Source organism: Ceratotherium simum, chromosome 9 (genome assembly GCF_057802395.1).
Source record: "Ceratotherium simum simum isolate JZ-2026a chromosome 9, ASM5780239v1, whole genome shotgun sequence".
NCBI classification, from domain to species: Eukaryota; Metazoa; Chordata; class Mammalia; order Perissodactyla; family Rhinocerotidae; genus Ceratotherium; species Ceratotherium simum.
Genome location: NC_141908.1, coordinates 64,748,119 through 64,892,297, shown reverse-complemented (window position 1 = coordinate 64,892,297; position 144,179 = coordinate 64,748,119). Strand labels below are relative to the sequence as shown.

The window sequence follows — 144,179 nt, the reverse complement described above, 5'->3', positions numbered from 1 at the left end:
TGCAGGTTGGCTGAGATGTGGGAATTTTTATAATCTTTTTCATTCTAATTATGTTGTAAATATAAATAGACAATTAATTTGGCATCATGCCTATATGCACAACAATATGCCAGGAAAGACAATAAGCATGTGCCTAAGTTGCTAAACTTTTGATTGCAGAGAACAGGCAAACTAACTCTTTTGAAAAGCATAGACCCACACTGAAACAAGGGGAAAGCAAAATAATTTCTATATACCAGACTTGTGAAAAATTACTAACGAAAAAACACTAAGCCTCATAGTAAAAAGATAATTAAAGGAAACATTTCCAAACTGGGAAAAAAACAAATATGAGCAGTAAGTGAGAAGGTTAAAAAGTGGAAGGCCCAAGTTCTGGAAAATAGAAGACTTTGTTTATTCTCAGTTTTGCCAATGCCTAACTAAAGAGCTGGTAACTACTTGACATGTTCCTTCACTTTTCTGAGTTTCAGCTGCAGAGAGTAAAGTTGGACAATACAATCTTTAAGAACTCGTGTGTCTAAAATTCCATGACTTCATAATATACAAAGACACAACTTAGCAGCAATTTTATTCAACCTTTAACAAACACATGCGATGTCTCCAATATTAAGTGCACCAGGAGAAACCAGAGTTAGAATTTTAACATATTTAAGAGTTTGTGTAAAAACAAAATCACAAATCTAAAAATAAATTTCCTATTAGATGCCAAATTTTGATTCTTGATTTGTAAAATTTGATTTTCCACTAGTTAAGATATACTTGCCTAAGGATATAGAATACTTGTGTCTAGTAATCAAATCACTGTGTCCCTAGGCCATATTACAAACACACAGATCATTGGAAAATACCCAACTCCTTCTCTTTTTTTTTTTAACTCATAATCAAAACATTTACAAGAAACTAAGAAATATTTACAGGCCCTTAATTTGGTCCCAGGACTATTATATTTTATTTTCAGCTGTATATGGATGGCTCCTTCATACTCTCATAATCTATTGAAGTTGGTGCTATTATTGTCATCATTATTCTTATTTTACAGTGGAGGAAAGTAAAGCATGGAGAGGTTGAAAATCTTTCCTAAGATCTTATAGGAAGGAAATAGCAGAACCAGAATTTGAACCAAGTCAATTAGGTTACATAGATCAATTGTTTTAACCAGAGGTTTCCCGAATTAAAGTTAATGACTTTCTCCTTTGTCCTTACTTACTACTTTGTTTATATTCCTAGTAGGATATTTGTTACCACCTGCCTTGCATATTTTCAATTATGAATGTGTCTGTTCCTACTATAGTAGCTCCTATAGTAGATGGAATTTGTATCTTAGACATTTTGGGTTTCCTAAACATTTAGCACGCCTTGTTTATATCTTGCATGCCTTCTTTATAACAGTTTTTCAGTAAAAGTTTACTGACCTTGTTGACTGTATAAAATCTCAGTTACAGCTCAGTCATTCCTCCTGTGCTCATTGTGACCGGTGTCTCTCAACCAAGCCTTCTCTCTATTCCTGGCATGGAAAGCCTGTAAATACATTGCCTAGACTCTCTTGCCAGATACGACTACCTGTCCGTCACTTGTTGTCAGCAGAGGCACTGATAGAAGATTGAAAGTGGGGAAGAAAGAAGAGGCCATTTTTTCCAGCTCCGGCAATTCCTCTAGCAGTTGCTACAGCGGAAGCAGCAGCAGCAACAGCAGGCACATGCAGTATTCTGGGTTCCTGCACAGGCAACTCAGATCCAGGAGAGACAGCTTCAGTGGCACAGTGATCATGGGCTACAGGGATGACGTTTTCCCATTGCTTCTCCAGTTTTCGGGAGTAGCATCATCCTGCTGTTCCTAATTTTCAGCTCCTTGTTTTTGCTTTTCAATTGTCCAACATCTTACTAGCCAATTCCTAGAATTAAGTTCCCTCTGTTTTCATGGTTCTAGTTGGAAACTGACTTGATACACCCCCAAAGGGTATATACTGGTCTCCATGACTGGATTTAAGTAAACTCTGATCTTCCTGATTTGATTTAGGGAATACTCCAATCTAACACCATCTCTTAGATTAGGGTCCCTCTGTAGATCATTAATCTCGACTACTATCCATTGATTTGTGTTAGTTTAAAGGTCAAAGAGTGACTTGTTTTTGACGTTATACTCAAATTCAGAGGCCTTGCCTTCGTATTTGACATTATACTCAAATTCAGAGGCCTTGCCTTCGTATATTACTCTACATATTGGCCACAGCATCCAAATGGAGTTGAGATGGGATTCAGCTACCTGTACGTAAGATACATTCACTCATTTATTCCCTCACTCAACAATTCATCACACTCCTATTAGATGCCCCACACTCTTCAAGACCTGGGCTAGAGTGACAGACAAGACAGCCAAATACTTGTTTTCATGGATCTAACCTAATTTGTTGGAAGACAGATATTAAATATACAAATAAATTTATAAACAAAAATTTTTCTATCAATAATATTTAACCTGTATATATCAGCTAATTATATAAAGTGATGTCCCATCACAATGAACAGGATGTAAAACTCCATCATATCACAGTGGCATTTCACCTCTGTGGTCATTTTGCTAAAAACCCATAACCACAGTCTAACTGTGAGAAAAACATCAGACAAACCAAATTGAGAGACATTCTACAAAATTCTTGGCCAGCACTCCTCAAAGCCGTCAAGACCATCAAAAACAGGAAACTCACAGTCTAGAGAATGTTAACTCTATCACAGTGACTGCTCAGATTTTATAAGGGTAAATTTACTACTAAACTAGGGCTTTAGCTGATACATTAGTCCTTTTTCATACATGCTGCATGCTGGACCAAAAAAAGAATTGGATCAATTCTTTTTAAATATTTTAAAGATAGTGTTTAATAATCAATCAAATGCTTTCAATATTTAAGACCCTTAAATGAGCACATGTAAACTCAACATCTACAATTATTGCTAAATCTCAAAAGAACACTCTCTTTTAATCAATTAAACTCATTACATTTGAATGTTCAATTCCTTCCAGTACACCCTTTACCTCATGTCAAAATAATGTGTTTATGATTACCAGGGCCATTAAATAACTTTCCTAAAATAAATCTCCTGGAGAAGTTTTACAAACGTACTTCTCAGGGGATAAACTGGACCTTTATAAATTTCCCTGGGACAGGTGGTCGGAAAGGACAATCTAGAGGAAGTGACATTCAGCCTGCAATAAGAGGGATGAGGAGCCTGCCATGTGAAGAACTGGGGAAAGGAATTCCAAGCAGAGGGAAGAACAAGTTCAAAGACAGAGGCTTAAGTTACACTGATTCTCTTTCAAAGTACCCTTTATTTATTGATTCAATTAATTATGTACTAGTGTCACTGACTAATTGCCCCGAGGAACTCAAGGATAGGTTTGGAAGTATTCAACTGTTTTCCCAAATTGTTTTTTTTCCCTTTTGTTATGCTAAGGAGATGCAATCACCAACCACCCTGAACAAACCAAGCCCCACCACAAGCCCTTTGCCTTATTTTTAATGCTAAGATCTCTCCAGGAGGAGCTTAGGCCTTAATACCATAACTTGCAGTGTATGTGGAAGCATGTTTTCCAACTGAGCCTGCACAAGTGAATGCCCACTTCTCTCTTTTGAATATTCATTCCCCATCTGAAATAAAAGGTCCCGGTTTCCCTCTGTTCAGGGACACCATGACTTTGGAAATGATGCCACGTGGGATCCTATTTGCTGCAAATATACCCTACTTTGTGTGACAACTAGTTCTGGTGGAGAGTCTGATTTAACTCTCCAAGAGATGAACCCACTTTGGTTTCAGTAACATTAGTAGCTCTCAATGTCCTAGGCATGGGGCTATACCTTTGACATTTTTTTGCCTATACAACATGAAACCCAAATAAAGCTTAAACACATAAACAGAGGCTAAAATATTTTATGAATAATCAGAATTTCTCATGTGAAATAGCATTTATTAAACAATCAAAGGATATTATTAAAAAATTTTCTTCTAAGGAATTGGAAAAGAAAAGAGAGAATTCTATTCACCATGCCTGGAGCAAGGAATGGTCTTAAACTATCACAAACAAGTAGTATCAAAGAGGAAACACTGTAGAAATTACAGTAACGCTGGAGGAGTCTCTGATCCTGGGGCACTTCCCACCATTGTTGTGATTGACTAGTCACCTCCTCAGTAAATCAAGGCAGGTCAAAATGTTATGACGAGATACACGTGTTTTTGAACATAGTTACTATGTAATTGTTTTTTTCAGGCACATTTTTAATATAGATTACATTCTCAAGGATTTTTTCCCTAACAAACGCTTACTTGAAAAGTTAAAAAAAGAAAGACCTTTCTTTAGTGCATATTTTAAATTATGTTTATTGGGGTGGCATGCACAATATATTTATGTTTAATTTTTTTATAACCCTGGGTCATGGAGGGAGAATAATTTGCTTCAGAATAATGTGACTCAGTAATTAAGACTGATGGATGAATGATAAGCACTATTTTGCTGATAAAATCCCATTGAAAAATACTAATCAACGCGTGTAAACGATCCTTAGAGGAACGCATTTTTGACTCCTGTTGTCCCTACTTCCTCTCCTCCTCAACTCTTCCCTGGACTCCTCCTGTTTGACTTTCAGCCTCAATTGCACTTTCTATTAAAAATAAATTAAGAACCTTAGTCTCTTCTGTCCCCAAACTAATAGCATTTATTGTTACTTTTCCTTAGCCTTACTGTGAAATCTTTTTTCTTTTTTTTAAGAATCTTGGTTTCCTGCCAAACATCCTTGACATTGCTCTTCAGATGTCTTGTTCACTGACTTTTCTTAGCAGAGTGTCAGCCCCACCCCACCCCCCACTCACTAAGGCGCCATGATAGATTTTCTCTTTTTGGCATCATATCTGCACTGTGGAAAACTTAGGGATAGCTGATATAAATTTCCACATAATTTAACAGAGATGTATCATTTTGTGGAAAAACTTCGACTGTCTATGTTGATCGACTATACCAGAGAAATGTTCTATCCTGCACTCACATTGTTTTGGAAAAGGCAAACCAAAAGCAAACCTTCTAAACAAAGCATTCATTGATTTTCCTAGAGGTTACCAAAGATTTAGATCAGATGTTACAGCCATTGTCATAACAGGAGTTTTCCATTCTGTCTAATCTAAGAAATAAATCGGGCAATTGTGCCAATTCTATAACTTTCACCAAAACACAGCTATGTTGTGAAAACAAGATTATGGTTAAAAAAAGAATGAGAAGAAGGGGAAGGGGAAAGGAATGGGAGAGAGCACACGGAAGAAGAGGAGAGGGGAGAAGAAGAAGGTGACTATTCGAGTCTTCAACAGTAATAAGTAGCCCCTTGCGGAAAAGCTTCCCGTACACATTTGTAGAGCATTATGTCTTCAAAAAACTGACGACTTAGATGGATATACATGGATGTTTTCTATGTTCGAAGGCTACAATATTATTTGAATAACTTGTCAGATATATCTAAAATGACAGTAGTAGGATTAATTTGAGTCATTTTAGGTTTTTTTCTTTAACATATTGCTATTCAGCTGATTTGACATAATCAGAATCACTTCATGGTCTGCAGGTGGTCACTATTTTGTTGCTCCGTATTTGTTATTTTAAAACATTATTTAGTGGAGCTGGTAGTTTTATTCACAAAAACTCTAGACAATTTCTATCCAAAGCACTTATATCCCCTGAAATGTGTTGATATTTAGTTTTTACTTAAAGCAGTTCAGCAGTCCTAAATACTCAATAAGGAACCACTAAAATAAATTCAGCTTCACGACATGTATCTGACCTATGCCATTTCATAATTCAGTCTCATAAATCGGGAAACATGAACAAGACGCCATGAATCACGGCGAGTTTATGAAGCTGCGTGTAAGTCAGAAACCAGAACCTCAAAATAATTCTATGAATAAAATCCAAACCCCAAATCCCATAGTCCTGCTTACCAATAGGGAAACGAAATGTCTGATCCTATTTCGAGGTTCATTGAAAAATAAGGAGCCAGTGCATATACTTGTCCAGACAAATCAAATCTAACTTCGTTTTTTGTTTTGAACCTCAGTTTTCAAACTATTATATATCTCTTTTATGTGTCACGTTAAAGAGGTTAGCTTTTTAACTTTTTAAGATAGTTTTAAATTTACAGAAACAGTGCAGTGGTCCAAAGAATGCCCATATACTATCACACAGTTCCCCCAATCACTAACATCTAAAATCATTTTAAATATTTGATTTATCTTTCTCTCCACCTCCCCTTCTCTATATATTATTATAATATATAATATTATACTATTATATACTATTATACTGTATATTATACTACTACTATTACACTGTATAATATAATATACAGTATATTATACTGTATATTATAAATATATATTATATATTATAATAATATATATAAAATATATTATATACATCTTTGTTTTTCTAAAAAACTAGAACGTAAGTTGCAGACTTGATGCTTTATTACTACTAAAAATTTCAGTATATATTTCCTAAAAGACAAAGATATTTTCTTACATAATCTGAGTACATCAAACTCAGGAACTAAGATTGATATAATACCATCATCAATCTATGTGCTTCAGTCAAATTCTGGCAATAGTTCTAACAATATTCTTTATAGCAAAAACATTTTTTTAAATATCTATAGTCCAAGCCCCAATGCAGGATCACCGTTGCACTTAGTTGTCTTGTCTCCTCACTCTCCTCCAATCTGCTACAGTTTCTCTGTATTCCTTGTGTTTTGTAACCTTGATGTTTTTTAAGTGTATGGGTCAGCTGTTTTGTAGAACTTGGGGTTTGCTGGATGTTTACTCATGATTAAATTTCGGTTATCCATTTTAACCAGAACACCGCAGAAGCGGTGTTGTGCTCTTCTCAGTTTATCATAATGTCACTTTACTGGTGACATTAACTTTGATCACTTGATTAAGGTGGAGTCTGCCAGGTTTCTCCACTATAAAATTACTATATTTTCCTTTATAATTAATAAGTACCTTGTGAACAAATACTTTGAAACAATGTAAATAACTTTTCTTGTCTTTTCAGGCACATTTTAAAAATAGATTATATTCTCACCCATTAGTGTTCACCCATTAGTTCTAGAATGCATTTTATGAGTCTTGCCTGAATCAATTACTATGTTTGCCTAATGGTGATTTTTCTAATTGTGTTATTTCTTCTCCATTTTTTAGCTTCATTCTACCTGAGAAATGGCTTCTCCACACTTCCCCCTCTACACACACACATTTATTTATTTACTTACATATTTATATCCATATGGACTAATGGATTATTTTATTCAATTAAAATCTGCTATTATCATTATTTTTTATGATGCTAAAATTTTCCCAGATTTGGACAGTGAGGCACACCTTCAAGCTGATGTGTCCTTTTGACATCACCATCTTGGCAGGGTTAGTTGACCCTGATCATTGGAAAGAAGTAGGACCCCTCTTCACAATGTAGACAGAGAGAAATACTTTTGGCTAGATGATCCACTTGGGTGCCACTGGCTACTCCCTTGCCCAATTTCGACTATAAAGTACAAGCACAAGTAGCCATCACCTAAGAAGTCTCTGGTGACCAGAAGCTCAGACCCCTCAGGGATGAGAGCTTGAGTCACACCTTTAGTTAAGACACTGAGATCAGCTGATCTGGTGGTAGCTGAGAGCGAGGGGAATCTAGAATGGATAAAATAGAAGGGAGACAATGAGTAGCAGTGCTGGCTTCAAAAACAACAGCAGTGGTAGGGGCTATAGTTTGTTGTACTAACATTTCATAGAAGAGTCCCCCAGGAAAAGAGGCCCACTGGTATCCCAGAAGAGCAACTCAAAGAACTTAAAGAAGTCTCCCTTCTTCCAGAATGGCTTGAATCCTCCAGACAACTGGACACCCCCCCCCCAAATTTTACTGTTGTGGCACCCCCCTGCGTCTTCTTAAGACCATCTCCACCCTCTTGAATGCAAGTGTCTTACCAAAGTAATTGCCATGTATTTATTAACACGATAATTGACATCATTATATCTGTATAATGGGCCAATGTGATCTGCAGAATGTCCAGTTTCCTCCAGACTATATCTGACAGAGAGTAGAGAAAGTTAAAATAGCCCTGGGGCAAGATGGTAAATGTATCTTTTTTTTTTTTTTTTTGATGAGCAAGATTGGCCCTGAGCTAACATCTGTTGCCAATCTTCCTCTTTTTGCTTGAGGAAGATTCACCTTGAGCTAGCATCTGTGTCAATCTTCCTCTATTTTGTATGTGAGTCGCCACCACAGCATGGCTGACAAGTGGTGTAGGTCTGCACCTGGGATCCAAACCCGCAAACAGGGGCCGCCAAAGCAGACTGCACCAAACTTAACCGCTAGGCCATGGGGCCGGCCCCTAAATGTATTTTTTTTATTCTTATTTTATTTTTTCCAGCTTTATTGAGATATAATTGACAAAGATATATATTAATTGTTTATAAAATTGTATATAAAGATACAATGTGATGGATTGATATATGTATACACTATAAAATGATTACCATAGTCAAGTTAATTCACATGTCTATCACCTCACATAGTTACCTTTTTTTTTTTTTTGGTGTGGTGAGAATACTTAAGATCTTAGCAAATTTCAAGTATATAATACAATATCATTAACTATAGTCACCACACTGTATATTAGATCCTCAGAACTTATTCATCTTGTAACTGAAAATTTGTACCCTTTGACCAACATCTCCCCATTTCCCTACTCCCCAGCTCCTAGTAACCACTGTTCTACTCCCTGGTTCTATGAGTTCGACTTTCTTAGATTTCACATATACCACATTTTCTTTATGGTTTTGATTTGCATTTACCTAATGATTAGTGATGGTGAGCACCTTTTCACATACCTGTTAACCATCCATTTGTACGTCTTCTTTGGAAAAATGTCTATTCAGGTCTTTTGACCATTTTTTAATCAAGTTGCTTTTCTGCTATTTAATTGTTTTAGTTCCTTACATGTTTTGGATATTAACCCCTTATCGGATATATGGTTCGCAAATATTTTTCCTCATTCTGTAGGTTGCCTTTTAATTTTGTTGATTGTTTCCTATGGCCTGCAGAAGCTTTTCAGTTTGATGTAGTCCCACTTGTTTATATTTGCTTTTGTTGCCTTTGCTTTTGGTGTCATATCAAAAAAATCATTGCCAAGATCAATGTCAAGGAGTTTTTTTTCATATTTTTTCTTATGGGAGTTTTACAGTGTCAGGTCTTACATTTAAGTTTCTTTAATCAATTTTGAGTTAATTTTTGTATATGGTGTAAGATAAGGGTCCAACTTCATTCTTTTGCATGTGGATATCCAGTTTTCCCAACACCATTTATTGAAGAGAAGATCCTTTCCCCATTGTGTATCCTTGACAACCTTATCATAGATTAGTTGACTGTATATGTGTGAGTTTATTTCTGGGCTCTCTATTCTGTTCCATTGGTCTATATGTCTGTTTTTATGCCAATACCATACTGTTTTGATTACTATAGCTTTGTAATATAGTTTGAAATAAGAAAGCATTGTAGTATGTACATTTTCACAATATTAATTCTTCCAACCAAGAACACAGGACATCTTTCCATTTATTTGTGTCTTTGTCATTTCTTTCATCAATGTTTTACAGCTTCAATCATAAATGTGTTCTTTCTCCCATGCATTAATTTCTCTTAACCTCTCCCCACTTCAACTGCCCTCTGACTCCATAGTTCTTGTAATTTTTACTTCCCTTGAACCTTTCCAGTACAGAGATATTGCATCTGCAGTATATTATTTACACTATTACCCTTGTTTTCTGATCGCAACCAGTGAAACTTCACAATTTTACCAGTATATCATGGCTAGTGTTATAAGTATTCCATCTACTATCAATGAGTGAGGAGGTCCTCATTGCCAGCTGGCCAGTTGGTGGTCCAGCTACAAAATTCCCATTTAGTACCTGTTTCCAACACCACTCTTGATACCATCTGCCATAGCTCAGGTTTCTAGAAAATAGACTCTGAAAAAAATTTGTGTGAAAGTGATTTACTGGGAAATGCTCTCAGGAACCATACCTGTAAGAGACGAGGAAAGGAGAGTTGGGTAAGGAAGACATTGAGCTGCAATGCAATTGCAACAAAGAACTTGGCTAAACCCAAGGGAAGCTCTGAAACTAGGGTGGCCCTTCAGAGAATCCCAATTTGAAGGAAGGTGGCCAGGACTTTGTAGCCTTTTAGATGTGGGCTGCCCCTGTGGAGACAGCCATCTTTGACCAAGGGTGAGTCCCTGAGAGCAGGACAGCTATTATCTATCAGCAAACAATACTCCTGGCAGCTGGAAGAATGAGTGCCTCAGTGACAAAGGGGAGAATCTGGTGGCACACCACAGCACCCATAACACTATAGTTTTTTCATTTTGTGGAGTGCTCTGTTTTTTGAAAACATCGCAATTTTTTAATTAATTTTGTCAGTGTACATTTGGTTTGCTCCCAGTGTTTTTCATTTGCAAATTGTGCTGCTAAAACATTCTTGTACATGTCTTATATGGTGCACTTATACAAAGTTTTTTCTAGGAATGAGTCCAAAAGGTATTTTTACAATAAAGTGCTTAATCGTTTTGAAAACAGTTGGACAAATTTTGACTCCCAACAGCAATTTTGATCCACACACACTCTCCAATAATTGATATTGTCAGACTTCTTAAATTTTTCCCCATCTAGAGGACATAAAATTATATTTCCTTGTGTCTTAATTTGCTTATTCCTTATAAATCAGTTTTAGATATAAATGAATTAAATTAGAATTGAGGCACTCCTAATAAAGATAGCTTCTAAAAATAAGAATATTTTTAAAAACAATTAGTTTAAAGAAACACGTGTTACCACTAGCTGAGTTACAACCTGCTGGATAGGTCTGGGAACCTGAGTGGAGGGGCATTTGTTCTCAGTCTTCAAAGTATTATGAGCTCTTCAAGAACCTATTATCCTAAATGATTTATATTTGCTTTATAATTACCTCAGCATTGGTTCCCACATGACTGTTTCATTCTCTTTTAAATTATAGTTCTTTTTTTCTTCTTTTTTTTTTTTTGCTGAAGAAGATTCACCCTGAGCTAACATCTGTTGCCAATCTTCTTCTTTTTGCTTGAGGAAGATTAACCCTGAGCTAACATCTGTGCCAATCTTTTCTCTATTTTGTATGTGGGTCGCCGCCATAGCATGGCCGCCGATGAGTGGTGTAGGTCCGCACCTGGGAACCGAACCTGGGCCGCTGAAGTGGAGCTTGCCAAACTTAACCACTAGGCCATGGGGCTGGCCCCACAGTTCTTTATTTTTAAAAAAGTTTTACTTCACATAGAGTTTAAGAGTTTAGCATAGGTTACCATTTGAGTTTGATTTGGGGTAATGCTCTGGCTACACTGAAAATATATTTGGTTTATATATCTGCATGTCTATTAATGAATGTTGACATTGAATCTTGAAATTGATATTCAAGGAGCAGAGACTTTTTCTTTTCTTTTTAAAAAACTAATTTCCCTCACTGACTAAAGCAGATTAGTTTAACTTCCATCCTTAAATACAGGAGCAAGCTCTGTAACTGTTTAGGAAATGGAGTTGCTTTAGTGCAATATTTGTGAATACCTCTGGGTTCCTTTCCATTCATTCATTCATTCAACTAATATGTATTCAACCTTTTTTCATTCTATGTGCTATACGATAGTGTGGGGTCACAAGACAGGGTTGCTCTTCTACAAACGATAAGTGTGTAAATGAGTGAAACTTCCTCACACCTTCTTTCACCCAAACAAGGTGCAAAAGAGTGAGCCAAGCATGCAATTTAGACAAGCCTCATATTTTATTATCCAATAAACAATTTTATTTGGTATACACACATAGCAACCACTAATTGGCCATAATAATCACATACTCTTACTAAACCGTTTCTAACAACTGACACTGTGTGTGTGTGATACATTCAGCCATCACATTACTCACTCAAACTTATCTCCTAACAACTACATCTTCAGCCGTATGATTTGCAATTACACACTGTGTTGCTATCTTACATGACCCATCTGGAATTTGTATGAATATTGCCTCCTCCCCTCCCCCACCCTTCAGCCTGCCTTTCTCAACTGACTCTTTAGCCTTGAGAAACTCTATGAATTATGTTTCCTTTTCTTTTCCAGATAGAACATTCTCAATCCAATTTGCTGATTTAACTCTTTGCTGCTCTTCAAGTCTCGTTTCGTTTTCCCTTACCCCTCCACCGCCAAGACTTTCTTTTACTCCTTTATTCTTCTCTCTTCCCCGATTTTCAAGTTCCCTTCAACATTCTCCTCTTCCAGAGTATTTTTCCTCCCTTTCTCTACATACATACATCAGGAGATTCTATGGGTGCTAATTTAAACATAATCATGGTAAATCCACATTTAGTGATGTGACAGTGCTCCAACACTTTATTCGTTGTTTCTTACATGCTACCTACCACAAACATTTCTTGACACGACAACATCAATCCTGGAATCTATTTCATTTTTAGAGGGCACCTTTTTACAATATAAAAGATACAGAGTTCTAAGAAATGTAATATTTGAATCTTTCCTTCCTTTTCCAAACATAATACTACATCCCTACTTAAAATTTAAATTGTTGTAACTTTTTACTATGTATATTAATCTGCTATTATAGACAGATAGAAATCATTTATTTTTATGCTTTGATAAGAGAATATTAACCCCCACGGGAACTGCTTCCTTATACTGTTCATTTTAAGATTTAATGCAATAAAGTTATTTTCTGTTGTCTCTGAAATTTTTAGCATCTAATATGTATATAGTTATTAGATTTAGCAAATAAAAACACAGCATACAGTTAAATTTCAATTTCAGATAAACAGCAAATAATTTTTTTATATAAGTACTTCCCGTGCAATATTGGAACACAGTTATACTAAAAATTATTCATTATTTATCTGAAATTCAAATTTAACTGGCATCCTATAACATATTTGGTGACCATTTTAAATGTCAACATTTAAAAAACATTATTTGCATATTTCAAAAATAACAAATAGAAGGCAATCTCCACCTAGTTAATCATCATCAACAATTTCACACTTAAATACCTCCCAGATGATTCTGGTTGTTTAAGAAATTAACACAACATTAACTAAACTGGGAAGAAAAAGTTAAGTCCAATAGAAATAGAGATTGCATGAAATATTGTGAAACTATGTTCATTCTCAAGGAGGCTCTTTGCACCAGAGAGCACCACTTTAAAAGAATTTCATCATCTTCGACTTATAGTCATAGTTCTCTTCTCTTGGGTTGTTAGGTTCATGGAAAGCTTTCTCTTCTCACATTACTATGCGCTAATATTTGTTTTCTACACTGAACATTTGAGTAACTTCATTCTAGCAAAAAAGACTCTAATTAGTCTATTATTTCATGCTAACTCTCTGGAAATAAATAATTACATCAATGTTTTAGATTTGTTTATTTTTTTAAATTTATATTGAATAATCAGGACAAATAATGTAATAACCCTTAACCTTTTCTGGGTCACAGATACTTTTTACAAGCTGATGAAAACTAAGGACTTTTTTCCCAGAAAAACGTATGTGTACAAAGATACACAACAGTTTTTACTAAAATTTCAGGGAATTTACAGATCCACTGAAGATCAACCATGGACCTCAGTTAAAAACCTAGAAAGTACTGGGTAAATGTAATAGGTAATGCATTTAACATTTAGTAATGACTCATACTTATTGTGTTACAATATGTTGAAGTTCTACATTCACCTGATTTTTTAATCAACAAATTATTCCAAATATAAAGTAGCTCACATATTAAAACACACGTATACTACACATGCACACTTTTAATTGTTATTTATCTTCCCAGTTTAACAACCCACCTCACTTTACAAGTGTGTCTCATAAGTAAGATGAGAGGGTAGTGGAGTTACTGTTTTGTACTTTAGTAATTATTAACGTATGCATATTTTATCTAAGTATAGTAGTAAGTTCTCCGAAGGCTGGAACAACATCTCATTCTCTGGCACATTCCCTGCCCTTAATTAGTGTTGGCAAAGTCATCTTAACTAATTTAGGAAAGTAGTTATCAGCCGAAGTTCTGTTCTCCATAACTTATTGAGTGATAAAGACACTTAAATTGAGCCATTTGGCTACATTCAAATAATGCTAGAAACAATGGAACTAGTCTTATTAATATAACTTCATTCATATCATTCCAAAATGTATTTATATTGCTTTAAAAATTTTTAATTGCAACTTTGGGTGAAGGTTTAAAAGTGAGTTCAAAAATAGTCAAATTTATAATATCAAAGAATAAAAAGGGCTAGAGGGAAGAGGAAATAGGGAGTTACTAATCAATAGCACAAAGTTTCATCTAAGCAAGATAAGTAAGCTCTGCTATACAACATTGTACCTCTGGTCAACAATACTGTACTGTACACTTAAAAATTTGTCAAGACGGTAGATCTCATGTTCAGTGTTCTTACCACAATAAAATTTTAAACCAATACGAAAGAATGAGCTCTTATTTTCTTATTGCAATGTGTTCTTTAATTCAAATACAAATTATTTTGTTATTTGATGGCAATATACTTACTTCCCCTTTTCTCCTCTTTTCTTTCTAAGATAAAAATAAAGCGCACTTGGTCTTGGGAGGGTGATGTAATTAAAAGTGCATTATCATCAAATAACCTAGAAAGCCCTTCACACATTCTGCAAGCAAACAGGCAATTTTTTTCTATAATATTTCCAGAACATTGGCATGGGGAAAGAAAAGTTGAAGAAGGAGGTTGAATAGGACCAATCTCATGAAGCAGAAAGTACTTTCAGTTTGCTTCTATTTTCAGGAGACTCTTGCCTTTTGTAGCTGAGATCAGCATCGTATGATATGGTGTAGCTGCCCCCAAACATGTTTCATAGACTCAAAAGCTGAAAGTACCCCAAGAGCCGTCTGTCCCCCTATTCAGGCACAGAAATATTCATCATGATGGTCTGCAGGCCTCAGGTGGTCTTGAAGTCTTTGCCATTGTACAAAAGACGCTACCTATGTATGGGAATGGCATTGTCAGAAACTTAAAGGAGTCTGTTACCCAGAAAATGTGAAAACCAAGTGCTTTAAATTCCTGAAGGTAAATTCTGGAGGACTGACCACATTTACCACAGGAGGATGTTAATGAAGTGTTATGTTCTACAAAGCACGCAGACATTCTGCTACTGGGACAGTCACCCAACCAAAAGTCGTTCACAGATCACTTTCAATTTGAATATCTCATATCATGCATACACTCTGGGTTTTCTGTTATTAGGGGAACGTTTTAATACCACCTGAAATGTGATATTTCACATTTAATGTACAGAATAAAACATGGAAAATGTGAAGCTACTGTATTTAACGTAACATATATTTTCTGCCATGGAAAATTGCCTGTAGTTTTATAAAAAATTTTCATCATCTCACATTAAACTTCTGTTACAATGTACAACACCCAATGAGACTAAAATACTTGGAAAGCAAAACATCAATGACCTTCAAATGAACTTGTTAAGGAAATCATGTTGTGAGTCAGTGTGAAAAGTTGATGACTGGATATGTATTTGCCATGGTGAATGAAGAGGAAAAAATTTAAATTGGAAAAGTTAATTTTTTGAGTCCAAAGGGTCAAACATTTCTTTTAAATAGGATAAAATTGGTCTCTCATAGAGTTAAAAAGGCTCTAACATTTAAGAACTATATTTATACAGTTCCTATATATATATGCTATACTAAAATACAGGTTTACAAATATCTAGTCTATATACATGCTATAACACAGTTATAATAAAAATTGTTTGTTTACTTGTGTTGAATTCAGTGTTTGAGGACAATTTATAGAACTGTGTAGATTCTGTGCTCTACTGATTGGTAATTCAGAAAAATACAACTCTAGTTCACGTATTTATTACCATGAAAAGAAATCCTATCAAATATATATTTTCAAAGTAAATTATAAAAGCAAAGATAAATATCCAGAGGCCTGTTATTTAAAATTTAAAAAAACAGATATCTGTGCTTTAAAATTTTGCTAATATATAGCCACATGATAACTTTTGGTATTGTCTTTTTTTTCTTTTAATGAAGCACTCTCTGTAATCTAGATCATTGCCTATATAATGTCAAGCATAACTGGAACAACATTAGTCTGTTACACAACAACACAGAAGCAGGTGAGTAAAATAATTACAAAAAGAAAAAAAAAGGAATTCTTAACAACACAGATAAAAGCTATTCCGCAGGATATGGGATCAACTATCTTTTAATCCTTTTCTTTCACTGCAGAGTTGCCTGTGGAAAATGGCTACCATTCATAAGAAGGTAGAGCTATAAATCACAAGAAATAGGAAACGTACCTTCACACCACTAAAACAATACAGTTACAGTAAAAATCTTTTAAGAATGAATGATCCAGCAATTTTTTTAGGTCACAAACAACTGAAAGCATTAACAGGCATTGTCCTCCTGCAGAATTTCCACTTAAGATTCCAGCTGGCAGCTTTAAAAAATGATTCAATTTGTCCCTCTACAGTGATTCATTCTGATACTCAAAGGATATAAAAAAGGCCACCATACAATTTCTGTGTTTACATAGAGAGGACAGTCAAAAGGCACTGACCCCTCAGTGCTCTTGTCTGTTGCTTACTTGCAGAATTTCTTTGCCACTGGATTAAAAAAGGTAAACTGAATATCCTACAAGTACCATAAGTTCAGTATATTCAAACATATTTAAACTGAACGAACTCTCCCCCCAAAATATGTTGTCCTGTCAACCACACAAGCCATAAACCTGGTAGTAATATTATAAGAATTGATAATAGTAAAAGAAATGACTGCCCCATAATGATTTACCAAAAATGAATGCCATAATATTTGGGGCATGAAATAAGACCATTTCCACCTGGTCCACTCCCAGTGATCCCTTCATTCTGTTAAAAAACTCTCTACACAATAAGTCGTAGTAGAAATACTCTAGATTTGGGGATGAGATTTGTATTTCAGTCCCAAGATTGCCATTTAATAGCCATGTATTCTTGACAAACTATTTAACATTCCCAAGTTTTAATTTTCTTGTGTACATACTAGAAAAACAATGCTAAATGTTTAAGGCTAATTGGAAATGTTTATAAACCACCCAGCACAGAGCCTGACACACAGTAGGTGCTCATTAAATAGCAGTCATCTCAAGTATTAGTCCACCCAGGCTTACTAGCCTGGCCTGGGGTAGCCAGCGTAATGCAGAAGCTTGTAGTTGCAAGTGGGATACATAAGTATAATCAGAGGATTACCTGCCAGCCTTAGATGCGAGGAAGACATGCTCTGACTACAAAGGTACGAATTTTGAGACATAGTTACATAGTGGTTCCCAGATGAAGCCCTCCCTTAAAGCTGGAGTTCTGAGTAAGGTACAAATTGGATATAAAGTGGAAATGTTCCCTGGGGTGGAAAATATGTTGTGTGATGAAACTATGGATTCATCACAGTTGATTTTTAAAGTTTCTGACATGAGATATCTAACTGATCATATAGCTTTTGGATTTTATTATTCTTATACTAAAAAATTTTTTTGTTCAACCCTAAAATATGTGGGCCACTGTCCTACGATAAAAGAGCAAACATGACCTTGTTGTTTTCCTGACATTTTTGCCAACTCTGGTTTGAAATAGCTAAAGGTTTCTAATAGTATACAAGGGTCAAAGAAATAGTTCCCCAGGATATTAAGAAATATTGCTGTAATTTCGGTATAGATTGCATTAGTCTTTTCTGATAACTCCAGATGCCCTGGCCACATCCCCCAGCTCTAATAACCATGCTTTATAAACTAAATCTGCTGAGGCTTTTGACTAATGGTTTAGTCCAGGACTGATATTTTATTTAACCAATTTCACTGGTGTTTTTAATTTTTTTTTTTAATTATAACAGGGATTTCTTGAGTTGAATCAGATAATTTGCAAGCAAAATTTTAGAAACTCTCAAAAATAAATCACTTCCCAACATAATGAGACCATGATTTGAAAAGTCATGTAAAAATTTTGTCCAGTTTGTACTATCCCTGGAAGAAACTTCTGAGAGATGTTTGACCAGAATGAGCAGTTTTGTTTACTTTGAACACGTGAGAAATGGTTTTATCCTGACAGCGTATATGGTTTCACATAAAGAAAAGAAACAAAAAAGGAAGATAAAGAAATGTGTGATGGAGTGATGCTTAAGATCAAAGGTTCATTGCTGTTCTTCATGCCCCCACCTGTGAGGCCTTTGGGATCAGCTTCACACAAAGGGCTCCCAGCGAGGCAAGCAGCTGGTGTATAAATGCAAGAATATAAGTGAGATGTATTTTTGCTTTTCTTCCTAGTTATATAAACATCTGAAAAGACAGTCTACATTTATTCCGCAATTTTTATCTTAATTTTTTAAAAATAAAAGGTTTTCGTTTGTTTGCCTTGTTGCCTAGGGAGATGGGTGGTAGAGAAGGAAATATAAACAAAATGAAGGCTATGGAAAAGACAAAATGGTGTTAATTTTTTTACTGTTAATTTAGAAGCCTAAAAATACATGACCAAAAAAAACCAAAGTTCAAAGAGAAGGTCAAATTATTATCCTGAGGATGTAGCAACAAAAAGAGATGTGGATAAAATTAGGTAATTCAGTAGTCCCCCCTTATCCGGCAGGGATATGTTCCAAGACCCGCAGTGGATGCCTGAAACCTCGAATAGTACCAAACCCTGTATATACTACATTGTTTTCCTATACGTACATACCTACGATAAAGTTTAATTTATGTTAGGCACGGTAAGAGATTAACAACAAAACCTAATAATAAAATAGAACAATTATAACAATATGCTATAATAAAAGTTATCATAGATCTTAGCAACCTCAGCATATGATTTTTTTTCTTTAGTAATTCAAGAACCATCACCGTTTCACTTAAAGGAAGCACTCCACGGGCTTCTCTTTGGCAGATCCAAATTGCCAACATCACCATACTCGTGCTTTGGGGCCATTTTTAAGTAAAATAAGAGTTACTTGAACACTAGCACTATGATACCGTGATAGGTAATCTGATAACCGAGGCAGCTATTAAGTGACTAACAGGCGGGTAGCGTATACAGCATGGTTACACTCAACAAAGGGATGATTCACGTCCTGAACAGGAAGAAGCAAGACTGCGCGAAATTTCATCATGCTATTCAAAATGGTGAGCAACTTAAAACTTACAAATTGTTTATTTCCGGAATTTTCCATTTAATATTGTTGGACCACGGTTGATCGCCAGTAACTGAAACCTTGGAAAGTGAAACCGCGGCTAAGGGAGGACTACGGCATCAAGTCCTGAAGATACATTTCCTTCTGTCCACTGATAAGTAATAGAGACTTTATACTAGGAATTGTGTTCAGACTATCATTTCTGATATCGAAGACATGCGTTATAATTAAGCATATTTGACTATTAAAATTCCCTAGCAATATACTGACAATGGAAAAGTCTAGGGTATGACTAGCAAGGAGCGATATATTTTATGGCTATTATGATCAGTCAGTTTGCATACAATTCTTTTCTTCTGTGAAGATTGTTATTTACATTTAAAACCAAGAAAATTGAAGCTCAAAGACATAAAAATAGCATTGGTGCAGGCTGCATTTGAGAGGCAATATTAACCTAGTAGTAAAGAGATTCTTTTGGAGTAAGATAGACCTATGACATAATCTAGACTGCTCATTACCACCTCTGTGATGCTGAATAATTGACTTATCCTCTCTAAACCTCAGTTTCCTCCTCTGGAAAACAGGTGCAATGAAACCCATCGAGAGTTGTCGTAAGGATTATATGAGTTAATGTTAGCGCAGTGTTCATAAATAGTCATTGCTCTATTAATGGCTGTTATTAATACTATTATTGTTTCTGTCCCTAGGTCTGTCTGATTCCAGCATCCTTCCCCCTACGCCTCTGGCATTTATTCAAATTCAGTTCCTGCATTCACATTTTGATATCGTGTTTCTATACTATACCAGTTCATCATGAAATAAACTTGCTTCCTGAAAGAACATAGGTGGAAATCTCCTTGATCATTGTTCAGAGGTAAATCTCACTGCCCTGGTGTATAGATATGAAAAGAAACAATATGGCAGCCTTATTTCAACTTATGGGCCACGGTAACTATCAGAGCTCATCCCAGGTAAAATTGTGAGAAATCATATTTTGCAAACTTTTTCCTTATTGTCTGATATTCTTCCCTTTAATACTCAGTGTTAACTTGGTCTTTCTTCTCTCTTTCATGTCATAACCTGTAATTTAGACATTCTCTGATATTTTTTAAACTGTAGTATAAACTTATATTCGTGTTTCATTAACTTCTGTAAACTTTGAATATTAAACTTTACCTGTAAGTTGTATTTTTTTTAAAAAGCCCTGATTTCCCTTTTAAAGGAATTTTAGTCAATCAGTAAGTACCTGGACAATGTATTTTCAGGTGCAAGAGTCAGATACAACCACACAATGAAGGTGGCCTCTTCAAAACCATCAATGTCACAAAAATCAGTAAAAGGATGAAGAAATATTTCAAATTAAAGGAGATTAAATAAACACGACAATAATTAACAAAAATGATCTAAAATTCATTTTTGGGAAATAAAAACACCAGAATAGTAATCGAGAACTTGTTTAGGATTTACCATGATAAATATAGTAACAAATACAAAAGGAAAAAAATGAAAATCCTGCCTTCAAAAGCCTCTAATCTAGAAAATGAAAGGGATATACACAGAAAAACGAAAAGAAAACTTTGCAACAGCTTATAAAACATTTTATCAAGTGCAAGATAAAATTTCATTTGAAAGTAGTGTTTTATAAATTGAGTTGCCTTTCTCAGGCAATGCTGTATACTACCACTACTATTTTTATAGGAATACAATAAATTCTAACTAACTAAAAATTCATGCATAACAGAGAGACTAAATTCACAGAGCTTGGGAGTCAGACAAACCTGAGCTCAAATCTTGGAACTACCACTTACTAGTGAGTTAGGCAAGTTACTTGTACCTCTCTAAGATTTATTTTTTTCAACTGTAATTATCTTAACCTCACAAGTTGTTGAGAAAATCATACAGATTCACAAAACACTTTGGGTACTTAAGAAACATACCAAGGACCCAATAAATGACTGACATAATCATTGTCACTACAGCTATACTATTTATCTCAGGATACTACACGCTTAGCACTCTACTTACTTGAAGATTACTCCTAATCTTGCCTCCTCCAATCATCCAAACTCCAGTGAGGGGTTTTATATGCAATGCCTTCAAGTGGGGGTTTCAAAGCATTTACACTTAAATTGACTTTTTTTATTATTGAAAAGTTTATTTATAAACTTTTACTTACATGTATTTAATTTACTTGTTTTTAACAATTATGTTTGGATTACTCATGACAGTTTCATGAAACATTAAATAACTAATCATGATCTTAAGTTACCCTTCTTGCTGACAAATTCCGTAATGGAGATAAGATGAGCTTATTTGACTTTCAGTAAACCGAGATAGAATAAAAGTATTATATTTAATGCTGATAACTCTAAATACATGCCTGTTATAATTAAACCCACAAACTTAAACCAGATTTTATTTATTGAAGATTATCCTAGATCACATGAACTTGAAAAACATTTACATTAGTCTCTATATTTCTGGGTGTATATTTTATTTATATAAATGCTTAATTTTCTTGAAGCCAATTAAATAGAGCTCTTTACAAATTTTGGCAATACTAGCTGGAGGTAAAAAAAAATCACACATTTATAACATACATACATAGACATGCATAAAAATACAGACACAGGTAAACAGAGATCTTATAGGATTCATTTTAAAATTTTAGCCATGAGACAGGACAATAATGCAAAACTCACTAGTTTATAAAAGAACAGCTGAATCCAAATTGTGTCTCTGGCAGATAGAATAAGTTAAGTTTACCTGCTCAGATGGCTTGAACTTTTTACTAATATTTGTGAAGAAGTCTTAAATTTTTTCATTCACCTAATTTCCAAATAGCCTTTCCTCTCATTTTTTTTTCTTCTGATAAGAATTACCTCCCTGAAGTTTGCATTTCAAAGAGATAGCCTAGATAAGAGTTCCTAGAGAAGACCAAGTAGAACATTTATATCTCAAAGGCACAGGGAAAGAATTCAAGTGTCTCCGAGAAGGACTTTTATTTCCTAAGAATTTTTATAATACCTACAAGTCTTTTGAGATGAATAGGGGAGGTTTTGGGATTGGTAAAAAAAAGGATAGGTGGGCTTGGAATTGCTTCTAGAGCTGCATTTCTGTTCTTGTAAAGACTCACTTTATAGGACAAAGACAGTTGTTTTCAGTTCCTCAAAGACTTGGGTCGCAACCTGAATGACATCAAGGGGCTGACCCACCCACCCAATTACATTTTCTTCAATTTGCTTTTTTATATCAAAGAGAAGATCTTCAACTAAGATGGAAATCAAATGATTCCTATGTTCTAGATTTAGAGCTTTGTCATTGGAATGTTCTTTTTTTCTCCTCTGGATACACTTAACTTCCAGTTTGCCCAACTTCTGACCATAGAGCTACCTAAAAAATCCTTTTAATATCTTGTCAGGTTTCAGCTAGGACAAACAATAAATATTCCTGGCAGTATTGAACCACTCCATGGACCCAGGAGGCATCCCCTAAACGAGTGCAAAGGATACTACCCTCACAAGATCCAGAGCACTCCCAAAGATATCAAAAGAAAGAAAGACTTAGACAATTCCCCTGAGAGCTGGCAACAGTTGGTAGGACCCCTGCTGCAAATGAAGTGCAACCCACATTTCTGCCCAGCCATATCTAGCAGCAAATGGGATGCAACCCACATTTCTGTCTAGCCAAGTTTGGGAGCCCTCAACCTGATGATTGCCAAGCCAAGTTCTCAGGACACAAAACAAGACAAACAAGAAGTCAATGGCTGTCCCTGGGAGAGAAAGGATCGACAACCAATGGGTATGGATTTGGAAAAAAAGGGTCTACATGAAATTTTACCTTCCTCTCTTAACTGGGCACTACAGACAGAGATACGGGAGAGCTGACTTTGGTAAGAATTCTCACTCTGTGCTGGCTTCTTCCACTTTTCCCGGGTTCCCATCTGTAGACTCCGGAGCAAGTAGGGTTTAAAGTAGAGAGTGTATCTACCAGAATTTGGCAAGGTTTTAATTTTAGTTTATGCTTGGCCGTTTAAAGGAATAACTGTTGGCAATTTACTGGGGAATTCCTCAGAGTGCTGTCAACCCTGAGAGGGGCCCATTGGGGGCCCTCCTGTGAGGTTAGATATGGGGTATCTGTAAGGCTACTAAATTGGCAGACTTTTGTTTACAGTCTTATAGTCTCTTCAGAGTGGAAAGGCAATTCAGATAGATGATTAGCAGACTGTGAGTACTGAAGTAAAGGAGGATAGAGTGAAGTAGTAGGAGGCATATCAATCTTATAGTCTTTTTGTGTGTGTGTGTGAGGAAGACTAGCCCTGAGCTAACATCTGTTGCCAATCCTCCTCTTTTTGCTGAGGAAGATTGGCCCTAGACTAACATCTGTGCCCATCTTCCTCTACTTCACGTGGGACACCTGCCACAGCACAGCTTGGTAAGTGGTGTATAGATCCGCACCCAGGATCCAAACACGCAAACCCCCAGCCGCCAAAGCAAAGCATGCGAACTTAACCACTACACCACCAGGCCAGCCCCGAGTCTTATAATCTTTTAGGTACCTCTTGTGTCCTTAATTTTTCACTAGCCTTTTGCAATGAAGCTGTTTTGGAAGGCATTTGGAGGCTTTTGCATGCCAATTAAAATAGGTATCCCATTCTGTTTGTTTGATTTGGGAACCATTACTTTAAAGTGCATTTCCTAAATGAACGATCTTGTCTAATTGGAACATTCCCCATAATGGTCATTGTAATTCTACGTTGTCTTAGTAATATTTTGCCATTTTTGTAGGTATCTACAGCTTCCAGGACCACAGTTCTTGAGCATAAAATAAACAAGTGTGCTGGAAGGTGGCACACTCAATTCTTTGAAACTTGAGGATCCTATTTCTTTAGCTAAGCCTTGAGTTTCCCGAAGCCAAATTAATACCTAAGAGGGATGTGCTTCTGCGTTGAGGATTTTGGGGTGTTTTATGGTGTACCTTGTTGCATGGAAATTTTCTTGAGGTTGACAGGTGACCTAGTGTTGATCTAACCCATTCTATAACCAACTTATCTTAGCACTGGAGTCTTAGATTTAGGTGATGAGCACTCTATCAGCTCTTAAGGGCTTAACCAGTGCCCACCAATTTTGTGGCTTTGGCTTCCAAGATTCCCATTAGCAACAGATCTATCATTCCTTTCAGGAGAAGATTTCTTTATAGTGGCAGACACCCTAATGGCTTTTAATAGTCTGATTTTTTGCCTACTTAGATTTTGATGTGCCGTTGGTCAAAAAAGTCTGAATTTCTTATCTTAATTTATTTCCCCAAGGCCCCCAGTGGTTTATGCTACAGGGTTCCCTTGAGGCTTTGTGAGTCTCCTAATGGCTGCCATCTTGCTTTCTTTAGATTGAAGGGTACCCATTATTTTCCCCTGAAATAATCATCATTATTCAACCAGAGTTACTGTTTCTGGCTGCCTGTGCACAGTTCCTGAGACCTGTCAGGACCTCCAGAAGGCACTTCCTTGTGGATGACATTGGCCACAAACCTAAATGTTGTGGCCTACTAAATCTCACCATGAAAATCTAAAGTCTCTCACACCCCAATTTTCCACCCAGAAAGTTTAGGACAAACAAACTCAAAGAGCTCAGAATGCAAAATAAGTGGAGCTTGATACAAGAGAAGCTCACCAGAGATCCTGCAGAGTGGCCAAAGAGGCAGTGAACCAAAAGGGCTCTGTGGGTACCTTCACTTGCACCTAGGAGCCATCCCCAGAATCCTGAGCAGCTGTCTTCAGTTCCCATCTCATCACCAAAACTGTCAACTGACAAAACTAAAACAATTTAGTAACAAGTTTGATGTCCTTTATTTAAGAGAAAACAATGCATGGATTGGAGTACAGTGCCTCACAAGCAGTGGAGCACTGTTCCTCCAAGTTGACTTTTATAAAACTATAGCAGACTGTAATTTTGAAAGCTCTGGGTTCCAATTAAAAGAGCACATGCTTGGGGCCGGTCTGGTAGCATAGTGGTTAAGTTCACACGCTCCACTTCAGTGGCCCGGGATTCACAGGTTCGGATCCTGGGTGTGGACCTACACATCACTTATCAAGCCATGTTGTGGCAGGTGTCCCACATACAAAGTACAGGAAGACGGGCATGGATGTTAGCCTAGGACCAATCTTCCTCAGCAAAAAGAGGAGGATTGGGAACAGATGTTAGCTCAGGGCTAATCTTCCTCACACACACAAAAAAAGAGCACATGTTTGAGAGAGAAAAGAGTTATTTGTAAATTGTTAGTAATCTCAGAAACTTGACTTTAAATATCAAGAGTGAAAGTATGTGTGAACACAGAACATAGATTTAACCCACAATACATAGAGTGGGAAGGATAAGTGAGGAGATAAGAGCTGCTTCCTTGTCCTAACGTGGTAAGACATGGACACATGAGCGGAAAACAAAAAAATCAGAAAGAACACGACTAGAATTTAAGCACTGATGAGTCTCTGAGAATGAGCCTAATGACCTAAACTCTAGGCTAATAAGCTCTGGTGGTTAACCGGGACAATAGAAACCCTTATGCATAGATCTCTCCCTCGTATGGTTGGAATAATTCAGAGCAGGAGGAACTGTAGCCTAGCATCCCAAATTGCTCAAGAGATTGCAGTCTTAGAGAGAACCACTGTTTACACCATGATTTCTGAGCAGTAGAATGGAAACACTTAGAGAAGTATAAAGGTAGAAAGACCTCAAAGGATTTTATACTCTCCAGGGTAGCAAGGGAACAGTGACTGAGATTTCCTGTTTCTCCCTCCCTCCAAAAAAGGCACAGAATGGCTGAGAGGATTAATGGGCAGCAGAAGGTTTGAGGTTAGGATGAGGAGGATGAAATGTCCCATGGAGACATTTGTTAGCTCTATAACAGTGTCTGAGAAGGTAAGAGGAAGAAGAGAAAGTACAGCTGAGAGGTTAAGAAGCTGAAAACAAACAACTTTTGGCAATTTCATAATGTTAAAGGTGAAAATTAGATCCCAGAATCAACCAAGATAGAGGAATCCTATTATAGACACTGAGTATTTAGTTTGGGATAAATCCTATTATAGACACTGAGATTTAGAAGGGATACCATCTAGGAGTAAATATGAGCTGGAAATAAACTAGCCTTCGCAAAGATTCAAGACCACCTTTGAATCAGCTAAAAGTCTAATTGGATTAAGCTGAAACAGCTACAATGTAAGCACCCACCAGAAGCAAAAGAAAAATCCTCTCTGGAGAAAGATAATATGATCTAAAAGCATAACATCACATCTAACTTTTTCATATATAATATATGGCACCCAATAGAAAAGAGACAGCATGGAAAATAAAAAAAGAAAAGAAAGTAATCAACTGAAAGTGAAATGAAGAGAAAAATCAGCTAATAGAAACAGACTCACCAGAGATTCAGATGTTGGAATTTGGAGAAAATAATTTCACAATAACGGAGATTAATATGCACAAACATTAAATGACAAAACGAAGAATTTCAGCCAAGAACTAGAACAATATGAAAGAATCAATTCTAAAATTTAAAAGTAAAACTAATACAATAGGGAGGTTTTCTAGAGAATTAGACAGCTCTGAAGAGAGATGCAGTGAACTAGAAGGTGGCTTAGAAAAAGATATCCAATATGAAGCACAAAGAGATAAAAGAATGGAAAACAAGAAAAATGTGTAAAGATATGTGAGTCATAGTGAAAAGGTCATTGAACACGTATTTGGAGTCCATAAAGGAGAAGAAAGGAATGATGGGATAGAGGCAATATTTGAATAGGAAATTGTCACAAATTTTTAAAAACTGATGAATACTTCAGAAAGCACTATAAACCATAGAAGGGTACATTCAAATAAAACCAGTTATTGGCACATCATGGTTAAAATAGCTGAAAATCAAATACAAAAATAAATGTGAACAAACAAGAGGTACAACAGAAAGGAAAAAAAGGCAAAGAAATACCTATTTAAGGTAAAACACGAACAAGTTGGAAAATAAAAATTCAGTAATTACAACAAATGTAGCTTGATTATATCATCCATTAAGACAAAATTTGTCAGATTAAATTAGAAAAAAAAATCCTTGAACACACTCTATCGGACACATACTTAAAAGAAATGATACATAGAAAGTGGGAAGGAGGAAGCTATACCAGACAAATAATAATAAAAATGAAACTGAAACAGCACAAGAAATATTTTATAAGAGAGAATTTAAGCAAAAAATATTTTAAACTCTAAGTTTCTGGGTTATATTATAAGAGTTTTCAGCTGCCACACAAAAATGTGGGTTCCTTTTTAGTCACAGAGAAATTATGCCACTGGTTGTAACCTTAATAGAATTCTCAGTAAGCATGAAAGGTAAAAAGAGAAGTAATAAACATATGTTGGAGGAGAAATAGCATTCGGGCATTTACTGTAGGCTGACTTTGAACAGAAAGAGAACATTTGCAGCATTTCTTTTAAACATTCAACAAATATTTCTGTTTTATCACTTAATACCTTCTTCATAGTGTTCTTGTGAGGATCAAATGAGTTAAACCTATAAAGAACTTAAAACAGTGACTTTCATCTAATATCCATTCAGTAAGTATTATATATTATTGTTGTTGTTAGAGTATTGTCCCCTGGAGTAATATTTTCTAGAATAAATATTCTACTCCCACTGTGTTACTATACTGTAATTAAGGATTTTTTAAAAATTTATGGTGAGACTATTTTATTGAAATTTAAGTTATTTCTCTGTGTTCCAAAATGTGATGAGAGAGATCAGAGATATTGAATATAGATCAATTCCATTTAGAGTTTGGAACAGAATATTGAATAAGATGGTCCTTTAAAATAAAATAATCAATTCTTAAAATAAGCCCTTCACACCATTAAGGCTGGTATTATAATCCCCATTTTGCAGATGGAGAAATTCAGACTAAGAAGGTCAGGTGATTTGCTTAAGATCACATACAAAAAAAGTAAGGCAGGACCTGAACTGATATCTTCTAAGTCCAGTGGTCTTGAAATATACTTATAACTAAATAATTAAATAAGTCCTTAACTTAGAGCTAACTGACTACAATAAATTATTATGATATAAGAAGAATGTATCTACAACTGGTTAATTTTCTATAAATTCAATTTGAAACCAACAACATTGTCAAAGTAGACAGTTCTTGCTTGTGGAAAACATTTCTGACATTCACTAGCTTCATTTCATTCGACAGCATTTTTCTCCTCCCCACCCCCTCTCGTACCTTGCACATCAGTATTTCCCCTGCCTGCACTGAAGTCCATACCATATTCTCACCAGAGATTCAGAAAACAGACTTGGAGATGCATGGCACATGTATCCAGAACATCACAATTAAAATGCACACCCGGGGGTGAACTCAAGATGGCGGTCTAAGCAGACTCGGAACTCACCTCCTTCCATGGACACAGCCAATTTACAACTACTCGTGGAAAAATTACCCCTGAGACAGAACTGAAAACTGGATAAGAGGAACTCCTGTAACAACGGACAATCCTAATTGAGGTGGAAGAGGCAGAGACTCCCTTCTGGAGAGAAAAAACGCCACCTTCACAGGCCGCCAGCTTCACGGCCGCTGGGGAGCAGCTCACAGGTATGCAGCCTCCCTGGAGGCGTGGGGCCCAGAGCCGGGGAGCGCCCCCTCTGTGGGCATTTTGTGGACCCAGCACAATCGAGACCAGCGGCATAATATCTGACTTTGCCTGCTACTAAAACATTGGGGAGTATCCCCAGGAAAGCTGGTTCACAAAGAAAGTAAAACCTGCTCTTAAAGGGCCCACGCGCAAACTCACCCGTCTCAGAAAGCATCCTAAAATCACCAGAAAGAAAGGTGCACAGTGCTATGATGAAAAGAGACTCACCTAATAGGCCCTGAGTGCATCTAGGTGAGAGGTGAGACCTCTCCAGGGACTGGGACATTGGCGGCGGCCATTGTTGTGGCCTGGTGTGGGCGTGCTGACACAGACGTCATTGGAGTTCTCCCTGGGGCCTGCTAGCCCAGGTCTGCCCCACCCGCTAGAGCACCGATTTAATCCAGCTCAGCCAGGTCAGGCAGCCCACCCTAGAGACTGGCCCCACCCAACAACAAGCCCTCAGGCAACTTGTGGGCCTGCATAGATTGGTGACTAGATTTTCTGCAGCCTGGCAATTGAGCCGAATTTAGCGGGGCGCAGGGTGTGCACAAGGAGTGGGTGGAGAGTGTGGGGCGGTGGCAGAGTGTGTGGGGCTCCCGCAGTGGAGAGACTGGGTCTGCTTCGGGACGTCGGGGCGCGCACACGGGGCCGGACTGTGTTGACTGTGTGTCTGGACCTGTAGGCAGCAGGGCTTGTCAGCTGCAGAAGACTTGTGTTTCTCAAAGACCCACATAGGGGGTTTGCCCCACCTTCCAAAGCCTGAAACAATTGGGTGCTCCTGTGCCTGAGGCCAGCCCCACCCAGCTGCAATCCTCAGAGAGCTGACAAGAGACCTAATAGGCTAGAGGCTTACAGCAATTGTAAGGTCCTGAGCCTAACAACCTGCCACGCTGGGGGCCTACTCACTTAAAAGAAATACTGCAACACAAATGTGGTATTAGAACTTGCAGCCAACTGTGCTGGGGCTCCCCACACCTCATAAAGAGACTGAAGGGCTCACAACAACTACAAGCAGCTGAGCATTACAACAGCTGGCCAGGAGCATAACTCTGCCTGCCTGGGCATCTACAGGGAGAGCAAACAGGCCACAACAGAGGGACACACATAGCCCACATCGGGGTCACCCCTGGAACATTGAGAACTGAGGGAAGCACACTGGAAGCCTCCTAAGCCATCACTTACATAAGGTCACCTATCCAAGAGCAGGAGACATAGCTCACCTACCTAATACATAGACACAAGCACAGGGAAAGAGGCAAAATGAGGAGGCAAAAGAATACATTCCAAGTAAGGGAACAGGACAAAACCCCAGAAAAGGAACTAAGTGAAACAGAAATGAGCAACCTACCCGACAGAGAGTTCAAACTAAGAGTGTTAAGGATGCTCACTGATCTGGGGAGAAGAATAGATGAACTCAGTGAGAATGTCAACAAAGAAATGGAAGATATAAAAAAGAACCAATCAGAAATGAAGAATACAATACTGGAAATGAAAAATTCATTAGAGGGACTCAAAGGCAGAGTAGAGAATACAGAAGAATGGATCTGTATTCTCTAGAAGAATTTACCCAAGAAACTAGAAGAAATTACCCAAGGTGAACAGGTAAAAGAGAAAAGAATTAAAAAGAGTGAGGACAGTCTAAGGGACCTCTGGGACAACATCAAGCGCACTAACATCCGTGTTATAGGTGTCTCGGAAGGAGTAGAGTGAGACAAGGGGGCAGAGAATCTATTTCAAGAAATAATAGATGAAAACTTCCCTAACCTAAGGAAGGAACAGACATCCAGGTACAGGAAGCACAGACAGCCCCAAACAAGATAAACCCAAAGAGGCCCACACCAAGACACATCATAATCAAAATTTTCAGAATTAAAAATAAAGAGAGAATCCTAAAAGCCGCAAGAGAATGTCAAGTTACATACAAAGGAAACCCCATAAGGCTATCAGCTGACTTCTCAGCAGAAACCTTACAGGCTACAAGAGAATGGCACGATATATTTAAAGTGCTAAAAGGAAAAAACTTACAGCCAAGAATACTCTACCCAGCAAGGTTATCATTCAAAATGGAAGGAGAGATCAAAACTTTCCCAGACAAGCAAAAATTAAAGGAGTTTTGTCACCAAGAAACCAGTGCTACAAGAAATGTTAAAGGGACTGATTTAAGGGGAAAAGAGAAGACCATAAATAGGAAAAATTATCTATTTCCATGATAAGAAAGTATGGATAAAAATGCACAAAAGAGGTTAGATATGATATCAAAAATATAAAATGAGAGAGGAGGGGAGTTAAAGAGTAGAGCTTTCAGACAGAGGTCAAACTAAAGAGACCTCAATTCTGTATAGAAGGAGAAAGGAACAGAGAAGGACTACTAAAACACTGAGAAAAAAAAGTTAAAAAATGGCAGTAAGTACATACTTATCAATAGGTATTTTAAATGTCAATGGACTAAATGCTCCAATTAAAGGCACAGGGTGGGTGATTGGATTAAAAAACAAGACCCATATATATGCTGCATACAAGAGATACACTTCAGACCTAAAGACACTCACAAACTGAAAGTGAAGGGATGGAAAAAGATACTCCACACAAATGGCAATGAAAAGAAAGCTGGGGTAGCAGTACTCATATCAGACAAAATAGACTTTAAAACAAAAACTGTAAAAAGAGACAAAGAAGGGCATTACATAATGATCAAGGGAACAATCCAATAAGAGGATATAACACTTGTAAATATCTACACACCCAAGGTAGGTGCACCTAAAAATATAAAGCAATTATTAACAGACATAAAAAGAGAAATAGACAGCAACACAATAATAGTAGGGGACTTTAACTCTCCATTTACACCAACGGATAGATCATCCAAACAGAAGATCAATAAGGAAACATTGGCCTTAAATGACACACTAGAACAGATGCACCTAGTAGATATATACAGAGCATCCCATCCAAAAACCGGAGAATACACATTCTTTTCAAATGCACATGGAACATTCTCCAGGATAGATCACGTATTAAGTCACAAAACAAATCTCCATAAATTTAAGAAGATTGAAATCATACCAAACGTCTTTGCTGACCACAAAGGTATGAAACTAGAAATCAACTATAGGAAGAAAATCAGAAAAGCCACAAATACGTGGAGATTAAACAAAATGCTACTGAACAACGATTGGGTCAACGAAGAAATCAAATGAGAAATCAAAAAATAGCTGGAGACAAATGAAAATGAAAATACGACATGCCAGAATTTACGGGATACAGCAAAAGCGGTTCTAAGAGGGAAGTTTATAGCAATACAGGCCTATCTCAACAAACAAGAAAAATCTCAAATAAACAATCTAACAATGCACCTAAAGGAACTGGAAAAAGAAGAACAAACAAAGCCCAAAATCAGTAGAAGAAGGGAAATAATAAAAATCAGAGCGGAAATAAATCAAATAGAGACCAAAAAAACAATAGAAAAAATTAATAAAACCAAGAGCTGGTTCTTTGAAAAGATCAACAAAATTGACAAACCTTGAGCTAGACTCACCAAGAAAAAAAGAGAGAAGGCACAAATAAGTAAAATCAGAAATGAAAGAGGAGAGGTTACAACAGACACCTCAGAAATACAAAAGATTATAAGAGAATACTATGAAAAGCTATATACCAACCAATTCGACAATCTGGAAGAAATGGATAAATTCTTAGAATCATACAACCTTCCAAAACTGGATCAAGAAGAAGTAGAGAATTTGAATAGACCAATCACCAGTAAGGAGATCGAAACAGTAATCAAAAACCTCCCCAAAAATAAAAGTCCAGGACCAGACGGCTTCCCTGGTGAATTCTACCAAACATTCAAAGAAGACTTAATACCTATCCTTCTCAAACTCTTCCAAAAAATTGAGGAGGGGGGAAGCTCCCTAACTCATTATATGAAGCTGACATTACCCTGATACCAAAACCAGACAAGGACAACAGAAAAACGGAAAATTACAGGCCAATATCACTGATGAACATCGATGCAAAAATCCTCAACAAAATACTAGCAAATCGCATACAGCAATACGTTAAAAAGGTTATACACCATGATCAAGTGGGATTTATTCCAGGTATGCAGGGATGCTTCAACATTCGCAAATCAATCAACGTAATACACCACATTAATAAAATGAAGAATAAAAATGACATGATCATCTCAATAGATGCACAGAAAGCATTTGACAAGATAGAGCATCCATTTATGATAAAACCCCTGAATAAAATGGGGATAGAAGGAAAGTACCTCAACATAATAAAGACCATATATGAGAAACCCACAGCTAATATCATCCTCCATGTTGAAAAACTGAAAGCTATCCCTCTAAGAACAGGAACCAGACAAGGATGCCCACTGTCACCACTCCTATTTAACGTAGTACTGGAACTCCTAGCCAGAGCAATCAGGCAAGAGAAAGAAAGAAAAGGGATCCAAATTGGAAAGGAAGAAGTGAAACTGTCACTATTTGCAGATGACATGATTTTGTATATAGAAAACCCTAAAGAATCCACCAGAAAACTTTTAGAAGTAATAAACGAATATGGTAAAGTTGCAGGATACAAAATCAACATACAAAAATCAGTTGCATTTCTGTACTTTAACAACGAAGTAGCAGAAAGAGAAATTACGAATACAATCCCATTTACAATTGCAACAAAAAGAATAAAATACCTAGGAATAAACTTAACCAAAGAGGTGAAAGATCTGTACACTGAAAACTATAAAACATTTCTGAAAGAAATTGAAGAAGACACAAAGAAATGGAAAGATATTCCGTGCTCTTGGATTGGAAGAATTAACATAGTTAAGATGTCCATACTTCCTAAAGCAATCTATAGATTCAATGCAATCCCTATCAAAGTTCCAACAACATTTTTCACAGAAATAGAACAAAGAATCCTAAAATTTATATGGAACAACAAAAAACCCCGAATAGCTAAAGGAATCCTGAGAAAAAAGAACAAAGCTGGAGGTATCACACTCCCTGATTTCAAAATATACTACAAAGCTATAGTAACCCAAACAGCATGGTACTGGCACAAAAACAGACACACAGATCAATGGAATAGAATCGAAAGCCCAGAAATAAACCCACATATCTATGGACAGCTAATCTTCGACAAAGGAGCCAAGAACATACAATGGGGAAAAGAAAGTCTCTTCAACAAATGGTGTTGGGAAAACTGGATAGCCACATGCAAAAAAATGAAAGTAGACCCTTACCTTACACCATACACAAAATTAACTCCAAATGGATTAAAGACTTGAATGTAAGACCTGAAACTGTGAAACTTCTAGAAGAAAACATAGGCAGTACGCTCTTCGACATTGGTCTTAGCAACATCTTTTCAAGCACCATGTCTGACCGGGAAAGAGAAACAATAGAAAAAATAAACAAATGGGACTACATCAAACTAAAAAGCTTCTGCACAGCAAAGGAAACCATCAACAAAATGAAAAGACAACCTAACAATTGGGAGAAGATATTTGCAAACCATACATCTGATAAGGGCTTAATCTCAAAAATATATAAAGAACACATGCATCTCAACAAGAAAAAGACTAACAACCCAATTAAAAAATGGGCAAAAGACCTGAACAGACATTTCTCCAAAGAAGATATACAGATGGCCAACAGACACATGAAAAGATGTTCCAAATCACTAACTATCAGGGAAATGCAATCAAAACTACAATGAGATATCACCTCACGCCCGTCAGAATGGCTATAATTAACAAGACAGGAAACAACATGTGTTGGAGAGGATGTGGAGAGAAGGGAACTCTCATACACTGCTGGTGGGAGTGCAAACTGGTGCAGCCACTATGGAAAACAGTATGGAGATTCCTCAAAAAATCAAGGATAGAACTACCATATGATCCAGCTATTCCACTGTTGGGTATTTATCCAAAGAACTTGAAAACACCAATTTGTAAAGGTACATGCATCCCTGTGTTCATTGCAGCGTTATTCACAATAGCCGAGACTTGGAAGCAACCTAAGTGCCCATCAAGGGACGAATGGATAAAGAAGACGTGGTATATATACACAATGGAATACTACTCAGCCATAACAAATGATGAAATCCAGGCATTTGTGACAACATGGATGGACATTGAGGGTATAACGCAAAGTGAAATAAGTCAGAGGGAGAAGGTCAAATACCGTATGATTTCCTTCATTAAGTAGTAGATAATAACAACAATAAACAAACACATAGGGACAGAGATTGGATTGGTGGTTACCAGAGGGGAAGGGGGGAGGGAGGAGGGTGAAAGGGATAATTCGGTACATGTGTGTGGTGATGGGTTGTGATTAGTATTTGGGTGGTGAACATGATGTAATCTATGCAGAAATAGAAGTATAATGATGTACACCTGAAATTTTTACTGTTTTGTAAACCAATGTTACTGCAATAAACAAAAAATTTAAAAAAATAAAATAAAATAAAATAAAATGCACACTCGAACTCACCCAGCATTGACCCATGAGATTTTTCTCATATTTATTCTATCCTTTTTATCCTCACTATTGGCATTATCCTTCCAACGGATCAGGCCCTTTTCAGTCTCCACTTCCTCAGATCTGTTCCACGTCCCACTTCCAGATTAATATTCCCAAATTACCTGATTCCTCATTGTCTGGCCAATAAAAAACAGACTCCGCACCCTGGTGATTATGTTCTCTCCAAACTGCACTTCCAGCCAAGTCTCCATAGTGCCCCTAACATTTTAGTTCCCGCTGCTTGGTTCTAAGGGGGAATTCTTACACAAATATTGCACTTTCTGCTTCTGCTTGAGTTACTCATTCTGTACGAAATGTCTATTGAATCATACTTTCATATAAAAAAAGAGGAAGAGCATTTTACAATATTGCTGTGTCGGTCAGTGGTCAGGTGCAGAGACAAAAGTCTATCTAGCTAGGTTAAAACCAAAGGGATTTATTACAGTGTACTAAATGGCTTACAGCATTCTTAGGACTGCTAAAAGACCAGGCTCTAAGTTGATACTCAAACCAGTACCACTGAAGTGGACCATCAATACCTCTTTGATGTGGAGACGACTGGCTTCAGATCCACATTGCCACAGGGAACTACCAAAATCAGGAGACGGCCACCATCAAGAAGCCACTGCCACTGCTGCAGGCTTCAGACCACACTGAGACAGCTAGAATCACAAATCTGATTCCCCACGCTTTATCTCTCAACACCCCTGAGGCTAGTGGCGGGACCCTGGGATCTCTGCCAACACTACCAAGGAAGGAGGGAAGGAGGGAGGAAAATCCCTTCATGACTAAGCTTGGCAGCAGAAACAGCAGAATCAGGACTTCACTTCAATTCTGTCCTCCAAAACTCACAAGCAAGCATATCATTGGTCAAATTGTGTTAGGACCCCAGTTACAAAGCCTTATGAGAAATGTAGTTTTTAGCTTTCCAGCCTCTTCATTACAGGAAGCACATTAGTAGAAGAGTGGAATAGATGTTGAGTGCTAAGCTACCATCTCCACGGCAATTATCTTTCCATAGTGCCCATTACAAACCCACCATGAATGTGCCCCAAGTGGCCCCTCACTTCTCTGCACTCCTATACTCTTTAGTTTCTATATTTGCACACATTGTCTTCTTTTCTTTTCTTATTTATTTATTTATTTATTTTTTGCTGAGGAAGATTCACCCTAAGCTAACATCCACTGTCAATCTTCTTCTTTTTTTTTGTATGTGAGCTGCCACCACGGCATGGCCACTGACAGGTGAGTGGTGTAGGTCTGTACCTGGGAATCAAACCCAGGCCACCAACGTGTAGCATGCAGAACTTAACCACTAAGCCACCAGGGCTGGCCCTCTTCTTTTCTAAGCATATATGTATTCTTCTACTGGGTTATAAATTCCTTGAGAACAAGACATTGTGTCTTTCTACAAATTTGTGGACTCCATAGTGTCTTTCAGAATACAGATGTTGTTTCTCTATGAAACTTTGTATACTCACAATGGAGATATTTAATAAAAATTTAATTTATTTATTATTAAAAAATATTTAATAATGAATGAATGAATGCACAAATATGAACATACTTAGGACCTTGAAAGCAGAGAATAGGTCCCTGAAGAAAGAGAAATGATACCAATTTTTAAAAGGGAAAATGGTAACCACAAGACTGGTGACTTGGTGGAAAATAATAGACTTGGGGTGATAAAATAACTAAGAGTGCAGAAAATTCACACACAAAAACCGTATTTATCTACATAAAAATTATTCTAGGATCAATCCTTTATATTAGGAACAAGACGTTTGTTTTAATTTATTCAACAAGAAGTGAGGAAAATATGATATAAAATGTCTCCTTTTCTGAGATTTTCTAAAAATGATAAAGAGTTGAAAGGTAGTTATAAAATGAATAAGTTTTGGGGATCTAAAGTATAGCATGGTGACTATTGTTAATACTGTATTGTATACTTGAAATTTGCTAAAAGAATAAATCTTAAGTGTTCTCACCAAATAAAAAAAGGGTAACTGTAAGGTGATGGATGTGTTAATTAACTTGACTGTGGTAATCATTTCATAGTGTATACACATATCAAACCATCACATTGTACATCTTAAACATACACAATTTTTATTTGTCAACTATACCTCAAGAAAGCTGGGGTAAAATGAAAGATATAAATTAACAAATATCTGATGTGATTGGGAATCAACCATTTGATAATTCTCTAAGGGAAGGAGATCAATGCAACCTCCCTTCAGGTTCTATTTTACTGTCTGCAGAGACACAAGGAGGACTCAGAGGTGGCGTTGTGCAGGATGCAGGTGGTGTAACACACTGAGGGAGTACACTGATTAGCACAGAGATGGTATTTTGATTTGTGGGCCTGAAGAGCATAATATAAATATGATTTTAATGTGAACTGTAGAATCTTATGTGAAAAGTACTGGTTGTCATGGACACCTTTATTTATCTTTCTTTATAAACAAACCCAGCCCAGTTGTTCAACTGTGATTTATAGACAACCTCTCGTAGATTACTCATTCTTTAATCTGAACTCTTAGAGAAATCAAATTCGCAAATGCCATTGTTATTTTATTTTCAGTAATAGACAGCTGAGGAGTGAGAAAGACTTCTCAGAGTCCAACTTTTTTCTTAATAATATACAATTTTTATAACTTTCTAAAAACTCTACCAGAGAACCTTGTGAAAACTGTATAATGATAATGGATTAGTACAAACATATTTAACTTCAGAAAATATCTCAGTGATTTTTGTCATTGTTTTAACATAGCATTGCACTGTTCTTTGCCTATTATTAATGAGACACTTTGATTATTAATCATTCCTTTGTTAGCTGAAATGGAAAACTCTTCAAATTAACAGCCGTCATATAGTAACTTACTCATATAAACTTTCCTCTTTATAGTCATTATTGTCATTCTCATAGTCATGACTATAAATTAATGTCACTAATTTTTTGATGCATGTCTGTGGCAAAATCTGCTGTTTTTCTGTAAGAACCAAACCTCAGTTTTTAGCTAGACACATAATCAGCTAAACGGAATAAAGACATTTGCCTAGCCTACCTGTCTGCTAGGTGTAGGCGTGTGATTGACTTCTGGCTAGTAGGATGGAAATGCAAATGACGTGTGCAACACCAAGTCACACTCCTAAGAGAAGGGCCATTTTCCTCTGACTGGCACGTGGCCCTGCTGGTGAGCCATCATGACCACAAAGATGAGGGCAACCCCCAGTGCCGTGCTGGAGCTAAGCTCGTGCCAACTTGCCACAGCCGACTGTTAAATTTTCAGGAATGTTGCAAGCCAGTGGTTAAAGCATTGGTAGTTTAAAATCAACTATTATTGAGTACGTACATCACAAAAGTCAGCACACACTACAAACTAGGATTTTTTTTTTTTTTCAGAGAGCCAGTTTACCTGTACACCTCTGGCAATACACAAGGGATAGGCAGAGCAACAAGATAGAAAGCCTCTGGGTCCCTATATAATCATAGTACCAGATCTGGACTCCCTATGCCTAAACTGTTACATGAGTGAGAAATCAATTCCACATTATTTACACCACTGTTACTTATTTGTTACAGATGTTGAACATGCTACACAATCAAAATGACCACAATGCCTTCAATGATACATCCAAAAAGTGCTGTCATCTTTTGCGCTAGCCTATGTAGTCTGACAAAGCTGCCATGTTTCATACTTAAAAATCAGTCTTATATGTAAATTATTGATCTACAAATACATAATTTCAAATATTCCATTTAGGGAAGCTTAAAATAAAAAACTATATTAAATATACATAAGTCTTTTTTAAAAAGAAACAAAAACTGTGTGGGAAGAAACGGTAGCGAATACATTTGCCACTGGGGCTGATATAGTTGATGTGATTTAGCAAGAAACTTTGTTTGAACCTTCCAGAAGCCCCGGGAAAAAGGGAAACACAGGGAATGGTGTAATTCTTATTATCTCAAAAATGATGAGATATCTACTCAAAAAAGAGAGAAAGAAAAATTTCACCAGTACTGCATTCACAAAAAGAATAACTGCAGGAGTTCTTTCACAAAAGTAATTAAATAATTTTTAAAAGCAAATGATCATTTTAAAGATTTTTGTGCAAATTAAAACATTCATAAGAAGGTAAATTTTTATCAACTCTTGTTAAAATCCTGGAGACAGTCCATAAAATATATTTCAGTGAAGATATTTCTGAAGCTACTTATCCAAAGCTATAGCTTTCTGGAAGTCTAATTTGATTGAAAGATAGAACTCAAAATACATGATAAAATTTATAGATTCATTATTATATAATGCCACTATTTTTTTTAACAAAAATTGCATTTTTCCAATTTGATGATCTATTTTTTCATCAAATGACTTAAATCAATATGGGCTGTTTTTCTAAATGAAATCTTTTATCAAAAGAGGATGTATTTCTGAGACTAAATTACTGTTAACCGTATGCCTCAGACTAAGATAGTTCCGGAAGTGGAGTAGTAGTAAGTTTGACACACTCATTAATCAGAGTATGCATTTAAATTGCATAAATAAATGTTTTATAACAACATAAAAGTGTTGTACAATTTTGTCTATCTAAAGAAAATGTTGAATTTTATTTAAAATGTAAACCTTTACAAGCTTTAGTTTATTATAGAGTAGATTTCATGAGTAAATCAATTTGTTAGACTAATTAGTTTTATTCCTAATATTCCTTTTGGTTTGTTTATTTGTTTAAGGTAACCAATAGTGAGATTGGTGCAAATGTTGGAGTTCGGTTCTGGTTTGACCTGGAGGACTTTGCTTCATAGATCATTATGGACTTCCTAGGTAGCCTCAACAAGATCACAGTGTAGTTAATTCTTCTAAAACCTGGGATAAAAATAACCCCTGCCACCTACCTCTGAGAGCCAGACTTTCCTGAATATAGATTTCAGTCAGGAACAGGAAAGCAGATTTGGACACTCTAATATTGCCAAAGGGCCAGCTGTTGTGATGAAATTACACTGTGATTCTGTCAAAACTTTCTAGGCAACAAAATGAAAAGACTGGCAAATATTACCTAAGGCCGCTTTCATATCTAAATTATCCCAGGTCCAACTACATGGCATTTTCGGGCTATAACTACACGGCATTTTCAGGTCCCAGTGACAGGCCAGGGGGCTTTTGCATGCAGGGGTACCTAGAGCTGGGTATGAGATCAAGAATTCAATAAAAAGGCTGTTGTTAGTGGATGGGTAGTAGTAACAGGAATGAGAAGTTGGTTGCAGCCAGGGGTCACTGGCCTAAGAAATTGGTATATTGAGTATAACAGAAGCCAGGTTTCTTGTTGTCAGAAAAGAGTTCCAAACATGGAAAGGAAGAAAACTAGAATGAATCCTGTGGTGATGAATTGGTACCGATGTGGAATTATGGTGTTAGATAGATAGACAGGGAGATAGGTAGATAAGTAAATTTGTGTGTGTGTGTGTGTGTGTGTGTATGTGTGTAATATTCTCTTGTATGTAAGATGTATTTTAATACAGATATTTGTATATGCATATATAAAGTTAACAAAAAAATATAAACTAGTCCCTTGCTGTGTCCACTCAGAGGGCCTGGGAGCAGCAATATCCCAATAAGCTCACTTGACATCTAACTTTGGTTTTCAAATACCATTCTTTTCTAAAAGGAACCAGGGCTCTTTAAAGAAATCATGAATTCCAGGGCTGGGACAAACAAAGCACAAGATGAGCCTGAAGCATCTTTCGGTAAAAGTAAGGATTTGCTCAAAGAAAGATGCGGCCATGTTAAAAGGATGCAGAAACCAACCGAAGAGGCTCCAACTGGCCAAACCTGAGAAAATTTGAGTATCAAAATAAACAATGATACTAACTGATTATAATTTGTTAAATAAAATATAAATCTATGACTCTCTATTTTAATTAATTAATTAAGGTGAGAAGAGAAAGCTTTGTTCTTCCAGTAAAATGCCAACCAATAAATGTAGAAGTAATGACGGAATTAAAAATCACCATGTGGCAAGCATCATCATAATTAATTCAGCTGAGAAGCATTAATGGCTGCTAAAACAAATTCATGAAAGTTTGATGAGGAATGGGATATTACATGTTCTCAAAGCACCTCCCCACAAAACACTTTTAAATTACAAAGAGAAAAAAATTATGGAGGAAATCTGGCAAACACCAGCTTAATCAAGTGATGAAATCAGTAAAGAAACAAATCAGAATTGTGTACCCTCTGAGCAAATACAAGCATAAACTAGTATCACATTTGTGATATTCCTGACAAAAACATATCCTGAATCTATAATGAGGAACTATCAGACAAAACCAAAGTAAGGGATATTCTACAATTGTCTTGTAATTTTCAAAATTGCATGATCATGAAGGCAAGGAAACATTGAGGAACTGTTCCAGATTTAAGATGGCTAAAGAGAAATGACCACTACTGACTGCAACATGCAGTCCTTGACTGAATGGTTTCAGTATAAGTGATGTTATTAGGATATTTGGTGAAAGTTTAATTGAGTCTGAGTAGTTGATGGCAGTAACGTATGAGTGTGTTGATTGGTTTCCTAATTTTGGTGGTTTGATTGTGGTTATGTAGGAAAATGTCCCTTTTTTGTAGGAATTATACATCAGATATTCTTGGGTGACAGATCATCATGTTGGCAACTTACTCTCAAACAGGTCAAGAAAAAGAATCTTTTATACTATTGATGTAACTCTTCTGTAAGTTTCATGTTGTTCAAAATAAATATAAAAATATAAATTTAGAATTCTTGAACTCATAGGTAAAATAAAAATCTGGAAATTTTGTGGCTAAACTATTGCTCAAATATTCCACAAAGAAAATTTGTTTCTAGTAGCTTCTAATATTTTCTTTTAAAAAAAATCAAGACTATATTTTTCCGACATAAAAATATGGCTAACACGCAGAACTAATCTCTCATGTTAGAAGTCAGAATAGTGGTTACCCTTGGTAGTGGAAAAAGGTGAAATTGACTGAAAGGTGGCAAAAGAGAACTTTTCAGAGTCAATGCAATCTCTATGAAAATTCCAACAGCCTTTTTTGCAGAACTGGAAAGGCCAATCCTCAAATTCATATGGAATTGCAAGTGGCCTCGAATAGCCAAAATAATCCTGAAAAAGAAGAATAGTTGAAGAACTGACCCTTCCTAACTTCAAAACTTACTACAAAGGTACAGTAATTAAAAGTATGATGCGAGCATAAGGACAGACATATAGACAAACGGAAAAGAATAGAAAGCCCAGAAGTAAACTCTCACATATATGGTCAGTTGAATTTGACAAGGGTGCCAAGACCATTCAATGGGGAAAGGACAGTCTTTTCAACAAATGGTGCTGGGAAACTGGATACTCACACGCAAAAGAATGAAGTTGGACCTTTATCTTACATAATGTATAAAAATTTAACTCAAAATTCAGCAAAGACCTAAATTTAAGAACTAAAACTATTAAAATCTTAGAAGAATACATTGTGGGAAATCTTCATGACACTGGATTTGGCAACAATCTCATGGTTATGACACCAAAAGTGCAGGCAACAAAAGAAAAAATAGATAAATTGAACTTCACCAAGACTAAGAATTTTTGTGCATCAAAGGATACTACAAGAAAGTGAAAAAACAAGCTATAGGAGAAAATATTTGGAAATCCTATTGTAATAAGCGATTAAGATCCAGAACACATAAAGAACTCCTAAAACTCAACAACAAAAAAGCAAACAATCCAATTTAAAAAATGAGCAAAGGACTTGATATTTTTCCAAGAGAAAATATATAAATGGCCAATAAGCACGTGAAAAGATGCTCACCATCATTACTCAATAGGGAAACGCAAACCAAAACCACAATTAGATACCACTTCACACCAGTAGAATGACTACAATAAAAAAGAATGGAAAATAACAAATGTTGGCCAAGATGTGAAGAAATTGGAACCCTCCTGCATTTCTGGTGGGGATGTAAAATGGTGCAGCTGCTGTGGACAACAGTTTGGCGGTTTCGCAACAAGTTAAGCATAGAACTACCATACAACCCAGCAATTCTGCTCTTAGGTATATATCCAAAAGAACTGAAAGCAGGGACTTAAACAGATATTTGTACACCAATGTTCATGGCAGTATTATTCACAACAGCCAAAAGATGGAAACAATCCAATGGTCCATCATCAGATGAATGGACAAACAAAATGTGATATATACACAATGGAATATTATTCAGCCATAAAAAGGAATGAAATTTTGGTATATACAATATGAACGGACCTTGAAAACATTATGTTTAATGATATAAGCCAGACACAAAAGGACAAATATTGTACGATTCCTCTTATATGAGGTACATAGACTAGGCAAATTCATAGATGAGAAAGTAGAACAGAGGCTTCCAGAGGTTGGGAGAGTGGAGAAGGTGAGTTTTTGTTTAATGTGTGCAGATGAGGATGATGAAAAAGTTTTGGGTATAGATAGTGACAATGGTTTCACAATACTGGGAATGTATTGAATGCCACTGAATTGTACACTTAGGAATGGTTAAAATGATAATACGTTATGTAACTTTGCCACAATTTTAAAAAAAGGGTGCTGGTTCTAATAATGTATTTCTTGATCAAGAGGCTAAAGACATGGATTTGTATATTTACTTTCTCAAAATTCAGTCAGTTACACACTTATGATTTGTGTTCTTTTATGAAGTGTTATGGTTCCATAAAATTTACATTAAAATAATAAAATATTCAGTTTATCCTATTGATATTGTCGGGGGAAGAGGGAGAATCCCCCTCTGCCCTTTCCCTTAAGGTTCTTCTGGCTGGCCAAATAATCAACAGACAGGTTAGCAGGAGAAAATAATACCAAGTTTAATAACATGTATACATGGGAGAAGCTCAGAAATGAGCAACTCGTCCCTCTGTCTAAGCTGCTTGCTTAAGTATTGCATCTAAAGGCGAGGAGCGTGTTGGGGGTGGGTAGTGGCCTGGGACTTCAGAGGGCAGGAGGACAATTCTTTTCGGGGTCATCTATAGATAATGTGGTCAGGGAGAGACAGAGTTTTTGATAAAAGGGGCTTGGTGCCCCTCCCATTATAACATCTATTTTACATTATCTTTATAGCCATCATGATAGAAGATTTGTTCCAGGAAGGAGCCACCATGTCAAATTCTTTAGGCAGTCAGTGGGGGAGGTCAAATGTCCTTCAGAGAAAACAATCAAGGTAAAGAGATATATTTCAGGGTGGCCAAATTTTGATCTCCCACAATATACACATTTTCTATGGTAAATAACAACATAAATAATACGTGGTAAAAATGAAACCTTATTAAGAGTTTTTGCTTCGACATAAAATCCTTATACTCAGTTCCTTAGGCCATAAGCTCAGTCATTTAACATAAAAATGAAAATGAGATGTTTGCATTGCTATATTAGTTTGCTAAGCTTACCATTACAAAGTACTACAAATTGAGGCACTTAAACAACAGAAATTTACATCTCACAGTCCTGGAGGCCAGAAGTCCAAGATCAGCAGCGTTGCTTCCTTTAGAGGACTGTGAGAGAGAAACTTTTCCACGCCTCTCTCCTAGCTTCAGATGGTTTGCTGACAATTTTTGGCATTTCTTGGCTTGTAGAAGCATCACTCCAATTTCTGCTTTCGTCTTCATGTGGCATTCTCCCTTCGTGCGTGTCTCTGTGTCCACATTTCCCCCTGTATTAAGGACACCAGTTATGTTGGATTAGCCACCCACCATACTCCAGTATGGCCTCATCTTAACTAATAATGTTGCCAACAACCCTATTTCCAAATAAGGTCACGTTCTGAGTGGGGGTTAGAACTTCCAACATATGAATTATGGGAGGACAAAATTCATTCATAACAACTACCTTGTCCTTGAGTTAGATTTATTTATTTATAAAGGTCAAACAGTAGACATGTTGGAGCTTCTTAAGCTTATCAATAGATTTTTCTCTGTAAAACTGATATTGCTAAAGTCAGTGAAAAACGCAGCGACACTCATGCATTTGGGGCATATTTTTACATGACATCATACATATTTCTAGGAGGTTAGTTCTGAGCTTTATCTTGTTTCCAATGCCATAAAGTTTGTATTTTCTCACTCTTAAGTAAATTGCCCAGATTTACAGGATTAGTTAATAATAAAATAAGTATTTGAAACTCAAATAAAATAAATTTCAGTCATTGGCTCTCCATTTTTACTTATTGGAAGTTTCTTTATAAAAGCCACAGTAAAGGCATCTTTCTTTCCTAGGAATGTCAGGAATTACATGAATGTTTTAACATATCCTTCGGTAGTTACCTACCCATCCATCACCTTTCAAGTAGAGCAAACATTCCCAGTGATAGGAGCCACCTCATCTGTTTTACTGCAGCAGCGGCTGAGAACATTTTCTGCAATCAGTGTTGCAAAGAGATAACTTCCAATAACCACTGGAAATCATTCTAGCACACGTGCTAAATACATTACTCAGTAGTAAAACTATTTAAATTTTTCATCCCTGGAAAGAAATCTAATAATTATGGAAGCCATGTGGTACGCTCAGGATGAGTGTGAAATCCTCTTTGATGTTTAGGCATATTGATAAAAATAATTAATCACGCTATAAATATTGTGATTTTATTCTTTGAATCTTTTCCACAGCACACTTACTTTTTGATAAGGGAGATCAGATTTTTGTGGAAGAGAATGATAACAACCATCTGTTCAGTTAAGTAACTGCTTGGACTTCACACTAAAATCAGAATAATCCCATATCTCTAATACATCAAAGGTATAATTTAGAGAGAGCTTGCCTATTGTTGGAAAATCAGCAACGAAATAATGAAACACGCTTTTCTCGATCCTCTATCGGAAACTGGCATTCCAAAGTACAGAGCGTCCTTGACACCCCTCCCAGAATGAGGCTGCTAGGGTTTATACTTCCCAAAGCCTGGCAGAACATTAATAAGCAAATCTTCTCCCTCTGACTCTTTAAGAGGAATAGTCTGTAACCAGGACCAACAGGGGAGAAAGCCACCAGCTTTGTTCGGGAAATATGAGGGGGAGTAAATTGCTCTGTCTGACCCCAAATAATTCTTTCACTTCCAGTCCAGAAAGCCTTAGCATTTTGAAGTCAAGGATTATTTCCAGGAAGCCTCAATGAAACAGGATTTGCCGTGAAGTGTTAAAAAAGCAATAAAGCATTAACAAGGATTTGTTAGCCAAATTTTTAATGCAGCTGTGGGAACTGAGGAAATGAGACAGGGCAAGTATATCCTGATGGATAATGAAGGAGGAAAGGCCCAAGACACTCAGCTCAAAAGGACAGGCTGAGGGTGGTGCTTCAGAGGCAGTCTGGATTCTGGAAAGCTAGGGAGACATGTGTGAGTGCTTGCAGAACGAGGAGACAGAAGCACAGGGATTTCCTCTGTGGATTCCATGAAGCTCACTCTGTGTCCAGGCCAGGAAATCAAAAGAATAAAACTTGGAACTAATATAGATAATCTCCAAAGAGCTTCTTCTTTGTCATGTGAAATGTATTTACTTTGAACACACTAAAACAGAAGTTTGGATCAAGTATTTTGTTCCCAACTAAGGTGGAATGAAGGAACAAGAACCAGAAAGGAAAGGCAGCCCCTGACATCCAGGAGCTAGCATGGCACTGACATGGAGGCCTTGTGCTCTCCTGTTGAACACAAACCGTTGCACAGAACATCAATATCAGACAAGGCCACTCTGTGACGACGATGGATTGAGGCAGAAACAAGACAACTCCATAATCACTTCTGAACACAGACAACACATGAACATTGTCCAAGCACAAAATTCCAAACATTCCCCACTCCCAGCTAATATGATTGCTTTACCAGTCACTGCTTTAGTCTCTACTCTAGTCTACTCTCCCTAAAGATTTATTTAGAACCCAATCATAAAACTGTCCCCTCTTTCTGACAACAGCCAATCTATAGCAAACACCCAATTACTTGGACCCTCCCCAAAATCACTCAGCCAAAGCCCAAATCCTATAGCAAGTCCTTTCTAACACCCTATTAACAAGGTACCCCATAGTCCCTCATGGTGTACATTCTCTCCCACTGTAATGAGTAATAAACCTAAGTTGCTCAACTGCAGATGTGTTCCTGGTAGTCTTTGGCTAGGATATTGACAAGAATTACTGAAATTTCCCCAACATAAAATTAGATCAAACCATTTAGGATAATTTCTGCTATTGAAATATGAGGGCTTACTTACTTAATCTCTGTAATATTATAATGGCCACAACAGAGCTTCAATTTGGCCTTAAATATTCGATTAGCCACCTCATTTCTCCTCTCTCTATATGAATTGTTTGATAGGCCAATTTTGATCTCTGAGTAGAAGGCTAATGTGTACTTTTGTGAAAGAGTTAAAAAGGTAAATAACCTATGCCATGCTGACTTCTGTTATAGAAAAGGAGACCACAAGAGAAGGTAGGTGAAAAATAAATTTGAAAAAATGATTGTCAGAGAATAGCTGTTTCTCTGAGATGTAAATATATCTTTTCCCAATTTGTAAACTATTGGTAGACCCCTATGGAACCATGCCTCCAGTGTTCCTGCCCCAGTGTAGTACCTTAGCATGTTGACTCCGGGCTTGGCCGTGTAACTTGCTTTGCCCGATGGGACATCAGCAAATGTTATGGATTGAATTGTGTCCCCCTCAAAATTCACAGGTTGAAGCCCTAACCCCCAATGTGATTGTACATGGAGAAAGGGCCTTTAAGGAGATAATTGAAGTTAAATGAGGTCATAAGGGAAGGGCCTAAATGCAATAGGACTGGTGTCCTTATAAAAAGAGGAAGATACACCAGGGATGTGTGAACACAGAGAAAACTTGTAAGGACACAGTGAGAAGTCAGCCATCTGCAAGCCAAGGAGAGAGGCCTCATGAGAAATCAACCCTGCAAACACTTTGATCTTGGACTTCCAGACTCCAGAGAAATGTGAGAAATAAATTTCTGTTGTTTAAGCCACCTACTCTGTGGCATTTTGTTACAGCAGCCCTAGTAGACTAATATAGCAAATATAATGCAAGCAGAGTCTTGATCAGTGATTGTATATTAGAACCTTCTCAAGACCCTAAAACCACTATGCTGTGGAGAAATTCAAGTTTGACAGATTGAGAGTTCATCTGGAAGAGAACCAAGAAACTCAGCTAACATTCAGAACTGAGGCCACAGACATATGGCCCCAATCAAACCATCCCTACCATCTGCCAGCCATTTGAGCCACTCCAGCTGAGCTCCCAGACATCATGGAGCAGAGATTACGCTCTGCCCAAATTCTTGACACACAGAATCATGAGCAAAAAAACATGGTATTGTTTTAACCTCCTAAATTTTGAGATGGTTTGTCACATAGCAATAGATAAATAAAACAGAAATTGGTACTGGAAATGAGATGCTACCATAACAAACAACTAAAACATGCAACACTGTCTTGGTAACTGGGTGGTGGGAGTGAAGTCTTGTATTATTGTTCTCCAGAGAAAAAGAACCAACTGGAGATAATGTGCACACACACACACCTCACACCCATATATCAGAGACAGAAAGAGAGAGAGATTTCAAGAAACTGTCTCATGCAGTTGTGGGGGCCAGCAAGTTCTAAATCTGAAGAGCAGGCTGGCAGGTTGGAGACCCAGAGAAGAGCTGATGTTGTAGCTCGAGTCCCAAGGCAGTCTGGAAGAAACATTCCCTCTTCATGAGAGGACTTCAGTCTTTTTTCTCTTAAGGTTTTTAACAGATTGGATGGGGTTCACTCACATTACAGATGGCAATCTGCTTTACTCAAAGTGTACTCATGTAAATGTTAATAGAATATAGTAGAACACAAAGAAATGCAAACATAAAAAGAGTAGAGCAAAAAATAAAACAGAGCATCCAAAAACTGTGTCACATCATATGTGCAGTTGACATCCCAGAATGAAAAAAGAGAAAAGAACAGAAAAAAATTTTTTAAAAAATAATGCCTGAGAATTTCAAAAATTAATGAAAACAACAAACCACAGATTCAAGAGGCCTAGAGAACTCCAGCAAGATAAGCAGGCTTCAAAAACCATAAATAAAAGAACAAATTATACCCTAAGCAAATAGAAGGAATGAAATAATAAAGGTAAGAGTCAAAATCAGTGAGATTGGAAACAAGAAAGAAAATTAATAAAACTAATATCCAGTTATCTGAAAAGACCAAAACATTTGATAAATCTCTAGCAAAATCAGTCAAGTAAATAAAAGAAAGAACATGAATTATCAATATCAGGAATAAAAAAGGAGAATCACTGAAGATCTTCATACATTAAAAATGATAATTCAGGAATATGCTCAGAAAAAAGAGCAGGTACAAAAATATCATAAAGATAAACTACAAGGGAATTCAAGAAACTGAAAAAACTTCAGTATGAATGAAGCTTGGAAGGCAAGTTGTAGAATAGCACAAAAGGAATAGAGTACAGCTGTGCTAAGCTGTTGCTGTAATTGAGGAGAGAAATAATAGTGTTCTGAATCACGGTAGTGGAGTGGGGATGGCAAGAAGTGGGCAAGTTCAATAGACGATTGGATGGATATGGAGGATAAAAGGGAGCAATGAGGAGACGAGAGCCAAGAAGTCCAGGGTTCTGGTTTGAATAAGTGAGGTAGTGATGTCATTTTTCTGATATAAGGAACACAGAAAGAATAATCAAACTACGTCTTCAACAACTTTAGGTATTTCCAGCTACAAAATAAATAAGGCTTGGGGATGTAATGTGCATGGTGACTCTAGTTAATACTGTATATATATTTGAAAATTGCTAGGAGAGTAGATATTAAAAGTCCTCATCACAAGAAAAAAATTTGGAACTATGTGTGGTGAGGGATGTTAACTAGACTTTCTGTGGCAATCATCTCACAGTCTATACATATATCAAGTCACTATACGTACACTTGAAACTAACATATCTATTATATCTCAATAAAAAAATTTTGACAAGACAAAAAAATGTTAGGTAATTTAACAAATATATATTATGTGTCTATAATGTAACAAGAAGTATGTTTTATACATATCAGCCCAGTTGTCTGCTATCCCATTAAGTCCAATGTACACTGTTTGTATTTGTCCCTTCTCCTCCAGTAGAGACTGATATCCTTACAGGAAAGTGTTTTCTTCATTTATTACATTGCAATCAGTGCTAAATTTGTGTTTAACATCTAGGAATACACTGCTGCCAACTCCAATGATGAGAAACCATTGAAATAATATCAGTCTACACTTCCTACACAAATATATGCAATTTGCAGAAAATTTTATAGTTTATTATTTAACTCTCTTCAATCTCATTATTTATATGGACATACCACCGGGTGAAGATACTTAGTATAGAAATTTAAAGATGTAAGAAATCATATATCATCTAATTCAGTATCTTCAGAACACATACAAGGAAATTGAGGGTGACATCAGTGGTGGTCGCCACATGTTTATATAGAAGAGACTTAAGAAGGATATGAGATGAGGAGACTAGCTTTGATGCTGCCTTTGCATAACATTTTACACAAGATAAGGAAATGTCAATTGTCCTTATGGATGAAGTCGTCTCTGTGTGCATACGTGTGTGTGCATGGGTGGGGTCCAGGGCAGGATGGGGAGTGCCAACGGAAATCAGGAAGACACTAAAATTCCCCTGAGGCCCCCCTTGAGCTCCTACTGAGTGGCTTACTTCTTTCATTTTGGCTTGATTTTAGAAACAATTTCACATAGATTGATTTTCGTAGTGACAAGCTTTTAAGTATCAGAAAACTTTTAGAATCAACGACAGTATTAGTATCTTTACTAAAAGACAATTGAAGCAAAACAACTTTCTAAACGTTTAAGAAGAATTTTAAGATTTGATTAAACTATAAGCAATAACTGAGAAAAAGCTATAAATGCTGTAAATATACGAAGACTGTGGGTTGGTTGAGTGATTAAAAAGCAGACTTCGTTGGACACACCTCTGAGAATATGTTTTAGGTACACAGGAACCAAGGAATTTTAATCCATTCCATTAAAGCCAAAAAGGAAATAGTCCACCCCTCCCCCATGTTATGCTACTACTGGAGGGATAATAGATTTCAAAAATATAGCACTGAGTAATAATGGCAGAGGTCACAGAGGAACCAGAATACCACTGGCACTGAGTGAATGGCTTTTACTGGCTCTGTGTGACCTTTGAAAGGTGATTCCTGCCACCAGAGTGAGCATAGCAGAGCACAGCTAAAACAAAGGTAGAACGGCTGACTCTTTTAAATGGAGCAAATTGAGTTTCATGGAAAATTTGAGTAATCTAAAGGTATGCTCTTTTAAACAATGTCAGTCTGTTCCTAAACCAAATAGAGGGAATGAGTTAAAGTGATTTCCAGCATAACATAGCCTCCTCCAAATAATTATTGAGAAAGAGAGTGAGTTTGATCTGAGTACCAACATTGATCATATTCACTCTAACACTAATTAGAACCTCTTCACTAAAGCTTAACTTTAATGCCGTAAATAAAAACCAGGAAAACAAAAGAGCCTTAACTACTGTTTCTAAAGTGAAGCAAATACACAGTCGTCCCTCAGTATCCGCGGGGGAGTGGTTCCAAGCATCCCTGCGGATACCAAAATCCGCGGATGCTCGCGTCCCTTATACATATAAAATAGCGTAGTACAATGAATACAGTCGGCCCTCCATATCCGTGGATTTCGCATCTGCGGGTTCAACCAACTGCAGACGCAGAGGGCCGACTGTGCTGTACTCCAATAGCAAGCGCCTCAAATGTGCTGCTGAACCAGGTTCTGAAATTTATAAGAAAAAGGTAAAAAAAAATAAAACCTAACCTCAAAACTAAGCTCTTAGTTGTCGAATACAGTAATAGGAGATGAACTCATTAGCTAATAGTTTGCAGAAGCTGACTTTGACCAAAGGAAACCTAATTATGAATATAGGTCTCTATCAATTAAATCTGCTATTGAAGAAGCAGTGATAACATCTTCTTGAGCTGAGGCTAGATGAAGCAACTCACCTAAAATGGGTTCTAGGATTTTAGTTCATTTTCAAATAATACAAACTTGAGGAATTAGAAAAAAACATTTTTATAATTACATTTTCCCAAGGACCAAACAATATTCTGTCCTGTTCTGCTATTCATTAATTCAACATACTTTGAATTCCCCCTTAACCAGCACTTCACCTTCACCACGCTCAAGGTGGCCTGTTCAGATTCCATTTCTGAAGAACCTAGGGAAGCAGATCGTTGGCTAGAATAGGAGAAACTATTGTTAAAAAAAAAAAAAGAGTGCTCTATAAACACAACCTGTATTTAATACTCTTCTAGACACGTAAACTGTCACGGTAGTAAGAGATTCTTTGAGAGGTAAGGGCTCAATTTAAAAAAAATCACATCGAGAGTTTCTATCAAGGTTTTATGTCATATAAACAGAACTGTAAAATATCTACCATAAGTATAGTTACAAATATTATAATTTATAATTTACTGCAGATTCAAAAATTACAGATATTCTTGGAAGAGTAATTAAAATTTCTTCTGATTGCTCGGGTAGGATTCGTCAACCACAATGGGAAAATTCACCATTTATACCTTGAAGTTTCTTCTCCCAAAGTAAGAAGTGTTCACCCCAGAGGAGAAGATGGAGATGGCTGACTGTTTAGGAAGAAGGCACCTAACCCAAGATCTCTCCCATTTCTCACCATTAAAACCTCAACTTCTTTTGGAAACATCTAGTGAAAGGCAATATGACATTTGGCGGAAAAAAATCTCTCCTTACAATAGCTGCAATTACTTAATCCTTTACAATATAATAGGAAAGACGTGTACATAGCTCCTATTATTCTTCACAACCGCCACACTTGGTAGGATTATGTTCCCTAATTTACCGATGGGAAAATGGAGGCTCAAGAAATAAAATAACCAGTCTGAATTCACACAATTATTAAGCAAAGGGTAGTGTTATGATCGACAACAGAGTCTTTCTGAGTCTGACTTCAAACCCCATGGTCTTTATTCTGTGCTTCCTCTTACATAGCTAATATTGAGGCAGAGATTGGTTTATTTGATTAACTCATTACCCATCATGCCTTGGCAGAGACTTCAAGAGGTTTGAATAAAAATAAGAAAGGTATTTAGAAAGATAATGGGACATTACTAGTAAAGAACTCAACATGGGCTGCTGCCATGATGTGAGAACAGGCAACACAAGAATTCTGAACTGGGAGAGAGCCTGCCTCAGAAAGAAGGGAGGATAAAGACAAACTGCTCACTCCAGAAGTTTATGTAGGAACCGCCTTAGTATAAAGGTAAAACACATCGTCTCCTTTCAGTAAAAATTACATGTCTTGACAATTCATTTGTCAACTGGACAAATAGTGTCAAGACAAATTTCTTCAAGTTTTCATTCATTTATGCAGCAGATATTTATTGAGATGGATGTGTTAGATGTGATTCTAATGTGATCCAGTAGTGAAAAGACATACAACACCCATTTCTGCTGAATTTTATTGATTAAAGAAAGTTACAAGACCAAACCAAGTTTAAAAAGAGGAAATAAGACTTGATGGAAAAAGCAGAAAAGAATTTGTGGGCATATTTTATCCAACACAATTTATTTTGATATATTCTTGTTACTTTTAATGTTTTCCTTTTACATTCTCTAGAAAGAAGTTAATTCTCTGGCAACGAGTTGCTGAAAACTGAATGGCTCTAAACTGGCTGACTATACTATAGACAAGCTTCTATGTTTAATTAATGTCTTTTACTAACCTATGTAAGTTAATCAGGTCAAAACACAAGAAGACCAGCCTTTTTTGATGAAGAATATTCTTTGGAGATTACTTATGATCCCAAGGGGGAAATGTTAAGAAAAATTGTTCGAAACGGCTATTAAATCAATAGAATACCTACATGTAATTTCAGTGTCAGACTGGGGCATTATTTGACAGGATTACCCAGGAATAATTTAACTTCCTAGAGTATGTACTTTTGTCTGCTATGCTATTTACTGTTGATTAAGGCTAAGAATCCGTGAAGTTACACGTTGACTTGTAGTTTCCCATTAGAGATGTAAATAATTTCTTCCCAGAAGAAAGGTAATCTCAAAGGTTGTAATTTTATTGCCCTGTTGGATATTAACCAGTTTTGTCCCTAAATTTGCAAACTTATTTCAGCATGCCTTTCTTAACAGACTATATCAAACTCTCTTCAAATGCTCCTTCAACCAGCTTTACCTTCCTGCCAATTCCCTCCTTGATTTAAATAAATGTTTGGCACATGCTCAACTGATATTTGTAATACAGTCATGTTTCTAAGTTTAAAAATTATACTTTGACAATATAATGATAAAAGTGGAGGTGCAAAAAAGTTTCAGGACTTACTGATGGATTGGATGTGAGGATTGAGGGAAAGAGAAATATGAAATATAACTTGCAAATTTTCTCAGACTTTGAAACAGTCATTTGTGAAAATAACACCACAAAACCTAAAAATCTCCCAGGGTAATTTTTAAAGCTATGGATGAACTAATCTCGCCTGTTTTAGATCAGAAGCAAAGAGGTTCTGATTTGCCTCAAATATCATTCAGCAAGTATCACAGAAGCATTTAAAACATTATTTCAACTTTTTCTAAGAGAATATCCCTGGGAAAATTATCTTTTAGCCATGAAAAAGTTGGATAAAGTTTTTAATGGCAGAAAACACACTACTTGCATTTTGGCTAGGAAACAGAAAGAGTAAACTAAAGTCTATTTTTAAACTATATGTAGCATTACCTTGAGATTTTTATGTGCCCATAATCCAATCAGTAAAAGCCACTAAATCCAAAGATTATAATACTGAATAGTTGATTCACATACTTTTATTTCTATCACTTTTCTGGAATCATTTCTTATTTCCTAAGGAAAAAACTTTATTTGGATTAATAAGAAAGTTTCAACAGCAATTTATTCTCTTTAAAATGGAAGAAGATAAATAACTTTATTATCTATTATCATTTCTATTTAAAATTCTGCTTATGGCAAATAATACATGCTTATTGTATAGATATTTTAAAACATACATACGTGTGAAGAAAAAATTAAAATTGCCCATATTCATAAAGCCAGAATAACCACAGTTAATTATTTCCTTTATGCCCCAAATATGCTTTGTCATGCTTGAATGCAATGCATGGATATTTTTCTTATTAAAATGTGTCTATAAGCTTTAGCTTTTGATATGTAACAAACCACTGAGGAACTCAGTGAACATTTATTTCTGGAGTATCTCAGAGTTCAGCGGCTTAAGGCTGGACAGCTCTGTTGACCTCATCTTAGCTCTCTCACTCTGCTAAGGTCAGCTGAAGGTCTTTGGATCTAGGGTGAGTTCAGCTGGGGTGATTTGCTCTGCTTCGGAGGGACCAGTAGACTAGCCTGGGCGTGCTCTTCTCACTGCCATGGCAGAGATGCAAGGGGGAGCAAGCAGAATTATTAAAGTTGTCTATAAGGTACAAAAGCTTCTCTGCTCTGGTCACTTCTTCAGGTCTTCATTCTCTTGTGAAGGCTGCCGTGTACATGTAAAAATTTAATAACATTTGTATGCTTTTCTCCTGTTAGTCTGCCTTATGTCAATTTAATTCTTAGGCCTAGCCAGAGACCCAAAGAAGGAAGAGCAGAGTTCTCTCCTCCCCTACAGATATGTATTACTGCTTTGCCCCTTCATTTATGCCAATAATATTTCCTTCAGAAAGTAGGAGTGAGCTTTTTAATATTTATTTTCTTTAAATACTTTCATAACTAGATATTATCATTTACTTTAATTTTTGTGTATTTGATAGAAGATAACTAGAATCTTGTTTTGATAGTAATTTCTTTGTTTTCTTATAAAATTTAACCTTTTCTGATATGTTTATTATCACACTGTATTTCTCCATTTGCGTATTGGATCAATAAACCTAGGATTAGGCTAGGTTAGAAGTTGGCAAATTTTCAGCTAATTTTTAGCTGAAAATGTATCATATTTTCTCTTTGCCATCTTTTCCAATCTTTCATTTTATTCCCACGATATTCTTAATGGTTTGTAGAATTTTTTCCGTGTTCATTTATATTACTTTCTAAATTTTTGCTTACTGTTCTTTTAACCAAACAGCTATTAATCAAATCCCCTCCATGCCTCAGCCATACTTATAAAAGTAATACAGTAAATTAGTCATTTTTTCTTAGTTTTATACATTTATGTTTCATATATTGAAAACCCATGTATTTGTCCTTCAGGGCTCCACTTTCATAACTATCATTAAATAATTATTAATGTCTATGTATATATGATATTTCCTATAGCCTAATAACAGTGGAAAAGTGGACAAACATGAAAGAAGTTTTAAGGCAAATGAAGTAGAAATGGAAGAGAGATAGAGGTGAAATTTAAAGAGAAAAGTGAGATCGCAGTTATATATATTCATATAAAAATATGATGAAAGTAAGTCTGTTCGGACAAATGTTACAAATTGAGGAAATTAAGAAAAAAGAGAGGTAATAGACGAAAGTAGTTAAGAGCATGATCCCGAGTCAGAAGTATTTGTGACTGAATCCTGATTCTGTCACTTCCAGTGAGTGAACCTGGGCAAGTTATTTAATTTTTTTGTGACTCAGTTTAAAGAGCTTTAAAATAGGGATAATAGAATATCTGATAATTATTGCAAGGATTAAGTGAGAGAATAAATATGAAATATCTATCAGTGTGCTTGTTAAGATAATAAATACTCATTGTTAATAAAAGTATTGTTATTAAGTGGGCTAATCACAATAACCTCTCTGGGTGAGAAGATATTTTTTTAGCACCATGCTCTAACCAACTGAGCTAACTGGCCTTTAGAGACGATATTTTTAAATTGTTAAACACAGAGTGTCCTTTCAGGAACTAAGGGGCTGTCGTCAGTGTCTTGTAGCATTTTAGGTTATTTACATTTGGTGTCACAGCAAATCTGTTCTTCTTAGCTTTGCTTGTCACATTACACCTAAAGCACACGTTTCTGTGGCTTACAACTGACTTATTGTTTATCATACAATCAGTTCCATACATATTAACTGGATTTGTGGTTCAGAACTTGACTGTGAACATTAACTAACTGACCATTACCCTTGAACTTTTCCCCATGCTTTAACACTTGTTAAAATATGCTACTGTATTTAAGCATGGAGGTTTAGATCCTGCTACATATATTTGAGCCTCTTCTAACCCTTCTGAAGTTTCCCTTCCAGAGAGAATTTGGTGCCTTCACTTATAAATCTATACCTTTCTTTTCTTTCTTTTTTTTTTTCCTGAAGAAATGCCTAAACCTATGTATTTAACAATAAAATTAAAGTTTAGGGGCCAGCCCCATGGCCGAGTGGTTCAAGTTCCACACTCTGCTTCAGTGGCCCAGATTTGTGGGTTAGGATCTCAGGCACAGACCTACTTCATTCATCAGCCGTGCTGTGGAGGTATCCCAAACACAAAATAGAGGAGGATTGGCACAGATGTTAGCTCAGGGTGAACCTTCCTCACACACAAAAAATTAAAGTTTAGATGCTTAAATATCTCCCCTAGTAGAACATTCAATTTTCTTCTCTATGCTTAAGACTTTGAAACGTAAGTAGTACAGAATAAAGTTTATGAACTAATAAGTCTTGAAATGAAATATATTAAAATAGTATCATTTTTCCATAAGAATATATAGCCTTGTGTAAATTGAAAAAGAGTAGATGCAATATTTTGTAGTGAATTTATTTAACTTTGCCTGAAGACATTGTTCAATAATTCTCAGGAAATAAAATGCTTTTAGCACAGTTAAGGTTCATTTGTATGTTTATAAAGTTGATTTTTCCAAGATCATTTGATTTTGCTGATCAAATCTATTTACTTGAAAAATAAAATTAAATCTGCTACAATGAGTGCTTTTGGATGACATAGATAATAAAATTGAAAGCATGTTATATTCTGTATGTCCATGATTGTGACTAAATTTAGATCCTAACTCATGCCTTAGAGCATGAATTTAGCATTCAAAACAACCATGAAGAGTTGAACAAAAATATTTACATCACTGAAATTCAGTAAGGAAGAGTACATAGTGTATACTTGGGCTTTCTATGCAGAACAAAGTCAAATTGAGTCTAAATTCATCAAGAAGTAAACCTTTATAGAACCAATGACTCATTCTTCTGATCTTCTCTATTTAGGGCCTGGTTATAATCATTATCTCAGCTGTGTTGATATCTGCTTGGAGGCCTCTAAGCTTCTGTGAGACGCTAAGAATTTCAGTAAGAAATGAACATCTTTAGAACTTGTAATGTCTTTCCTGTAATCCTCTAGCCACCGGCCTTTTCTGCAGCTGACAAATAACTTTTTTAAAGAACCTAATCCATGTTAGGTTCTGTGCTATAGACTTTAAGTATGTGTTATCATTTAACCCTTCCAAAAATTCTATGAATATGTAATATTAACCCTATATTAGAGATAAGGATAAGGAAGTTGCTCAAGGTCACCTAGCTGACAAGTTGCAGAGCCATACTATTTTTCTCCAAAACCTGTGGTCTTCACGTTTGAACTGAAGATGAACTTCATAAGAAGTAGGACAGTTTTACACCATTAGTCACATTTGTAGCAGGGAAATCTATTGTCAGTTACTAGGCAATTCCAAATGTTCACAACAGCTGGGGCAATATGTCTAGAAATTCCCAGAGATCTTCTATTAGAATGGCATTTTTGTTAAAAATAAAAAGTTTGCATAATAAACAAATACAAAGGTATAAATATATCTTGTTTAGCCTGGAGGAAGTATTTATACTAACATTCTATAATATACCTATATTCTTTCTTAAGGATTATTAATTTTTAAGAGCTAAAGAATTTATCAAAAATTTGAATATCATTAACTCTAAGAAGAAAAAAAGGATACTTCATAAGCAATGTCATACATTTATACATATCCTCACCCTCTTCTCCAGACCATTAAATTAAGTACCCATAAAAGAATCAAATGTCTTTTCTTTTTTTGTTGTTGTTTTGTGTTGTTTTGTTTTGTTTATTGCAGTAACATTGGTTTATAACATTGTATAAATTTCAGAGTCAAATGTCTTTTCTTCTCTCCTGTTATCTTATCCAGATTTTGTTTCCACCAATAGCAGGCTGATGATAGAAATTTCAAATTCCAAGTGTAAAGCTGTTCTCTACAAGTCAAGATTTTTGGAAAAATTCAAAATATCACAATAAAAAAAAATACATTTTTGAAATAAGAAATACAACTTTTCAAGAAATTTGAACTTTGTTTTCCATCAGAATCATTGAGGGAACTCACAAAAGCAGAAGTCCTGGCCCCACCTTCAAAGATTCTGAAATAGTCACCAGCAAATCTATATTTTAGTAAGTTCCCCGAGTAATCCTGATTCATAACAAAATTGGAGATCCACTGTTTTAAAAGTTAAATCTGAAAAGTGACGGTCACTTAAAGACTGGCCTTTACATATACAGAGCAAGCTATATTTAAGAGAATGTCATATGAATGGCCTAAAAAACCTTAAGTTAAAGTGTTGGCTTCCCTTTATCTCCATAATTTCTCTGGACCCATTGTGAAGATCATTGTCAAGATCTCCCTTCTTCATAGCATTTTTTATTTGTATTTGAATTCTACCTTCAGTTGTTTGACTCCTTATAGTAGGTTGAATAATGGTCACCCAAAGATATCAGGTCTTAATCCTTGGAACTTGTAAATGTTACCTTATTTGGAAAAAGGATCTTTGCAGATGTGATTAAATTCGGATCTTGGGATGGGGGGATTATCCTGGATTATCCAAGTAGGCCCTAAATACAATCACATGTTTAGACACAAGCCAAGGAACGCTGGCAGCCACCAGAAACCAGAAGAGACAAGGAATGGATTCTCCCCTAGAGCCTCTGGAGGGAGCATGGCCCTGCTGTAACCTTAATTTTGGAATTCTGGCCTCCAAAACTGTGAGAAAATAAACTTCTGTTGTTTTAAGCCATCAAGTTTGTGGTAATTTGTTATACCAGCGATAGGAAACTAATAGACTCGCCTATGAGGGAAGGAACTTGATCATTTTCATCTTGTAATCTCACCGCCTGGAACATTGTTGGTTTAGAACAGTGGTTCTGGATCTTAACTGCAATTCAGAATAACCCACGAAACTTTTAAAAATTACTAATGCCTAGACGAAATCTCTCCACTACAGAAATTCTGATTTAATTGCTCTGTGGTGAGGTCTAGACATTAGATGTTTTTTTTTTTAACTCTCCAGATTATTTAGTGTGTAACCACAGTTGAGAACCACGGACAACAAGAATGATTGAAAGGAAGGAGAGTTAGTTAGTAGGGTGTAGTAGCTAAGAGCAATGGCTCTGGAATGAGACTGCGAGGTGTCCAGGCCCAGCTCCACCACACGCTAGCTGTGAGAGCTAGGCCAACTCGCCTAATCCCCAGTTTCTTCATTTTTTAAAAATGAGGTGATAAAATTATCTTCATTATAGGGTTATTGTGAGTCTTAAATGAAATAACGCTGATTTTCTTTAATAGAGTGCTGAATCCATTGTAAATTTTCAATAAATGTTAGATCTCAATGTTAGAAAAAAAGTCCTTATTTCACAATTTTTTAATCAATCATTATTTTGAATTTGGGTTAATTAGGAAGACTAAGGATTTTAATCAAAATAAATATTTAATATTACATAAAACAAAATCTACAAATTTTGGTTCAATTGTTTAAATTTACTGAGCTTCTGAAATTCTTAAATATAAGTTCATTACCAGTAACCCAGAGATTTGCCAAGCAACTTCTTTAAAATCCTACAATTGAATTCCTTCTATCAAGTAATGCAATATGTTCTCTTTTAATGTAAATACATTAGAATTCTTTTGTTTAAGTTAAAATTTGTATTGCTTTGGATGGCAGAGAATGGAGCAACATCTTGTATATAGCAGAGCCATGCCAATCTTTCCAAAGAAGTTTTTTCCCTCTTTTTTTTTTTTCTTTCCCAAATCCCCATCTGTTTTGCTCATGTGCCAATATCTGGGGTCTGTTTTTCATAATGTCATTTTGTTTGTGAGGATGTCTGTTCCTGAGAGTTCACGAGCTGGCTGACAATGAAAAAGTGATCACAATGAGGCCAGGAAATATCCTGAAAAATAAAGCAAAAGCCAAGAAAGCCAGTGCGCCCTGCTGGCCGCTGCCTCAGCAGAGCAGGGGCGGCAGTCTCGGAGGTTATTCTGGAGGATCTCCTTGGTGGCTAAAGAAACTTCCAGAAAGGGGCCATTGAATATTAGAATCACATCACAGCTGCCGAAGTTCCCTCCAGAATGGTTTAAACAAAGTAACTCTGTGCAGAAAAACAGTTTCATTTTACAAAGAAAGAAAGCAAACAAGAAAAATGGCAAATGACATATTTTTTAAAAATCCTCTGTGAAACATCAAGAAAATGGAGATGGGAGAGGGGAAAAGGCAAAAAAAAATTAAATACTTCTATTAAGTATTCATTAGTTTTGTTTCCATGTTTAACTAAAAGAAGACAATCAAGAACTACCTAGAATATAAGTAAGTTTATGTTTCCCTCTGATATTTTTGCATTACTGATAATTCTGTCTAATTTACTCAATATTGAGTGGATGAACACGTCAGAAAGAAGGATTTTTTTTCTTCCATTTTAAAAAAGAGGCATCAAAATTCTAGGAAGTTTACTTTGCTAGAATTTTACATATAACATCCAGTTGTTACTTGTGGGTCAGCTTTGTTTAATGGGCTATGTAGTAGATGCTATGAACGTAAGAATACAACCCTTAAAGTTTTACCTACGTGTGAAAATTGTTGATGAAAAAATACAAGAGTAACTCCCTACTTGCTGTGATAATAAAATCTTTAATTTTATGTCATTTTCTATTTTTATACTGGGTAAAAGGCACGGATGTTATACATTTACATTGGCATTAGATCAAAGGTCATCCTTGATTTAAAGACTATTTTCATACTGATGGAAAACAGAACCCCTTTTCTCTTGAGTTACATGACGGTGTGATTTCCTTATAGGAGGTGGTGGACAGAGGTTTGAAAATGCCTACAAAGTAGCCTGTGCAACTTCCTGTGACAGCAGATCACTAGGAAGAATTTATAGACTACTGTTCTTTATTTTTTTACCTCCACTTTACTAATAAATACTGCAGGAATAACAAGTGAGTTCACAGAATGCCTGAGAAATGTGAAAATAGTCTCTGGAACAATCTAACCCAGACTGAACACTGTCTGCCATCAGCTCGACAGCCATGGAGCAGGGCTTCCATTTGGCAACAGGACACCAAGAGGAAAAATAAAGAATGTGATTCCTCTCCAGCTCTATTTAATCATTTTCAAGTAAAATAACTTAGAATGCTGTGATATGTAAAAGATGGGGTGGGGTGTAGGACATTTCAAGAAAAATATAAACTGAACTTTGGAAATATTACATTCCCTAGTTGGTTCTACATCCACGCAAATTAAAGCACCCATTCAGAAATTAGCTGTAAGTTTCTAAAACTTTTTTGTAAAATTCCATTTTCAGTGGAGATGTCATGATGTGCTATAGCCCTTTCTCCTCCCTCTGGCTTAAATTCAGGTGATAGACAGGAAAAGGAGAGTTCCAGAATCCCGCCTTTTCCCAGCTAGGCACAGCTTTTTCAGCTTGAGGTATAACAATTGTAGGAAATGGTGAATGATGGAAACCTTTTCCTAGAAGGGGAGTTTGAAGCCTAGGAGAGCCACTCCTATTTAAGCCATAACTACTTACAGAGGCTTGAATCGGAGGAAGCTTGCCCCATTGAGAAGGCCTGAACAGACCAACTTGACAGAGGACTAGATTGTCACTTCCTGAAAGTGATGGACTAACACACTCCCAGGATGCACCTTCCTCTGACATTTCCTGAGCTTCCCCTCATTATTTATCTACTCCTAGGATTCACTAGAAGGGATTACAGTCTACATTTTTTAAAGAATATATATAAAAGGCAGGCACTAAAAATAATACTCTGAAGCAACAAACCATATACGTATACAGCTTTCCTTGTGTTAGCATTTCTCACATGAGGCCAAGTTGCAAAGGAAACAACTTAAAGATGGCCTTACATTTTAAAATTCCAAGAGGAAATTCAGCTGCTAAGAGACTGAAAGAAAAACCTGACTGCCTATAGTTTGAAAATAAAGCGTTCCCATTCCTCATCCAGGGAATTTTCAGTCAGTGTTCAAATGAGAGCAAATCATTCAGTAGTCATCAGGATTTTCATTTCTCCAAGGAGTAAAAGTAAATTGCCTTGGTTGCCCTCTTTTAGCTTTTTCCTTACAGTTATAAATAAGATTATATATGGGAAGTGATTTGATTCAAGATGACTTGAAAATTAATATTGTGATTATACGAGGCAAGGATGTCATTTATAGGATGGAGGTAGGGAGAGTTTAAATCACATTTGGCTTTAAATACCAAATTAATATTGTCATATTTTACAATTAAATAATAAATTAATATATACATTTTATAAAGTGTTTTAGCATTAAGTAATTTTTTTCTCCAGGAACATGTGTTTGGGAGTGGGAAGAATACTTGGATATTAAGTCGCAGAGAAAGGCTATTTATTACTGAGGCCTCTGTATTAATAATTAACAAAAGCTTACAGAGGTAGTAGATTCAGGTAGTAAATTCAGTAAGGAACTTTCAATTAAACAATGATGATGAGGATACAAGGCATTTCCTGAGGATTATCTTTGATTAGGAGGAGTTGTTGAAAGCATTTGGCCTTTAATTCTAGCCCATCCTTAATCCCCAGGAAGCATCCTTAACTTTATTGCTATTTTAAGATATACCAAAAGCTTTCAGAGAGAAAATGGCAGATGTTCCGTCTTTTTTTAAGCCTGATGTAGCTCAAAGATATTCAGCAGATCTCTTTAACCATTTCTCAGCATTCCATATACTTCTTTGTAGCTTACATGTAGCATGACTACACACAGTCTAAGATTTATAATATAATGGTTCCGAGTAGGCATTCTTAGTGATATAAAATATCTTTGAATCTTGTACTAACTATGTGACTTTGAACAGGTTACTTAATTTCTCCCAGTAACCACTTCCCAAACTGTAGCATGGGGATAATACCGTCCTAATTAATGATGATTAAATGAAATAATCAAATATTATGCAGAGTGCTTCATACAACATCTAGTGCAAAGTTCAGTTGTCTCATAGGTATTGCCGAGCTTCCCAGAAATTTTAAAACTCTGTAAAAGAAGGTAGATTAATGTCTCCATTAATTAATAATTGCTTTCTTGCATATTTTTCCTCAAAAACTTTATGAAATGGGGACCTATCTATTCCTATACTAAAACTCTCTCAAATTTTGCATGTTAAGAACTTGGTGGATTATTTTACTCATACAGTTGTGTCCAGATAATCACAGACTGCACATGAAAATAATGTGTGGGTGTCTCTGGATTTTACTGTGTCCACCTCACAATAAAAGATTTCTATTTAAGATCCAAGGCTAAAGAAACTCCTGGCCTTACAGCTTCAATTTGACCGAGAATAACAACCACTTTTAGTGTTGAGATCTTTAGTATGCAGTTGACCAAAGCAAAATAAAAAGTCTGACCAAATATTTTCTTTTATCAAAAAACCTATTTTACATACTATTTACATAGAAATAATTCCTTATAACTGTCAATTCTGACAAATAAACTAGTGAATATTAATTAAGATAGTAACTTATAATTATCCCTAAGTTCATAAAGCATAAGAAATGCTGCAGAGGCATACTCCATCTCCACTAACAAGGTAAAGGACCAGAGTGATAGATTTAAATCAAAGAAATGGAAAAAATGAACAATGGGAGAGATGGGACAGGACTTCCAGGAAGTGGAAAATCATGTAGTTTTTCCATAGAGATGTATGTGCATATGGAATGTGTATGAAAATACACATACACAATGTGTATGGAAAACTATAAGACACTCAGGAGAGATGGAAAGTGGGGTATCTGGAGATTGAGATGCAGAATGAGGCCAAAAGATGAACCTGGGACATAAAGGCCTTATATGTCTTGCCAAGAAGGTTAGACTACTCCTGTGACTAATGAGAAGCTACCAGAAAGTGTTAAACTAGAGAAAAAAGTGTGTGGCAAGAGACTAGAGAGAGGAGGGCTTATTAGGAAGGGATTAATTGATCCAGACAGACATGCTGCTAACATTTGTGGGATAAGGCAAGGTTATAAATGGAGGCCCTGACCTGTGCTCCTCTTCTGTTCTGTCCTCCAGCTCTCCCCTTCACCACCAGGGATCTCAGAAAAAAAGCCATCCACTACCACTACCACCCACCCCCATAACATCCAGAGACCAAAGAACCATTGGCCATAACCCAGTCCTATGAGTCCCCACTCAACCCCCTGGAAGACAGGACCAGGGAAGAGGTCCTTGAAAAGTCCTGGATTCCTGGAGTGTAGTCTAGAGTGAGGGACACAAGCCTAGGAAGCAATTCCCCTTGGCTCCACAGACTTCTCATGCATGGAGGCTTGGCTAGGAGAGGGCCAGAGGGTGTTCCTGTAAAGAGTACAGTCCAGAATAGATGTCCTCTTGCTTGGGTGGTACTTGTACAAAGATGAGATGATGTGGGCCCAAATTAACTCAATGACAGTGGGTAGAGAAGAAAGGCCAGTCTCATCCAGTGAGATTCAATCACAGGTATATGATGACAGATAATATAAGGCAGAAGATGTGGAATGGCTATAAACTTAACACATGAGAGGAATGAGTGAAGCACACAAATTTCCTGCTTGGTAGATACAGTAAATAGTGTTAATAACAACTTTTATAATGACTACTACCACTATTGCCACTCTATTACTATTTAGTTACTCTGTACCAGGCTTAGGTCTAAATGCTTTAGTCACTTAAGGAATATAAAAAGAGATTAGAAAAGAAGATGAGGGAATGGAGCAACGCTGGCGAGGATGAGTACGGCTTTCACACTTCGAGTTTGGGTAGTTTAAAAACATACCACTAACTACATTCAATAGGCTTAAAAAACATCAGTAGAACAAGCACTCCTCTGAAGTAAATCTAAATTAGTAACCAGTTACAAAAAATAATTTTATTTAAAGCATATAACAAAAACAACCTACACATACTAGAAACTAGACCTTATTTATTCACGCATCGCCTTGCTCCCAAAAGAATATCATGTGACGTAGAACTGTGTATAATCTAAAATCAAAGTATGTATCACTCATTCAGATATAAACATGAAATTATCTTCTTTTCCAATAATGTTTACCAGCAATGCTCCATCAAATCACCTTTTCTGCTGAATAGAAGACTTCCTTGGAGACCCAATAGCTCAATTTTATAACTTCTGATTTTAAAACAGGTTTATTCTAGTTATTTGGATTTAGTCCTCTTCATTTAAAAACTTTAATCTCATGCTCAATTCAAGAGAACAAAAGCATCTTACATTTTTGCTATTGGTGAAATAGTAATCTCCACTCTGTCGGTCATCACTGCTGATTGACTTCTTACCCATGGAGCCGGGGTGGACAGGTTGGCCTCAACACACCTCACTAATGAACTCAATAACAAGCAGCTTCCTTAAGCATTGGTGGTCCCTGGCAAGATGAGGCCACAACTTGTAACTGATGCCCAGTTTTGGGCACCATATGAATACTTCTTATGTCTAAGCATCTTTGTCTGTGGTATTCAATATGTAGTTTTTCTGTGACTGGGCATGATTTATCTTCTGTACATCTAAGGAATCAGGAATTTAAAGGAGGGGCAGGCCCTGACTCACTCTATCAAGGTGCACTGCCCTATCCTCAAGGGTCTGACAGCACGAGTCAGATCAGCAATGTCAGTAGCTCAGTAGTCATTCAACTGGAAAAGAGATGTCAGTCTCTTCTTATTACATAGTTTAGAAGTGATTTTCTTGGGATCTTTCAATTGGGAGCTAAAGAATAACTCCTATTCCCAAACACGAAAATACCCCAAAAGGCTGCCGTCCCCTCATATCTCTAGATGGTAAATGCTGCCAAACCAGTGAGGCCTCTCTCATCCCTAAGAGGTATGATGAGTCTCAAGCCTAGCAGTGAACCTTCTTTGACCTCAATCTTAGAGAAATGGGAAACATTGTTCTTAACAGTTGCCCTAGAGATGGACCACCTGGGCTTAAACCTTTGCTTGAACACTTACTCTGGCAAGTTAGCCAACCTTTCTATGGTTTCTGAAATAGGGTTATTTCTCACTTGTAAGAGATAGTAACAGTACCTACTACATAATGTTGTTTTGAGAATTAACTGTGTAAACCAATGTGCGTGGTTCACCTCCTTTTGTCCACCGAAATCCAACTCCTCTCTTGTCTGCCCTGCTCTGTGCCCTGCGAAGCTGACCTCCACAGACTGTAGCATCCAGCTTCCCTCACCTTCAGACATTGAATTAGGTTCAGCCAATGGGAGGCAATAGCAGTAGATGAGAGGAGTAGGAAGAAACAGAGGTTGGGATATTGCTTCCTATGTTGCTTCCACTGGGTTTTGGTGTTAATGGTTGGACAGAGAAATGTTTCTCCATTTCTATATCTCCTTACCAGGACCCCCTCTACCAGGGACCAGCTCTCACTCAGCTCTAAAAACATTGCTCCCTCCCCTTGCCCCTTCACACCTAGGAGCAGCATGGCCTCCTATTGTCGCTAGTTCCTGGTTCCAGTGATATCCAACCTCCAGGTATCAATTAGTACCTCACATCATCTTCCTATACATACAACATCTAGATTTTCATTGAATGCCCTTGTTATTCAAATAGATTTCTATTGATGTATTTTTCAATTAGTAGAGAGAAATTTTTACAAACCATTTTGATTCATCAAATAAGATTTAATTCAATCATTCATCAATTCATTTGATTTCTCATCATATATAGATATGTATATACATATTCATATCCATATCCACAAATACATAAAATTTGGCCACAACATGTAGCACAAAATAGTCCTCTCCGCACAGTCACCATATTATTCTTTTTGCTAGATGAATTAAATCACATCAGCCTCTTATTTAAACTTTACAGTGGCTTTTTTAATCTAAAATAAAATCCAACTCTTCATCAATACCTAACATTATCTGCCCCCAAATACTTCTCTCTACTGCCGCCTCCCTTTTGTTCACCAATACTGGACTTCTCGTTGTTTCTTGGTTTGAGTTCATTCACACAGCTCTTGACATTTTCTCTTGCCTCTGCAGGGAAAGCTCTTACCCAAGTCTTTACATGACTGGATCCTTCTCATCTTTATTTCTAAAGATTCAATATCTGGCTAGTGGTAAAATCAGCACATAAACTCAAGTCTTCTAATTTCCTTACTAAAGTTGTTTTCACCGTCAATAATTTAATGAAAGGCATACAAGGTAATAAATGAGTGGGGCAGGCCCCGTGGTGTAGTGGTTAAGTGCACGCTGCTGGCGGCCCAGGTTTGGATCCCGGGTGCGCTCCGACGCACCACTTGCCAGGCCATTCTGTGATGGTGTCCCACATAAAGTGGAGGAAGATGGGCATGGATGTTAGCTCAGGGCTGGTCTTCCTCAGCAAAAAGAGGAGGATTGGCATGGATGTTAGATCAGGGCTGATCTTCCTCACAAAAAAAAAAAAAAAGATAATCAATGAAAAGAGTGATTTTATAAATTGTGGAAAATGTCACTTAATACTACAGAACTTTGGGAAATGCTCTAAATCAATAAATAAATGTTCTGATTCCCTAGCAGCCTACTTTAATAAAATCCTACTTTGAGATAACACCAACAATCAACACAATTATATCTCAGGTACTGCCCAACAGGGTTAATAGTCAAGAATTTTTATTACATGTTCCTTATTCCTCAATAAATGGTACCTGTGTTTACAATTATTTACCAAAACTTCTCTCTACACATTATTTGTATGAACCCTGTAAAATCAGTTTACGACTGCTATTTTTTTTTTATATTTTGTGTGACCACCAAAATAAATCTACTTGAAGAACTAAAAGAAATGCTTTAATGATCTAGAAAGCCTACCTATTAAGCTTTTAAATAGTCCTCATTCTAATTAAAGTTATTAATTATTATACTGACACAGCCCCAAATCTTTAGCGAATTTTTATTCAGTCATTACTATTAATAAAAATTCAAAATAGTACAGTTTTTCACCAGTTCAACAGATATTCTTTTTTACCTTAAGTTCCAGGGCAAACTAATTGACAATATAATTGACAATATTGGCAATATAAGTACAAGTACTTTGGTACTTCTTCCTGGGTGACTTTTTAAAATGTAATGCTTATCTTTATAAAATAATTCTCAGGGAAATCACTGTGGCTGTAATGAAAGTTCCTAATATTACCATTGGATATAAGAACAGTTGCCATAACTTAACTCAAACCCATTCAAATAGCATTTACTATAACACATGTCTGTTACTCCTATGCCACTGGAATATTTTGATTAAAATTACATTTAAATTTCATATGTACACAATGCATGTTTATGGAAGGAAGGTAGTTCGTGTATTGCTTAACTTTATCTTAGCAGTATTTACTATGAATACTGTGCCACAAAATATTTACCAGTTGTATTAAAATGATAAAATAAGGAAGACATTATTATTTTTCCATTGGTATGATGACTTAGTTTAAGAAATCCAAGAATGTCTGTGTGCATGTTTCTCCTCAGGGTATACCTTATATGTAAATGAGGCAGGTTATTACAATAAATGTTTGCCATTTGATAATTCAGATTTAAAAAGAATGTGTGTGTATCCCAACCCGTGACAGTAAAACATCTGTAAAATTCTATCAGTTTTGTAATTAAAACGTACAAATACAACACTCATAACACACCTACACAATAAAAAATTACACTTTAGGACAAAATGAAGAGATTTAGGGAGATGTTTCTAGCTGATACATTGCCAATTCCTAAATACATTTTAAAAACCTAAATTCACTGTGGAAATTTTCAAGAAGAAATGTACTGTTCCTACATGCTCCATGCTATTTTCAGAATATAAAACTTAAGCTAGTACATCTGTTAAATACTGAAATAGCCAAAAGGAATCCCCAAAGACATAGTCTGCTTTTTCAGGCAACAACTTTTCCTTTTAGCCAAAGGTTTATAATCAGAGAAGTTTTGCCCAGTCCAGGTGTGGCCTTGAATACTGCAGCACAGCTGTGAAGAAGTTGATCTGACTTTTTTTTCTCTTTCCTATCACTCCCTAAGTAATGCAGCAAATATTGCCTTTTCCTCTCTTGAGGGGAATTCATGGATTTATGTTTTGAAAGATTTTCCTCTTTCTGTTGCCTAGCAAACATGCTGTTGTGGTCAGATGAAAAATATATGCAAGTGAAAGCTAGGAGAGCTGAGAACACTTGATGTGTTTATCATATGGCCAAACCCTCAGGATAAAATAAAGAAAATGCATTATATATAGAAGGAATTTTTAATGACTTACCGTTTTATTATGCTTTTTAAAGAAAGACTTTGTGACAGTTTAGTGTAGAATTATGAATTATGCATGGAAAAGAGACATTTGGTTTTTTTTAAAAAAAATATGCTAAAAGCTACACAGTTTGAAAAACACATGAATTTTGGACTGTTCATAAGCTAATGGTGAGCTCATTTAATGGAATAAAGATGTCTTCGTTGTGTTCTTTTTGAATACCCCAAAATGCTGGCTTTATAAATAAAAGAGGAAGCAAAGGCCTCATGTGTGTCTTCATCAACTAACATTTATTCAACAAATATGTATTGACTAGCTACCAGGTTCTAGGTTCTGTGTTATGTGTTTAAAATGCTGAGACAAATACCCCAAATGAGTTCATAATTACTGGGGAAAACGGGTGTGTGAATAAATAAAACACAGTAATAAAATATAAACTAAATTATTTAAGAACCTCAAGACAGCAGCCAAATTGCATTTGAAAAATCTTCTGTGGTACTTATTAAAATGATCACTTCTTGGCCTAGACTTCAAACCTACTGGATCATAATCTCGAGGGTGCACCCAGGAATTTATAAGGAATTTTGCAAGCACCACAAGGTGATTTTTAATGTACAGACAGTCAAGGTCCACCAAAGAGGAATTTACACTTTCTGAAGATGCTGGTGAAGCCTTCCTCAAGTAGTTGACCTATGGAACTCAAAAGAGGTACACCAAAATACTGCTTTTCTTTGTCAGAGTTCTGCAGGTTGATGGAGAACCAATTTCACTTTTATTATTCATTCAATATCTGTTTAACAATCATTTATTGAGCACCTAATCTATGCCAGGTGCCTTATATATGCAGTAACAATGGGCTTAGGAATACTGAGTCTCAGAATTAGGAAGATGAGAGTAGTCTCTTTCACCACAGGGCAGAAAGAAGAGGAGAAAACATGTCCTCTATATAGGCCAGCTCCCAAGAAGAAAGTGAGATGAGGGAGCAGAACCATGCACACCCAGTTCTTCCTCCCAAACTCGCCAATCTGAGAGTCTTTCCACCTCTCTTAAGAAGAAAAGTAAGGAGAGCACAAAAAGTCATGCTTGTAGAGATCCTTCCACATGGAAAGAGTCAACATGTGTAGGAAGTATTTCCCTTCCTCCTCAATGGTGACATTTGAACTAGGTCTTGGAGGAAGGGTAAGAGTTTTCCGGATCATGAGATGTTATGGTGAAAAATAAGAGAAATAAAGCATGGAATGGTAAAAATATTCAAATCCAAGTCTGATCAGCACCACAGCCCATGTTTGGAATCACCACATGAGACAATGAAGAGCCTTCAGAGGATTTTAAGTCAGTGTATAGAAAAATCAGCTTTGTCTATTTAAGAAGATAGCTTTGGTAGCAGGGTATGGTCTGGGATAAAAAAGGATTGGTATCAGGGAGACTAGTTGGGAAGATGTGGCAATAATTCAAGATGGAAATTTTAGAGGCCTGGATGAAGGCCACGCCTAAGAAACAGGAAGCAGTGGGCATATTTTGTAGATAGTTCTATAAGACGATGGATGGGAATTGGTGACTGACTGTGTGCGTAAGGGAGGTGAGAGACAATAAGATGGAAGTTGAGTGTGGGTTCTAGTTTGAGAGATTTGGTATAAAGCAATATAACATCAAAACAGAAGATTGGCACGGCAGTGAAAGATGAACTCTGTTTTAGATATTATTGGGCCATAATATAGCTAACATCCAAGACCCAAAACCTCATCTCAGATTCAGGCTTAAGCTAGCTGGCTCCCTTCTTTTCAGGATCTTTGAGGTCTCAGATTCTTTTATTGTTCTCCTGGACGGTACCACAACCCTTCCTATCCTTTAGGGTTCCACTCTATGCAACACTAACTGCAAAAGCAGAGCATAATCTTGTCAATATTCTCTTTCTTCAGTAGTATGAAGCAAATAAACAAAAAACACTCATATCTTTTCTTGTTTTAAAAATATTAAAACCTATCAGTGTTAGCAAACTCCCTTGAGAATAGTCAGAGGTAATCAGCTAAGAAGGGATTTGAGTTGTGTCTCTATTCAAATGCCACCTTTTAAAGCAAACAACCCTGACATCGTTATAAAATATCAATTCCTCCCATCACCCTAGACACATACCATGGGTCTCTCTCCCTGTAACCTGCTTTATTCTTTTGCATAGCATTTACCACCACCTTCATAGCACTTACCATCTCCGTTTCTCAGTTTTTATTGTTGCCTCTCTCCACAAGGATGCAAACTTCATAAGAACAGGCAATTTTTATTTTTGATCAGTAATATAACCTCAGAGCCGAGAATAGTGTTTGGCATATAGTCATTCAATGATATATAAAAAATAATATTATTTGGGGGCCAGCCCAGTGGCGCAGCAGTTAAGTGCATGCACTCCGTTTCGGCAGCCTGGGGTTCGCAGGTTCGGATCCCAGCTGTGCACCAATGCGCCGCTTGTCAAGCCATGCTGTAGCGGCGTCCCATGTAGCGTAGAGGAAGATGGGCACAGATGTTAGCTCAGGGCCAATCTTCCTCAGCAAAAAATGAGGAGGATTGGCATTGGATGTTAGCTCAGGGCTCGTCTTCCTCACAAAAAAAAATAATAATATTATTTGAATGAATGAATGACCATCAAAATTATAGTATTATAAATTCCCATTTGCCAATGGTGTTACGCTGAGAACCTTACAAGTTAAACAGATGTCTCCTCTGCTCCTGAAGCTTCAGAGTTTACTGCCTTGTTTGCAACATTACTCTTAATTCAGTTATGGTCTCTTCTAAATGTGATTGCATCCCGTGATGCATGACTCCATCTACAGTTGACTGGACCTAAGAACATCCAATCTAAAGACTGGAAGAGATTTATGACATGATCTGATGCCAAAAGGAGAGGTGAGCCAATCAAATCTCTTTTGGGACTTTAAAACGGGAAAGAGAATAAGGCAGCTAACAGCAGGAGCTAAAGCCAGGAAAAGATTTGAAGAAGAGTTAAGGCTGTAAAAATTGAGGTAGAGTTAGGAGCCTTGAGTAATTATGAAAAAAATCATGTTATGAAACAGCAGAAAACAGGAATAGCCCAAAGCAATGACGAGAGGAAAAATTAAACTGATTAGAGGGGAAGAATCAGAAATCAACCAGTCAGCAGTGATGGGAGATTAGAGCAGATACACAGAAAGAATGTTGCAGAAAGGCAAGAAACAAAAAGGAGAGAGATTTCGTTTTGTCCATGAGACAGAGACAGACAGAGTTGTTTATCTCATCTCTGGACCTGACACAGCTTCCAGTGACTTTTGGGTCCAATTTTAGCCCATGTGTACCTTATAATAAATCTTGAATATAATTTGAACCTATGAAAAATATAGTTGCAGTAACATGGTTATATATGTTCATTATTAATTTGGACTAACTACAAATAACTGTAAATAAATGGCAATATACCTTGTAAAGTAACATGAAACATTTAATTTCCTAGAAAACACTACTTACACATCACTATCATGATTGTATTAAATGAATTTAGAATGACTACTTACAGTACCCATACTGTGGAATGAAAAGGAAGAAACTGAAAAGCAGCAAGCTAAGAGATGCTCTTTCTGTAAGGTTACACCATTGGTACTAGTTTTCCTCTATGAATTCCTTCTCTCTAGTCTTGAGTATCACTGTTTCTTCCCCTTCCCTTCTTAGTCCATCCGGGCTGCTATAACAAAATACCCCAGACTGGGTGGCTTATAAACAACAGAAATTTATTTTTCACAGTTCTAGAGGCTGGAAGTCTGAGATCAGGGGGCCAGCATAGTTGGGTGAGGGTTCTCTCCCAGGTCACAGACTTCTCCTTATGTCCTCACATAGCAGAAGGGGCTAGGGATCTCTTTTATAAGAAGACTAATCCCATTCATGAGGGCCCCATCCTCATGACCTAATTACCTCCCAAAGTCCCTACCTTCTAACACCATCACATTTGGCATTAGGATTCCAATATGTGAATTCTGGCGGGGCATAAACATTCAGACCACAGCATCCTCCTCACAAGAAACAAAATTGGGCAAAATGTTGTTTGTTATTGTTTAAGAATAACGCAAGAGGGAAGGGGGAAGAAAAACTAAAGGACTTAACTCAACCTCATCTTTCTCCAGGTTTATATTACAATCCCTTTTCTCCACAAATTATGACGAGGATGTAGACCTTACTGCCTCCTTCACGTGACAGTACACTACAAGTGGAAATTGCTAGAGTCAGAGTCACAGAATCAGAACTTAACTCTACACTCAAAGACAATTCTATAATATGCCCATTGTAAGTGCTTCATTAGCTGTGGAATTTGATGCTCAAGTTGAGAATTAAATTAACCTAACACCTGGAAAAAAACAGATTTCTCTCAGAACCAAAAAATAATAAATTGCCTCATATTTGAGTCTTTGCAATGAGTTTTCTTTTAACTTCATGGAAATATAACTTAACCTATCTGATAAATTGTACAATCAACTGCTCTCAGAAACTTCTAAATAAAACTTTTTAAGATGGGGATGATGACATCAGAGCAAACAAAGAGGTTCTGGGCCTTACTTTAAGCCCATTGGGTCAAAGTAAGAAACAGAAATCAAGCCTAACATTGAGTAGTACATCTCTTCCTAAATAGGCAACATCCAGCAGTTAAAAAAAAATATGCCTAGGGTGCAGGGACAAAAGTAATAATCTTTATATTTTATATTTTTGTCAAGTCAGGATTTCCTAGCTCTTGAAGTTGCCTTGATTTGAGTTCTTTCCTCCCTTTTGAAATATAAGCATCTCTTTTAACCACACAATTCTGAAAGTCTTTGTGGAGGGCAAACTGAAATGCATGAAAATAGTGTGAAGAAAATTAAAATCAGAGTATTGCCAGAGTCTAAAATTCCTCATTTGTGGGTCTTAATTAAAAGTATGTACAAGTGTTAAAAATACGAATGAAAGAAATCTATCTCTGGAAGGGGATAAGCTTTTTCCAATAAAAATAGAGACCATGTGTTTTTCAGCTAAGCTTAATATGAAAAAAATTGCTGCTTTCTTTTGTAAATAAAATGATTGACTAGAAAGAAAAATCCCGTGATAGATGTAGGCATGGTGTGTGTGTCACATCATTTTAATAAAAACTACAATTTAAAAGTCTTATAGCTCTAATTAACAGTGAGGAGTTGGTCCATTGTAAACATTTGTCTGGATTTTCAGTCTCCTTCCTGGTTTAATTGTAAGCAAATTCCAATTTTACTGAGGCCAGTTGAAATTCATTGGTAGGAACACAGACTATGTTAACTGATCTGAGGCCCTGTGATCTTGTTCCATCTGTGTTTAGCTAAAATGTCAGTACTGCTCATGAGTCCTTAATACCATAACTTGACCCATCCATGCAGAAATGAACTCTAGTGAACTCACTGATGTCAGAGGTAAGCCTGGCTGATATCACTGGGTGTGACAAAAGACAACTCAATTTGTAAAACTCTACATGTCATTCTTTTATGAATAATGTGTGAATACAAGAACATTTTCATAGTACTGATTTTTTTCCGTGGGAGAAAATTTCATAGAACAAGTACAAGATAGGCTCATAGAAGGTAGGCGAGGTCCTATCAGCTGGAGAAGGGAAGTGACTCCTAACTGGGCACACAGGCTTTGTTTCTAGTCATTTGAATTTCTTAACTCTAACATCACTTATCTATTTATTGATTGGAGAAACGTTTTATGAGCAAAAACTATACACTAGATGTATAACAGATAAAGGGATACAAGGCACATTCTCTCACTCAGCACTGGGGAGGACAAACAGGTAAAAAAATCATTTGAAAATTATCAGATGGAGGATTACACAGAATGCTACAATTGCACAGAGTGGCACGCACTTGTATTGAGTCTTGAAAATGAGCTGGGGGCAGCCAGAGTGAACAGCATTTACAAAAGAAATAAGAGGAAAGAAAGTTGAGGAAACTACACCTATTCAGAGTGACAAAAGCACAGGGGAGATGTGAGAGGACGCCAGAAGCAAAGCTGAAGGGGTGAGACAGTGGCCAAGTCACAAAGTCTCTCGGTTACTAAGTTAGGGAATTTGTATTTTATCCTGAAGGTGGTGGACTTCAGAAAACTTGAATTCTTGAGGACTGAAGTCACACATACTCTCCCCTCAGAAAACGAACTCTATTCTTCTTTAGAAATACTATTTTCCACATTTTTGATAACAATATTATGAAAATGCCATAGACCTCATTAGCTGTATAATTCCTGGACGATTTTAAACTTTAACTAAGTATTTGTATATTCTCCTCACAATAACAAGGAAAGACTACATCCCAGGTTCTCTGAAAATTTAATCCCTTTCAGTAGTTTAGTGTTAAGACACCCTAGGATGATATTCTTTCTGATCCTTCTTCTTTCTCTCCTCTCTTAAAGGAGTTGGTGTTGGCTGTTGAGCGCATTAAAAAAAAAAAAAAAAAAAAAAAAAAAGCTGATTTCAAAGGGATTTTAGGAAGGAGAACTGAAGAGATAAGAAATATCAAGTGACAATCTTCTATCACCTCATACCATTTTCTCATTCTTCAAGAATTTCAACATCATTTACTTGTGACAGAACTGATACACACTTTAAATTCAGTTACATCACAGTTTTTTTTGTTAAAAAAAGTTTACTTAGAAGTTGAGAGCACGGGGGTAGGGGAAATACAACACTAAACTGAGAATTTTGGACTCAGTGTATGTTCAGGTTCTGTTACTAAACTCTGACATAACTCTTATTAACTCACTTAAAGAGTAGAATCAGATTAGGACATCTTAATCCATCTGCAGCCAACATATAGGGTTCTATCGGCACTGAAAAACATGTAATCTCAAAATTTGATATTGTGTCTTAACAATTTCACCCTGAACTTGAACCAAACATGAAATAACATAAGATGCATGCATAAGCCATACATAGAAATTATCCACCTTAGGAACTGGTAAGTAAATATACCACCCATGAGAATAGGGTGTCTATCAAACCTAATAAGAAGTCTAGTACTAAAATAATGTAAAAGAGCCGTATTTTGACTAATTCTAATATTCTCAAGTCAATATTGGCTTAAACTGTACCTTAGAGCTATGTTTCCTTTTCTTCACTATATGTGTGTTGACATATAGTTAGAATTTCTTTAAAAAAAAAAGAGAAAATCCAGTGGTACCTATATATTTCAGATAAACTAGTGATTCTGAGAAATAGTTACGTTTAAATAATCAATTGTTCTTCTGATTAATATATTGTTTTAAATAAATGGATCTGATGCACGTTTTCATCTTGAATTTCTGAAATCCAAAATGTAGTTCAGTAGAAATATAAATGACCCAAAGGAAAAAATTTTTCACAAAATAAAATTCACTAAAAATTTTTAGATCCATTTTTCAGTTCACTTAGTGTCATTTTTATCTTCCATTTGAAAGGAAAAGCAGGCAATAAAAAGAAACTGCATAAGAAAATGTCATTAGAGAAATTGAGGATCATCAAAACCTGTTAATATTAGTATCCTTTTATAGGGCATTTAGAGAAGATTATGCTCCTTTCTTTTTAGTATTAAAAGATAATGGCATCCAGAGTTAAAATGACCAGATTTCAGAGACTGAGGCGAGTAGAGATGGAGTGTGCTGCAAAGTTCTTAAAGGCTTATTGAGAAATATCCAAAAATATGAAACTTGGCGATGTGGATATGCAAAGTGTAGATATGGCTCATAATATGTGCAAAACTGCTGATTTAGAAAGAAAAGTAAGATAGAAGCGGAAGAACAGAGAGGAGGTAATATATTTAATAGCTGGGCAATTTATAAATAAGGTTAAATAATTTATTTTGGCTTACTTTCCATTTCTTTGCTTTTTTCTAATCCAAGCCCTCATAGTTTAATGTGTAACCAGTTTACTGAAGAGTTTCAAGTCATCAGGCTATCAGCATAAAATAATTTTAATTTTCCCTGTAATTGCCTTCCAGCTATGCTATGTTCCACTTAATGATATTTTGGCTAAATTCCATCCCTTCCTTGTTACATTTGGCTATTATCACTGTCTCATTTTATTTTTAAGACTCACTTCTGCTCTTTTTAAAAAGTCCATTCTCAAACTTTATTCCATTTTTATGTCCTCCCACCCCAAATGAAGAGTAGAACTGAGTACTACCTGCTAAGAATGAGACAGTGCATGGTTGGCCTGATTCAGAGATCTCTTCATCCTTTTCCAAGCACTAGTTTCACTGCTGTTGAGGCAGTAAAGAAGATAGAGAAGACAAAGACGTCACATGTTACTGCCCACATAGCAGTAAAAAGACATTTCTCTAATCAATCTCATTCACTCTGTTTTATCTGATGCTAATGTTCTGTGCCGATGGGGTGATCTTCACATAGTTAGTGCATGTGGTTTTCTTGGGGCAATGTTCAGCATCATATTGTGCTGCTGGGTACAAGGACTCCCAGCCGAGGGGATGATTGGAGGCTGAAATCCAGCCCTCACTCAGTTTCTCAAGGCTGCGTCAAAAGCACCCAGAGTTATGATTTTGTCTAATTTGCACAAAAGCCTTAAGCTGAGGACTCCTTCTGGGGATGTTTGTATCTGCCTCTGCTAAACTAGATGTGCCATGAAAAGTGGCCCCTTGGCTTCTGCTCCTCATGTAAGGTCTTGATCCTTCACATGAAGCTATGGGAAGAGTTGGGGTCCTCTTCCATAATGCAAGTTTTCCTAAACTTCCCCAAATTTATTCATTACTCTACAGTCCTTCAAGTTCTGCTCACCTTGATTACTCCAAATTCTGGTTCAAGAACCCTCCCTACCCCACTTCAGAAAACATACATGAAACAGCTCCCTTTTCTTTCCAATAGTAGAGGGAGGGAACTGAAAAGGAAAATACTCCATATTCCTGGAATCCCAAATTTATCTCCCAAGGACTCCCTCACTACACACTCTGATCCTTGAGTGACATCAGAGTGGGCGTATGTTTGCAGTTTATCATGCTTCAAGCTAGAGATTCAGATGTCATTCTCTCTGTTCAGATACCTCTAATCTTTATTTTCTGGGATTTTTCTTATGTGGCTTCATACTATAAAAAGCACCTACATCCTTAAAGGAGAGGGAATAAACTTCCACTAAAATATAATGTTCAACCCACAAGGCCAATGTCCCTCACCTCTCTCATTCCTCTTCTTATTGTGACTGGGCAGGAAGGTGGTGAAATATTGTTGAGGGTTTGGCCAATGTTCAGTGAGTCCAGCTAGGAGGTAGATGTTTCCAATTGTATGCTGATTGCTGTTTCTTTTAGAATGAGAGCTGTCTTTTGTTCTCAGGTTTGGGCCTTAGCCAATTCAGGAATAATAGGAAATGTTCTATTTGGCCCCCTATGGCTGCCTCAGTTGTTACAAGAGACTTGTAACTGAGCCTTATTATCAGTTTCTAGCTTTTTCAATTCATCAAAGCACAAATTTATTCTTTCTAAAACAAAGTTCTTCATATATCTTTGATGCAAAACTTTCCATTTCTCTACAACACACCTAGAACAAAGTCCAAGACCCTCAGCATGCAATTTTAATTTTCCACAAACCAGTCCTAACTCATCTTTTTGCTTACCTCAGCATATCCTCCCAAACCCTGATGGTTTTACTTTCCCATGCTACCCACCATCCTAGTACTTCCCACATCTGTTTTTCTGAATTTGTATGCTTTAGGTAAACTGTCCTTCCTCTTCTCTCTCCCCTAAAACCAACTTATTGAAAATGTTCACTCCTTTCAAAGACAAGCCCTAATTCCACCTTCATCATGAATGCCCATCATTCCTGTATGAATATTTCATATGAATTCCCTTAACTATTAGTTTATGTCCCTTGCATCACTATTTACAATGAATCATTGCTGAACAAATGAATAAAAAATCTCCTCCAGTGGATTGTAAGATCTTTGAGGCAGAAATTATGCCATATTCTTCTCCCTCACAAAGAATAAAACAATATGATCTACGTAGTAAATATTCGACATAATCTTCCATGAATTGAAAACTAGAAGTGGTAGACAGAGAAGAAACCATGAGACAGTAAGAAAGGAACCAAGATATTAGTAATTTCTCATTTTGCCTCCATTTTTATTAGGTAAAAATAGTGCTCAGAGCCCTTTGGAACAGTGGGAGTAAAAATAGAGCTCTTGTAGGACACTTCAGATGGTGTAATGTAAATAGAGATGCACCTTCCACTTTCCTGTAGACCATAGGGGCAGCTTTAGCATCACGAAGATCCAGTAAAGCACAGGCAGTGACCAGGAAAACATGGGAAGCACTCATTAGGAGGTTTCAGTGTACTAGCATCAGGGCAATAGTGCCCAGGAAAATGGAGAGGAACATAGTGAATTCTAGTGAAAGACAATGCCACCCATTGGAGCCCTCAGAAACTTGCAGTGGTCAGAAAAATTGGGTGCCAGGAGTAGTGGCACAATGCCCAAAATGATTGGACTCATTCTTCCATTGGACTCATTTGATTCACTCCATTGAGATTTCCAGAAGTTGCGTGAAGTCCCATGTGAACAAATGTGAACTTCCATTTGAGTTGCTGAGACCCCATCTGCACCCCCAATCAGATGAAGCAGAGGAAATTCTAGTTACCTACCACCATCCACCCAAGAACCAGATGGCTAGAGATGAACTCCTGGTACTCTCCTTCTGTTATTTGATAAGCATAAACGTTGGAAATTTCAGTGGATCAAATAGAAACTGTTACAAATAACCATGCTTAGAGCATTGTCCACCAAGTCTACATTTTAGGTTAATTTTATTTTTTTAACAATGCAACTTGATGCTGCAAGACAATCTTTATTTTTTTAAATAGCCAAATTTAATATTTTTAAAAGAAATAAACTACTCTTGTTACCGAACCAAGTGGGCTTGCCTCCTGGTGAGTTAAGTAAGACTCTACACCAGTGGAAGTTGTCTGACAAAGTAAAGTGTATTTGCAGCTAATAGGAGGCCATGAGGAATCATTTCGAAAGTCATGGCACCTCCAAAGGGAAGCAGGAACTTTTACTTTGCTTGGGGAATGAATATTCAAAAGGAAGAGGAGAGTATTCACTCACACAGTCTCAGTTGGAGAACATGCTTCCACATAATGAGGCCTAAGCTCCTCCTGGAGAGATCTTTGCATTAAAAATAAGGCAAAGGTCATGGGCATAGCTCTTGTGGTGAGGCTTGGTCAGTTTCAGGGTGGCTGGTTGTTACATCTCCCTTGAGTTTCTCGCGTGGTCAGTTTCAGGATGGTTGGTAGTTACATCTCCTTAACATACAAAAGGAAAAGAAATAACTTGGAAAAACAGTTATTGCTTCCAAACCCACCTTTGAGTTTCTCAAGTCACCTAGTTGGTGACACTCTCTTGGGAATCGATAGATGTTTTGCACTTTTTTCAAAAGGAACAGATTTTGTGGCCAGGTAACATCATGCTTTTTAAAGTATGTTTAAGTAAATATATTATACTTGGAATAAATCAAAATTCTAATTGTATTCTTGTCACACAAATAAATAATCAGAGTTCTAAAAACAACTTAAAGAAAATATGCTATACTTTCCATAGTCATGCAATAGTCCTAAATTGTTATAATTTGTGTAAAATTGAGTTACTGATAATTTACAAGAATAAATCCCATCTAATGACCACTTAAATCTCAAGTACTATCTATGCAACCAAATCAGTAAATTAATGCATAGTAAATACAGATATATTAAAGATTTTAAAGGCCAATTCCAAAATGATTTGAATGTTATGTTGTCACTGATCACGAGAGGTCCAATTCAATGTACATATTTAGACACTAATGTGTTGTATCTAAATCATATATATAGTTAACTCTAAAAATATAAAAATTCTTAAATTGTATTTTATCAGAGAATATCTAAAAATTTAAGAATATATTTGTCTTGCAGGAACTCTTCGTCTATTGTTTAAAAACTATCCTAAATTGCCTAAGACAAAATAAGTGTGCCCAGTTTATAACAAAAAGAAGAGACATGTTTAAAGTCAGGAAAGTAGACCAAGAGGAAAAACTAAGGGATGAGAGTTGATGGTAAATGGTAGAATAAAACATGAAGGCAAAAATGAGGGTTGGGTATAAGGTCAGAGAGAAAAAGACAAGATCAGAAGCAGCTGGGATGTGATAGGAGGAAAGAGGTTCTGTTTCAAAAATATGGAGATGCTAGTTACCACTGCATGTGCCATGCTGGTGATTTAAAGGGAAAAGCTGTGCAGGGCTGGAAAACTTATAAGCTCCTCATTGAAAATGTTGGGGGAGAGGGAGAATCTCCCTCTGCCCTTTTCCTTAAGGTTCTTATGGCTGGCCAAATAATTAACAAGACAGGTTAGCAGGAGAAAATAATACCAAATTTAATAACATGTATACATGGGAGAAAGCAGGGACACTGCGTTTCTCAACACAATAGCAGAAATTCTCGTCTTAAATACCATGTTCAGCCAATGACGAAGGAGGATGCTGGGGGTGGGGGGAGTCAGTTACAGGAGATTACCACTAAAGCACAGTAAACAAGAGTAAGGTTATTATGCAGATTTAAGGCCTCACCTTCCACATTGATAAGTCTCTAGAAATGAGGCCATCCCCCTTCTTCCCAATACAGAGAGGGAGATACCTTTACAAATGGAGATTTCCCTTATAAATGTAAATGTTTTTCTGGCAGCTCCTTGCAGGGCCATCCAGAGAATGTGGCCAAAGAGACATAAGATGGGCTTGTTGATGCCTTTTCTATTGTAACATCTATTTTACATTATATTACAGCCGTCAAATTCTTCAGGCAGTTAGTGGGGAAGGTCAAATATCCCTCAGAGAAAACAATCAAGGTAAAGAGATATATTTCAGGGTGGCCAAATCTTGATTTCCCACAAAAACAAAAATTACAGAACATAACTCAGAAGATTATTAAACAACAGTGGTAAAAAAAAAATCCAAGAAGAACTTCATTTTATCATCTTCCCAAAAGATGAAATTTTGATCAATAAGTTGGACTCTAAGGAGATATAAGGCCTTCTAAACCATCATTCCATCCCCCACTCCACTCCCTAAGAATAGAGTGTTAATTGAGATGGATCAAATCCAAGGATAGTCTGAGAATCACAGAGCCAAGGGCTAGACTTTCCTGAGTAAGATGCACCCAGTCTATGAGAAACCTGGGTATACAACTTAGACAATCTGTGCTCTCGGCATTGGGCAATGTCCCTTTGCCTTTCTTTCTTTGGATTTATCATTCTTTACCTTCCTGGTAATAATTTTTAGTTTTTCAATTTTGTGGCATGAGTATGAAAGGAGAAATGCCCTGAAATGAGACTTGGTGTGCTAGCAGGATAGCCTCTGGGCCAGAAGTGCAAAGAGATCATTTGGATCTCTAGTGCTCTTTCCAAGGCCAGACCCCAGCCGCCTTCTATAAGAAACTGTTGAGTGTATTATGGCTGCTAAGAGTCACAGCCCTGTTCTGGTTTTTTCTCTTCCTAAGGACTAGTTGTTCAAATTTCCCTGGGATCACATGAAATAACCCGGTATACTCTTAGCAAATTCCTGTGGATTTTGGATATGATAACTTGAGTTATTTTCTATTGCTTATAACCAAATTGAGAATATCTCCAAAATAATTTTATCAATCCCATTAAGGCCAGGCTTCTACTATAGGAGTTTAAAGCTAAATTTTTTTCATTAATTGCAATAAATATGCATTTCGGTATCTTCTTTGCTTGACTCTGTGGTAAAGAAAAGCAGCTCATGAATAAACTGAGGATGATCCTAGCCATCTCAATAATAGGTCATGACAACAAATATAACATAATAAATTTAGTACTGTAAGAAGAGTACTTTTGAGAGCTTGTCAAAAGAAGCAAGCAAATAAACACAAGCTAGGAAAATTGTACTCTTAATACTCTGGATTTCCTGAACTTCTTTGTTTAAAAATATTCCCACTACATCAGCAGATCTCTCAGAGAGAGAATTTATAAGTGAGGAAATTTATAAAGAGCACATTTCAAAAAAGTTAAAGGTATTTACTTACCTTATAGATCTATAAGCAATGTTTGAAGGTTTTCTGGCTTTTCTTCCTTCAGCTGTCTATTCAATACAATGGTGGTTCTGTGCCAAATGATCTGTATATGAACTTCTCAAACAGAAAGAACTGCTTATTTTGAGTAGAGGTGGAAATGTTTCATTTCACAGCATTGACAGTCAGAACAGCCATTGATTTCATTAGGTTTTTTTTGTTCTTCAAATACAGATTGATCTATTTTTTCAGTTCTTTCTTTTCTTATATCCTTTTCAAATGACTACAGAAATAGAAACGAGAGTAGCTTTTTGTAGCAATCCTCTACAGCTCTCTCACTTTAACTGTAGAACATCAGCCCAAACACCATTAAGAGCTGTGATCCATTGTGTCTTGTAAATTTAACTTTCTACCAACCTATATCTAAAATATTTGCATTTTAAAATGTATAAGTTGCCTAGGGCAGACAGTAGTAAACAATAATATTATGAAAATATTCTCATGATTTGCTAATTCCCATGTTTCCTTGGTTCTTTGCTATTTTTCATGTTTCTTGTTCACTCTGTACTTAGTAAACTACCTAGTACATAGTAAGTACTTGGTAAACATTTGTTAACTAATTGAAAATCATCATTTGAGAAAGAAATATTTAGTCTGTCATCAAACCTCACATATACAGAGAAAGAGTATGATGAAGTAAAACAAAATAGAAACAAAAATAATTTGTAATTTCTTTGGTTTTATTCCGGGTTTAGGTTTTACTCCATGTTATTGTCTTTAATTCCCTCAAATAAAGTGACTATGTTAAGAATTAAGAATCATTTTAGAAATTTAATGATTTAATATTAAACATTAATTCACCTGACCAATAATTAAATTCTAAAAAAGAGTTTTTTCTGTTTGGGATTGTCTTCTTTTGTATCCTAAAAGACATCTATTATTTTCTCTTCATTCACTGCCAGATGGAAATTCTATTAGGAAATAAAATATAGTCTCTCAGTAATTGTGTTGAAATTAGGCTTAAATTTGCTAACGCAACTCATATTTTACTGAATTATACGCAGAACAGTTTCCCAAATGCCTATTTGAAAGTCCACTAGAGATCGAAAGGACTAAATTCCGAGGAAGATGACAAAGATAAGATCTGTAGATTGGGAAAGGAAAGTTGAGATACTGGGTCACGGAACCAAATTCTAGGGAAAGAAAATAGCATCCATTAATTAGTTTAAAACTTTGAAACATTATTTTGAAAATATATTTTTTAAAAACTTTGGAAGTACTTGTATAAAATAGAATGGCTGAGAAGAAATGTAAGATGTAAAATATCATGAAACAAATAGAGTTTATAACAAGCAAACAAAAAGCCACCATTCAAATCAAATCTATATCTTTGCATTCCTAATTACATTATTTTACCAAATACTGTTTGCATAGTTGGAGGACAGAAAGGAGGACAAGAAAAAGGACACATTTAAATTAAAATATTGAAAATTTGGTCATTTCTTGATAGTCAGAAAGAAATAGTAGCCTGTAGCATTCAGAAATTTTTATTCTAGCGACCACTGATTTTTATTTAAAATATAATGCACCAAAAATTTTATAGCAGACATATAAACATAAAAATAAAATATTTATATACAAGGACTAAGAATTAGATCACAAAGTTTCCATAAATTCTTGCAAATATCTCTTTTTACCCACCAGTTGTTGCTTGTTTATATCTTTGAGTACTGACTTTAAAGTCAATTAGTAGACATCACTCTACTCAAAATCTTTCAAATACGATCCAAGGTTGTCACAGAGTAAAATATCTCCTCTCTTATAATAATTCATCTGGACTTATTTATGCTTTCATTTACACAAAGTGTAACAGCACCAACCATCTTTAATTGGGAAAAGAATCTGTTCTCCAAGTATAAAGCAAAGAGAACTAAGAAATCAAATGCATTTAGACAGAAATAAACAATTGTGCATTATGCTTGGTTTCCACTTCCATTTTAAATTTATTAGCCGCTTGGAAACAGACATGAAAGTTATTGCCTTAGCCTTATGCTGGGAAAATAGAAGTCCAGTTACATTATGTGCTATTACTTTAAAAAAAGTAATAAAGGACCAAATACCCTGCACCAAAGCATTAGCTGTTCCTCTGACTGTTCTAGTTCTCTGCCATAGACAAGAAAAAGGGAAATAAGAAAGATAATTATAGGGCCGGCCCCGTGGCTTAGCGGTTAAGTGCTCGCGCTCCGCTGCTGGCGGCCCGGGTTCGGATCCCGGGCGCGCACTGATGCGCCGCTTCTCTGGCCATGCTGAGACCGTGTCCCACATGCAGCAACTAGAAGGATGTGCAGCTATGACATACAGCTATCTACTGGGCTTTGGGGGGAAAAATAAATAAATAAAATCTTTAAAAAAAAAAAAAAAAAAAGAAAGATAATTATATCTTTTCATAAATTTGTCAGGACTCTATTATACTTAGCTGATAGAATATTCAAAACGTGCTTTGGCTTCCATCACACTGTAATAATCTCTTGTTAAAGACATCAATAACCTTTTAAATGATAAATCCAGTGAATTCCTTTCAACCTCTATGTTCCTAGATCGGAATACAGCATCTCATAATATTGACCACTTCTAATTCGTGGATGTCTTTTTTACTTATGGCTTCCATGACACTACTTTTTCTTACTTTTTTTCTACTGTCACAATTCCTCCTTTTCAGTGACATTTTCCTTTAACTTTTAATGTTACTCGTGGTGCCAACCTTGCACGTTTTCTCTTCTCAATACGCACACTGATGATTTTAACTGCCACATATTCTTTCATGACTTCTATAACTCTATCCAAGAACTTGTTCTCTGTTCTAGGACCACATGCATAACTGTCTTCTGGATGTGTCTACCGGATTATGCCTCAAATACCTCAAGCTCAGTATGCCAAAAATAGAATTCATTACTTTCTCCCCCAAATCCTCTTTCTCATTCTTCACTGCCTATTAAGGTTAATAGCGTATGCATCTTTAAACTATTATAATATATGTCACTTTCCAGGCAATTAAATGCATGCTGTTCTTTGTGCCCATTATGACTTGTATTATAGTGGTTTTCACTTTATTGAAATTAGGTGTTTAACACCCCCCCCTTCTCCAATCTAGATTATAAAGCAGGGCTGTTCACATTAATCTTTGTATCCCAGTATCTAAAAGAGTTCCTGGCTTTATTAAGTATTCTATAAAAATCTGATAACTGAATTAATGAATAAATCCTTTAAATATGACTTATGACTTGTTTTAGTTTTACATTTCCTTGAGAGGATACTGACATATTATTTAAGGATTTTTCCTCTGAAGAGAGATTCAGTTAGCGATCATTAGGTGAGAGAGGATTTGATAAATCTAAGAAAGTGAGAACAAGAAAGCAAAAAAAAATTTTTTTCCTTCTTAAAGAATTTAGGAATCACCAAATAGCCAAACATATTCACCATGTGCCCTTATCTGAATTGCCAAAACATCACTCGTTTTAAATTTTATTTTTTGCTTTTGTCTACCGATTTAGGAGACTATCAAGAATACGAATACAAGTCACCACAAGGTTTGTATTTGGGTACCCAAGATTCAGAGCAGTGACCCCTTCTTACAGAAGCCCAGAGAAACAACTCACCATGTGCACACTGGTGGTTACCACATCATTTGACATTTCTTACTTGCTTTCTCTGCTACTCTCCACAATCAGCTGTCTGCAAATACCAGGTTTCTGATGCAAATCTGAATACTAAACTATCATCCTTAACAAAATCAAATAGATAAATTCCATCCTCACTTAAACAAGCAAATGCTTTTAAAAGATTAGTCTACAGAAACACACCAAAAATGCTCATTAAATGTTTCTCAATTTGCTAGTAATGACAGTTCCCCTTGATTTATAGTCTCATTTCCACCCTAACCATGAAACTAAATGTATAACGGTTTTGATTGACAAAGTTGAGTTGTGTGATAACAGATACTTAAAGCACATTTCTTGTTTTTGTGTATCTTACAGAGATTTCTTTAGTTTGCAAAAACAGCAAATTGTTCAGGGAAGTTTAAGAAATAGAAAGAAATTGCCTTAGCTTCTTATTTATGTTGCAATTCATAAGCTACAGCACATTGATCTTATCTATTGCAAAACATTTTCTTAGTGGAAACCAATGAAAAAGGAGTATTTATTTGGCACCTTTTACATGAAGTACATGTTCATACATTTTCTCACTTCAACAAGAGAAAAAGATACAAAAGAAAATCATAAAATGCAAAACAGTAAAAGGGCAACTCTAACAATAAATACATACCCTATGATAATGCTGTTTTCATATGATTTTTCAAGCCAGCATCAGCCTAGTAATGGAGCTTCTTCAAAGTATGAGACCTTGACCTGGACTACGTCTGAAGAAATGCCAAAGATGTACAGCAATAGTCCAAGAGAATTAAATGTGTAGTGCTCTGAGGGACAAATTTTTGTGATCCCTGAACATCATAACAGTTTAATAATGATAAGGAAGATTCTAGTAAAAGTCAATGTTAGAGAAACCACATTCATAGAACAGTCCTAAAGTCAATTACATATACCATTGCAGGTATTATAAATATCTATAGCAGTATACAGCCCCCCAAATCCTAATATTAATTTAAAGTTCTCTTAACTTAAAGTGGGGGGGAGGAAGGTAACATATTCATTAATAAACTCACTCTGCCACATTAGTGCAGAGTGAATCTCTCACCCAGCCAACTTGGCTGCCCTGTGTTCTTGCTTCAGGCATGGCTGCTGACTTGCTGGTGTGCCACATTATTGTCAGGACTCATTCTTCCTCCACCTCCCACACTCATTGGCGTTTTTTTCTTCTAACTAAAATGGCTTCTTCTAATTGTGCAAGGAAGATGGCAGTAGCTCTAGATTATACCATTTTAAAATTTAATATCCCAAGGAAGAGAGACACTAATTCTCTTAGTTCCTATCCTATACCCCAAAACAGATTGTTTAACCCTGTTTGGATCATGTGTTCAAACTTAAAGCAATCACTTTGTTATTGGTGAAACGAGATCACATGTTTATCACTATGGAAGGAGAAACCGGATCATACCCACTGACACCATATGGACAGGATTCATAGCAGTAAAGAAAATTTTAGAGGAAGAAAGAAGAGAAATAGATGTGAGAAGTGAAAGAGGGCATAGCAACTGACTTCTACTCCTTTGATGGCCAATATCCACACATCTTTCTCTTATACAATATTTTTTTAATGCCCCAACCTAATATAATGCCACTATCCAATATATCTCAAAGAGAAAAAACAGTTTGATGCAGTTACGGAGCCAGCTCCAAGTCCAGGGTCTCTAGGTGATATGCACTCTTCTTGAACAGAGACAAAGGTAGCTTCTCATGGCCTGCCAACATATGGCTCACTGATCAATTTGATCATGTAGTTAGGATAACTAATACTTACCAATATACCTAATACACAATGGAGGAGGTAGAACAAGAATATAGTACCCTGCTGGACAGAGATTCTACAATCCAATGTATATAAAAAAGTAACATTTTCTGAAACTGAGAGAGAAAAATCAATTGTATAATTTAAAATAATACTTAGAATATATTTGAATGAGAAAATTATCCTACAATACACAAAATAATGTTTTAAAGATATTGTTGCTTGTAAAAATAAGTTGATTTTTGCCAGGTGTAGGGGTGTATTTTGAAAAAGAAGATAATATTATCTGCTCCAATTAGAAGAAAATGTTACCAAATTGATACATTCTGAGTACTTGGGAAAACCACAGGCAGACTTCTGGTTTCTGGTCCAGCATGTCAGTCACCACTCAGTCCTAACAAGTGAAAAACTGAACAAACTGAAAAATCAACAACTCTTCTTAGCTCTATAAGAGAAGTAAGGTCACAGGGCAAACTGCTGTCTCCAAAATTGCAGAGACCAACAGGCGAATACAGAGAATTACACCCTAATAGAGCAGAAATGCACAAGCAGGAATGGCCACAGGAACCAGTGCCAGGCTAGAAAACCTAAACAGTCATTGACGAATTTCTGGAGGCTCAATGCAGACAACTCTGAGAGTTAAAACCTCCAGGGGAACCCAGTCACAGGGGCCCCCACATTTTTGTGAGTTTCACCTCCAGAAGCTTGACTAGCTTCTCATAGTGAATATCAGAGAAAAATTCCCTCATGCTTTTGGCAGGGGGAGGGGAAAAGGAACTATTTTGAAACCTACCAAGGCACTCTGTTCTTAACAAGGCCTGCTCTCAGGAAAAACCAAATAACCGGACACTAACTTGTTGGTGTTTTATCAGAGCCCTACTGACCTAGAGGAAGGGAATACCCAACTCCAGTCCACTCTAGCCATCCTATCCCTCCCAAGGGAAGAGAGAGAAACTGAGAAGCGCTTATGAAGTTCACAGCCCAGAGGCACAGGCTCACTAAATCCTGAGACTGAATCACAGGGCTATAGAACTCTTCCCCTCCCCCACACCTTACTACTACATTAATAAGGCCTATTTACAGCAGTTCCTTTTACTTGGTACATCATGTCCAGGTATCAAGAGAAAATTACAAGGCATACCAAAAGGAAAAAGATACAATTTGAAGAGACAGAACAAACATCAAAACCAGACATGGCAAGGATGTTGGACTTATAAGACTGGGAATTTAAAACAACTGTGATTAATATTCATTTATCTAATGGATAAAGTAAACAGCATGTGAGAACAGATGGACAATGTAAGCAGAGAGATGGTAATTATAAGAAAGAACCAAAAAGAAATTCTAGAAATCAAAAACACTAACAGAAATGAAGAATGCCTTTGATGTGCTTATTAGTAGACTGGACGTGGCTAAGGAAAGAATCTCTCAGCTTGAGGCTATCTCAATAGAAACCTCCAAAACTGAAAAGCAAACAGAAAAAAATACTTAAAAAAATAGAACAGAATATCCAAGAATTTTGGGACAACTACTAAAAGGTGTAACGTATGTAATAGTAATACAAGAAGGAGAAGAGAGAAAGGAACAGAAACACTATTTGAAGAAATAACTACCGAGAATTTCTCAAATTAGTGTCAGACAGCAAACCACAGATTCAGGAAGCTCAGAGAACACCAAGCAGGATAAATGCCCCCCAAAACTATACCTAGGCATATCACATTCAAACTACAGAAAATCAAAGGTAAAGAAAATATCCTGCAAAAAGCCAGAAGAGAAAAAAATCTTACCTATAGAGGAGCAAGGATAAGAATTACATCTGTTTTCTCCTGAGAAAACATGTAAGCAAGAGGAGAGTGGAGTGAAATATTTAAAGTGTTGAAAAAAATAAAACCTCACCAACCTAGAATTCTGTACCCTGTGAAATTATCCTTCAAAAGTGTTAGAGAAATAAAAGGCTTTCTCAGACAAACAAAAAGTGAGAGTATTTGTTGCCAGTAGACCTGCCTTGCAAGAAATGTTAAAAGAAATCCTTTAGAAAGAAGGAAAATTATATGGGTCAAAAACTTGGATCTACCTAAAGGAAGAGCATTGGAGAGGAATAAGTGAAGGCAAAATAAAAACTCTTATTTTTCTTATTCTTAATTGATTACATAGATAAGTTTGTTCAAAATAATAGCAACAATATATTCAAAAATATATATATGCTAATGTATAAGTAAAATGAATGATAGCAATGACACAAGGGATAGGAGGGAGGAATTAGGATTATTTTGTTATTATAAGGTACTCACATTACCCATGAAGTATTATTTGCAAAACCCTCGGGCAACCACTAAAGAAAAAGTATAATAAGTATAGTCGATATGCTAAGAAAGGAGAGAAGTGGAATCATATAAATGCTCAATTAAAACCACAAATGGAAAAAGAAGACTAGAAGAAAAAATGTGGACAAAGAACAAGGGCATCAAATAGAAAACAGTAACAAATGTGATAGATATTAATCCAACCATATCAATAATCACTTTGAACATCAATGGTCTACATATACCAATTAAAAGGCAGAAATTGGCAGAGTAGATCAAAAAATAAAACCCAACTATATGTTGTCTATAAGAAACTCAATTTAAATATAATGACATAGATTAAAAGTAAATGGATGGAAAAAGATACATGCCATGCTAATGTGAATTAAAGGAAAGCAGGAGTAGCTATATTAATTTCAGACAGAGCAGACTTCAAAGCAAGGAAAATTGTCAGGGATAAAAAACATTATGTAATGATAAAGGGGTAAGTTCTCCAAGAGGACATAACAATCCTTAACATATATGCACGCAACAGCACAGCATCAAAATACATGAGGCAAAAACTGATAGAACAGCGTGGAGAAATAGGTGAATGCACTATTACAGTTGGAGACCTCATCACCCCTCTCAGAAATGGACATATCCAGTAGGAGGAAAATCAGTAAGGACATAGTTGAATTCAACAGCATCATCAACCAACTGGATATAATTGACATCTACAGACTACTTCAACAACTGCAGAATATACATTCTTCTCAAGCTCACATAGAACATGTACCAAGATAGACCACATTCTTGGCCATAAAACACACCTTAACAAATTTAAAAGAATATAAATCATACCAAGTCTGCTTTCAGACCACAATAGAATTAAACTAGAAATCAATAACAGAAAGATAGCTAGAAAGTCCTCCAAATACTTGGAGATTAAACAACACACTTCTAAATAACACATGAATCAAAAAAAAAACTCAAGAGAAACTTAAAAATATCTTTAACTAAATGAAAATGAAAACATAATTTATCAAAATTTGTGGGATACAGCAAAAGCAGTGCTTAGAGGAAAATTTATAGCATTGAACACATATATTGGAAAAGAAAAAGGTTCTAAAATAAATCTAAGCTTCTACATAGGGAAACTAGAAAAATAAGAGCAAATTAAATCCAAAGTAAACAAAAGAAACAGAAATTAGAGCAGAATTGAATGAAATTGAAAAATGGAAATCAATAGAGAATATCAATAAAACCAAAAGCTAAATCTTCGAAAAGATTGATAAAATTGATAAGGCTCTAGCCAGGCTAAGAAAAAAAGGACACAAATTACTAATATCAGAAATGAAAGAAGGGACATAACTACAAATTCCATGGATATTAAAAAGATAAAGAAATATTATGAATAACTATATGCCCACAAATTTGATAACCTAGATGAAATAGACTAATTCTTTGAAAGATACAATCTGTCAAAACTCATTCAAGGAGAAAAAGACAATCTGAATAGGTCTATTTTTATTAAATAAAATGAATCAATCATTAATAACCTTATAAAACAGAAAACACCAGGCCCAGGTGGGTGCACTGATGAATTCTACCAAACATTTAAGGAAGAGATTATACCAATTCTCTACAATATCTTTCAAAAGATAAAACCAGAGAGAATACTTCCTAACTCAATCTATGAGGCCAGTATTCACCTAACACCAAAACCAAACAATGACATTACCAGAAAACTAGGGACCAATATTTATCATGAATATAGATGCAAAATCCTCAACAAAACATTAGCAAATCAAATATAACAATGTATAAAAAGAATTATATATCATGACCTAGAGGGATTTAACCCAGGTATGCAAAGCTGATTTAATATTCAAAAATCAATTAATGTAATCCATCACATCAACAGGCTAAGAAGAAAAATTACAAGATCATATCAATAGATGCATAAAAAGCATATGACAAATCCAACAACCAACCATGACAAAAACTCTCAGTCCTAGGAAGAGGGGGAACCTTCCTCAACTTCATAAAGAATATCTATTAAAAACCTACAGCTGACATCATACTTAGTGGTGAGAAACTAAAAGCTTTCCCACTTAGATCAGGAACAAGGCAAAGTCTCCTCTCACACTCCTTTTCAACATCGTACTGAAGTCCTAGCTAATGCAATAAGACAAGGAAAAAAAAGTAAAAGTCACACTGGGAAGAAAGAAACAGTCTTTGTTTGCAGATCACATGACTATCTACATAGAAAATCTGAAGGAACTGAAAAAAACTCCTGAAACTAATAAACAGTTAAAGCCAGGTTGCAGGACATCAGATTAATATACAAGAATCACTTTCCTATATACCAACAATGAACAAGTGGCATCTGAAATTAAGAACAATACTAGTTACATCAGCACTCCCAAAAATGAAATACTTAGGCATAAACCTAACAAAATATGTACAAATATATATGTTGAAAACTACAAAATTCAGGTAAAAATAATCAAAGAAAATCTAAATAAATGGAGAGATAGTCCATGTTCATGGATAGGCAGACTCAATATTATCAAGATATCAGTTCTTCCCAATTTGATCTATAGATTGAACACAATCCCAATCAAAATCCCAGTAAGTTATTTTGTGAATATCAACAAACTGATTCTAAAGTTTATACGGAGGGGCAAAAAATCTAGATTAGCCAATACGATATTGAAAGAGAAGAACAAAGCGGGAGGATTGACACTATGTGACTTCAAAACTTACTATAAAGCTACAGTAATGAAGACAGTGTGATATTGTTGAAAGAATATAAAAATAAATCAATGGAACAGAATAGAAAGCTCAGAAATAGATTCACATAAATACAGTCAACTGATCTTTGACAAAGGAGCAAAGGCAATACAATGGAGAAAAGACAGTCTTTTTAACAAACCATGCTGGAACAAGTGGACATCCACATGCAAAAATGTTAATCTAGACACAGATCTTACACCTTTCACAAAAATTAACTCAAAATGGATCACAGACCTCAATGTAAAATGCAAAACTATAAAATTCCTGGAAGATAACATAGGAGAAAATCTAGATGGCCTATTTTAGATACAACACCAAAGACATGATCCGTGAAAGAAATAATTGATAAGCTGGATTTCATTAAAATTAAAAATTTATGCTCTGTGAAAGGCGCTATCAATAGAATGAAAAGACAAACCACAGACTGGGAGAAAATATTTGCAAAAGACACATCTGGTAAAGGACTGTTATCCAAAATATACAAAGAACTTTTGAAACACAATAAGTAAACAACTAACTTGATTAAAAAGTAGTCCAAAGACTGTAACAGACATCTTACCAAAGAAGATATACTGATGGCAAACAGGCATATGAAAAGATGTTTCACATCATCTGCCATTAGGAAAATGTAAATTAAAACAACACTGAGATACTAGTACAGACCTGTTAGAATGGCCAAAATCCAGAACACTGACAACACCAAATGCTGATGAGAATGTGGAACAACAGGAACTCTGATTCATTGCTAATGGAATGCAAAATGGTATCGCCACTTTGGAAGACTGTTTGGCACTTTCTTACAAAACGAAACATACTCTAAACATACAATCATTCTCCTTGGTATTTTTCCAAAGAGTTGAAAACTTATATACACACAAAAATCTGCACACCTATGTTTACAGCAGCTTTATTCATAATTGCCAAACTTGAAAGCAACCAAGATATCCTTCAATAGGTGAATAAACTGTGGTGCATCCAGATAATGGAATATTATTTAGCACTAAAAAGAAAAGAGCTGTTAACCCATGAGAAGACATGGAGGAAATTCAAATGTGTATATATTAACAAATGAAAACAGCCAATCTGAAAAGACTATATACTGTACGATTCCAAATATATGACATTCTGGAAAAGGCAAAAGTATGGAGACAGTAAAAATATCAGAGGTTACCAGGGGTTTAGGGAGAGGGAGAGATGAATATGTAGAGCACAGAGGATTTTTAGGGCAATGAAACTATTCTGTATGATATATAATGGTGGATATATGTCATTATAAATTTGTCCAAACTCATAGAATTGGACACTAAGAGTGAAGCTTAATGTAAATTATGGACATTGCATGATGATGATGTGTCAGTGTAAGTTCAACAATCATAATAAATGTACCACTCTGGTGGAGGATGTTGATAATGAAGGAGGCTACGCACGTGTAGGGGCAGCGAGTATAGGGAAATCGCTATACCTTTCACTCAAGTTTGCTGTAAACCTAAAACTGCTCTAAAAAATAAAGTCTACTTTAAAAAAGGAAAAGAAAAACCAGAGACACCTGGCATGGAGAAACCGAGCTTCCCACACTTACAGATAAAGAATTAACAAAGGCTAGCATACTGCAAGTCAGATGACTTGGAAATATCCAAGTGTTGCTTTGGAGATACTATAGAAACATTTGTTAATATGGTGTATACATATCCAGGAGTGTGTGGTCTCAGTGGTCTTATAAAAGATTTTCTGAAGATGAGCAGAAGGGTGAGGGCAAGAAACTGACAATAAAGCACAGGAAAGGAATAGCGTTAGAGAACTCTGCCTCACTCCATACTACTCCACTCCCTTTACTCAGGTCCCGCTTTAGTCTCATCAGCAATTACAATTACCCTTGTATTGGAAAAATGGAAGTAACACATATATATTGAGTGCTTGTGTTTCATGAATAATTAAGGATTGCTCAAGTCAGGAAAGGAAGCATGAAATATAAATCGGGCAAAGGTAAGAAGATTGACCACTATTGTTGCTCCATGTAGCATCAGATCAGGGTCCTGACACCACTTGACCAACAGTAGAACCAGATCAGAAACTAGAAATGGAGTTGAAAGTCAAAATGCTCATCAGAATTAAGGACATTCTCTACTCAAAAACAGAAACAGAAGTTAGATTGAGGTATAGCAAGGAAACAACTTATTAGAATTCTATGGTCTGAAACTGGTGATTTTTGTTATTGTTGTTTTCTAAATTATTTTATTGAGGTCATATTGGTTCATAATATTGCATAATTTCAGGTGTTATTACATACCACTTTCTGTGTATACTGCATCATGCTCACCACTAATAGTCTAGTTTTTATCCGTCACCATATGTACGTGCCCCTTTACCCCTTTCACCCTCCCACCCACCTCCTTCCCCTGTGGTAACCACTAATCTGTTCTCTTTATCCATGAGTTTGTTTATCTTCCACATGAGTGAAATCATATGGTGTTTGTCTTTCTCTGTCTGGCTTATTTCACTTAATATAATACCCTCAAGGTCCATTCATTTTGTTGCAAATGGGACGATTTCGTCTTTTTTTATGGCTGAGTAGCATTCCATTGTATATATACACCACATCTTCTTTATCCATTCATCAGTTGATGGGCACTTGGGTTGCTTCCACATCTTGGCTATTGTGAATAATGCTGCAATGAACATAAAGGTACATAAATCTCTTTGTATTGTTGATTTCATATTCTTTGGATAAATACCCTGTACTAGGATAGCTAGATCATATGGTATTTCTGTTTTTAATTTTTTAGAAATCTCCATACTGTTTTCCATAGTAGTTGCACCAGTTTGCATTCCCACTAGCAGTGTATGAGGGTTCCCTTTTCTCCACATCCTCTCCAATTTTGTTATCATTTTGTCTTGGTAATTATAGCCATTCTGACAGGTGTAAGGTGATATCTCATTGTAGTTTGGATTTGCAATTCCCTAATAATTAGTGATGTGGAACATCTTTTCATGTGCCATCTTCTTTGGGAAAATGTCTGTTCATATCCTCTGCCCATTTTTTGATCAGGTTTTTTGTTGTTGAGTTGTATGAGTTCTTTGTATGGTTTGGAAATTAACCCCTTGTTGGATATATGATTTGCAAATATTTTCTCCCAGTGGGTGGGTTGTCTTTCTGTTTCATTCATGGTTTCCTTTGTCCTGCAGAAGCTTTTTAGTCTGATGTAGTCCCATTTGTTTATTTTTTCTTTTGCTTCCCTTGCCTGAGTAAACATGGTATTTGAAAAGATGCTGCTAAGATCGATGTCAAAGAGTGTACTGCCTATATTTTCTTCTAGGAGTTTTTTGGTTTCAGGTCTTATATTGAAGTCTTACTCTCTTTTTTTTTTTATTTTTGGTGAGGAAGAATGGCCCTGAGCTAACATCTATTGCCAATCTTCCTCTTTTTGCTTGAGGAAGATTGTCCCTGAGCTAACATCTGTGCCAATCTTCCACTATTTTGTATGTGGGATGCCTCCACAGCATGGCTTCATGAGCAGTGTGTTGGTCTGCGCCCAGGATCAGAACCCGCAAACTCAGGGCTGCTGAAGTGGAATGCACAAACTTAACCAGAATGTCACCAGGCCAGCCCCTTACATTCAAGTCTTGAATCAATTTTGAGTTAATTTTTGTGTATGGTGTAAGACAATGGTCTACTTTCATTCTTTTGCATGTGGCTGTCCAGTTTTCCCAACACTATTTATTGAAGAGACTTTCCTGTCTCCATTGTATGTTCTTGGCTCCTTCATTGCAGATTAGCTGTCCATAGATGTGTGGTTTTATTTCCTGGCTTTCAACTCTGTTCCGTTGATCTGTGTGTCTGTTTTTGTGCCAGTACCGTGCTGCTTTGGTTACTATAGCTTTGTAGTATACTGAAGTCAGGGATTGTGATGCCTCCAGCTTTGTTCTTTTTTCTCAGGATTGCTTTGGCTATTCAGGGTCTTTTGTTGTTCCACATAAATTTCAAGATTTTTTGTTCTATTTCTGTGAAGAATGTCATGGAGATTCTGATTGGTATTGCATTGAATCTGTAGATTGCTTTGGCTAATATGGACATTTTAACTATGTTTATTCTTCCAATCCATGAGCATGGAATATCTTTCCATTTCTTTATGTCTTCTTCAATGTCTTTCAATAATGTCTTATAGTATTCCGTGTATAGGTCTTTCACCTCCTTGATTAAATTTATCCCTAGATATTTTATTCTTTTTGTTCAATTGTAAATGGGATTGTATCCTTGACTTCTCATTCTGCTAGTTCGTTATTAGTGTAGAGAAATGCAACTGATTCTTCTAAGTTGATTTTGTACCCTGCAACTTTGCTGTAGTTGTCGATTATTACTAATAGTTTTCTCATGGATTCTTTAGGGTTTTCTATATATAGAATCATGTCATCTGCAAACAGTGAGAGTTTTACTTCTACCTTTCCAATCTGGATACCTTTTATTTCTTTTTCTTGCCTAATTGCTTTGGCCAAAACCCCCAGTACTATGTTGAATAGGAGTGGCAAGAGTGGGCACATTTGTCTTGTTCCTGTTCTCAGAGGGATGGCTTTCAGTTTTTCACTGTCAAGTATGATGTTGACTGTGGGTTTGTCATATATGGCCTTTATTAAGTTGAGGTAATTCCTTCTATACCCATTTTATTGAGAGTTTTTATCATAAATGGATGTTGGATCTTGTCAAATGCTTTCTCTGCATCTATTGAGTTGATCATATGATTTTTATTCCTCATTTTGTTAATGTGGTGTATCACACTGATTGATTTATGGACGTTGAACCATCCCTGCACCACTGATATAAATCTCACTTGATCACGGTGTATGATCCTTTTAATATACTGCTGTATTCAATTTGCCAATATTTTGTTGAGGATTTTTGCATCTATTTTCATCAGTGATATTAGCCTATAATTTTCCTTCTTTGTGTTGTCCTTATCTGGTTTTGGTATCAGGGTAATGTTGGCCTCATAGAATGAATTAGGAAGTGTTCTAACTTCTTCAGTTTTCTGGAATAGTTTGAGGATAGGTATTAAATCCTCTTTGAATGTTTGGTAAATTCTCCGGAGAAGCTGTCTGATCCTGGACTTTTGTTTCTTGGGAGGTTTCTGATTACTGTTTCAATCTCTTTTCTTGTGATTAGTCTATTCAGATTCTCTGTTTCTTCTTGATTCAGTTTTGGGGGGTTGTATGAGTCTAAGAATTTATGCATTTCTTTTAGGTTATCTAATTTGCTGGCGTATAGTTTTTCATAGTATTCTCTTATAATACTTTGTATTTCTGTGGTATCTGATGCAATTTATCCTCTTTTAGTTTTAATTTTATTTATTTGAGGCTTCTCTCTTTTTTTTTTAGTGAGTCTGGCTAAGGGTTTGTTAGTTTTGCTTATCTTCTCAAAGAAACTGGTCTTAGTTTCACTGATCCTTTCTACTGTTTTTTAGTCTCTATTTCATTTATTTCTGCTCTAATTTTTATTATTTCCCTCCTTCTGCTGACTTTGGGCTTTGTTTGTTCTTCTTTTTCTAGTTCTGTTAGGTGTGGTTTAAGATTACTTATTTGAGATTTTTCTTGTTTGTTGAGGTGTGCCTATATTGCTATGAATTTCCCTCTTATAACCACCTGTACTGCATCCCATAAGAGTTGCTGTGTTGTGTTTTCATTTTCATTTGTCTCCAGGTATTTTTTGATTTCTCCTTGGATTTATTCATTAATCCAATGGTTTTTCATTAGCATGTTGGTTAGTCTCCACATATTTGTGATTTTCCCAGCTTTTCTCTTGTAGTTTATTTCTAGTTTCATAGCACTGTGGTCAGAAAAGATGCTTCATATGATTCAATCTTCTTAAATTTATTGAGGCTTGCCTTGTTTTCCAAAATATGGCCTACCTTTGAGAATGTTCCATGTGCACTTGAGAAGAATGTGCATTCTGCTGTTTGGGGATGGAGTGTTCTACATATATCTATTAAGTCCATCTGATCTAGTGTTTCATTTAAGGCCACTGTTTCCTTGTTGACTTTCTGTCTGGATGATCTATCTATTGATGTAAGTAGTGTGTTGTGGTCCCCTTGTATTATTGTGTTGCTGTCAATTTCTCCCTTCAGGTCTGTTAATAGCTGCTTCATATACTTTGGTGCTCCTGTGTTAGGTGCCTATATATCCATAAGTGCTATGTCCTCTTGGTGGAAAGTCCCTTTTATCATTATACACTGCCTCTATTTGTCTCTCATTGTCTTTTTTATCTTGAAGTTTGCTTTGTCTGATATAAGTATGGCAACATCTGCTTTCTTTTGGTTTCCATTTGCTTGGAGTATCATATTCTACCCCTTCACTCTAAGCCTATGTTTGTCTTTAAAGCTGAGATGTGTTTCCTGGAGGCAGCATATTGTTGGGTCTTGTATTTTAATCCATCCAGACACTCTGTGTCTTTTGATTGGAGAATTCAATCCATTTACATTTAGAGTGATTATTGATATATGAGGGCTTAATATTGCCATTTTATCTCTTGTTTTCTGGTGTTCTATATTTCCATTGTTTCTTTTCCCTTGTATTTCTGACTGCCATTTCAGTATGGTGGTTTTCTGTGATGGTTTTTTCAGTTTTCTCTTTATTTATGATTTGTAGCTTTGCTCTGATTTTTTTGTTGAGTGGTTACCACGAGGTTTATATAAAAGATCTCAGAGATGAGATAGTCCATTTTCTGATAGCCTCTCATCCCCATTAGCCTAAGCAGGTTCCATCCCCTTCCTCTTCTCTTACTGAGTTATTCTTGTCACAAAGTATTCTTTTTCATGTTGTGAGTTTGTGACTAAAATGAAGCGTTTATAGTTATTTTATTTATTTACTTATTTATTTATTTTGCTGAGGATGATTCACCCTGAGCTAAAATCTGTTGCCTATTTTCCCCTTTTTTTTTGCTGAGGAAGATTCACACTGAGTTAACATCTGTTGCCAACCTTCCTCTTTTTTTGTATGTAAGCCACCGCCACAGCATGCCCACTGACAGATGTGTGGTGTAGGTCTGCACCCAGGAACTAAACCCAGGCCATTGAAGGGGAGTGTGCTGAACCTAACCACTGGGCCCCTCGGGCTGGCTCTGTTTATAGTTATTTTTGATGCTTTCCTTCTCTTTATCTTTTACGTTATTATTAAGTGTTTGCTAACCTATTCTGATACGTTTGCTAACCTATTCTGATAGCTGCGATTTTCTGATTTTGTCTATTTATCTCCTTGCTCAAAGCTTTGTAAAGCTTTGCCTTTTTGTTTCAGGTAAGAGGGCTTCCTTCTTCATTTCTTGTAAGGCAGGTCTGTAGCAATGAACTCTCTCAGCTTTTGTTTATCTGGGAAAGCTTTTATTTCGCTATTGTATCTGAAGGATAGTTTTGCTGGATAGACTATCCCCAGCTGAAAGTTTTTGTCTTTCAGTATTTTGAATACACCATTCCATTCTCTCCTAGCTTGTAAGGTTTCTGCTAAGAAATCTGCTGAAAGCCTAATAGGGGTTCCTTTGTAGGTCATTTTCTTCTGCCTTGTTGCTCTTAATATTTTGTCTTTGTCATTGACTTTTGCCAGTTTTAATTTTATATGCCTTGGAGAAGGCCTTTTTGCACTGATGTAATTAGGAGTTCTATTGGCTTTATGTATTTGTAAGTCCAATTTCTTCCCCAGGTTTGGGAAGTTCTCAGCTATTATTTCTTTGAACAAGGTCTCTGCTCCTTCCCTTCTCCCTCTGGAATACCTATAATCCTTATGTTGCTTTTCCTAATTGAGTCAGATATTTCTCAAAGAACGTCTTCATATTTTTTAAATTTTAGTTCTCTCTCCTTCTCCACCTGAAGCATTTGTACATTTCTGTCTTCTAGGTCACTTATTCTTTCCTCCATAAGGTCAGCTCTACCTTTTATGGTTACTAGATTATTTTTTATCTCATTAATTGTGTTCTTCATATCCAGAAATTCTGTAGAGTTTTTTTTAAGGGCTTCAATCTCCTTGGTGAAGTATTCCTTCTTTTCATTAATTTTATTCCTGAGTTCATTGAACTGTCTTTCTGAGTTTTCTTGAAACTCACTGAGTTTCTTTATGTCAACTATTTTGAATTCTCTATCATTTAGATTGTAAATTTCTGTGACTTTAGACTTGGTTTCTGGAGACTTGTCATTCTCCTTCTGCTCTGAAGTGTTACTGTAGTTCTTCATAGTGTTTGATGAACTGATCCTTTGCCGGGGCATTTGTGGTAATATCAGGTCACAGATCCACCTGCCACTGCTGGAGGGGGCAGGAGCTGTGTTCTCTGATCCTGCCCCATCTGCTGGAAGTTGTGCCAGTAGTGCTGCTCTGCATTTGCATGGGATCACCACAGCTGCTCCACCAGTCATGCATGCACGTGCAGGCAGGGCCTCTGTGCTTGGTGTGTGGGTTGCTTTCATGTGGGCAGGGCTGCTGCACTCAGCATGGGACCGGCAAAGCTGCTGCACTAGACAGCAGGGGTCCTTTCTTTCACTTGGGCCCACTCGGAGCTCCCAGGTGGTCTGGCTGAGCTGCTGTACTTAGTGGGCAGGGCTCCTTCCAGGGGCTGAGCTGCCACCACTAGGTGGAGAGCGTTGCCACAGGCGGGGCCACTGTGGCATGGTGGACACTCCCGTGGGCCAAGCTACTATTCTGAAAGCATTCACACACAGGCCAAGCTGCCCTTGCTTCCTCTTACAGTCACCCCGGCCACTGTGTGAGGATCTGTGACCTGGATCACTGCCACTAGGCAGCAGAAGGGTTCTGCTCACCTAGTTCCACTGCCTCCCAAGGATCCAATCCACCCCTCTTCAGATGTATGGCTGTGTGGATCTCTCAGGGGTCTTGTTGTGCTGTGTAGGAAATCCTCCATTGGTTAATGAATGTCCATTTAGTTGTAACTTAGAGGTGAGAGACAAAGGGAACAACTCACTTCACCATGATGTTGACATCACTCTGAAACTGGTGATTTTGATGTTGTAATCCTTTTGAATAAGCCAGGCTATGAATTCCTAAGATATTCAGTCCATTAAAAGTCTAAATTAGGGCCGGCCCCGTGGCTTAGCGGTTACGTGCATGCGCTCCACTGCTGGCGGCCCAGGTTCGGATCCCGGGCGCGCACAGATGCACCACTTCTCCGGCCATGCTGAGGCCGCGTCCAACATACAGCAACTAGAAGGATGTGCAGCTATGACATACAACTATCTACTGGGGCTTTGGGGGATAAAATAAATAAAATAAATAAAAGTCTAAATTAAGCTTTAAAATCTACAAAGTCAAGGGAAAACTTTTCACATTAAAAACAAAACTTTTATCTTGTAAATATTATGTTTAGCATTAAAGACACCAATATAAGGCTCTTTAATATGTATAAGAATTTATAATTATAAATCTATAAATATGGAAAGAAACTAAGAGGTGGAGCATGTCCAACATCACTCCCAATGCAGGAATTCTTTCTACAACATTTTCAACCAAAGTTTATACAGCCTCTGCCTGATATATTCAGTGAAAATAAGCTCACTCCTTTTATAGAAAGCTTAATATATTCATATTTGATCATCTACAACAACAAATATTTCCTGTGAACTTGCATTTGCCAGATACAACTCTAGGCACCAGGGATACAAGCGTGTATAATAAATGTATTCCTCAAATTAGACTCAATTCCATTTCTCTTTAACATCCATATACCAGTCTTTATTCTTTTATACTACACAGAGGTTGTAAGTGTCCCTTTTATCTAGTCAACCATTCTCAGCTACTTCAGTTATTCTTCGTATGACTGCTTTGCAGAATGCTCATAATCTGGATGGCTTCCATTTGTTGCTCTTATGGCGTAATGTCCTGGCCTAAAAACAATACTTCAGATATTGCACAAGCACTTCAGAGCAAGGTAGAATCAATATTTTTTCACATGAAATATGGTTATTTCTAACATAGTTATAGCTTTTTCTTTTAAAAAACAGCTACAGAATTTGGTTAGGGATCTATTTAATGCATCCTAGTGGTTGGATAGCAAATTAATATAATTTAAGTGTCATAAGACATTATCCTAATATTAAAGCAAATCTAAAAAAGTGTTTTAAAGGTTAAAAGCACTATGTAAATATAAGGCAGCAGTTATTAGATTCCATGACATGGCTTTATAGCATCATAAGGACTGGACTAGAACATGCCAAAATGATCAGGACAAGAGATATAAATGTAGGAATATTTTCCAAGTGGGTGACAGCTGGGCTTATAAGAATGTTAACAGTCTTTCACGGGAGTGAATGTTGAAAGAGAAGAATGAAGGCAAATTACATTTGTATGATTAGTTTGGTAAGGTAAATAAACCACTGCATTTAAAGGGTCGAATAGGTATATAAAGAGAGCTTTGACTATAATTTCTTTCAGTTTTTGTTGTTCTGAATACCCAAATATGTACTTTGGCATGTTATTCTTTACCCAAACACTCTTCAAGGTCCTGGACTTCAGGAAGACTGTGTAACAGAGTTCTCAGTTTTAATTGCCCAGGCATTCTCCTGGGGCCCTTGAAAAATTATTGGATGGGGAACATTTTCATAAGTGAGAATCCTTACTCCACAAGGAACTAGAAACATAATATTCTAATCAGATAGCAGAGAATCTCAACAAATTCTCATATTTCTCCCATTTGCAATTTTCCCCAAAAGTGTCTTGGCACTTGTTAAAAGTCAGAGTTAAGAGGCAGCAGTAAGGGCCAATTTGGCTGATCACACAAAAGTAGATTTTGCTAACTGCTGAGAAAGAGGGTGTTTCATCCACAAGAGTCCAAAAAGATATATGTTGAGAATTTGTCAATATTTTAAAAAGCTAAGGAGAAAACACGTGTCAAACTTTCAAATATAAACAAGTAAGAATTTATATTCAAAACAATGAATATTAATTCTTAAATATAAGAACAATGTATTAGAACTAATAAAATCACCTGAAGTATTGGTCTTCAGGGATCACATTTATCAAGAAGCCTTATTTTTTCTTTGGACACATATCATAAAATCAATTAAAAAAACAATGAGAGGACATTTTGGTTAGTAATCTGGTAGTTCGTGACGATCAAATGTAAGTGGAAAGGAGTAGTGGTAAATAATGCAAAAAAAATCAATTAAAAAATCTTTTGTGCTTGACTTTTGGTGTGCTTTTGCTCTAGAAAATTAATAATGGCATGTCCAGAGTTCTAGAAATCCTCAGTACTTCAAACTGTGCAATGCAGACACACTGCAAAGATCTCTATACGGCCAAAACAACATTCTCTTCTCATCTTGTGTTTAACGTTGCTGATCACCCTTACCTCCCTTGCACTTTCTAAGGTCCCTTCAGGAGGGATGAATTTTCTGACATTCTTTGTATTATTCCAATTCTAATTCAATATGTATAAGAGTTTATTTTGTCTTTATATGAAATTATAAAGATGGAAAAAAATTAAGAGATGTTCCTTTTGTTGGTTTCTCACCCCCACTTATTAAATACCTGCTCCACCACGATCACTCTCTGCTCAAATGTTGCTATATTCACCCCCAAGCAACAGCAGTAGAGTTCGGCCTATCTATATTTGGTTGATCTCCTATTATTTGTCACTGAGCTTTTGTTTTGTCTTGGGACCAGTGAAAAGAGTAGTAAACTATTACATCCAGAAGCCTTTGAAATGGGTCAGAGTAGAACATGGTTTAAGTTAACTCCAAGGAAAATGTGTACACTTAAAATACGTGTTCCTTTTCCCCTTGGTTAAACAATTAGCATTGTTTAACTGACAGGTATTTTTGTTTGCCTTTCTGCTCCCATATTCTCTGGACTAATTCTTCCTTCTGTAAACAAATCCAAAAACAGTATTTAGATTTCACTCTCTCAAATGCTAATAACGGCTTATTAAACCAAATCCAAATACTCTCTTATGGGATTTAAGGACTTCTGTAAGTGACAACACATACCTCTTCATCCCATACCCTGTTATAATTCTAGTACATGCTCTTTGCACCAAAAAGCCAGATTTAGATAATTTAAGATCCACGATAGTTTCAATGATGACCAGTTGGAAAGTTAAGCATACACTGCAACAGATATCAAAATAAAATTGGGTCTCTACATGGAAAAACATCTTCAACCATCCACAAGAGAGAAGTCTTATTATTGTTTAATTCATTCACTCTACAGATGTGCATCAATTGCCTGCTCTGTGCCAGGTACTGATCTAGATGCTGGGGCTACACAAAGAACAAGAGGCACTCTATATTTGAAAGAGTTTTTGTCACTTACAATGTTTACACATCCCTGTTGAAACCAGAGTTTCAGAAATATCTCACCAAAGAAAAACAAACCTCAAAGAAGATACTGATCACCATTTGAGGTGTACACACAATTCCACAAGTTGCTATCTCAAACAAAGGTTTTAACTTGGGGTTCAATTTCCATTTGACAATGCTTAAATAAATAAGGAGATAAATATTATATACTCAAAATATTTCCCTCAAATTTTTAATGTCCAATTTCTAGTTTTAATATATTAGCTTCACAAGTTGAATTAGTATAGAATATTAAAAACTATGTGCATACTGTATAATCTCACTTATATGTAGAATCTAAAAAAGTCAAACTCATAGAACTAGAGAGTGGAATGGTGGTTATTGTGGGGGAAAGGAGAAATGAAGAGATGTTGGTGAAGGTGTAAAAAACTTTCAATTATAAGATGAATAGGTTCTGGGGATCTAATGTACAGCATGGTGAATATAATTAATAACAGCAAATTGTATACTTGAAATTTGCTAAGACAGTAGATCTTGAGTGTTCTCACCATACACACACACACACACACACACACACACAAAATGGTAACTATGAGGTGATGGAGGTGTTAATTAGCTTGATTATGGTAATCATTTTACAATATATGCATATATCAAATCATCATGTTGTACCCTTAAAATATATACAATTTTTATTCATCAATTACACCTCAATAAAGCTGGGAAAAAAACCCTACACACATCCCACGCAAATGAAAGAACCAGTAAGTAAGATAGAACATGTTCTGATTACATCTTGTTTTCTCTGGATAGTGAAATAGCTATGGCACAATTCCCTTTGGTAGAGATTGTTCCAAACTTCTCAAAAATTGGCTTTCAATATTACATGTCAGTAATGTCTATTCAACTGAAAAATCACCTAAGACAAATTATATCAACCATCTGGATTTTTTCCACTTTAATCCCAAAATAATACACTGTGAAACACAATAAAGGCATGACTGCTGCCCACCTCAGCATTACACAATAGGTATTGTTTGATTCACAGTTTATGGAAGTGTACCTCTTGAGAAATATTAGGAATACTAAGAAAAGCATATGTAGTAATACACAAAAAAGACAAAGCACAGTGTCCTTGAGAATAGTACTATTTTCTTCTCTGGGTAAAAATCTTTATAACTTTGAAAACAGGCTAAGATGGGCTATACTTGTGCATAATTGTTCCTTCCTATTTTTATAAAATTTCCAATTTTCTGTCTTTATGGGTGAGCAAAATTCTACTAGTTTTAAATCCATCCAAATAAAAGAGACAAAATACATTTTTCTTCTTGCTATGTGACTTTTGTTGTTTAGTAACGAGTATAGGTGCGCCCTGCCTTGTTTAAACAGAAGGACATAGCAAACAAACATTAGATGGGCTTTGTGTGCAAGGCTCCAGGCTAAGGGCTTTGAATCATCTCAGACATATGGATGGATGTTGCCATTTGCAAAGTTAAAGAAATAACTATAGTGTAATGGTAATGTAGAAAGCTCTGACGGGGACACAAGGCACAAATCTCAGTTGTCCCAATTATTAACTAAGCAATCAGGGACAAATTACTTCATTTTCCTGTTCTTCAGGTTATTTATCTCTAAAGTTAAGATAATAATAGCACCTATATCACAGTGTTGTAATAAGCCTTAACTGAGTTTTTACATGAAGAGCATCAGAACAGTGTCTGGCAAATAATAATTTCTCAGTAAAAGTTAGCAAACAAAATGAGCTTAATTGCGTAAAAGAGTGTAACTCCTTTAAGAACTGTTAGAATACAAAATTTAAAGTCATCTCCTGCCAGGAGTAATAACATTTTCCTATATAAACAAAGTTTAATAAAATTTATTCTGAGTTCAAATAGCTATACCTAGTATTCAAGACACTATATCAATTTCTAGAGCAATTCTCTTTCATCTTTGAAGATCACACTTTTTATTTCTCTTATCATTCTTTTTGTGATTATTGAATAAATTACAAAGACCATGTTTTACTGTTATATTAGGAAAAGCACATAATAAAATTTTTGCTAGTGACATATCTGTTCATTATTTCATCATGTAAAAATGTCTGAATGGATCTTGCAATGGGCTGTTTACATCCCCCCAAAATTCATATGTTGAGACCCTAATCCCAGTGTGATAGTATTTGAAAGCGGGGCCTCTGAAAGGTAATTAGGTTATAAGGGTGAAGCCTTCATGAATGACATTAGTGTCTATATAAGGGGCCTAGAGAGCTAGCTCACTCTTTCTGCCATGTGAGGATACAAGGAGAAGTTGGCAGTCTGCAACCTGGGAGAGGGTCCTCACAAAAACTTAACAATGCTGGCACCCTAATGTCAGATTTCCAGCCTCCAGAACTACGAGAAATGAGTTCTGTTGTTTATAAGCCACCAGTTTATGGTACTTTATTATAGCAGCCAGTACAGACTAAGATATTAACTAAAATTTGAAGATATGTTTGTGATTGACAGACTTAGCATATAGGCTGTGTAGCATATCCAACAATTACTAGGGAGACGGAAACTTGGGGTCACCTCAAACAGACGGTCATTCATCATCCAGAGGTTTATAAAGAGACTCCATGACTGCTGTAGAAGAAATGCTACGCAAAGTAAAACACCACAGACATGGAGACCAACGATGGTTTCAAGTATAAACGGCAAATCAAAAATCAAAAGAACAAATATTCTGAATCAGAATATCATCAGCACTTATTAAAGTACTGATTTTTCTAGAGCTGCCTCTCACATGGAATCCTCCAGGGTGAATACTAATGAAGATTTATTTACCCTTTTGAGCAACTTTACAGAGGCTAGTATGTCATAAAAAAGTAGCAAATGAAATAAGCATTATTACCCTTATTTTAACCCCTTTAATTTTACTATTATTTTGTTACAGGCCACATCTAACCCTAAGAGGGTGCATAAATACAATCCTCTTCTGTTCCACAAGTAGAGGAGAAGTGAATATTGATGAGCAATAGTAATACCTGCCACAACCAAGAGTCTCGGGATAAATGCCACCAAGCCTTTCTGCGCTACCCAGAGAGGGGTCCACACGGCATTGTTCTGGGTCCTCGTGATAACTTAAAGGGAAACTTCCACAACATCCAGAGCCCTTGATGTCCTGCAAATAAAGGAAGAGGGTGTCCTCAAATTCCTTGCAGCAAGAACCCACTTAGGTGGCACCAACCTTGACTTGCAAATGGAACAGTCATCTACAAAAGGAAAAGTGATGATCTTACCCCATAAATCTGAAGAGAACCTAGGAGAAGCTTCCGCTGGCAGCTCGCACCATTCTTCCTGTTGAAAACTCAGCTGACATCAGTGCCATATCATCCAGGAATACTGGCCAGCAAGCTCTGCTGAAGTTGGCTGCTGCCACCGGAGCCAGTCCTACCAGGGCCTCTTCATTCCTGGAACCTTCACTAACCAGATCCGGGCAGCCTTCCGGGAGCCACAACTTCTGGTGGCTGCTGATCCCAGGGCTAACCACCAGCCTCTCACAGAGGCTTCCTATGTTAAGCTGCCTACCATGGCTCTGCATAACACAGACTCTCCTCTGCACTATGTGGACACTGCCATCCCGTGCAACAACAAGGGAGCTCACTGGGTGGGTCTGAGGTGGTGGAGGCTGGCCCAGGAAGTCCTGCACGTGTGGCACCATCTCCCATAAACACCTGGGAGAGGTCACGCCTGATCTCAACTTCTACAGAGACCCAGAAGAGACTGAAAAGGAAGAGCAGGCCACTGCTGAAAAGGCCGTGACCGAGGAGGAATTTCAGGGTGAATGGACTGTGCCCGCTCCCAAATTTACTGCTCCTCAACCCGAGGTCGCAGACTGGCCTGAAGGCATGCAGGTGCCCTCTGGGCCTACACAGCAGTTTCCCACCCAAGACTGGGGCGCTCGGCCTGCCACCGAGGACTGGTCTGCAGCCCCCACTGCTCTGGCCACTAGATGGGTAGGAACAACCACTGAATGGTCCTAAGCTGCTCTTCCACAGACTCTAAAACAGAAAACGGGAATAAGGTTGACAGAAAATAAGTTTCCTTAAAATATAAATATATTAAAATATAAATATATTAAAATACATAATATAAATATATAAAATATATAAATATATAGAATATATAAATATATAAAATAGATATAAATATATATATAAATGTGACCAATATCTGTTTCAATTATCAGGGAAATTCACAGACATATGAATATGGCCTTCATTTATTTTTACTAAAAAGTCTACCCATGCTTTAGTATGTCTCAAGCAGAGTCCTAAAACAACAGCATCAGAATTAACCTGGGATGATTGTTTAAAATATATATCTCAAGGTCCTATCTCAGACCTACTGAATCAGAAACTACAGAAATAGGGTATAAGATTCTACTTCTCTTTTTTTTAATAAATCTTTAACCAATAATTATTCTTTTCATGACTTTTTACCACCGTGGGTGGGTGGGTGGGTTTTTTTATTGATTGATTGTGAGGAAGATCAGCCCTGAACTAACATCTGATGTCAATCCTCCTCCTTTTGCTAGGAAGACTGGCCCTGGACTAACATCCATGCCCATCTTCCTCTACTTTATATGGGATGCTGCCACAGCATGGCTTGACAAGCGGTGCGTCGGTGCACGCCTGGGATCCGAACCTGAGAACCCTGGGCCGCCGAAGCGGGGCACATGCACCCAACTGCTACACCACCGGGCTGGCCTCCAAGATTCTACTTTTCTTAAATCTCCCTAGGGAGTTTTTATATACCATACAGATGGAGAATTAGTACCCTAGTTCTCCTTTCTTCCTAAAACACATGAGGACAGCACCTTTTAAGTCCTGCATATTATAATTTTCTCAGAATAAATAACAAGGATACTTTTTTCCTGAAAAGCCTTAGTTTTGTCTCATATGAAAACATCTTAAACCTCTGGATAAAGATAATGGATTAAAAACATGCATCAACCCTTGGTCCCTCCATAAACTGACTAGTCTGAAACTCTCAGGTGTAAAAGAGAGCATTATTCAAAGGCATAAACGCCCAAAGATGGGGAAAATAAGAGAGTAAATAGCAATAAAATTTTGGTAGGGGGAAAGTAAGTCAATAAGTGATAAATGACTTAAAGCCAAAAATCTGAATATTTAAATATTTAAATAGAATATTTAGAATGAATAGAATAGACTATTTAAAAAGAAAGTCTATTTAAAAAGTAATGGGGATAATTTTGACAGTCTAAAATAATGGCAGCTACCTACTTCTTTGTGTCCCCCATATATCCTTCAAAAATAATACAGAACGAAAAGATGAACAGATAAAACTATACAAAACCATGCCCTTCACATAAACAGAATAAAAAATGTCCAACTTAAACTATAAAAATTTTTTGAAAGGAAAAGCACACAAAATTCTGGTGAGTGATATACCTGTTCCTATTATAAGCCTCTGTGATGAGCAAGGGCATTTTGGGAAAACTCCAGGGGCAGAGAGAAGTGTGGACCTGCAAGGGGCCTAAAATTTATCCAAAATCACTGTCAGAAAGAGAAAGTTCATGCTAAGTATAAAATTGTTAAAAAGTTATTCTGGTAACGTGAAAGTATTTATGACAGAATACATTTAAATGTACATATAATTTGAACTTGTAGTCTTTGAAAGGTATAGTTTCTGGAAAAGAAAAATACAATAAAAGGAAGGGAAAAGTATACTTTGGCAATTGTATGGTAAAGGGGAAAACAGTAAAAACAGGAAATTTAGGGATCTGCAAGACAAAATAAAGGACCAAAAAATTGGAAGACACACAGCCCCTGCCCCCATCACCACCAAAAAGTAAAATCAACTAAAGAAACTTGATTTTGCTCCACTGAGAGAAAAGGAGACCATTGAACTAAGAATCTTGTAAATCCCAAAACCACAAAATGAATAGGAGAAAAACAAATCAGATAACAACTTTTAACAGATCTCAAATGATGAAAACTCCACCCCAAAACAACTTTGAAACAGAAGAAAACTGTAAGAAAACAGTCCAAACAGAACACACTCAAGCAAAAACTTTGAGATGCAAACAGACAAAAAGAACCCTTTGAATCAAAACTTCAATAATTAATAACAAAAATGGACATAAAACAGGAAGAAATGAAAAGAATTTTGATTGAATCTAGGAAAAAATGGAAAAGGATAAAATGTTTTCAGAAATGCAGACTAAGTTACAAGACATCTAATGGAAGTAGAGAATAAGAGGCATTAAAGAAAAGTAATTTAAAAAGAAAACCAGAAGAATAAAAATGAGATTTAAAAAAGCAGAATAAATGGTCAAAGAGAAAGTACTGGAAATAGAAGACAAAGAAGGAATCACATAGGTATAATTGAAGTCCCTGAAAGAAAAAAAGTAACGAACCAACATAACTGCACTAATGTTTAAAACCATATTCCAAAAATTTTTCCACAAATAAAATAAGACCTGATTCTATCCCACCAGCTACATGAAAAAATTAACCCAGGTTAACCAACCACAAGATATAGTCTAGTAAAACTATTAGACTTCAATGATAAAGAAAAAATTCCTCAAGTTCTTCAGCCAAAGATCAAATAAATTACAAAAGGGCAAAAGAATTAGACTAGCATAAGACTTCTCAAACACAACCACCATAGCAAGGCCACAATGGAGCAGCATATTTTTTTAAAATACTCAGTGAAAGAAAGAGTGAACCAAGGATTTTATATATCCAAACTGCCCATCAAATATCAACAAACACTTAGGAAGTCTATACCCATGAGCCATTCTCAAAGAATTTTTTAGATATTGGGCTTCTTCCAAAACTAATAACTTGGAAAAAATTTAGCAAAAAGATATATAATAAGAATTTTAGTATTTATAAATATAGATCTAAGGCTAAAATAAAGGCACAGGAATGGGTGGAAGATGAATATATATTATATGTAGTGTGAAAAATAAAAATACTGCAATAAAAATGGGAGGACAAGGGAAACAGACAAAATAAGCTCATTGATTGATGTATAGGCAATAGGTGGGAGTAAAAGGATATTAAAACCTGACACTTGATAAATGTTAAATAAGGAAAAAAGGAACTAAAGGAATTTTAAAAAGTTATAGTACAAAGGTAAACACTAGAACACAAATGAAAACCTTTCTAAATATAAAAAAAATGGAAAAGAATAAAATGTAAAGAGCAAAAAATATACATATTGCAGGAAAAAACATAAAATAATATGTATAATTATAAAATATTATGAGAGAGTTAAGAACAAACACATCAGTTATATTAAAATGAATGGGCTTAATTCACCTATTAAAAGAAAAATTTAGGGGGCCGGCCTGGTGGCATAGCGGTTAGTTTTGCACGCTCTGCTTCAGCAGCCCAGCTCCACAGGTTCGGATCCCAGACGCAGACCAACACACTGCTTATTAAGCCATGCTGTGGCGGTGTCCCAAATAAAATAGGAGAAGATGGGCACGGATGTTGGCCCAGGGCCAGTCTTTCTCAGCAAAAAAGAGGAGGATTGGCCACAGATGTTAGCAGAGGGCTAATCTTCCTCACCAAAAAAAAAAAAAAAGAAAAAGAAAAATTTAGGGCCAGCCCAGTGGTGTAGTGGTTAAGTTCACAAGCTCTGCTTTGGCAGCCCAGGGTTCACAAGTTTGGATCCTGGGTGTGGACCTACACACTGCTCATCATGCCATGCTGTAGCAGCATCCCACATAGAAAACAGAGGAAGACTGGCACAGATGTTAGCTCAGGGACAATCTTCCTCAAGCAAAAAGAGGAGGATTGGCAATGGATGTTAGCTCAAGGCCAATCTTCCTCACCAAAAAAACACAAAAATTTAAATTTGTTTCACAAAGGTAGACCCATCTATAAGCTGTATACAAGAGACAGACACACAAAAAAACATTAAAAATAAATAGATGGACAAATTTATTCCAGGGAAATAAAAACAGTAGAAAAACAGGGGTAGTGATCCTGATATCAGACAAAGTAGAATTCAAGCCTAAACATGACTAAGTTACTTGTTAATGCTAAAAACTATAACTAACAATGAAGATAATAGCTATAAATATCTATACACTAACTAACACACAAAACACCTTTTTGAAGCAATAAGCTATAGAAAAATGCGAGGGGACATAGATGGAAACATGCTAATAAATGCAGAGACTTGAACATATCACTCTCAGTGCAAGATAGCTCAAGAGGCCAAAAAATAGGTTAGGATATTGAAGACCTAAACAACATAATCACTAAGGAAGATCTTACCAATATTTATCAATTTTATACCCCACTAATAAGAGAATACCCCCCAGGCTCAAGTTCTCATGGAACATTTACAAAAATTGACTATAAATTACATCATAAAGATAACATCAGTAAGTTTCATCAAGTAAAAATAAAAAATACTCTGATCTCAATGCAATAAAACTAGAAGTTATTAACAAAATCAAATAATAAAAAGACCCTTCCAAATGGAAATTTCCTAAAAACACCTATTAAATAACTCTTGTGAACAGAAAAATACAAACTAAAATTACATAACTTCTAAAAAATACAGTCATGCATTGCTTAACGATAAGGATACATTCTGAAAATGCATCGTTAGGTGACTTCGTCATTGTGCAAACATCATGAGGGTACTTACACAAACCTAGATAGTATAGCATACTACACACCTAGGCTATATGATACTAATCTTATGGGACCACCATCGTATATGCAGTTCGTCATTGACTGAAACGTCGTTACGCAGCACGTGACTGTGATGATAATGAAAACACTACTTATACAGACAAATTTAAGCAGTAATCAGAATTATACAATTACATACACATATCAATAAAAAGAATTCAAATAAATGTATTAAATTCCCATTTCAAAAAAGAGAAAGAACAACAAAGTAAAGCAAAGAAAACATAAGGAAGGAAATCATAAGCACGGAAATTAATGATAGAGATTAGAAAAAGAGTAGACCTAACTAATTAATCAAAATCCTGTTTTTTTAAATTAACAATATACAACCATTGGCTAACTTGATCAACAAGAAAAAGAGAGAAAGCTCAAATATCAAAATACAAAATAAGAGAAAATAAACATTGTAATGGAAAGAAAATCATGAGAGAGATTATCAGACCTCTTAACATATTTGAAAACCTAACTTAAATGTCTAATTTCCTAGAGAAATACAGATTACCAAGAATTACTCCATTGGAGATAGAAAGCTTAAACAACAATTAATGTAAAAGAAACAGGAATCAGTGACAATGATATGTAAGCCTAACAAACACAGTAGAAAAAGAAAACTATAGAACAAGATCACCTATGAATATCAATGCAAAAGTACTAAATAAAATGTTAGCAAATAGAATTCAACATTACATTAAGAAAATAATACCACATGACCAAGTAGGATATTCTCAAGGAATGACAGATTGGTCCAGTATTAGGAAATCCATTAATATAATATCATGTAAATAGATCTAAGGAGAAAAAAATTGTACAATCATTTTCATAAATGCTGAAGAAACTTTTGAAATATTCCATAATCCATTCTTAATTTAAAAACACAAGAAAATAGGAATTGATTGATGCTTTTTTAACATGATAAGATATAACTTAGTCCTAAAGTCAGCATCTTACTTAATGAGGAAACACTAAAGGCATTTCTTCTAAGATCTGGAACAAGGCAAGGATGCTATCTCCAACACTATATTCAAGATACTAAATGCATTTAAACAAGAGAAATCAAGTAGACGAAGAAATGGTAAAGAAGAGGANGGTAGTATAGTATTCCTGGAAAACCCAGAGAATCAATGATAAAACTAGCTCAAGCAATAAAAGAATTCAATAAAGAAGTAGGATAAAATATTAATACATGGAAATCAATAATATTCACATATGGAAATTACCAGTTAAACTACATAAACAGAAAAATTTATAATGGCAAAAAGATTAAAGATTTAAAAATAAATGTAACAAGAAATGTACAAAACTATATTAGAAAAACGTATACAACTACTGAAAGATGAAAGACAAACTTGAACAGAAAGACATCCACCATTCTTAGGTAAGATGACTCAATATCATAAAGATGTCACTTATCTCTAAGTTAATTTATAAATTTAAGAATAGTCAGAAAACACTAATAAGGAAAATGTATAAGGGTGTCTACTTCTACAAGATATTAAAACATCATGAAGTCTCTATAATTAAAAGAATGTGGTACCAACATGAATAGACAAACAGACCAGTGGAACAGAATAGAAAGCCCAAAAATAGTCTCCAATATATTATTGGGACATTTTTCCATGGGTCTCTCTCACATTTCTGTATGTCTTATGTCAGCTTCTGTTTCAGATTATCTTTCAAGGATGTTTATATAGCAAATAACCTTGGAAGAAACAGTGTCTCCCTCCAGGACAGAGAGCAGATTTGCTTCCTGACCAGTAAAATAAAGATAATGTCTTAAAGATAAATGGATGCATTTGAACACGACGACGGAAATTTACACTTCTGGCAGTGTTTGGAGATGAGTTAGTGAAAGATACATAGAAAATCAAAGCAAATAAGATAATTATTGTTTCAAAGAAAGCATAAACTGTATAACATTTACAAAATTATAATTTATAAATAATAAGTACTGGTTTAAACAAATCAATGTCTATTGTTTAAGCAATATGTACTATTTTGATTAAAAATTTAAAAATAATAAAAGCAGTTTATTTATGAGAAATCTAGTACATAGGCATACCGTAAAATTAATACACAGAAAAACAAACATCCTCTTCTAAGAAATTTCTCTAAGTTGACCACAAGGAATGAACTTGTTACGAAAACTGGGTTCTGCAGATTTTTTTAAAGTGACCTTCATTTGTACACACAACAGTAATAGTATAAGTTAGCAAGATCTCTTGAAAACATTTTTACAATGTATATTAAGATTCTACAGTGTTTTTATTTTACTCATTAATTCTATTTTTATAAATCTACTAAGAGGACATCATCGTAGCAATAACCATTTTGTTACTGATAATAGCAGAGAGAAAAATCAGAAAAAAGTCTCACAGTAAAGGAATAAGGGAATGCCTAATTTAACTACAGCTCTCTTGATGAAATTCTCTGGAATTGCTTAAAAATATGACTAAAAAATGACAAATTATGTGGAACATGCTTGTGATGTTATTTTAGAAATATTTATTATCACATTCTCTATCTTGAGTATAAAGACATATATATAAACAAAAAGAAAAGCCCCTACCCCAAAGTACTATATTTTCAATGTAACCTCTCTCTAATATAATTTGTCCTAATTAAAAAATTAATATAAAATACATTATTCACAATCAGATTAGATTCTTTCTTATAAATAAACTTTATTTCTCCTGTACTTCATTGCTTAAAATAATCTCCCTTGAGCTTAATTCTCTCACTACTTAAGCAATCTTTCAGGTTTAAATTTTTTTATTATAAATTCTTTTTACCTTTATAGGCCAGGGTGATATTTAAAAATGTTTTTAAAATAGTATAGCATATATCATATCAAAATAAGGCACTGATCAAATCGTAGCAGATGATGGCTACTAACAAATAGTATGGCTGTACTGACCTGTACTGGCTTATTATCAGTCCAGCCTATACATGGAGTAACCACACGTCTCTGTTTACCCAGGACAGTTCTAGTTTATAACAGTTCTTCTGGCATACTAGTGCACACTTTTATTGTCAAAAGTGTCCTAGTTTAAACGATAAATTATATCATCACCCTGACTTATATATACACTGACATAAATGATTTATTTGGAATATCAAACTCCCATAGCTGTACTTTGAGAACTGGATGTCAAATATTTCCATTTTAGCTTCCCAGCACATGCCAGTGATCAAAATCTCTATTTTCATTAACATCAAAAATCCTGATGTGTATTCTTGCCTATACCAAACATCACTCTACCTCTGCATAAAAGTAGACTCTAGGAAAACTTGCATGCAGGGCCTGGCCCTCCCTTACAAAGAACTCTGTAATATTGTATTTGAATAAGGATACAGTTAAAGCCTACTCTTCGGAACCAAAAGCATGAAGATATAACTTTTGCTTGGGGGATTCTAAGGACAGACAGATATCAGTCAGTCATATTTCTTTCCTATAAGAAGAAATCTAAAGTGACTCCTGGGGCACTTTTACTTGTGAGCAGGCAAGCCTCTCTGTGAGCCCAACAGATTACGTGATCCATAAAATGCACCCCCAGACAGCTGAAAGTGCATGGAGGGCCCAGAAAAGGCATCACAGAAGAGGCAAAATTTGAGCCAGGGTTCCAAGTGTAGGCAAAGCACACAGTGATTACAGGGGAGTTTGCCAGGGGCAAGGCTGGCTGCCTCCCAAGAGGCCTCACAGGGTGGTATTCTTTACCTGGGTAGATTCACTACAGCCCATGAATTGGCCTGCAGCTTTACATGCCTAATAACTTGATTTTGTCAGCATTCCAAAAGCAAAGCCACTTCTCAAGAACAAGCTCACATTATCCAAGCTCCTGAAGTAGATAGATACAACCAAAATCTGACTTAATGTACATTGTGAAATAATTGTTACAGGGACTAAAATACTTGAAGCTCATACGAGCAACACTCTTCTCCTTATAGGCACACACATGGAAAGAGAAATAATAATCAGAGGTTGTTTAATAAATGTGGAATCAAAACAAAGAAGTTAGATGAATCCAATTTTTAATGGCATTAGGCTCAGACAGCTGATGAATTCATCTTAAAGTAGGGACAGGCTTGCCAAAGGAGTCAGTATACTCAAAGTCTGCTGGCTAAATATCCTTTTCTCCAGGGCAGTGCTTGGATGGGAATTGCAAAATCTGTCTTCAGGACTTCTTTTTTAAAGGCTCCCAGGACAAACCAACTTGCAATAAATTGAGACATTCTTCCTTTAGATATCTTAATGCACTATATCAAATTGCACTCAAGTTATATAGCCAGTAAAACTGTTTCTTTTGTGATCTTAAATTAAAATTACCTTTAAAATTGTATAAACTATAACATACATGAATATTTTTTAAAGGACAAAACTCTTTTCAACCCTTTCAAAATTCCACTGTGCTTCTCACAAATGCACACGCATGCATATACAAATATATGTATTTCGGTGTATAGGAAATTCTGAATTTATTTCATTCCTTAAATTAAATCCTAATCCCAATTTACATCTCTTTGGGCTGGCAAGGTATTTAATCCTGGTCACTGAGGCTTATCATCCCATTGCCAACCTAGGACTCTTGACACCTTTTGTCTCTGCTGCCACAGTCATTTTTCATGATAGCCCCCCTCCAAGGAGTGCCACAGCTTCAGGATTCTAAAAGGAAGTTAATTGCAGATTCTTAAAACATTACAAGTCCCATTCCACCAGGATTTTCAAGTTCACTAGCCCTACCTCTTCCCGCTTCCTAATACCCCTTTGATTTCCCCCAACTCCTCTCTTACTTAGCTTCAATTCCATGATTCATCATCTTAACTATTCTTCGCATATCCTTAGAGTTTTCATCTCCCTTATCCTGCCTTCATTCCATCTCACCTGGAAAAGCCGCGACTGCAAAAAGCTACCCATTCTACCCCTGCACCTAGGGGCAGCTGAAGAAAAACAGAAAAGTATACTGGCCTACTTCAATTTATCACCACACACTTCAGATGGTTGTTAGTGCTGCCTGGTGACTGTATTACATTTTTTTTAGTCAGTTCACATTTCATTCCTCCAATATAATTATTTCCTCTCTTTCTTAAAATTTCAAAACCCTATACTACTACCTTACTCTTAGCTGATCATCTTGCTTTTATTTTCACTTAGAAAATATAAAAGTTTCAATGAGAAATTTCTTATATTCCACCACTATATCTACCAATTTATATGTCTTTAAGCCAAAATTATACTTTTCATTTTATTAAAGTGGATAGAAGCCCTTATCCCTATCTAAGGCCCAATGGTCCACCTGAGTATTAGCTGTTTTCTCTTAGAATCACAAACACTGCTTCTCGCCATCCCCCTCCCTCTCTCTTGCATCATCATTTTTTCCTCCCTGCAGATCACTCCCATTAACAAAAAACATGCCCCATTTTTTTGCTCCCATTTTCAGAAAGAAAAAAACCTTTTAAGTATTATTTATATACACTATTTTCACTTCTTCTAGCTGCACCCGCCACTGAAAACAACTCTGTTTGAATTCAAAACCCTACCCATGTCCAACAGTCAGGTCTCAGTCTTCATCTAACCTGACTTCTCAGCATCATTTGTCACCACCAATAATTTCCCTCTTCTTGCAATTTCATCCCTCATGTAGTTTCACGACACTGCTTCCCTAGCCAACAGTCGCACCAACTACTTTCCCTGTCAGCCTTCTTTGCTGCATCTTCCTGCTCTTCCTAACCCCTACACAGTGGAATGCTCCAGAACTTAGTCCCCAGGCCTCTTCTTTTCTCCTTTTACAATAACCTTCTGGGTGATCTCATCAAATCCCATGTTTTTTAAATCACATATGGGAAGTCCTAAATTTTTATATCTAGCCCTATCCTTGCTACTGAATTCCAGATTCATATATCTAATTTCCAACTCAGCATGTCCACTTGGACAACCATAGGAATCTTAAGTAAAGTATCCAAAACTAAATTTTTATTTTTCATGCACATCTGCTCCACCCCAAGGAACTCCATCTCATCTCATTAAATGGTGATATCATTTGCCCAGATTTAGGTCCAAAAGGTCATAGTCATCTTTGATTCTTCTTTTTCATACCAACATATAATCCAAAAGCAAATCTTCCAGTTCTATTTCAAAACACATACCAAATGAAAGAACTTATCACCTTCACAAATATCTCCTTAGTTCAAGAGTCAATTATTTCTTACCTGAATTACTATAAGAAGCTGTAGGATTTCCTCCAACACACCAGGTTTGTTTCCACTTCGGGGCCTTTTGCAATCGATATCCTCTTGGCAAGAATGTTCTTTCTTCCCTTATATTGGCATAGCTCATTCTCTCATTTCATTCAACTTCTTAGTCTAATTTCACCTCCTCAAACAGACCTTACCCTGACAACTCTATCCATAATGGCAAGTGCTCTCTATAACTTAGTGTTATGACTAAGTCACTCTCTCTAGCATTAGTGTTCTAGGTTATTTCCAAAGATGGCTGCAATAATTCCTCCTCTGGAATATGCCATTTAGTGATACAGTTTTGCCACTCTTCCCATCAAGAGGTAAGAGCTATGTCCCCTCCCTGTAAAACTGGACTGGCCTTTGACCATTAGTATGATGGAAGTTATGCTGTGTGACTTCCAGGCCTAGGTCTTAGGAGCTTCTCTTTTGGTTCTCTTGGAAGCCAGTCACCATGTAAAGAAGCTCAGGCTAGAACACTGAATGATGAAAGACCACGTGGAGGAGAACTGAGGTACCCTAGTCAACAGTCGGCACCAACCCCCAGATGTGTGTGTGAGTGAGTGTGTGTGGGGGTGAGTGTATGGGTGGGTGACCGTGTGGATGGGTGTGGATGGATGGGTGTGTATAGCCATCTTAAACAGTCCAGTCCCAAGAGAGTTTTCTTGCTGAGTGTAGGCACATAAATGACCCTAGATATCTTAAGGGGTTTTTTCCCTGATTCTAGATCATGCTAAAACTATAAACAATTAGCCACTCTGTTCACAAATAATTAAAATAAGATAATTTCAAAAAAGCCTTTGTTGGGGAGTTTAGATCTTTTTACTTATAGGATTGCAACACAGAGAGCGTATTGTAGGATATGAGCAATATGAAATTCTTTCCTTTCAGCTGAGAAAACACAATGCAATCAAAGGTGTCAATCATTTTATTATTTTAGCATCAGGAGAGAGATAAATAGAAAAGATTTTGACAAATATAATAGAGAGAAAAGCAAGTATTCAGAATATAAAGCGATGATAGATCAAGTGAAAAAGAAAAAGACTAAGTAGATTTTTTAAAACTTTATTTCACATTATTTGAAATGAGATTTACATTTTATCAACTAAAAACCTCACACATAATTATATTTTTCAAAAAAAACAGAGTGACTGCTTATATGTTTATAACACCCTACTGTGAATTTTGTCAGTTCTTAAGTTTCCATTCAAACATAAATTTAGCCATACCAATTATCGTCAATCCTGGAATTTAAAAAATCCCTATAGCTGACAGTTTTTACTGAGAAAAACCATCTCAAAGTTTGTGAAATAGTTTGTCTATTTATTCCATAAAATCTCACTTCAACTATTCAACTTATTTTAGAATTGTAATTATAAGCTAACTCTATAATTTCACGAATCCATTCATTTTATGAATGTCTTTATAAGATGTTTTGATTAAAATATTTCTTTGAACTTTTTATATCCATACATACTTTGAGATAAGACTTTTGTCCCCTGTTATCTTTTTAGTATGAAATGTTTTCTAGCATGTTGACTGCCTTGATTGGATTTCCCAGAAAGCACTCTCTGAGACAAACTTTAGCATAAAGAATGTTTAGTAAGAAGTGTTCTTGGAACCAATACTTGTGCAGAGGTGGGAGGGACATAGCAGGATTGGGCAGAGGAAGAAGTTGAGCTGCAATGCAGTCCTAACAGCCTCAGCTGACACCAGTGGGAGTTCTCAAACTGTAAAGAACCTTCAAAGATACTTAGTGTTAGGCCAGAATGAAAGACCCTTATATTCATGCATCGATTTCTCATTATATGTGGACCACAACGGTCAAGGCCACTTTCATAAATGGGTCCTCTGGATGGACACAATGTTATCAGGATCCCACGCTGGTGGATCAAACACTATGTACACCTAACTTAGACAGTAGTGCTGGCTGAGACCCTACAGATAGAAAATGCAAACCCATCCCTGAAATATCAGTTATTACCATCAGAGCTAATCACTGGCCTTTCCAAGGATGAAAGGGTTCAATGTTGTCTACTTGTCACCAAATGGTCAGTTAGTCTCCTCATGGGATGGGGTCACGTCAGGGACTTAGTCTTGGCCTCTGTCACTGACAGGGTGGATATTTTGTGGCAGTAGTAGATAGACCAGTCTCAGCAAGTTGGAGCCCAGGCTGTTGGGTTCATGTGTAGCCTCCTTCCTACCACCATGCCACTTCACTCATGTCCTCATCATGACAGCACCAGGATGGCTGATGACAAATTTTGGCTTAGGACCAAGTCTTTTTATCTACCTTGTTCTTTAGTGCTTCTTACCTTGTAGGTGCTCTCTGATTGACATTAACATTTGATATGAAGACTTTCAAACTTCATACCTACTTCCATATGTACAACCAAATGCCTCTGCCCCAGACCTCTTTCTCTTCAATTTTTCAATCTTTCTCCTTCCAGGCTCCTGAACAGCTGGCCAAGCCATTTGCCACTGGCCATATACATTTCTACAGTCTGTATGAATATATACACATCTATGTATATGAGTTTATATATGAGTCTATACATATCTAACCTCAGGCTACTTCTCCTTCCACACAAATTGGATGAGCAGGTACACCACTCAAACCTCTACCCACTGAAAGGCTTTTCCCTAACCACTGTCTGTCAAAAGCACCCCTCACTGGGGCTGTAGTACAGTTGCTACCCATTTACTACTTATATCCATATCCTGATCCAAACTTGCTGAGGTAGGAGACCTCTAAGATAGCTTCCACTGATCTCTGTCTCCTGATAGTCACACTCTTGTGTAATGCCCTCCCTTTGAGTGTGGGCACAAACTATTGTTTCCAATCAATAGAATATGACAAAGGTGATGGAATGACATGACATTTCTATGATTAGGATACATAACAGAGTAACTTCTCTCTTGCTAGCAGACTCTTTTGCTGACTTAAATTGAAGGAAAATGCCATGTTGGAGAAATCCCCACAGCAAGGAATTGAGGGTAGCCTCCAGCCAACAGTCAACAAAGAATTGAGGCCCTCATTCCAACAACCACCAAGGAACTAAATCCTACCAAAAATCACATAAATGAGTTTAGAAATGCGTGCTTCCCCAGATGAGCCTTCAGATGAGATTCTAGCCCTGGGCAATATTTGCAGTCCCATGAAAGACTATGAAGACGACTGAGCTAAATCATGCCCAGATTCCTGAACCACAGAAATGGTGAGGTAATAAATGTGTATCATTTTACGCTGCTAAATGTTGGGGTGATTCGTTATGCAGCGATAGATTACTAATATACCATCCATGAACTAAATAAAGGGTTGGTTTTAAAAATAATAAAAAGCAGAAATTATGTTATATATAGGAGAGTATAAAATATAATAGAGGACTTTCAATTACAGTGTGGAGGTTTTTCCTCTACATTTGGTAGGAAATAGAGAGCCACTCAAGATTTTATTATCCAAGAAGTGGAGGGATCTTTTCCCCACTAGCTTAAAATTATTGATCTGGCTTTAGTATATCGAAAGGATAAAGGTAGGAACAATTAGAATAACATCATGCTTTCACAGACAAGGGAAAAGGAGGGTTTGAGCCAAGGTATAGCAGTAAGAATGGAAGGAGAAACTAAGAAAAGTTAAAGGAAAGAGATTATCTCAATAACCAATTGGCAATATTAAAGGTGGGAGATGAAGGAAGGGAAATAGTTTACCTGATTAGGCATGGATGGCTGGGAAATCACTGGCCCGCTACCAGAATGAAAAAAGGAGGAAGAGTTGTTGGCTTAAAATCTTAAATATTGCTTGATTTTAAAAAACAAGATATAGAAGTTTTTTGTTTTTTTAACCAGAAGTTTAGAAGTGTGGATCTGGACCTGGGAGATATTGATTTGGTAGATATCAAAGCAAAAGAAGTTTAAAGAAGAATGTAAAGAAAGAACAGATGTGGTTAAGGAAATAACTTTGAGAATTAATCCCTACGGAAAGACAAAAGATGGGATGCGAAGAAGGGAGTAATCAAGAGAATAAGCACGTTGTCTTGCATGAAGGCTATGGAGGAAGGGAGAGTCAAGAAGATGGAGCTAAACCTTAGAAGGACTAGAGTTCACTCACCCTGGAATTTAAGAAATTACAAGAATATTAATTTCAAAAGAGCAGTCAAGAAAGTAACTGGATTATAAGAGATCAAGGGTGAGTGGGAGGTAAAAAGTAGTGGCCACAAATTTATTTCTTATTTTCAAGAGTAGTTTAATGGAGTAACAGAGATCAGGAAGGAGAATGTGGGATGGGATTCAGATAGGCAAAGGGAAGAGGAGCTTTGAAGCCAGAAGATAGGAAATTTCATCATCCCTTGTCAGATGGCTCCCACTTCAAAGCCATAAATTACAAGAGATTGTGCGAGGCAAGGTTGGAGTTTGAGAAGGGTGGAAACATTTAAAATAGCCACTGGGGTGAGGAAAAAAAACATTTAGAACATCCTTAGTAATGGTGAGAATCCAGCTACATTTAAATAGCACATGTAACTTGCTCAGTTATGTTACAATCTCCCTGTTAGATGACCACACGCTCAAATAGAGTCCAAAAATGGTAAAATGTGTGTATTTCATCCAAGTCCACTTTTCTTCATCCAAGGTCCACAATCAATGGACATATGAGAATCCTCACTTTTATTATTTCTGTAGTTCAGGCATATTGCATTATTTGCCATTCCTGGCTCGTGTCATGCCTCCATGCCTTTGCTTATGCTGCTCCCTCTGCCTGAAGTGAGCCTGCACCATATTTTAGATCTTAGCTTAAGCATGACATAACTTACAAAGTCTCTCTGCCACCATTTCTCAAACACTGTAGAGTTTACCATTTTCTCCATTACACTGTACCTTACACTTGCATAATAAATATAAAATCTGATAGAGAAATATCCTATTTTCAAATATAATATATACTAGAACATGTATACGAAAGTAAATGTGGAAATGTCAGACTGACTGATAAAGAATAAAGATGGAGACAATCCCTAGACAATATATATAAATAATATATAAGTACTTCTAAATACCTCTTTTTAGGTCAGTGGTTCTGAATCCCCAACAGATATCACAGTGCCTGCTGCATACCTAAAAGTCAATGAATCAATTAAGGCTTTCAACATTTTTTTGGCTGGAATATCACAACAACATCCTAACCGTTCTCATCAGTCTCTTCTAATTTCAATCTATTTTACTCCTTACCACCTTTTTAATAACATAATATGGACCATGTCACTTCCCAATAAAAGAATCCATAGTCTCGTAGAGAAGGTCTTTCAATGTAATTTGACTTTTGGGCTCCTCTCCCAACATCATTCCAATCAGCCCATGCCCCTGCCAAAGCCTTTTTCTTCTTCTTCAAGTCAGTTCATGCCTTCCCATTGCCTCCAATATTTCCCATCACCTATTCAGCCGTCTGAACCTGGAAAATTGTAACTCATCATTAAGACCTAGTTCTCCTGTCACCATGTCAGTGAATTCTTTCCTGAGGCAATGTTAGTTGCTCCATCCTCTGCATTCCTTAAAGTTTGTTATCTTTAACTCTGAAAGAGCTCTTGCATTGTAATGGTGTACATTACATAGTTTTGCACAGTTTTCCCCCAATATGCCAGACATAATGTAATGGTCAACAAATGCTTTTAGCAATTGATTGAAGTTTCCATTTTATTAATAAGAATCACAGAATGAAAGTTGATTATGATGATTTTATTCTGTTTGCACACCTGAACCCCAACTTTGTGCCTAGCTTAGACTCAAAGGCAGAAAATAGTGTGACGAACCCAAAACATATAGAACTTAGAGATTAGTAGGATAGAATCGGTATACAAATCAACAAAAAACCTGCCTAAAATGACAAATTGTTTTCGAATGTTAAGAAAAAACAGAGACAAACTAGTTTAAATAATCAAAGAAAGCCTCTCTGAGTAGTTGACATTTAAGCTAAAAATTCAGGAGAAAAAATTTTTTTAAGAAAACCCAGTAGTGGAAGGAATAGGATAGAATCTTCCAGGCAAAATAACATATACAAACTCCTAAGACAGAACAAATCTTGGCATACAGGAAAGAAAACAAACGTGGTTAAGGTCTGGAATATATTGAGGAGTGTTGTATGAGATGAAGGCATAGAAAGGTAGCCAGAAGCCACATAGCTAAGGAATTTGTCCACCAAAATAAGAAATTTTGATTTTATTCCAAACGAGTTTCAATCAGGAAATTGACATGTTCTAATTTACACTTTATAAATTTCTCCTGCTAGCCTTTGGAGAATACATTGGAGGTGTGGCAAGCAGAGAAACAGGGCAATGGAGGAAAATATTGTGGATGTCCAGACAAAAGATGATGGTGATTCAGACCAGGGTAATAAAAATGGAACAGTAGAGACGTAGATATATTTGAAGCGTGCTTTCTAGAGAATGGAGAGGTTTTAGTAATGGATGGGATGGGGGTTTAAGGGAGAGGAATGCTTCAACTTAGATCTCTTACAACTAACTAATCACTGTCCCCATTTCGCATTACGTAGGACCTGTGCCTGTTGCTTACCTACAAGTTGTGCCAGTAAATAGAGGAAAAAATTTTAAACGGCAGGAAAAAATGTGAGGGTATGTAGTAAACACTTTTGTTGAAACAAAGGAGGAAAAAATAGTTCCACATCCATCTCCCTCTATGCAACTCTCAATTTTGTAGTCAGGTAAATTTGATCTATAATTCTGACTCTGCCTTTACGTAACTTTAGCTAGGCAAGTTACTTAACTTCTGTTACTCAAATCCCTCACCTGAAAACCAAATGCAGTTATTTTGTATGTGCAAGGGTGTTGTCAAATTTAAAGGAGACAGTATATGTGAAGAACATAATGCAGTACCCTGCATATGATAAGTACTTAACGTTTCTAATTCTTCTCAGTTGCAGATGTCCTTAAAAAGTCCTTTTGCATCATTGTGTATATGTGTATTATGAGTTTCATCTCCCCCAGCAAGGCAGTAGCTCCCTGATAGTAAAGCCAGCACATGCTCAGAAAAGTCTTGTAGTCAGTACATTATTATAATTCTCAAAAAGCTAAAAGATATTGTGACAACTGCTTCAAACAATGATTTTACATTTTAAAAGCACAACAGACTGTCAAGATACATACTGGCATATTTTTCTATTGTATTGATTATTAAACGTGTCACAGGAAGTATAAATTGCCTTGGAGACATAAAATACTTCAATAAAATATCTTAAAAGAAGACTGTTTCAGCTCCTTCTCAGATATATTCATTTATTTTCTCTTCACATGTGAAATTGCCAGGTTATAAATATTCCTATTGTACTTATATTTTTGGTACTGTATTTATTCTTTGGAACTGGCAGAGGCCCGAAAGAAAAATCAGTCTATGCTAGCACATAGTCCTACCATCTGTCACAATGGTAAAATAGCAAAGATGACAGCATCTATAATAGTAGAAACAGAAGTATTTTAGAATCTTTCATTGCTCTTAAAATCTTGAATAGAATTACATAAACTGTTGCACTTCTATAAATGCCTTAAAGCTCTTTATGCTTTAGGATATCTAGGGTGTCAGAATAAAATCAGAATGATTGGGCCAGCCCCGTGGCTTACGGGTGAGTGCGTACGCTCCACTGCTGGTGGCCCGGGTTCGGATCCCAGGCACGCACTGACGCACTGCTTCTCCGGCCATGCTGAGGCCGCGTCCCACATACAGCAACTAGAAGGATGTGCAACTATGACATACAACTATCTACTGGGGCTTTAGGGAAAAAAAGGAGGAGGATTGGCAATAGGTGTTAGCTCAGACCTGGTCTTCCTCAGCAAAAAGAGGAGGATTAGCATGGATCTTAGCTCAGGGCTGATCTTCCTCACAAAAAAAAAAAATCAGAATGATTACCATCATGAGCGAAAGAAATAATACAGGGTAGCTTTTCACTTTCCTCTTTTGCAAAAAGCATTTCTTGATTTAGAGAAAATCAAAAGGTAATTGAGGGCCGGCCCAGTGGCTTAGCGGTTAAGTGCACGCGCTCCGCTGCTGGCGGCCCGGGTTCGGATCCCGGGCGTGCACCGACGCACCGCTTCTCCGGCCATGCTGAGGCCGCGTCCCACATACAGCAACTAGAAGGATGTGCAGCTATGACATACAACTATCTGCTGGGGCTTTGGGGCAAAAATAAATAAATAAAATCTTTAAAAAAAAAAAAAAGGTAATTGAAAGAGACAGGATATGATAAAATGATCAGGCTCAGTTTCCATTTGAGCAAACAATGTAAATGTCCGGTGGTCAATTCCCAGAGCAAGATAAACAATGTCCTCCCTTGATTGTCTGCCTTTCTCATTAATCTGAACCCTCAGTTGGGCCATAGGTGATTGTATGTGCACTGCTACCCCAGGCAGCTTCCTGGTGAGGGGTTGCAGCCTGGCACTGCAGCCGTCTCAGCCCAAATGAAGAGGGGTCCAAGTCAGTGAACTCTTCGCCCCACTCATGTAATAATTGTATTCTCAGTCAAATAGCAGTCTTTGTCAAACTTATATATGGAACACTGCACCCTTGATTCCTATGCCGGATCTCAAATAATTAGACTGTGTGGTTTCCTTCAGAAATGTTTGACTTAAAATTACACTACAGTGGAGACAGCAAACTGACAGTTTTGAGCCAGTTGCCAATTTCAAACTCACTACTTTGGATCTAATACCACTAACCAAATAACTTGGGCACAAACCATTATTAATCTGATATCTACATCTGATCCTTGTATGTGACCACAATCACATTTAAACAATGATACCTTTTCAAATAAGCACCATATATATGACAATCTCTAGTTTACACTATTATAAAAGTGATTCTGAGTATTAATAATGTTCCAAAATCTATTTGGACAAATCAAGATCAAGTCCACTTTATGGGCTGTAATTTCCTCATTGGTAAAATTAGGTGATCAGACTACATGATCTCTAAGGTCCCATTCGACCTTAAGGATTTATAAGTTTTATTTCCAAGAATGGGGGTGAAGGAATCCAACCTCTATCTCTGACCTTGGCACTGAATTACCCTGTGGGTTTTTTTTGCTTCTTTTGGCCCCTAGAATATTTAGCTTTAAAAAATGTACACTGATATGCAATATGCTATTTCCAGCAACGAAAAGTGAAAATTAAGATGCTTAGCTGCTCAGCAGTATTTCAACTCATAGAGACTCAAAAACAAAGAGCCACCTTCATCTTCAATGGAATTAAACCCATTTAATGACAGCAATCAAAAACATATACATACAGACTGCACCTTTGCCTCCGTGAAATCTCAGCATTCAAAGTATTACACACATTGTTCTAAACTTGGCTCAGGAATGGTGATGTGAGATATCCTTAGAGGAAATCTATTAATACGAACATATTCTTAATGCACCAAAGACCGTGACTGATCCCTTTCAGATTGCAGCTGGCCTTCTGCCACAGGCTGGTCTAGAAATAAAGCAAACACTAAAACAGGATAGAATGAAATCTAAGAAGGCTAAGGCAAGAAAGCATTTTTTTCTCTTAATGCCTGAGATTTCTGAGAAAGCAAATAAACTTTGCTATTGTTTTCTGATTCAATTGCTACAAAAATACTAATTTGGACAACATTTAATTATTCATACAAATGGGAGCACTAGTGATTTATATTCCCTGATAACCATTCTAGCTCCCTCATTTTGTTTCCATATTCTTACGTAAATTGTACCTAAGCTTTAACAAGTGTCAGAATTCATCTTGGTTTAACCAGTTCTGTCTGTCCTTGCTCCCTTTAAACTGGAGGGAGATACTTATAAATACGACAGGATGGAAGGGTCAAAGAGGGTAAAGATCAAATAGCAGCAATAATGTCATCTACTCCAACCTGACCTCAGAGACCCCACTTTAGAGTACCTAGCTCATTCCCCCAGCACCTAGCCCAGCACTTGGCAAAATCCAGTGCTCAACACATATATTATTAGTATTCGAGGGCAGACCCAGCTCCTATAGTGCCTGAAGCAATAGAAACACATTTAATATATTAACAACTTGTGGATAGTGTGTGCCATAAGCAGCCTGGATATCAGCCTGCTGATTTTTCCCTCCCAGTTCTGCTATGTGCCCAGCACTTAGAACTAGTTTTTCCTCTAAATTTCTGACTATATGACCTCTTTTGACACTGGAAACCTGCATTGAATGTCAGCCTATTTGACTGATATTCCAATACTTTGCTTTATTCCTGCCAGTCATACCACCTCCAGGGCCTGGTTTCCTTTTTCTATAGCTTTAGCCACTGGCTGTGTTCTCTCCAGGATCTACAAGTCTGACCATAGTAATAGGATATTGAATGGAACTATTTCTGTCTCTGTTTCTACTGAGGTCCAGGACAGTAGGTGCCAATTACTTTAACATTCCCATGTGAAATACCAGACCACCTAAGCAGGACTGCAGAAGAGCTATCTGTGAAGCAGTTTTAACTAAACTTGGATTTTCACTCATCTCTGGCTTTTAAAAGGGTTTGGAGAGGCATATTATACATGGGAAAACATTGAGAGGATTTCTTTGGAGACAGTAGCTGGTAAGCTGGGTGAGGCATGTGCGGGTACATGAGTTTACCCCTGGTGCCAAGTCAAGTCACCAGGGCTTCAAGGAGACCATTTCTTGAGGAGTTTGACATAATCCCCTAGGATTTGGAGACGCCCAGTCTAGTCTCCAGCTCAAGCCTGACTATATAAGGGGCAGGAGGCTGGCCAAAAAAAGCCTGTGGCGACAGAGTAGAGTGCTGGTTAGGGAAGCCACTGACCATCTCACAGTGGGTCAACGGGCCAGGTTTCCCAAGTACAAGGCATGAGCCACATGGGATACAGAGCTAGCCTGAAGAGGTCTCGAATCGCGTCCAAGAGGGTTTCCTGCGAGGGTCAAGACAATCTCATCAGGGGAGGCTGCAGGTACAGAGCCAGGTGCAGAAGCTGGTGTGCGAATCATAACAGGACAGATGAAGGAGAATTATTGCCCATGTGGAGAGAGCTTCAGGGAAATCACAGGATAGTTCACTAAACACCCAGGAAAGAATCACTTCAAGCAATAGCGAAGGCCAGAGAAAATCAACATTGGATACTACCTGAGCTCATATAAGAGCTTCCCTGCCTCTTACTCCTCCTCCTTTTCATACTCCCACCCTGGCCGAGGCACCAGAGGTCCTGTGAGTGGGATACACATAGCAGTGCTAAGAAGATAGCAATGAAGGTAAAGATGTCACCTATCCTCACCTCTAATGCAAACTTCTAGCTGGAATGAACATGAGCAAGGGAAGAGAGAGGCTTTAACTCACAAAGAAGTTTGCCATTTTGCCTATTATGTCAGATTGGATATTTTAATCATTAAAACGAATTCTTTTTTTTGTGATTCGGAGGGAGCAGAGAACTTTTTATTATCTAAGATAACTATAAAAAGTATGAGGCCTACCAAAGATCTCATCCAGGGGCAGGGGGAATTACTAAGGGATAGAAGAAATTTGAACAGAAAATGAGAGCAAAGGTTAAAAACTGATTTCCAATTCCACCATGTTATTTCACATATTGATTATACCATTAATAAGTTTTACCTACCCTGCCACGTGTTGTAAAAGCCATGGTCGCCATATCTTATTCCCCAGATCAGAGTCTATTAAATTTGCATTTGTTTGGATATTGTAACTTGTTTAACAACTTTTCTAGAGGGGCAGCCCTATATTCCGGTTAACTTTCCCTAAACTTTGTACTCCATTACTCCTCGCTTCCGTTGTTATCAGCATGTCTTATAACTGAAACCTGTGGGGAATTTGAAAAACAAACTGGTGGCATGTGTTATCTAGAGATTGGTCATTAGAGCTGTACTCTCAAGCGAATGTTTCAGAAGCAAATATACAGGCCCTTTGCTTACTGTCCTTCTTTATGAGTACTCTCTCCTTTTTAGTGTACTTTTTAGTAAAATGGGCTTGGGAATAAAAGAAGAAAACATTGTCTTTTTTTTGTTTTTTTTACATATTAGTAGCTGAAATCATAAATATACTAGAAGAAAACGATAAAAATGTTTAAAGTGAGGTTTAGACATTATCTTTGATACATCCGATGATATACTTGGCCTACAAGTGCAAGATTGAAAAATAATCGAAATTCAGCATTCTCACTTTTGGTAAACTGATCCTATAAATATATGTAAACAAGAGTACGTTAATTATAGCATTGTGTACCATGGCAAAAAAAAAAAATCAACAACAACAAAGAACTAGAAACGTGAACATCCATCAACAAGGAACGGTTGAGTAAATTATACTACTATATGTCACAGCTATGAAAAAGAGAGGGTTGGATTTATTAAACCAATTAATCTAGAATAAGGCCCATATTACAGTTAAGTGCAAAAAGTAGGATAAGCCCATTTTTTGCAAACGTTAATTAAATTAATTATAAGCATAGCCATATATGTGATCATACGTTTGCTTATCTTTGTATAAAGATAGCAAAAGTAGAGAACGACATGCATGAGCATCCTAGGTGTTGATGCTACAAGGAGAGAAGAAAAATTACTAAATTCTTATGATATGTATATATCTTTTAACTTGTAGAAATGACCATGCACTCTTTTTTAACTATTTTTATATTTGGAAAAAATCTAATAACATTAAATTTTAAAATATATGTGTATACATACTGCATTAGTTTCCTATACTGCTGTAACAAATTACAGCAAACCTAGTGGCTTAAAACAAAACAAATTGATTATCTTATAGTTCTGTAGGTCAGAAGACTGATGCAGGACTTTCCTCCTGGAGGTTCTAAGTGAAAATCCATTTCCTTGCTTTTTCAGAGTCTAAAAGCTGCCAGCATTCCTTGGCTCATGGCCCCAATACCATCTTCAAGCTAGCAATGCCCTGGACAGTGGATTCTTTTTCACACGGCATCGCTCTAACGCTGTCTTGTTTTGCCCCCTGCTTCTCCTTGTAAGGACTTTTGCACTACATTGAGCCCACCAGGGTAATTCAGGCCCTCTCCCAGTTTTTTATTTATTTATTTTTTGTGAGGAAGATCAGCCCTGAGCTAACATCCATGCTAATCCTCCTCTTTTTGCTGAGGAAGACCGGCTCTGAGCTAACATCCATTGCCAATCCTTCTCCTTTTTCTCCCCAAAGCCCCAGTAGATAGTTGTATGTCATAGTCGCACATCCTTCTAGTTGCTGTATGTGGGAAGTGGCCTCAGCATGGCCAGAGAAGCAGTGCGTCGGTGCGCGCCTGGGATCCAAACCCGGGCCGCCAGTAGCGAGCAAGCACACTTAACCGCTAAGCCACGGGGCCGGCCCCACTCTCCCAGTTTTAAAGTAAACTGACAGGCAACATCTGCCTGGTAATTCCCCTTTGCCTGGTAACAACCTGTTCACGTGTTCTGGGGATTAGGCCATTTTTCTGCCTACTCCACCCATACCCCCACCCTCACCCCCACCCCCACCCCCACCACTCCCACTACCCGCCCCTCACACACACGATATTGTTTCTCTGTTTAGTGGCATGAGCATGGTAAATGTCCTTAGAATGTCAGATAATGCTTCAGCATTTTAGAAAGGCACCCTCTGACTTCCCTTTGTTAATCAGCATGGATACCATTTGCCCAGGTAAACAATCTCTGAATTTTTTTTTAACCTTCTCTAATGACAAGCTTCATTGTATTTATTTATAGCCACGGGATAAAGCAAAAGCAACCTTTATTCTAACACTAATCCGTACAAATGAAATCAATAGGCTTCAATAAGGAAATCAAATTTGCTTTTTCTCTAGTTCCTTCTCCTTTGTCTGAGTTTCATGAGAAATCTATATTTGACAGTAGAATCGAACTCAATGTATTTGCTACAAGGGAGTGCTTGTATTAAGTTTTCAGTGAAAAATTAAAAAGATGGTTGGAAAAAGACTATGTTCACTAGTAAATTAAAGTGATAGACAAAATCAGGTGTTGCAGTTTGCCTGGTGTTAACAGTATGGTAAAAGGCTCTCAAAGCTGGATGGCAGGGTTGGGTTTTTTGTTTTTCTTTTTCTATTTCTCTTTCTTCCTTTATCTTAAGTAGAATTCCCTAGAAGGAGAGCCCAAGATGGGAATTCGGGCACATATGATTTACCGTGGACGTTCTCTTTAGGAAAAACCTATATGAGACAGAGGGAAGGACAGGGAAGGGGAGAGACCCAGCAAGGATGTGACCTTGGGTAAAGGCTAGTCCAGAATGTAAATAGCACTGACAGAGTTGTCTCACCTGGAAGCAAGAGGGCTGGGCTTTTGAACTTGATATCAGTCAATCATCGGCTGACACAGGAATGGGAGGCATGTAATCTCCCAAGTATTAGCAGGTGAGGATCAGGTCAGCAAAGGACAATTCTCCAGTGTTAGCGCAACACTTGCACAGCTGGGGAACAGCTTCCTAACCAAGTAAAAGAGATCTGGGAGGGATGCCAACAACATCTCCTACATCCTTCTTTCCTTTTTCCTTCACACTGTCCTTCTTTCCTTCCTCTATTCCTTTTAATTCTTGCTTTCCTCCACATTGCTAACTTTTCAACTATCCAGGTCTTATTGGAAATAGTCACCCATAATCCTTAAGCAATGGGAAATTTAGTGTCTTTCTGCTTAAGCCGGGTAACATGATTCCCAACCTCTGAACAGAACCCTAATTGATACAATTACTACAAAACATTCCTTTTCACATTGTAATACGTATTTTTTAAAAATTCAAATCAGGTGTTAGTGACACACACATAACGCTCCAAAATGTACCTGTCCAACTACGATTCCAATCAATCTGCTGGATTCTAGCTGTCTACAAAATGCTACCACAATTTTGGGTTCCTTTCACTCAAATCATGGTACCAGGTTGACAGCCCATTGATTATATAATTGCCTGAAAGGTACAGCAGTGAAAGTGTTGTAAATATTTTTGCTAAAAGGCATATATATCCAAGCTGATTATGGAATATCACCAAATTCTGAGCTTTCCCAAACTTTCCTTAGCTATCCCCAAAATTGAGCCCAAGCATCCTTAAATAGGGTGGACAATGAATTTAGAACAGAATTTACTTATATTTTACAGTCCAAAAAATCCAAATCGGAAATCAAGAACACCTGAGAGATCTATAACACGTCATTAAACCTTTCATCTTTTGTTTCCTCATTTATAAATGGCTTAATAAAATGACCTAAACAGTGCTTTCCAGAATTAAAATTGTATGATTAAATGACTATTTCTAATTTGAAATAGTGTATAGAGTAGTACTCAGAGTTATGACATCATTCTTTGGCTACATGACGCTTCAGCTGTTTCCACTCTAAAATAAAAGGATAATGTAAAACAAATGGGCCTTTTTCCTTTTACTAAGGACCGAGAAATCTTATGAAAAAATACTGTTTCTGTAACCACTACATCCAATTGTCACAATATATAATGTATGAGAAAAATTATGTAGAGATTCTCATAACTAGTCACATAGTTTCTTTACTAATGAAAATAATTCTATGTAGCTTATATCTCAACCAATTTCACAAACATTTTCTTCTCATAAAAATGCTCGGAACTTTTATCCACATTTTATGTGCATATTGGGGATTAAGGGACTAAGGTCAGATAGTGTATCAGTAGTGGAATCAAGATTGAAAACCACGATTCCAGATTCATGTGCTCTCTATAATACAGCATGCCCTTTCATCACCAGCCATAGTTTGACCTCACATAAAAAGATTTCATTGACATCACACATTAAGCCAAGTTATTATGTTGACATATAATCAGAAGAATTAAGTTTTACAAATATTTTTATTGTTCATAAGCCAACTATATTGTTCATAAGTGAACTATACATGTATGGCCAACATGATCACCCACAGAGGTGGATGGGAAATACTGTCAAGTGATCTAAGTTCTCAGACTCCTCGCATTTATCTTTGGATATACTCACCTCCATCTCCTGCCCAGTGCCCTCTTGCTGACCTTTGATCATCTCTAGACTTTCTTCCAACTTTATCCTTCCCATCACCCATATGATTAAAAGTAAAAAACTATGAATCATGAGTATGTTCAATTCTTACTGTGACTAAAAGACATGAACCCAAGCGAACTTTCCCAGTAATGCTAAGATTATCAAATTAAACCATTGCCCCTGTACATTTAATTTTTTCACTTTTCATTTTGCTTCACATATTAGAATCAAATATCCTTGTAAAAAAATTACCTTTTTAAAAAACATTTACCTTTCACTTAATCATCTAAGTACTGTCAAATTAACCAAACAAGGAGGCCATTAAACTGAGTTGGTTCTAATATCTTAGCAGCCTAGGTAAGCAAACCAAAACCTAAGCCTGTAAATGCCTCAAGGTTAAGAAATCAAAACCTAAGGACAACCAGTCACAAATAGCCAGCTAGGCTTTTCCAAATGAGGCACATTCTTAAGCTCTAGCCAATCAAATAATTTCCTTGCTTTGCTTCTGCCTTGTCTCTCTAAAAGTCTCTATTCGAGCTCCTGTTGGTGGAGCACTCCTAACCACTTCCAGTTTGGCACTGCCAATTTGAATCAATTTTTGCTCAAATAAACTCTTAAAATTGTTAATATGTCTCAGTTCACCTTTTAACAGTTTGAATGTTAGTGCTACACCATACATGCAGTGGGCCCGTAATAAATTGAGGCAGTAAACAGCAGTGGGAAAAAGTGGGTCTAATGATTTCTGATATCTACAGTGAATCATTATCTTTAAAATTCATCTCTTCCCCCAGTTACATTCTACTGTTCAAAGCTCCTGGAACATGCTCTGTAGTTTTGTGTCTAGGTTTCCCTTTTTGCAAAGCTTGTAAGTTAGCAAAAGTCTCTTGCCCCTCGATGGTTTCGATTGAGTCCCATGTCTATCCTCAACCTATCAACGTAGCCAGGGAAATGCAGTGTGCTGATTGTTTTAGGGCTGGGCCCCATGCTTCACTCCTGAGACAGGGTGGAGCCCCACCCAAGCCTGAGGACAGAAGAAGGGATGTGGGGTAGACTCCCAAATAAAAACTGGTACTATTGCCAAAACAATAGGGAGTAGTGTCTGGGAACAAACAGTTTGTATTACCATAGCACTTCCTCAGCTTTTGTTTAACTTCTCTCGATTCTTATAGAAATATTCTAAACTGTCAAATGTCAAAAATTTTTTGTCATCTAATCATCCTGCAATTCCTATTCAAATACCAACCCTCAGAATCATTTCCTAACCATATTTGTCAGAATTCTTCTCTCTCATAACGTTTTGTCCTTTTATTAGTTAGTAAATTATTTATTTGAACACTGCATGGATTATATTTATTTAACTCCTACCAGCTTCCCTGACCTGGTTTTGAGGTGGATGATTCTCTAACTACATTGTCCTATTTCAAATATGTGCCTCCAATAGTGCGTCATGCATCTTACCAGGCACTAGTTCAAATTAAATCTCCTCTGAAGTACCAAGAAGCATATGCAGGGAATAGTTTTTTAACTCGGAACAATCCTATGAGACGTGTTAAATAAATCACATTAAAATGTGAAAGGGCATTTCAGTCAGTGTCAATAAACAGATGTCTGTGCATGGTTAAGAGTAAGACTCATCGATGTTAGGACACTTAGATTTAGCGGCATCAAAAGAGTACGATACCGACCAATGTCCCAGGGCTGCAGCCGAGCGTTGCCCAACTCCAGCTGACGTCATAGCCTCAGAGGTGTTTTGAATGGCAGTGCCTGGGTCTGTGCAGTACATAACACGCATGGCTATACACAGCAACTCTGAATTTCTACCTTCAGTCTGTCCTGTGTCAAAGCACACAACAACTTTGTTATCGGGGGGAAAAAAGCTGTAAAGACCCAGATTAAGAGAAAAGATGTCTAGGGTTTTAAAGAGCTAATTGATTCAATGTTTTTAATAAAAGACTGCTGCTCAGCATGAGGGCAACACATGTTTTGAGTCATGTTTTCAGCTAAGATGACTGACATGAATCCCTCCTTTTCTATCCAGCCCCTTGACTTTGGTAATTAATTACAATGAAGTGGAATGAGCTAGATTGTAGTGATAGACATAGAGAATAATGAACTACTCAAAGAGATCTCATAAACATGGCTTTAACTTCATTAACGGTAGTTCTACAATTTTTTTTCAACTTTCAAGGACCCACTTGAGACATAAACTCACTTATACAGCTTGCGTGGGTTTAGGAATACAGACAGCTAAAGACCAACTCCTTTGGACATTGGTTATCAACCTCATGTGGATCCCCCCAACATCTAAGTAGAGGATGGCAGGTGCTACTGGCATCTAATAGGCAGAGGAAAGGGATGCAGCTAACATCCTATAATGCACAAGATAGCCCTCCACGATAAAGACTTATCCAGCCGAAAAGTCAAAAATGTCAATAGTGCTCAGGCTGAGAAACTGCTTAGAGATAAAATTACTTTATGGCCTTTTCTTCCCCAGATCTCTGTCACTAGGAAACACTTCAAACCAATTGATCTAACAAGGCATGACAATGGATAGGGTCTCACAGAGGCCTGTGAACTGACCACCTAATGCACTCTTAAATTTTACAATACTGACAACACTAATTTCAACTTTATATAGAGATGTGGTAAAAAAAAAAAAAAAAAATTCTACATGGCGAAATATTATGCAGTTATTAAACAAAATGTTTTACGATGATTTTAAATGGCATGTAAAAATGCCCATGACCTGATAATTAAAAAGAATCAGTATTTTTCAAAGTATATTATAACCTCACTATATATGTTTGGTGATACAGGCATATGCGTGTATAACATATATGCATACACATAAAAATAAAAATATATATTCAAAGTCTATCAGTGATGCAATTTACAGGTGATTTTAATTTACTTCTTTATACTTTTCAGATTTTTCACATAATCCACAATAAGTACAATTTTAAGAAACTGTGCTCAGTGTGCTTCTGAAAATGTTTTCAAAGGTTCTGTGGAGAGATGTTCGGCTATTGCTGACACAGAAATGGTATGAATCATGGTGAAAACAAGTTAAAAGTAAGATTTTTAAAATATTTTGAATTATTTTATTTGTTAAAGAAATGTTAGCATTAGCAGTAAAATTGGGAAGCACAAAATGCAAACAATTTGTGGAGAAAAAATGAGAAACATTTGCCTCATCCATTCCCCACCATTCCCAGGGACTCAAATGGGGGAGGTACGAATATGATTTAGCATATGAAAAAATAAAATCAACAAATAACGTTGGAGATATGTAAAGTCTCCTTTGGCTTTTAGGGCATCAAGATTCAACTTCTTACCTAACTAAAAGTTATCTTCCTACTACTCCACATATCATAGAAGAGAGGGCTGTTTAATACAAACACACACACACACACACACACACACACACACACAAATAGGCCTTTGTAGCTAATTGTCCACACAAAGGGAACCAGGAAAATGTTCCATGTGACTTTGACTTCAAGGAGTCACAGTCTTCAGAGGGGCAGGGGCAGGAGTTATTTATCTAATTTAATTGACTTATACTGAGTTCTATTCTACTTTAATCCCAGAGAAATATCTCTTAAACAATACTCGCATAAAATGCAGATTTCTAAACCTCCTCCTCAGAAACAGCTTTAGAAGGCCTGGAGACAAGGCTTAGGAACCTGCATGGTTAACAAATACCCCCAGGTGGTTCAGAACCCTAGGAACACACCTTACAACCCCCAGGTCTCTGCAGAGTTGTCTTCCTGGATCTCTCTCCTCCCCACTGCCCTTCCCAGTCCCAGGATCCATTAGGCACTTCCCTCTTCCCACGATATTCCACCTCCTTTGATGTAAGGACTCTAGGGAGTGCTCTGTGGGCCTTTCTCTCTCTTTTGCCAGGTACTGCAGCTGGATAGGGGACAGGATAAGTAGGGAGGGGAAACTGTCATATCCTAAGGATGGAGAAGAGAAGAGGACAAAACCACTCTGTGGTCTGGCCTCAAAGTGTTAAATCTTTGTCTAGCAAAGATCAATCTACTACTAACAAACATTTTATGTCTTTTTTTTTTTTGGCAAGGAAGACTGGTTGTGAGATAACATCTGTTGCCAATCTCCTATTTTTGCTGAGGAAGATTAGCCCTGAGCTAACATCTGTGCCCATCTTCCTCTATTTTTTGTATATTGATGCCACCACACACGGCTTGATGTGCGGTGCATAGGTCTGCGCCTGGGATTTGAACCTGAAAACCTCAGGCCGCCAAAGTGGAGCACGCAAACTTAACCACTACGGCACTGGGCCAGCCCCTTTTATATCTTAATAATCTTAATATGCTGAAAGAATCACTGTCTTCTATCCTAGGCTAAGGGAATATTAAAAAATCTTTCTTCTGAAACTTTAAATACTATGGGTGTAGGCTTCAGAAGTGATGGAAACCCCCAAAAGTGTGTCCATCTGAAGAGTACCCTTTTCTTTCCTTAATACAAACTACAGGAAATAAAGGTTAAAAAAAACTTCCCAGATTTATCTTGATTTTATATTCTTCCTCTTTCCACCAACCAAGGAGATTCTCAACTTGTGAGGCACATTTCCTAAAAGAAGTGGGTGGGATGAAGTAGAGTGGTTTGTAAGATTTTCATAGTGGTCAAAAGAGGGTGTGCATTACAGACCGAATATTTGTGTCTCCCTAAGATTCATATGTTGAAATCCTAACCCCTGAGGTGATAGTATTAAGAGATGGGCTTTCGGGAAGTGATTAGGTTGTAAGGGTGGAGCTCTCATGAATGGGATTAGTGCCCTTATAAAAGAGACCCAAAGAGCTGCCCCTTGCCCCTTCCAACATGGGAGGACCCAGCAAAAAGACAACAGTCTATAAACCAAAAAGTGGGCCCTCACCAGAACTCAACCATACTGGCAACCTGACGTTGGACTTCTAGCCTCTAGAACTGTAAGAAATACATTTCTGTTGTTTACAAGCCACCCAGTCTTTGGTACTTGGTTAGAGCAGCCCAAACTGACAAAGATATCAAAAGAAGGCATGGCTCAACAATTTTGAGAAATGCTGCTTGAGAAAAACAAACTGGAGTGGATAATGAAAGTAATTGGTTAAGTGATTGATCAAAGGCAACAAAATGTTCATTCAGAAGATCCCAAGCTTAAAAAACAGATTGAGCTCAAAGTATACTCAATTCCCTTCTTCATGTCCTCATGTAGATTGCTTCATCCATTTTATTGTCTCATGTAAACAAAAGTGTAATTACCTTTGTAACTGGGAATATTTCTGTATTCCTTATAA

General features: G+C 36.6%; 1 pseudogene; it reads left to right on the top strand.

Moving 5' to 3' along the window:
- The first annotated feature begins 52,232 nt into the window (after nt 1-52,232).
- Nucleotides 52,233-111,953, top strand: LOC106801294 (small ribosomal subunit protein uS2 pseudogene; annotated as a pseudogene).
- The last annotated feature ends 32,226 nt before the right edge of the window (nt 111,954-144,179 follow it).